At 42.3% G+C, this 144,179-nt stretch overlaps 3 protein-coding genes across 4 annotated transcripts in view; all 3 read right to left on the bottom strand.

The window, feature by feature from the left end:
* Window positions 1-25,078: 25,078 nt before the first annotated feature.
* Window positions 25,079-96,779, bottom strand: FAM53A (family with sequence similarity 53 member A). 2 transcript variants are annotated; one of them, XM_082282683.1, is made up of 5 exons: window positions 96,751-96,779; window positions 75,956-76,202; window positions 69,068-69,122; window positions 64,494-65,296; window positions 25,079-26,285 (listed from the first exon to the last, which is right to left on the bottom strand). In XM_082282683.1, the coding sequence occupies exons 2-5, from the start codon at window positions 76,031-76,033 to the stop codon at window positions 25,962-25,964; spliced, it is 1,260 nt and encodes a 419-aa protein (XP_082138809.1). In that variant the 5' UTR covers window positions 76,034-76,202; window positions 96,751-96,779; the 3' UTR covers window positions 25,079-25,961. The 2 variants fall into 2 exon arrangements, with proteins under 2 accessions (XP_082138809.1, XP_082138810.1); XM_082282684.1 differs by having other exon boundaries at window positions 64,494-65,293.
* A 34,938-nt stretch (window positions 96,780-131,717) lies between these two features.
* On the bottom strand, window positions 131,718-139,179 carry LOC309572950 (histone RNA hairpin-binding protein-like). Its single transcript, XM_082281515.1, has 8 exons — window positions 139,028-139,179; window positions 138,627-138,758; window positions 136,326-136,430; window positions 135,744-135,803; window positions 135,358-135,489; window positions 134,640-134,789; window positions 133,294-133,378; window positions 131,718-132,597 (listed from the first exon to the last, which is right to left on the bottom strand). The coding sequence occupies exons 1-8, from the start codon at window positions 139,069-139,071 to the stop codon at window positions 132,481-132,483; spliced, it is 825 nt and encodes a 274-aa protein (XP_082137641.1). The 5' UTR covers window positions 139,072-139,179; the 3' UTR covers window positions 131,718-132,480.
* A 2,706-nt stretch (window positions 139,180-141,885) lies between these two features.
* The window catches only part of LOC309573240 (uncharacterized protein), a gene marked incomplete at its 5' end in the record, with an annotated part of 10,963 nt that continues 8,669 nt past the window's right edge, over window positions 141,886-144,179 (bottom strand). Inside the window, 2 exons of the mRNA XM_082282003.1 lie at window positions 141,886-143,186; window positions 144,023-144,179. The exon at window positions 144,023-144,179 is cut by the window's right edge and continues 35 nt beyond it. The remainder of the gene's footprint in view (window positions 143,187-144,022) is intronic.

Below are 144,179 nucleotides of genomic sequence, written 5' to 3'. Positions count from 1 at the left end.
AACCTGTTCACCTGGTGACCACCCATCCCTCCAGAACATCCCATGACCTCCAGAGCAGACCATGTGCCAGGGGCACCCAGCCACCACTGCATGGGAAAGGACAGAAGAATGCAATAAATTTCCTGATGAGATGCACTCAGTCTCCAGGAATTGTTAAGGACCTGCAGGTTGTCCAGCTGTCAGGTAGTTTGGGCAGCCATGAGGGTACCTTTTCCACTAAAAGTAAGGCTTACACTCAAACCAAAGCTGTTCCCAAAGAGAGGATAAGTTCACAAACATTATTTTTTCTGAGTGCAGATCTCCTTGGCAAATGCTTTTCCTTTTTCTGAGAGAGGAGAGACAGAGAAAATGTCTGCTCAGAGCTCCTGTGTGCTCAGCTGCAGGACAGGTCAGTGAAGAGCAATGAAACACCCCATCAGCTGAGCCCATGCTATTAAATTCAAACCAGTGATGCCACACGAGTTTTCCCCGTATCATATAATCAAATAAAACCAAAGTTTCCACTCCTTTTCCGTCCTGCACTAATGCCACTGGACTGACGTGTACAATAACACCAGGAAAGTTACTGCTGCAAAGTAAGCACCTGGAGCTTAGTTTGCACACTGCATGGGCTGGGGATTATTACCCATTTAAAACATTTCTTTTTGCCATGTATCAGAAGCAGAGCTTTTGAGAAAAAATCTGTTCATATACCGCCTATAACTAACACTGCCAGTTAAAATATTGTGCAGTATATTGTTAATAGGATACCAGAAAAGCCCAAAACAGGAAGAACACCATTAACAAAAACATAGGGCATGTCCTCAGCAGAAGGAAGAGACAAAACACACCTATATTCCACAATGGTATCCAAAATTTTCCCATTTGGCAAAGAAAAAATATTGTCCTGAACACAGCACTTTTGAATGAAATCCAAGATGGATGGGTGGGAAAATGCCAGACCCTTTTATTTTTTCAAAATTTTCTGAAAGGAAATAATAATTTACAAAACCTTTCTTACTGGTAAAAAAAAATACAAGAAAAGGAAAAAAGAAAAAAAAAGGAAAAAAAAGAGGGGAAGGGGAAGGGGAAGGGGAGGGGCAAGGGAAAGGGGAAGGGGAAGGAAAGGATTCTAGCTACATACAATCCTGCCAAAGCAGTTTTTGTAATTACTAACCCAGGAGAGACCTGGGCTATGAGTTGGGTTTCCTAGTGTTTAATTAATTAAAGTCATACAGAACAACATTAAAGAACTTGTTGGTTTTGTCCTGGTCAGTTATGGCCTGACATGGGACCTGTGAGCAAACCACCAGGACTTTCTTCTGTCTGATCCTGTTGTGCTAGGATTTGGTTTGTATTAAGTAACTCTGCACAGTCTGCACGAGCTCTCCAAACAAAGCCAAGGCTGTGAACACCCAGTGCCACTGAGCACAATCCCCCTGATGTGCCCAACAGGTCCCAAACTCACATCTAGCCCAATCCCTTCCCCAAGGATGATGCCATCCCAGGACTCATCTCTTTTAGCTGGTTACATTTAAAAATAAAGAGGATATTTTCTTTTTCATAACTGTCCTTTAGAGTCTATGTAGCCTCATAAACAACGATGGTGGACTCTGAGAGGATTTTAAAAAAATCTCCTCCTGCTTGGCAAATCAGAAGTGAGACTCTTTGGCACTACACAGGCAAGTGTGCAGAGAATCACCCTGATAGCTGGACCCAATCTCTTCTGCATTTCTGCTTAGCTGAAACTAATCAGTTAAATAATTACTAATTAATGCTGGCTAATGCTGAACCACTCTGTGGCAACCTCCAAGTGATCTACAGGAGCTACAGAAGGCACATGACCAAAGTCTTCACCCCAGAATAATCGGGAAGAAGGCTCACATTTCTGATTCAATATCTGTTTTTGCCACAGAGGATAAATGATTTCTGCAATACAGACTTGAAGACAGCTCTGCTAATGATAACTTGTCAACAGGGTAGCAGAAAGGCAAGGGCATTAGTCTTTCAGTCCCTGTGTATGGAAATGTGGATGGATTTCTGGGCTGCTGCTCAAGCCCAAATACCAGCTCTGCACTGTGTTTGGAGCACCAGATAAATAAAGCCACCTACATCACTTATGAATAACCAAAAATGGTGGACAACAGGGAGCACTTCCTCAGGCCCTCAGGAGAGGGCCATAGCTGAGCTGAGAGCAGAGACTGCTCCCCAACACACTGCTGAGAGCACTTGCACACCATTGAGTCATTCCCTATCACCAGGAAAGCTGAATCCATCCCTGGTGACCTCTCAGGATGAGGTGACCCCAGCATGGGAGGCAGCAGAGGGACAGCATCCACTTTCTTGACTCTTCCCTGAGTAGCACTTTGCACCTCAGAGCAACAGTGTGGGACACACCAGCCTTGTTCTGAAGAGGAGCATCTTCCCCAGTCCCCAGCCATGACTCGGCAGTGCCAGACCTGCCCACAGCCACTCACCACAAGGACACCATGCATACATTCATTTTAAATATAGAGGGGTGATCCACCCCCCCGCCACCGTGCAGCTCAGTGATACTTAGCCAATTAGATTGATCCGAACGTCCTCAGTGGGATAGAGTCAGCATTTAAGTAGATCATTGACAAAAATAGAAAATCAGAAGGACCTCGGAGCTATTTTGGTCTAGCCTTTGACTGTAAATGGTGTGGCTGATAGCTGAGATGACTGGCTACATTACAAGTAAAAGCCCCATCTAGAGTAAACAGATGAACTGACTCAAATAGACCAGCTTCTGTTTTTACATTTTTAAAAGCCTTTTCCTATGAGAAGTACTCTTAACAAGGTCTGCAATGCCTTATCCCAAGGTCCCTTACAAGTGAAACAATTAACCCCTACTCTCACCAAATACCTTCCCTCTTTCAAGTGTATCCAGTTATTTATGTACACAACTGTTTTTAGATGATGCCATTTCATTCAGAACAACGATATCCATATATGAAAATACAGCTCATATCTTCTAGTGCTATCAGAGGACTCCGTTTCCAGTAGATAAGATTGCTGCACTAAACCATGTTTGGGAATGTAATATCCAGCCTCTGGTCTCTGACTGCCTTAATATTTGCTTCCCATTGTAGCATTTGAGAAATGTTAATGGTCTCTTTTTTTGAACAGCCAACACCTGTGAGAGGGAGGGAAGTGGTATTATCTCTGTTTTACAGAGGATCGCTGCTAGCAGAAACAAGCAAAGGTCAAGGTTATCTGCAATGTCTACAGCCCAGCCAGAAATAGTTCTTCTGGGTTCTATGGAGGGTATTAAAAAGGTAAGAAAGTTGGTAAAAATATTTCTTGGAAACCAAACTTCCCCCGGCAGTAGAAGAATGCTTAATCCAGAAAAAAACCCAACAAAACAAAAACCAGCAAACCAAAACAAACCACCAACACAAATCCCAGAGGTGGAAGCTCAATTAAAGCACTGAAATAGAGAGTATTTTTTCCAGCTGTGAGGATAACCTTATCCTGACCTCCCAAAAACGGGGTACTTCAGTCCTTCATTCAAGAGTTTAATACAAGCTCATTTGGAAACTCTGAGCTTGATACAAAATGATGTCGTATGGCTGGACTGTGTGGGAGGTCAGACTTAAAGAACATCACAGTCCCTTCTAGCCTTAAAGTCTATGACAGATCAGTGTCTTTCATATGGATAGTTCTTGCTGCAAGCAGATGCTGAATTATTTCAGCATTTAAGTGTTTTGCTGCTGGCTCTGATAAGATTCTATGCTCCTATCATTCTGCTTTCCAGCTCTTTATCTTCAAGAGAATGCCCTGCTGGTAAGGGCTGACATGAGCTTTGTCTTCCAGACACCATTTTATTATAAAAAGTACCAGATCCAGTAATGGACTGACAACCTAAGATAAGAGAGTGGCAGAATATCAATTTACAGCCTCTTGCTCAAGACAGGCACAACCCAGAAACACTAACAGAACACATGGACAAAATGCTTGTTCACACTGCTCCAACACGTCAAGGATTCTCAAGTCTCCCTGCCCGGAAAATTTCCAACAATACCTGAGATGCCAGAATTGTGCTTTAGTAGATGACACTTCCTAATACGTCACCTTGGACTGATGTCCTCTTGTGGAGGAACCTATTAGAGTTCAGTCTAATTGCAAAATCATGGAATGATTTAGGATGGGAGGTACCTCTGGAGACTCCTACACCAACCCTAGCTTGAAATAGGGTCACCTTCAGAGCTGTCTGCTCCACTTTTAAGTATCTTCAAGCACAGAGAGTCCTCAAACTGAAACTACTGAAAGAAGAGCCATAAGTAATATAAACAAACTCTTCTTGCCAGTGGTAGAGGGTAGAGCAAGAGGCAGTAATAAAGGGGAGCAGAGGACGTTCCCAATTGCAGCTCAGAAGGCTCAGACTGGCAGCTTTGGGATCTGTAACTGGAGACAGGGTAGAAATTCCATCCTTGGAGGTTTTCCAGAGTAGGTGACACAAAGGCTGTGCTGGCCTCACCTCTTATGGCCTGCTTTGAATAGAGGTTGGACTAGAGATCTCCAGACAACCAGTGTGTCTGTGATTCTGTCAATAGATTGTTCAATGGATCAATCAATCAATGAAAGCCAATGTAGTTTTTGTAAAGATAAGTTGTACCTCAAAATCTATCAGATATATTGGAAGGATTGCCAGCCATGAGGGACAGAGCAGTTGGGTTGATTCACTGCACCTGGGTTTTGAAAAACACTGATAATTGATAAAGTCTCCAAATAATTTATTGTCATGGTCTATCATAAAATCATACCAGATTAAAACATAGGAAGTTAAAAGAAGAATAAAGGATTGTATGAATGCACACATACACATATGGGTCCATATTTTTGCATATATATGTACATTCTGACATATGTAACAGAAGAAGAGTGTCTGGAAAGTTCGCCAACACCTTGTGCTGGAATTTCAGGTGTTTAGTGCAATCATAGTCATGTGGAAAGAGGATGAGTGATGGGTGAAATGACCAGTGATCAGGTATTAAAAGTTATCCAAGACTTTCTGATCTAAGCCTGAATGTGAGTAATTGTGGAAAGATGACAATGAGTAGCCAGGCAATGAAGCCACAGTTAAAAGTCAGTATCAATAAACACAGATTAATTTATGGGGGAGAAATCATCTTAGCCATACGCAGAAAAAGAACGGACATAATTGTCAATAATTGTCTGAAAATTCCATGCCAGAGGCTTTGAAAAAGAGAGTGATACGATTTATCAGAAGAGGGCAGAGAACACAATTAAAAGTTCATTGCACACCCTCAAATTTTGTGGAGGGAAACACTGATCAAAACCTGGAGTGGTACTTGTGTGCCAAGTGACTGCAGGAACTCTGCAGCTTGCAAAGAGCTGATGGTGGGGTGTGTCCCCAGATGCAATGACACCAGAAACAGGCTGCTACATCTGTAGGTTGACTTCCCCCTGACCCTGGCACAGGTTCCTTGCAAAAAAAGCATAACTATGCACAATTCACACCTGCACACCCAGATGCCACCCATAACGTGTGCAGAGGACAGGACAATTAGAAGCCTGGCACCATTTAAATATTTCATTCTGCAATGGCCAAATGTCATATATGTGACAAATTCCACCAGAAAGCCCCCATTTCTGCAGAGGGAGAGTGAGAGAAGGGAAGAAAGCAAGAGAGAGACCACTGACTCACTGGTGCTCAAGTGTGATAAGAATGAAAGAGAAATGGCTCAACATAAGATGAATCTTTCACACCCACAGGCTCCATGATGGGACTGTAACAGCCCTGTAGTCTTCAAGTGGCATCAGGAACTGCAGGGATTCCAGTTTAAGGCCACGACTTACAATAATTTACTTATAATTGGTATCAGTGGGTGGAAAGTCCTATTTCCTAGTTTTGTAAGAGAATTGCTCTAGAAGTCTCAGCTCTCTGCAGAAAAATCAGTGCCAGGGGCTGCAGCAGGTTCAACAGCCTGGAGGACAAGGTCTGGGCACCAAGAGCAGTGAACAGGACACTATATTGCATGGGCCAAATTGGGGCTGGTGCACAAAATTTGACTGTAACAGTTCCCAGGTAATGAGTCCAGTGAAAGAAAAGCTGTCTACCTCTTGGATCAAGAAGAGCTTTCTCTGTGTCTGGGCCACTTGTCGCCATAACAGGCAGGGCCTGAACTGCCAAGTGTTTTTGTGACCGCTGAACAAATCTGTGTCTGGAGGGCAATCCTTTCTAGAAGGATTTTCATACAAAGTGCTTAAGTATATTGCAAGATTTACAACGTAGGTTATTAAGAGCTAGGATGTCAAAATGGTCAGGGTTAGAGCTCCCACCCATTCTCAAACCCAGGTTTCCAGACACGATGTACAGACCCTTGAGCTCTTGGTATGATGACCATCATCCCGATGGATTTGGGCTTCTACTCCTAGTGTAATCAATGTTTAAGTCATGCATGCAGTAGTATTTTTGACAGTAGTATTTTGACTTCTTACTGAATATTGTTCTGCTTCTTAGAGAATGTTGTTACGGAGGCCTGCAAAACCAAGCAGCGACACTTTTGCACTTTAGTTGTGCCTGACAGGTTTCAGAAACCAAAACTCAACCCCACAAAGTTTTGCAAGCAGTGTGTGTGACAGGAAAGTTGGCCAGCACCCAAGCCCATCCTGACAGGGGAAACTGGCTCAGCTGTTTCTGAAAACACCTACTCAGTTCACCCATGCACCAAGCAGTTTTACAAGTTAGTCATTAACCACCTCACCCCCACTGAGGCACAGAGAGTGTGGCTCTCATGATGTGGCTCTCTGCAGCTAAGTGCCTTGCAGATGTGTAACGGATCCAAATCCTCACACACTGGTTTGGGGTGTTGGGCAGGAGGAAAAGAAGGGGTCTTGGAAGGAAACTCCCACCACGGTTTCAATGGGACTCCAGCTGACAAAGAGGAGTCAGGATTCTCTGTGGGTGCAGAGCCAAGTGCTGAAGGTGAGTTACAGAAAGTCAGCTGAAGCATTACAGACCCTGGAAACAGCTGCTGGAAGCTGCGTTGTGTGACACTGCTTGCTGACAGGAGCTTGCCTAGGGCATGAGAAAAGAGCTCCTCTTCTATCTGGAAAAGACTCAAAGCCCCATGGTGCTTGGAGGGTGCCTCAAACACAGGGTTCAGGGCATATACCCTCACAGGAAAGACTTGTGGGGCTAGAAAGGGGCCAGGTGGAGAGAAATGAGACCTGGTAATTCAGGCATGCAGCAGAGTCCTCACTCCCACTTCTTGTTCACAACTTAAAGACACACAACTTAAGTTGGGTATCCTTATCACTATACTATGCCTCCAGTCTCCAGGAAAATTCTGTATCACAGAATTTTCTCATCTATTCATATTTTCAGAGGCCAGTTAAATCTGGAAAGGTTAGGAATAGATTGCACAGAAGAGGACCAGCCTTTTTTGCTCAATTTTGAAGAGATCTACTTTGAGAGAGCTGCTTCCTGCCATGGTTCTTTGTCCACTCAGAGCAGGACAAGGCTCATCAGCACAGAGGAAGATTTCCCGACTGCCTTCTGGCTCTCGGGGAGATTGCAGTGAAAGGCTGGAGAGAACATTCCATAAACAACAGGCTTCCCTCCCCTTTACATCAGCAACATTACAGAAGGAAACAAAACAAAAAGTGACAGTGGGCTGAGATAATGCCCTGCACCCCTGTACTCCAAAACCCCCTTGCAGGCAGGGGCTGTGCGCTGTGTCCTCTTCTAAGTATGTCACTGCAGGCAGGGCGTGGGCTAGCAGGTGGCACGTCCCCAGCTGGAAATGGGGTCCAGCCATGGCCGTATGGTGAGTTGAGCCCCTCAAGCCTCCCTGCTCGCCTCAGGCCTTGCTGAGCCCCGCCACGTGCACCGAGGGAAAGAGTTCCACTCCCATCTGGCAGCTCTTGGAGCAACAAATCAAGCGACGCCTTGTTAGTTTTAAGACAAAAGGGGAGGGGAAGAACAAAAGGTCAGAGCGGGACTGATTTCTGCCTTGCCGGCCTCCCTGCGGCTCTTTCCTGTTTATTGGAAAGTTTGCTGAGGGCTACGGATGAGCCTCCAGTGCAAGCTCTGCTCCAGCCTCGAGCACTTGGGAGAAGGAAATGACTCCAAACTTGGCAGCACGAGGCCCATCTTTGCTGGAGTGTCCTGCCACTCTCTGGGGAGCGGAAAGCCAAACGCCTCAGAGGAGGATGTCAGAGCACAGCTTTTTGCCACAGGCCTCCAAGCAAAGGCAAACACACACTGAAGCTGTGGCTCTTAAAAGGATGCAGGCAACCCCCTTGTCTGGCAGAGTCATGGCTGCTGGCAGCACATCTAGAAATGAGGCCATTCTGCCACAGGATCACACAGGGTTTCTCAGGAAAGTGGCTCTAAGGGAATGAAGATCTCACCCCTTGAGGCTGCTGAGTTTGCTTGTCATGCTCACCTGTGAATACTTTTAGGCTACAAACCTCAGGCATGTGGACAAATAGTTATGGGAAGACATTGCCCTGTCCACATTGCATTGGCAAGGAGGCAGCATTTGCTGTGACACTTGCAGAGCCCTTGTTCCTGCAGTAATGCTTGTACGGCTCTGGTTTAGGATGATTTTTTAAAATAGGAGCCAAACCTCAGTTTGCAAACACAAGAGCCACTTTTCGCTTGAAACAGGCAAATGTGGTTGTGAGGCCTAGCTTACGAGCACAAGTGCAGACTTTGGAGCATGCAAAGGAACCTGGTGGCTCTAGAAGGACATCCACATGTTAACCAAATCACTCACCAGCGCTGTCTCCTCATGCTCATGCCTTCTCTACAGGCGCAGGTCTGGATTTCACCCACCAATGATGCTGGAAAGGATGATGTGCAGACACCTCACACCTGTGCACCAGTGCTCTCAACAGGGACCTCAGGGTGATGAACAAAAGGCCAAATAGCTTGGGTGGGGAGAAAAAAGTTTAAACATATGTTTTACCTGAAGGAAACAGAAATGGGCCATGGCACAGATCTTATCTCCCCTCTTACCAGCAAAGCTTTTGCTGCATGACCCTGTAGAGTTGAGACCACTCCCAAAGCTTCAGGAACAACCACTGACAACAACTGTAACAAATGCTTTTCCCTGGGTGAAGCTGAGGGACCCTTACCCGGCCCACAACCCTTCTGTTCAAAATGACCAGCTAAAACATGCCCGTTGCCATGCCCAGGAAAAGCCCTTCTGAGGCCTCTCGTGTAAAAGGTGAACATGCAAACCATCCCCATGACACAACGAGGAGTGTGTGGGTGAGCAAGCACACCTCAAAGGCACTCTATCCAACAGGAGGGCAATGTTTTCCTTCTGCCTGCAGCCCTGAAAATGCAGGCTGAGGTCTGAACTCCACTCCTAGGTTCAGCATCAGCAGGTGGTCCCTGTGCAGTGCTCCTTGGCCTGTAGCTGTGTCTCAGTCCCCTAGCACCCTGTTATGTCTGCTGGCACAGGGGTACCCTGGCTGCTGGGAAAGAAAGGAGATGGCTCAGCTTTCCAGTTCCCAGATGAGCCTCCAAGGCAGGCAGTAAACAACCCACAGCAAACAGAGCAAATGGAACTGGAGAGACAGTAAAGCAACCGAGCCGTTTTCAGACGGCTGGAGTATTTTGCAAGCCAGGGACGATTTAAATGGAGTTGATTGCAAGTTTGCACATACACAAGGCACAAACAGCCTTTTTTGTCCAAAATTCAGCATATCCTACAAAGCTAAGGGAAGGAATCAGGGGAGATCCTGCAAGGTGCAAGTGCTGTGTGCCCAAAGCATCCTGCAAAGGTAGGAGCTCATCCTTGCTGGTATCACCTGTATGCAGAGATGCCTCTCAAAATGGGACAGAGTTACAGTTGCACTGCATGAAAGATGTTCTCACACTAACCTGCTTTTCAGGCTGACTAATTCCTCCTTTAATAGAAACTCTTCCCCAGCCATGGGCATTCAGTGGTTATTGCCTTGTGGGGCTCTTCCCTCCCACAGCCTCTCAATGATCAGGTTGATCTTTGGCCAGAGGAGCAGCCTCCAGAGCAGCTGTGAGCTGGGAACCTCCTGGTTCCCCTCACAGGCAGCGAGGTTCCCCTGGCACAGCCCAGCTTGTGCCACCCAGCCCCAGGGAGAGGACATTCAGCCACAGAAGGGCAGTTGTTCCCCAAGGCAAAGCCCAAAAGTGTCCCCCTGAGGGCAGGTCAGTGCCAAGGGACACTCTTGAGATGGGGTGACACGTACTACGTGGGCAGTGGCCACCACCCCTGCCAATGTGCTACAGGTGGCCACAGCAACTGCAAGCTGTCCTGAAACTGGAGCCTTTACAACTAGTTAGATAACAGATATGGTCCATTAGTTTGGCAGGCTGACAGGCCCCCATGCCAAAAAGCCCATCTCTACTCAAAAGAGACACTGTTAACAGTAACTCAAGAGGATGCAACAGAAGAAAATAAACAACAGTTGAGGCAGTTGGTGTAATTGGCCAGCAGACAAAAATAAATTTATGCCAGCTTGTGAATACGGCTGCTGAGCATGATTCAGTGAGTAAATCGTGTGGCACAGAGCACAGGGCAGGCAGGAATAAAATTAAGTAAAAGACAAAAGCCAGGCTGCCTCTTGGAGAATATCACCCCTCCAACCACCCAGCTTTTCCCATTTCTGCCCATTTCACTCTCATGTGTCCCCTCATGTTATTAATGTATGGGTTTCCCAGCCAGCCATAATGTTTTTCAGGAGGGACATATGCTTGAATCACTGCTAAAACAAATACCCAAATCCCACAAAACCCAAGCAGAATTAAAAAAAAGAAAATGTTCGGCAGAAAATCCCAACCATTTCAAGTGCTCTTTGAGCACCATACATGAATAACAAAGAGTGAGCCTGCCATTTATTCCTTTGCGGATCACTTTTAAGATCAGCTTTTGTTCTGTGCTTTTTAGAGCAGCTCAAGTCCAATGGACAAAAATTCCATTCCCAGGAGCACACAAGAAAGAACTGGGAGCCCTGGGCTGCACATTTCACCTTTACTTTTTCATTTTATACTATAAATGTTCAGCATGGTCTTAACAAACTGAGCCAGCGTCTTCCTTTGTGCAGTGGGGCCGACAGCTTGGAAACTGGAATTCCGCAAGCAGGAGAGGAGGATGGAGGCTGTAGATGATGTGAATCACCTAGAGAAAAAGAGACTTCAGCCAGAGTGGATGGGACCCCACCAAACATTAACATAACCTCTGCTTTGCAGATGTTGCTTCCTGATCTTACAGGCAGCAGAGAAAAGAGCTCCCCTTTTCTCATCCTGGCCTGGATACATAGAAGGCATTTTAAGACACCTGTTTATCTCCTGGTTTAGCTGCAAACCACTTGCTCTTATCAGTTCTCTCTGAGAAACACCAGCCTACCTTCTTTTTGCAGAGAAGTTTCAGTTATTGCTGGCACAGAGGTGGCTTCAAAGGCAGCAGAACCCCAATGTTCTTGCTGTCTACCACCTTCAAAGCGACATCCCGTCTTGTTGCCAGCTCAAGCCCATCCTTTGCAGACAGCTGGGGGGCCTCCTTCCTACCGAAACAAGCTCCTAGCAAGAGTTGGTTTTCTTGCCTTTTTCCTCCAGCTGATGGATTGCTTGTTTCCCCCTGGTTTATTCACTCTATCTTTTTCAAAACAGTCAACCAAATCACAGTGCAAAGCAATGAGGTCACTATAAACTCCACAGAAGATGTTATCACTGCTATCCTACGATTCCCTCAGTCTTTGCTTTGACTGCCTTGTTTTCCTGAGCCATATGGGAAGATAGTGCCTCTCAGCAAAATATAGACGTGAGAAGTCTCAAGGGCTCTGCCTCAGATAACAAAGACAGTAGCATTTCCTTGACAATTATAACTCTAAGAAATAGAATTTTTCCTCTTTTTAGTTATAGAAGAAATATTTGGGCCAGATTTTCAAAGTGTATTTCAAGCCCCAGGTAGGCATGGCAAATAAACGGCCTGGATTTTTCCCCAGATCCAAGAGGCTCTTTGAAAAATCAGGTCACAAAAGTGACAGTGGGAGCTGCTGAAGGCAGAGACCTTCTACCAAACCTTGTCCTAAACAGCTTCCTGTGCTGACAGTTACTTCACTTTTCAGCCTCCTATGTAGCTTGGGAAATAAGGTCACACAGACAGCTGTAGGAGGTAGGGAGACCACTGAAGTTAATGATGTTAGGTATAGGTGACACATCTAAGCAGATATATTTTCATGCTCTGGTAGGATGAAACCAAGGCCAGGAAGATCCACAGCAGGTGTCTAGCCTGGATTTGTATGCCCAGTACAAAAACCATTTTCTTCTTTGAATATGACAAACACATCTGTAGGGTGGCCACAGAGTGTCCAGGCACAAGGCATTGTAGGGTGAGGTTAACTAATTAACAGTGAACTGTGTTTTGTGCACATTTGAAACCACAACATTCCTTTGAGAAAGCTGTTGGTGGGCACGTGTGGTTGTGCACAGACACGTGAAGGCACTGGCTGCTGCTCCTCAGCGAGGAGGCTCTAATGTGTGTCTTTGTACCTTCAAAGTCACTCATCCAAAGTCCTCCAACTGCCTTGCAAACATTAATTGTCGACTCATGTGGTGGGGATGCAGGTAAATATCAACTGCCCTGTTTTACAGACAGGTTGACTGTTGCATAATCTCAGCTGATGTCATTCAGAAACGAAAACCAAAAGGTCATTTTCTGTTTTAAGGACTATATCCCTTTCCTTTCATTGTGCAATATTTCGTCATGTTATGAAACCATTTTTTCCTGGTATTTTACATGTGTGTCTATCCTAAATTCTGCTGCCTTCCATGATTGTCTGTTCTGCAACTGCAGATAAGTGTCCTGCTTATTTATCAGAGATATCCCTTATCTGCAGGCTTTCATCACATGTTGGAGTCCCCAGCAGCTCCCAGCCCTACAGAGCAGCACCAAGCCCCATTTGCAGGTACTCAGGGGGACTGTTTGGACCCAAACCTTGAGCAGATATCACTGAGGCAGGCTGTGAACAAGATGCTCATATATATCTAATGACTGTCTAGACACATCTGGAAATCTGAAATCCTGCATCAAGCCTGGGTGGGAGGCACATCTGCCCAAGTAACTGGCAAATTCAAGCTGTCTCTGGAGGCTAATTTTCAGGGCTTGGCATAAAAAATTCCCCCTTTATTTGGAGAAATCCACTGTGATCAGAGGATTTTCAACTCCCCAGACCTCCCTAGGGTGATGGGTGTGTTAAACCACACCTCATAAAGGGAAAAGGTGTGATCTCAGGGCAGACAGCGACTGCAGAGTGACACAACTGTAGGGATGCATATCTCAGTTGTGGGGCAATTTCTGCTCGTATTATCGGGACCTTCTGCTGCTGCCTCATTATTGAAGTGTGCAATGACAGCCAGCTTCAGAATAACCTTGTTTGCAGCAGGTGCAGCTCCAGATTTCATATCTCCAAGTTCATCCTTTGTTTGCTTTTCTCTTGTTGGCCAAACTTCTGGTAGAGCTCTGCCCAGGGTGACAGCACCAAGTTACAAAAGCTGCGTAGATAAGGAGCAGGAAATGACTTTTTCCAATGGATACAAAATTCAGCATCCAGATATCAAGGTCAAGTAGAAAATGAGATTTTTTTTCCCCCTCCCTTTTTAAATTTTTTCTTTAAACAGGGTGAAACAAGAGTGATATTCTTGTCACAAGTGCAATGTAGCTGGTGACAAGAGACATGAGAGGCTGTACTTGACTCTCCAGTGTCCCATGGAGCATGTCCACAGGAAAAGAACTACCTTAGACGAGACTGTGACAAAATATGCAGCCCAGGATGATCACCATGGGAGCAGCCAGAAGACTGATTTCCCAAGGAAAGCCGTGATCTGACATAATTCAACAATTCACCTCCTTCATTGTCTCGTTCCCCTTGAACCTGGAGCAAGCAGGCCTTACATCACCTCTGCCCCCACACTGCACAAGGTGTTATCCTTCAAAATAACTAGGCAAGACACCATGCAGCCTTTGCATCTTCTCTGTATTCATTGTGGAAGTTCCATTTTCATCCCGCCGTAGTGGTGGATCATGCATTTGGACCTGTATCTACCAATCCAATAACTATGCTGGTGCTTGAGACAAAACCATCATCTTCTGGACAAGTTACCTTCATTTTTAAACTGATTTCTCTGCCATAAGGACAACATGATGTTTCTGTTCCTGATGATAATGACCTAGGAATGACCACAGTTCAGCACAAGTTAGAAAGATGAAGAGTTGGTACCACATAGGGAAGGTGCCCTCCCTGCCCAGCAGCAGTTAAAGTTATACAACACCTTCTAGGTTTCCCAAAGGACCCCTTTACTCTTAGACAGGCCCTTGAACTTTTTTTCTTTTTCTTTTATGCAGCACAGAAGGGAAAACACTGGCCTTGCTGATTGAAAACTGTGTTTCAAGCAGTAAAAGCTGGCAATACTGAGAAGAAACATAAGCTCGAGAGAGAACTGTGCTCCAACGAGTGCCCTATTGTGAGATAAGTTTTTCTTTTAGTGATGAATCAACATAATAATCCATCTGTAACACTAGATGCGTCTGCCTGTACTACAGCAAAGGGCCATCTGCCCATCTGCATATATGTTCAAAATGCTGCTGGGACAACCACGATGGTCTCTTAATGAAAGGCACTTGGCAATTAGTACTTCAGTGAAATCGTGCCTGGGTGGCTCTGAACCCTCATTTGTCCTTCCGACTCCAATGCAACAAGTGTCTGTAACTTTTTTTCTTTGTTTTTATTCCAGCAATTTCTCTTTAAAGCCTGGTGGGGAGGGGTGGACACGTTCTGATTCCTGCAACAGCAGGAGCCGAGGCAAGTTGTAATCAACATATGTCCTGTGTGAGCTGCGCGGCCGCGAATTAGCGGGACAAACCGCTCCTCGTTTCCAAAATACCCACCTGCTCGGGGGCCAGGCTGCAGCAAAGCCATCCACTACGTGGCTCCATCTGTCTGACAAACAGGCTGCACATTTGCTGAAAGCTGAATCATTTTGCCTCTATTTACTTCCTTTCTTTTCCCCCCTCTTCTCCCCCGCTCTTCTAATTGGGGCTGGTTTGAAAGGTGCAGACACCCACAAAAACAATGCAGCACAATGAGGCCACGGCTGACGTTCGTTAAACTGCTCCAGCTGAAATCCGCTGGGGCTGAGCGGGCAGAAAGGAGACAGACCTTGTCAGCCTGTAGTCAGAGCGGGAAAATTAAAAATAAAAATGGTCAGGCTACAAATGGGTGCAGAAAATCCATTGGGGGAGCCTTGCGTTACAGTTAGAGGAAGGAGCTGCAACCAGGATGCCAAGGGTGCTGTAGCACATGGGTCCTGCTGGGAAAGCCAGGGGAGAGAAAATGTCAGATGTTAAAAGTCCTGAGGACCAGATCTCCAGCACCACTCAGCAAAGGGGCAGCACGGGGGAGACCGAAGCACCCTTGAGTCTGCCCCCAGCTCTGATGCAGGCTCTCTCATCAGTTTTAAGGTATAGCCCCAACAATTAGATCAAGCACAGGACTTGAGCACAGTCCCCAGAGTGTACAAGAAAGTATTGAAAATTGTGTGCATTGGCATTGCAGTGTCTAAGCAGGTGTAACTAGGAAAGCACAGCTTCTTGGAGGTCTTCCCTTGGTGTCCACAGCCAAGAATCATCCTGACAGTCCTGTGGTCAGTAAAATAAGCATATTTCTATCCCTGTTACAAAAAAACAAATGATGGCCAGGAGGCTGGGTCACTCTGAGTCTGGAAAGCACAGACTGCTGCACGGAGCTTCTAGGCCAGGACATACTGTGGTCATGAATTTCCTTCACCTAATCACTTAACCTCATTAGGGAAATGACAGATTTCTCCACTAATCAGACCTTCCATTTCACTTACAAAGGAGAGACTAAAAAGGGGAACTAACTGTGATTCTAAAAGACATTTTACTAAAAACTTTCAACAGTCTACCAGGCAGTAAAGACACATTATTTTCCCAGTAGTCTGGACTATCTCCATAGTAATCTGTTGTGTTTTCAGATGGACTATTCATGAAATGCATTAAAATTAGACTGTAAAAGCTATTTGCAAGGATTATCATTGGTAGGAGCACCAACTTTCTGGTGAGAGAGTGAGACATGGAGAATGAGTCAGGTCTCAAACAAGGTTTTGACAAGTCAAAAAGGGTCTTTCTGGGGAAAGCACCACCTCTCTGCAGACAATGGTGAGATTTTTCTTCATTCTTTGCTACCACCTCACTGGGTTGCTCCCCAGCACAGCATAGCGAGGATCTGAAAGATGCATTGAGTTAATATTTAGGATAGGAAGTCTGTGGGAGAACAAGGTTCACTGCACATCTGAAAGCGTTGATACACGCAGCTGATATTGCTGCCAAGTCCAGTAAATTTCTCTGTGGGTTGCACTGCTCAAACCCGGCTCAGTGTCTTTAAAGGTGGAGCTCTTCCATTCTTTCTGTCTATGATTCGCTCTTTTCCTTTGGCTTTGGAAACCCATATACTGACCTGCCCACCCACGGCAACCTTCTTTCCCCACAGACATCTCACCATGATGAGCAGCTTTGCCCCAGCCCGCCATGAGCCCCCCCTGCCTGTCTGTCCCTCCTGACTCCCCCTCTCCAAGCAATGCAATTCATCGTTTGAGCCCAACAATTTACATGCCTAATTGCAGTTCAAAGTTTGCATGAGTGGATTTCAACACCTGAAACGGTGCTCGGCCTTCAGCCAGATGAAATGCTGATCCTATTTTCCCAGCCTTTCTCCCACCTCCGCCCAAAAGGAAGGTGCTGAAATCCCTGCATTCATGTGTCCGGTGCCCTGGCTGCACCGAGGGCGGAGCATCCCTGCATCCTGCCCTTGGGCCACCCATCACACGGTGATGGGGGTTTTCATGTCAGTGTGGACACAGGGAGGGCTTTCCAGGAACAATTCTCCAGGAGCGAGTTGTTTTGCAACCACTCACGTGCAATGACAAGGGGAGAGCTGCTGGTGCAGCTCATTCACCCACAGTGGGCGGCTCTGGAGAGATTTTGTTTTGTGGCTTCAGTGGGGAGAGCTGATGTGTGCTTGCCAAGGGATGAGAAGCACAAAGGCTGACAGGGAGCCAAAAGGTAGGGAGGAGGGAAGGGGCCCAGATCCTTGTAAAAGGTCTGTGAGGCATCCTGACCCTGTTTCAGCCCAGCCCAAGGCCATCAGTCTCTGTCCCAGTGATGCTGTATGGTGCCTGACCACAGCTCCTCACCACGGACACTGCAGAGCCAGGACAGTCATGCAGGCTGATGTCCTGTCCCATCCAGCCCTGTGCCTGGGGCTGCCCCACTCCCTGGCTGGGGTCACCCAGCCCTTGCTCCCCAACATACATCACCAAGCCTGAGACCCCATTTCACAGCCCAGCAGGGGGATGCAGCTGCCCTCCTGCTGGAACCCCCACATACCCCACAGGAGCTGAGCTCAGACGGCACGACCCACCCAGCTGTCTCTCAAACCTGGAGCTTTCCACCACACTGCAGAACAAATCTGACACCAGGGCAATGAGGAGAGGTGGGCACACCACCCCAGGAACCCCAGCACATGGTCAGAGGGATTAAAACAGGGGTAACAACACAGGATGAGCCAACTTGCTGTGGCAGAGCCTGGATTTTTGTTGAAACATCACAGTTTTTCGTATCTCCGTGGCCAGTTTCAGACAAAACTTTCCTCACTGCATGGAAGAGATGAGGGTGGGAGGGAGGAGCAGGGCCACGGGCAGGGGAGTCACCCATCCTGCTTTACAAAAGCCAGTGCACTGACCTTGGGAATCCAGCATTCCTGCCCCAAACAACCGGAGTTTTTGAGCATGCCATGGGGCCGAAGGCAAAATTTCAGCAGGCAAATGGTAAAGCTCATCCCAAAGCACCGCGGGCGCACACAGCAGCCTGGCTAAGGAGCAGGCTTGTGATACAAAGCCCAGCTGCCAGCTTCAGCCCTGGTCCAGCTGCCTTCCTCTGCCCCCCTCCATTTGCATAACTATCCATGGGTGGAGCGGGGCAGCCCCGCAGCCGAACAGCTGGCCACTGGCAAAATGGATTATATCAACCTTTTGTCCCCATGTCTGGCTCACTCCGTTTGCATATTCAAGCTTTTCCCCCCACCCGGGCATCTCCTGCGCCGGGAACTCGAGGTGCTCCCGGCTCAGCCCCTCGCCAGCAATTCAGTTTTGTTCGGGTATACAAATATCCCGGTGAGGAGAATGGAAACTGATCCACTGGGAAAGAGCCCTCACTGTGAGGGAAGTTGGGAGAGTGGAAATGAGGTTGGATGTTACCATTTGCAAGTGGATTTAGGAACAGGTGTAACTGAATACTGGAGTCTGTAAAAACGCAGCACTACACAAATTAGAAAAAAAAATACTTTTCGAAGTCACTCTTCTCCTGTCTGAGAGTCACTGCTGCCATTCTGAACAGCTCTTGCTGTGCAAGATCCATGTGTCTTCAGGAGTTCAAGGTCTATAAAGCTTTGTGTATGCACAAATAAGACGAACAGTCCCAGTGCTTTCCTGCCTATGGGCTAAATTCACATTCTTTTCCTCAAGGGCAATGGTTTTAGGAAACTTCTCTTGGCAAGAACTCAAAGAGATTGGTGCCTAAAGACTATCCCAGTCATTCTCACTAGCATTGAGTAAGGCCGACTTAAAGAAATTCCTTCCTTTGGAATGAATGTGTGTTTCAGACCAAAAATATACTGAGTAGAACAACTTGCATTTGTTACAGTTCAAACATTGTGCCACAACCTTTTTGGTTTAAATTTTGGTTGCCTATATTGGACCTTTTCTCATATTCAAATTTTGCTATTTCTGTTGAGTTCTGTGTGTTTTCCCTCTTTGTTTCTGTCACCATTTTCTCATTTGCCTAGACAGATTCCAGTATAATGACATTTGAAAGCAGAACACCCACATTAGACAGGCAAGTCAGACACACTCACCCTGCCCTACATGATGGAGAAGAGCTCCAAGATCAGGTCACCCAACATTTTTCATTACAAGATTTTAAACTTGTTTCCAATGACTTAAAGGTGTTCAGACTGAAATTCTTCCATGACAGGTATTTGCTTTGGGTCAGTTCCTTCTATTTGTTAAAAAAAACTAAACTTGTTCAACACCAGAACCAAAACAACCAACCAACCATGTAGGTAAGAAGTCTTAGCATCTACAGGGACTCACTTTCCTGTGATCATCACAAACCTAGTAAGGTAAAAAGGTAAAAATCAGCATTTGTGATTCCTATAAAGTTTCATCCAATTTTGACCTTGCTTTAAGATATGGAAAAACACACCAGTTTGTAAACTTTTATTTGAGATTGGAAATTTCAGTATTTCATCTCTCTGAACATTTCATATGGCATGGGAACACACCTGCTGTCCCAGCTCTCTATCAGTGCCCAGGTAGCCCACACACTGCCCAAATCCTTCCAACAAACCAGCTCTGGACATAATTTTCTAAACTGAAAGAGGATAATGGGTGTAACTGAGCAGTATGGAGGATAGAACAGAATGATGGGGATGGGGAGACATTAGGGATGCTTATGAGTCAGAGGGGAAAACCAGAACTAGATCATCTTGTAACAGCCAGACTAAATACCAGAGTAAATCCTATGAGCCCTAGGCATGGACATTGCTTTCTTGGCAAGTAAAAAGCTATGAAGACATCTGCAAAACATGTATTTCCTCTTTGGTGGATCCATTCTATCAGACTATAAATGAAGTAATCACAGGCTGTTTGCTTGCATAAGACTGACTCTGATGTGGGCCACACAGAATGACACAGAGTCATTGGCGTTGGAAAAAACCTCCAAGGTCATTGAGTCCAACCTTCTGACCAACCACCACCTTGTCAACTGGACCATGGCACTGAGTGCCACGTTCAGTCATTTCTTGGACACCTCCAGGGAAAGTGACTCCACCACCTCCCTGGGCAGTCTTTTCCAAGGCTTAACAACTCTTTTTATGAAGAAATTCTTCCTGATGTCTAAACTGAAACTCCCCTGGAGCAGCTTGAGGTTCTGCGCTCTCATCCTGTCACTGGTTGTCTGGGAGAAGAGGGTGGTCCCACCTGGCTCCAACCTCCTTTCAGGGAGTTGTGGAGTGACAAGGTCTCTCTTCGGCCTCTTTTTCTCCAGGCTTTTTCTTTCCAGCTCCCTCAGCTGCTCCTCACAGGACTTAAAAAGGTCATGACTATGCTGGTGACCAAATCTGGACAATTAGCGTATTTTCCTGTCTTGTTTCAGTAGAGGATTTATATCACATAATGTTTTCAGAACTGTGCTAGAGGTAGATGGACATTGAAAAGTCCCTCAGAACTAGCAAACAGCAGAGGCAAGGCTGCTTGCAGACTCACAGTTTGCTCTCATTCACCTTTCTGCATCATGCAAGATTGTCCATTCATATAACAACGTGCTCCATTTTCCATGGGAACACATCTCAGTGCATGGAAAGAGCTTTGGAAGGAGGAAGCAGAGTCATGCAGCAAAATCACAAGCAAGGGCTACAGCACTGACCCTTGCTGTACCCACATGGCCATGAACTCTGACACTTCAGAAACCTGTTCAGACAGTGTCCCAAACCCTCACCTGACACAGAGCAGCTGTAAGATGAAGAGCAAAGGAAAAAAATACACTGTTGGGGCAGCTGAACATCATCCCAGCCCATACCTGAGTGCTCTGGGAGTACATCCTCACTCCACACTGCTGCAGGGAGGAGTTCAGCCAAGTCTGTTTGGGAAAGTGGGACACAAGTTTTGAGTACTCTACAGAATAGCCCTCACTTCCCATTCACATCACCACTCACATCACACAAGCTTACCTGAATCAGGAGACCACATCTCTTTGCCCAAACTGAGGCATTGTGAAACACTTTAACTTACAGTTTGGGTTTTAAAGAGTAAGAAATGAAATGCTGCTCTAAGGAAGTTTTAAACTTGTTTCCATGGAGTTTATGCCATACTTCTCTGGCTCAAAGCACTCATAGCATAGATCTCAAAGGCATTTTACAACTGCAAAAAGCCATAAAAGCAGTACTGCTGATGGGTCCAAGAAGCTGTAGATAGTAAAAGCAGCCTCATTTTCCCTACCCAGCATTTCAGCATGCCAGTGACTATTGTGATGACCAGATGGTGGTGGGAGCAGCAAGTTGGATGATGTTAACTACACACAAACTCCAAAACAACTGATGCCCAAACTCACTTTGAAAACACACCAGAATGGGCTGCTCAGCATATGGCAGCAACGCTTCACTGAAACTGCATTTTGTGTCCTTTAAACAACTAACAAGCTCCACCAAGGGGTCCAAGGGTGAGCAGCCACAGCAAGCAGGGCCCCAGATCCTGACTATTTGATGCTTGTCCCTTTATAATGGTGATGAAAAGGTGCAGAGATGTGGTCGAAGTGTCAGCCTGCAGCTCCTAGACCAGGTCCTTTGTAAGGTGAGCATGTGCAACACATGCCACCAGCACAGCTGTGTCACCTCTTCTAATGGCAAGACCTCGAAGGAAACATCCCGGGTGATTTGCTGAGCAGCACTGGATGATTCCTAATGAAAGGATGAGCCCTGCTGTGAGAGCGCACTGTGCAGCACACAGATCTAGACTCGGGTACTTTAAACAACAAACAATGCCTCATTTGCAAAATAAACACAGTGAACTGATTGAGAAAAATCATTCTGGCATCTGCTGACCTCCACTGAAGGCTTTCTAACAAAACTGTGTGTTTTCAGAGGAACTGCAGAGGCTGTCTTTACACCAACAGGTAAGCAGCAACTTCACCTGCGATTTGAAAGCAAAGGTAAATTCACTAGGTACCACCCCTCAGAATAGACCTGCATACACACAAATACGTATTTATGTTTTTCTGAGAGATGATTTTGCCCAAAGTTACACCACAGGGGCCTGTATTCAAACAATGCCAGCTCTGAGCAGGATCCACAGATCCCAGGTGAACATGGAAAGGAAGGAGCATGGGAGCTCCTTCCTTTCTACTCCAGAGTGCTCTCCTTGCCACCTTATTCCCAGCTTCTCTTCCTCCAGCAGTTATTTACCTTGAAACCTCTAGGGTTGCTTGCAGATGAAAGCTGCACAGATTCAGAGGAAAATGGGACAGGAAAGGACTGTGGAAAGTCAGCCAGCCATGTTCCCTGGCTCAAAGCAAGCTGAAACACAGCTATTGCTCCTGACAGATGCTTGCTCTTAACAGACCTCCATTTGTGGAATGGCTACTACTGGCTCCCCACACATCTGTTCAGTGACTCCCTACCCGTTTTTTTTTTTTATTATTTGGCCTTAGAAGAAACTACCACTCATCCTAGCTACAGTTTAAGCTCCATCTACCATATGATTTCAAGCTCAGTTCTTCCAGTGCATCCTCACAAATGCCTTTTGCCACATTTTCAAGATATCAGTCATGCAACTCTCCACTGCACTTTCCTGCCCTATGTGCAGTGCCTCAAGTTGCACCTCTAAAGCACAGGATTATCTTGAATCTCACCAAATGCACCACCATTTGTGAACCCCAGCCTGAAGCTTTTCTACCACCAGCAGGACAAGCTGACAGATCTTTTATCTGAAACAGTGCTCACTAGCTGGCATGACTCTGAATTTGTGCAGTTGTTTTACCCTACCTAAATTTAGTGCCTTGCTTAAAAAGGATCTTGTCTTTCCCCACCATCTCCTCCCTGCTGCAACCATTTCTGCAAGTCGCCAAGACAATTTTGAATTTTAATGCTATCTTATCTTTCACATCTGTCCAGCTTCCTGTTGACTGTAGATTTAACGTGCATACTACTTTGTTATCCAGGTTGTAATAAAAATGAAAGATAAGTGACCTAGAGCAACTCCCTCAGCCCCACGCAACACGGCCTTCCGTTCTGACACTGGGTGCAAGATGGAAGGAAACCACTCCCAGAGCAGAGCTGCTTACAGCCCACTCAGCTACTTCCAAGCACAATTCAGTCTCTGAAACCACACTTTCCCTTCTTGCAAACCATCCTCTGTTTGCCCAACAGCCACTAGACTATCCTATAATCAAGTGCAAAGGTGCCATGCTCATCGTCTGTGATTTTTTTAGAGTGGGACTTCAGATCTCATCGGGTGGATGCAAAGTCCAAGCCTGTCCCATCTGAAGGAAGTTTTAACCAATAATTCCTTCTGCTGTTGGTTCTCATGGGGGATTACATTGGAATCTGCAGACAAAGTGCACAGATTCCTTCCAGCAGATTTCTTCATTTGTGTCACTGCACAGCTGTTCAACTGCTTATTTTCCTGTCACCGACTAACACAAGCCTAAACTAGATAATTACTACTTCCTACTGTCATGAAATTCATTCTTCAGTATCCAAACCCACTCTTTTCTGTTTGTTTCCATGAAAGGGCTATTTAGAGTTTTAACAGCTGGCTTAGCAGGAGACTGAGTCCTATGTTACCATGAGCAAATGTATCTGTAACTTCCCTTGGGAAACCCCTTCCTACCCTGATCCTCAGGGTAGGAATGTTGGTTTGTGTTGACTGAAAACAGCACACCTACAAAAGCAATTCATTAACACCACAGCCAGGCCATATTTCAGAGCTAGAACAAATATTATCTGGTTGTCTATCCTTGCCTTTGCTTTATCACCATCTTATTAACAGGTTCAGCTCTTGTTATTTTTTCATTGACAATGCACATCTTAACCTCTGAGGCATTTTCTTCTTTTACTTCTTCTAGGCGCTTGTCTCCTTCGGGGAGGAAGAGCTAAATGGATTGCCACATTAGCTTTCTCATTCCATGTCATTACACTTTTAACTAGTGCTTTCAAATAGGTAAATTAGCTTTTAAGTGATCCCAGTTGTACCATTGGCCTTTGCTACAATCCTGCATTAAAGCTGATTCACTTTTACTTACCTCTGCTGCTCAGTTAAGAATACACAGAGAGGAAATGCAGTTCTGCAGCCAGCAGCTGCAGTCCAGGAGTGAGTTGTGCTGTTCATTATCCACAGCATCTCATCACCACACTGTAGTACTTTTTCCCATCCACCCAGGAGGGGAACGGGCTGCACCTCACTCACTATTTCTTGAGGAAGCACCAAGACCCTCCATCACGAGATTATTCCAAATGGCTGTATGTGCCAGCACCTGTATGCTCCGTGCTGCCCCAGACCAGGCATCTGTGGGGTGAGACATTCCCAATAGGAGCTTCTGAAGGAACTCAAATCTTTGCTCCAACAGCAACTCCTTTATTTACTCATCCAGAAAAAGGAGAATGATTTTCATCAACAGTGAGCGGCTTCACTTCTCCCACACAATGTGCAGTGACACATCAAGAACCCAGCAAGACTCTGCAGTGTTCTTGCACCTTACTACGCACACACACCAGAACCAACAGCACAGATCACTGCCACCTGCAGTAGGAGCCATAAAAGTAAGAAAAAAGTTTCGAGCATTTTACTGAATACCCTGAATTTTAAAATTTTGTTTAGATTCTGAGTTATGTGCACTTGTTCAGTAATTAAGGGCCAATTCCCTTTACAATCCAAGACTGACCCTAACCACATGGCTGGATCCTGTATCACACCTTGCCACAGCCTTTGGCATATCTCTAAAGGTATTTTTTTCATATTTTAACCATATTCCATCAGCTGACTTAAAAGAGGTTGCTGTACTTTGATTTTATGGCACAAGTTCCAGTAGGAGTTGGCTCATTTAAGAACACTAACATGATGCACTAAAAGGCCATAATCTAAGTTTCCCATTTCCCATCCCCTTTAACACCATTTTGAGATCAGCTGGCCCCTTGTTGAGGAAATTTCTTTTTGTAGCTGAACTAAAAAAAAATAAGTATGTGTTGCAATAGTCTGCAATGAGTGCAATGAGACATTTGAGATGATTCCAGCGTATGTAATCATTGAGACACTTTCGGGATCCAGCATGAGTTATTCCACAGCTCTCCAGACAAACCTGATGTCACTTTTGTTTCAGATGACCAGAAATCTGCCCTTCCCCTCCACCCAATTCCACACATAAGTACCACATTACAGAATCTGCCACAGACTGCACGTTTTTCACCAGTAAAATCCATAAATAGACACAAGTGCAAAGCAAAATGTCGTTTTATTTAATTCAAGGACTATTTTCCTTCTAGTATTGCTGAAGGGATCACCTCCTGGGGAATTGATCATTACAAAGTCCCTGTCTAAAAGTTCAAGTGCTCTTGTTGTACATTCTTTTGAACCACAGAAAACGTAATGACCAAGTAAGGTGGGCAGCTACTTGCAGTTTTAGCCCACCTAAATTAGCATTGCCTCAGGCTAGAAAACAATTCAAGTAGTAAAATAATGAAAAATGTTAACCTTTAAGGTCACTACCATATTTTGATCAAAAAGTCCTGAATGTATGAAAAGAACATTTGTACATGTTATGAAGTTGTTTTTTAACCAGACACTGTCAAAGATGGCAGTTAAGTATTTTGGACCAGTTGTCAACCAGATATTTAAGAGTTCTATCTGAAGGTTTATTACCAATTTTATTATGCAATTCAATTTTCACATTAAGCTCTTTAACAAAAGCAACATAGACCCACACCAGAATCACTGTAGACAGATTTAGTTTTATAGAATGCCCTTCTGAAAATTCATTTCAAAATAGAGATGCTTTTTCTCCAGAACTGTAAAAGCCATAAAAATGCAAAATATTTGTTAGGAAATTTTTAATCAAAATTATTCCTTAATGTTCAAAATAACATTTAACCTCCTACTTTTTTTGTTGTTGTTGCTGTTGTTGTTGTCATCCACGTATTGACCAATAGACTAAACAGGTAACAATGGTTCACGTTTTTCCCCACCTGAAACATTTCTTCTAACACAGGCCCAAAGATAGGCAATACAGAGATTCAGGGACATGGATTATGCATGGCAAAGGTAATCCTCTATCACTTTAATTTAGAACAATTCTGATTCTAGCACACAACTTGGAGTCTCAGTTGTTTTCAATCTGCTCTAGGTCCAAGTCGCCACAGTCTAGAGGGAAGATTCCTTCCTCACTGCTCTCACAATCACTCGTGTCCTCGTCGCTTTCACACACTGCGTCTGCTTTCTTATAATCCCTTGTTTTGAAGCTACGTTGGCATGAGCCATGGTGCCTCCCTTCATCCAGCTGCTCTTTCATCGGGCTGGAGCCAGGGGTGATGATGTTCATAAGATCATTTGAGTCACATGGGGATGACACAATTGTCTTCATTTGTGTGTCATCATCATCATCTTCATAGTCAAGGGAGCAAAGACTTTTGGAATTTTTTAAAGTCTGCAATAAAAAAAAAAAGATAAAACCATGACTATATTAACCATGACTGGACAGGAGGAACAGAACAAATTCCTTACATTGTTGAATGGTTTGAGTCTATGTACTCAAGAGTGCCACGTGTTTAAAGTAATCCTGGAAATGAGAGGCACGAAGAAAGAGGAAGAATGGTATTTACTTACAACAGTCAGGTTTTGCAAAGATATTTTGGCTATACTGATTCCCATTTGTGAGAAAAACAGTCCCCTTTTTTGTGCAGGAAGTTCCAAAACCTACCTTTGGTCAACTACATGAGGAAGCAGAGACACCCACCCAGTTTGCTGTATTGGGTTTCTGGCAAATCCAGTGCAGAGCATTTGGTAACACCAGCATTTAGGTCAGACAGCTGCACTGCAGCCTGGTCAATTAATTTCCCCTGCAGACAATGAGCCCTCAGGCATCACCTCAGTGAGACTGTCAGGACAACTGGCACATTTGGGTAATCTCAAACAGAAGAAACCCAAGCCTCTACTAGGAGCATCTTGCTCCAGAGTCAGCTTAGTTTGTCTTTCAGTTGGGTACTGTCTGAACAAGAGCTCTGGAGCAATTCTATTTAAATTCAAAGGATATTAAAACCAGAGGGGCACTCATCTTTATTTATACAAAGGCAAAAGAAAAGAAACACTCAGTAAATGTGCTACCTCTGTCCCACAGATAAAGGAAAAATGCCTAAGCTCCTCATGGAGCTGTAAGGGATCCTTGGCTAGAATCCAAAGACAGCACTTAAGAAAATAAAAAACAAATATACAGAGAGCAGAACTTAGATTTTAACAAGTGAGAAACTTCCAAACTGTGCCTCATAGGAGCACCCAGTGAGAGGAAGGTGAAATAGCCAGGGCTCCTCTCAGAGGTGGTGCAAGACAGAATAACACTGATTTTCAGTCTCTCACTGGTTAAGTGACTCCAGTCTCTCACACAGCAATCATTGTATTACAAGGAGATCCACAGGGAACAAGACCAACTTTCACACCCATTTCCAGCTTCCTCCCCCAATTTGTCATTTCTTAAGTATTTTATATTTATTTGAAACGGGAATATTGCAACATTCCTAGTATGCTGTATTCCAGATGCTCTTCCAGAGCACAGGGTAATGGTTCCTACTTCACCAACGCACATCAGCACCCGCATAAGGGGCTTATCCTTGGGTATTTTTTAAACAAAACTTCACAAATTCAGAAGAAATTTGAATTAGGTTTGTCTGTATACAGCTGGTTAAAAGAGGAAACCTCACTACAGGGAGGTGATTAACCTGATCCTCACATATGGAACACCTTGCAGACAACCCCACTGCCATGCTGCAAGGTCACACAGTTCCTTGGACACACCTACATCAAATCTACACAGAAAGCTCACTGGAGGGAAAGCTCAGGTAAAGGTAAAAAGCAGAGCACCCAAGCTTTGGAGCTCAGTCACAGCACAGGCAGGCTGAGGTGATCAGAAGCACTGGGATGGGATGGTGGTCCCCATCACTGGTACCCCTCCACAGGGAAGGCACTGCAGCAGCATTCCCTGAGCCTGCACCACATTTAACACATCAATGCAACACATTTCTCTACTGATCAGAGGTTTGTTCTGCTCTTCTCCTGCTCAAACAGCTTTCAAACAACACATATTAGATGATTAGTTAACAAGTTATGGATCTTTCTGGCCGGAAACGTATAAGGGATAATCTAGTTTCTTTGAACAGACAAACAAGACCTCATTTAGAAGCTGATTTATGTAACTTCAAGGCCTGCATTCTAAGGTCAGCTCTCAGAAAAAAAATTACTGCTGGTCATAGTTTGTCAGGAGGAATTCAAAGTCTTTGCTAGCCATGGTTAAAACCCATATCCAATTTTGCATGTGACTAACACCAACAAGATAAATAACCCTGCATGATCAAAAAGATTTCTACTTTCAATTTTCACTTGCCTATGAAAACAGCTGTGGTATAATATACATTCCTCTTTTCAAAATGCTTCTGTATAGCTCACAGCTTATTCAAGTAGAAACATTTGAGTTTCTTTCTATGACTAACAGGTACAAATTTCACTCATGTTTACTTAAGAGCAAACCAGTATATTTTTAAAGTAAAAAATGTTTAAGTATATTTTAATCCTAAATCTATCTCATTCCTTTGGAAAACACAACAAGATGTGTTCTATCTCCATATAGGGGACAATATTTTCAGTTCTTTAAATTTATAGTAGGTACGGGGAAGGAAAGGGACCAAATAAAGAAAAGCTTTCAAAGTTCTGCTTTCAGTGTTTCAGAAAGGAATTCCCGAGTCCCCCTTCAAAATATCTTTTATTCAATTTACTGCTAGAAATTAATCCAACCACACAGCTGTCTTTCTAGAAGGTTTGTGTACATAAATGGAAAATTGCCTGTTAGCTGTACTGTGCTGAAACCACTTGAATGGGAACTTTTAGCCAGTTTCAACACAACAGCAAGTGCATTCAACTGGTTCTTTGTTCACCCACTTGTCACAACCTCACCAAACTAAAAATAGGTGGATTTATTATCTCACAGCACAATCCCGCTCCTTTCACAAAGCAAAAGGTAGAAATTGCAATGCATTCAAGCCCTCTGAACTGCAGCTTTCCATGTTACACTGGTACAGTACCACACCTTCCAAGCACAATTGTGCTCAGTGGGGAGCCTGCGAGTACTTGCTCAATGGTCCTCATTTTATAAAGGATGCTGGACTAGCAAGACAAAAGAGTCCACAGTTGGCAATGGATAGAACTCAATCAGCTAAAAGTATTCTTTTGTGTGATGGAAAAAAAGGAGAAAAAAAAAAGAACCTCAGAGTTTTAAAAGAAGTGAGGCAATAAAATGTCTGAATATTAAGAAAAAAACCCCAACTTTGTACCAAAAACAATGGCAGGGAAGGAAATAAAAGAAATCTCTCTAGACCCTTGCCATACAAAGCAAACAAGAAAGGCCCAGAGCAGCTTGAAAGGAAGCTAATGTCTGTACTCTTTACTAAACCTTCAGCTCAGAAACCCGTAATACATCACTTTCCAAATATAAGAAGCAATAAAAAGGTTGTTTTTGTTTTACTAACAAAACTAGAGCATTTGCTACAGTAGTCAAGGGAAAAAATAAGACATTTATGTGCATGAAAACCTAGTGTATAATGGGAACAGCAGTTCTCATGCTTCTCCCCCAAGCCCCCCATCATCCTCCAAGTCCACCCCTCAGCTTAGAGTGGGAGTGAAGATCCAGCTGCTCTGAAGAGGTGCAGCTGCAGCAGCTGGCACAGTGAGGAGCAGAGGAAGCCCGAAACCACCAGGAGCTCTGAGCCCATCCTACTGCTTTCTCAGCACCTGTTCCCACCACAGGATGGGCTGCTCCCTGAAGTCACAGGCTTAGGAAGAGAGGGAATTTATCAGGATAATCAGACTGGTTATCTGGCTTGCTTCCTGTCCCATCCTGCAACTTCTGCCTATGATGGCACAAGAGATGCTGCTTTAAGACTGGCACACAGGATTTCTTGACTGTTAAGGTCCCTCTACCAGATATATGAAACATGTGGCTGGTACAGTAGTCCTCATGAGGAGATTCTGGAATTTCCTGGAGTATCAGCATCTAATCCAGGAGTAAAACACTGAAGTAGCAGAACCCAAGCATGGAGCAACATGTGGCCTTTTTGTTCCTTCCCTGTATCTAGCCAGTTGATGGAGATGGGGCAAGTTAGATGGGCTGCACTTCTCCCTTGAGAGCTTCATGGGTCCTTACTTCACTTCCTTGACTTGTGTTTCCTGTAGGTTAGTGAGACTGGCTGAAAAACAAATGCCTTCACTGATGGTAACTCATAGTTAAGCTTCAGATCAGAAGCACCACAAACAGCACGATGTGTTCATATCTCAGACACCAACCTGTCCCCAAAGAGGTCACAGTCGAGTCTCGGCAACAACAAAATCTAACCATGGTACAAATTCATTATTTGGAGAGACTCCATTCAGTGAAGCTAAAAGGGAGGCCTAAGGAGGGACTTTGTAAGAACTGACACAAAAGCCTGGTGCTGAGCAGCTCACAGTCACACTGAGAACAAACCATCACCTGGCTGACATCACATCCAACCACACAGATGTGAACGGTGTCCCTCCCTGTAAACTGAATTTTCACTTCATGTACCTAATTACTTATATTAATACCTTCACCTGTGACAATTTAAGTTGGAGATATGTGCAGTGTCTACTGCAAATGATTAGAAATGTCAACTGGTTGTATAGATTAAAAAATATCCCATCAGTCCTGACCCCTGCATCTTCTACTATGCATAAAGTGCAAAATAGCAAGAAAAAATGCTGTGTTTATTTAACAAACTATTAATCTTTCTGTAACGTAAATCTCTTGACATTTGACTCTGACTTTTCTGTCTTGAATTGCACTGAGCATTCAGGGAACACTCCAGTGTTTGCAGATAACCTTTGCTTTCAAGTAACTTGCAGCTGAGTAGAAATGTTGCTTCACTGGTACAAAGTGGTGCTGACAGGAGGAAAACAATACAGTATTCTCCAGGATGTTATGTGCTTGAGGTTTGCTAATGCACTAAAAGTTAAAACCCAAAGCTTAGTGGGAAAGAATTTCTCCCTGTTCAAACAAGAAATTAAAAGGTGTAGCAATACATTAAATTTTAGAATTCAAGTGTCTAGGAAAATACATCAGGTCCTGAAGATTTTTAGGTTATGCATTTGAAGTAAATCAAGAGAGATGTAATTTTTGTTCTTGCACCAAGTTAAAAAACAAGTAGTGAACAAAAACATTTCTATTTATGTATTATGTGGAAACAATCAAATCCCAAGAAAATTCCTGACAGCTTCACAGGCAAAATCAAATCTCTGATGAAACTGACTTTGGAACCAAAGATGCTCTTCTCTTTCTGTAGCTCTGCAGGTATCCCTCATTTTCCTGGAAATCTGACTGTACTTTTATATGTTAAAAAGGCAACTTTTATGTCATCATCTATAGCTAGGAATCAGAAAAAAACCCTGGAATACTGGATATGAATGAGAACAAGCAAACAGCCTCTAACATTCTGCCATGTAATTAGACACTAAACTATAATAACCATTCCTTTCAGCAGAGAAAGAATTACTGCTGCAATTCTTGTAGTCAAATAAGGTGAAACTCTATTTGCAATGCCAGAGACCCAGTTAAAAATCAATACAAGCTGACAGCAATACAAGCAATATGGCTACGACTTGAAATGACAATTGTTCAGTGCTTTGTCTCTGCTGTATCTTCAAAGATTATTTCAATTTTTCAGATGTAGGTGCCCAGGAAGGGAAGGGAACTGCCATCAACTCATTTCACATCAGATGCTAAACAGCATCATGATGTAATAGGCTTTCATCTCCCACTAGCCAGACTGTTCCAGATTTAAGCGTGCAGTTTTCTGGTGTAGTCTACCATGAAAGTTGATCTATTTATTGGCCTAGATATTTATGCTCATATTCTAAATTGTGCCACAGTATCCTTGTAAGTTTTGTTTATAAGCTGCAAGAACCTGTGATTTAATTTGGGTTTTTATTTAGTGCTATTAGTTGAAAAAAATAATGACTTAAAGAAATATTTAAGCAAAACGCTGAATTTATCTAATTATACTCAGTTATGCCAGAATACAAGGCTGCTCAATGTGTGAGGTAAGTCTCCAAGTGAGAAAAATAAAATGCACAAAAACTGGGGGACAGGAAGGGAAATGGGGGTCCAGTTCCCTGACTGAGCACCACTGCACTCATACAGAGTCCCCAGCAATGCTGAGGTGATTTCAGAACTCAGGCACTGCAGACTTCAGAGCTGTAAAGCAGCCTACTCACCTAGCCAGGAAACTTGTAAGACCCAATTAACATCACTGCTATCACACCACAATCCAAACAGCCAAGTTGGAGGCATGGCAGATCCCAAATACATCAGAGATTACCAATACCACAGATTGAGTTCAACCTAAAAGCCTGCTTCCCCTTGCCCCAAACTCAGACAAAAAAAATGATTCATTATGGACACTGCACATAGGATATTAAATTTCACACTCAAACTAAATATCCTCTCAAACAAAGCATCTTTTCCTTTTAGTGATCTGAACAACTGAGAGCATCCCCAGCCCCCCTCAGAGCGAACACAGCTCTCCCCTCATGTGCTTACAGACTACATGCACTCAGTGAAGTTCCAACATTATGTAACATAATAAACTAAGGAATTTAAGCAGATTAAAGAAAAGTTTGTCAGTCTAGAAGAGTTTAAACTGAATTTACTCAGCCAAACCACTACTGTCATTCCTTTAAAAATGAAATGTTGGTCTGATAGGGACAATTCAGTGCAGGAAACCCAGTGCTGGGGTTTAGCAGCTTTTACAAGTTCAGGACCATTCATCTCAGGGGTTAAGTTTCGTTGCTTTTAAAGACAAATTGAAAGCTAAGTGAGTTAATGCAGTACTTAATGTAATACAGTCAAGAATATGATTCAACACTAGTGCTAACATGAAGAGGGTGAACATATATAGCCATTTTCCCCTTTTATAATGCCCAGATCAACATTAAACCACATTTTTAAAAGTTTACAGTATGGAATTTTAATCAAGATGTTAGCCTCTTAGATTTTCTAATTCAGTGGATTTGTGAACCTCAACCTTTTACCTTCCCTGTCTGAGTAAGCATAAATCATGCAAGCTTTTATTGTAAGAATGTGGAATTACACTCTACAAACATCAGGCCTACCTATTTCACCTGCATGTAATTAAGCAGAGAAAGTTTCAGCTATTCTTAGGACCAGTCCAGTAAGCACCTCCAGATGCTATGAATTATGCCATTAGCTACAACAGAGGGGGCTCACACAGTGGATTTAACTCTTCTGAACTGGCTGATAATCAATACAGTGCCAAAGTGAAACAGTGACATTGCTTTGTTCAGCTGCCTAACGCAGCACAAGGCTTGGGCCAAACAGGACAATTACCAGATACAGCAGCAGCACTCATCTGAAACGCACCGATGCATTAAAGCAGAGGTTTCTTCAAAGGCAAAGAAGCACCTCACAAAAAAATGATTCAAAAGGGCAGTGAAAGAACAGGGAAAGGGCCTGGAAGATGGTTCTTGCTCTGGTCTTGCTTCAGCAACAGCTGCAGTCAGGGGTCTCTGCAGTACCACAGAAGCTTTTCTGCCTTAAGGTAAACACTGTCTTTGCACCCCTTCATCCAGATTATTTTCCTACTCGCTGCTTGACCCTAAGCACATCTCTGTTATGGATAGTGAATTTATTCACCTTATGGATAGACGGAAGAGCTAGACAATGTGGAGTTGGGCCTCTACTGTGCTTGACCTGCATAAGCTCGAGGGGCTTCAGTCTGGCAAATCCAATCAGCCAACAGCACTAATGAGCAATGGTGTGATGAACAAACAGATGCACCACTTGTGTGCATACAGGGATGATAAACACATCTGGTTTTGTGGTAGGAGGACACAGAGGGAAACAGTGTAAGCACATGCTCTCTCCCAGCAGAAATGATTCATGCTTTGCCAGAGTCATTCCCTCTTTTCCTATTCAAGAACTATTACCTTTCCTTTCAGAAAGGAAACAGGCTATGGAAGCAAGAAACAACTTAAACTGCTTATTACCCTCTTCATTAGTAATATGACAAAATTTTATGAAGACTTAATTTAAACCTTATCTAATTAATACAGATGAAAGATGCATCTATTTTTCCACATTTTAGACTGGGAAATAAGAAGGCACGTACACATCATTAACATGAGCTACACACACATCCCTGAACAGAAACAGGCACAAAAGGAGCAGCACAAGAAAACTGCTTAACAAGACTATGATTGCTTGCAGTACCATCTCTCAGTGTTCAGCATTCAGGATCCAAAAACAAAGACCACCCTGGGTAGTCAAAGCCTTCTGATGTATTATTCCTCTGACAGAAGAATTAACAGACTACAATCAGCTCTGAAACAACATAAACAAAAAAGTTAACTCCAACCCCAGGAGTTTTAATAAGTTTCTCAGTTTCTAACCAGATACACTTAGATAAGAAGAGAAAAAGCTGTAGCTGTGCTTCCACAAAACTCCAAATAATCAGTGACATTTCAAAGTTTGCTTTGCCATGCCAAACTCTGCTCTCAAGTAACAAGGTTTAACTTAACTGATTATGCACCAGAGTAACACAGGACAGGATTTGACCCTTGTGGCTTCAAAACATGACCATATTGGCTTCATTTCCTGCCATTTATGTGTCATCTATTTTTATAGAGAAGTTCTATTCCTGAGCAGTTTAGCCAAGGTCTTATTCCTTCATGACTTTGCTATGAGCTGCAAACAATTACTTTAACAACTGAATCACATATGCACCAATTGCTGCAGCACACATCCACATACCTACTTCTCTTAAAATTCCTGCACGTTCTCTTTTTTTTTTTTTAATCCTCAGGCCCAATATTAAGTTGATATGATGGGTCAAACTTAAGAGAAATTAGAAAAGTAAACCCCAAATCCTGATTCCAATGCTGCCCTCATTAGTTACTGACAGATGTCAGACTCACCTATATTATTGGGTTATGCTAGCACTCCATCATAACTAGCATTTTAAGGGATTCTATAATTGGGCCATAAAGTTCACTTCTGCCAGGGAAGGGGGATGAGGGAAAAAAAGGGAAAACTACCCCATCAGCTTGGGAACAGTTCCCCCTTCTTCAGACCAATTTTCCACTACAGAAATACTTGTCCAAAACAAAGCCTTAAGATCTTGCTATGGAAGTGCACAGAGGCACACATGGGCACAGACACACAAAGCACAAGTGCTACTATGAATCTTTTGCTCAGCTCAATGCAAAACCCACAGTTTAACAGTAAGTTCTTCCAGGAGCATTAATTCAAATTGTAGGTGAACCTTTACCACTAATTATTTCCAGGGCCAAGTTAAGTTGAACACAATGCATTTGTTTAAGAACAACAGAATTAGTACCAGAGATTGAAGGTGAATGGTGCATGGACTGCATTTTCTACCTTGGTATCTGATTTTGGACTATCTATTTTTGAAATAATGTGGTTCAGGAAGTGTTCCTGACATTAAGTGACAGGACTGCTATACATTTTTAATACTAACTCAACTTGTACTAAAGCTCCTGCTTGATAAATACATTTCAGACAAGTTTGTTTATTGGTTCAAATACCAAAGCTGACAACATGTCAGCAGTTGAGGCTCTCTATGTTTTTTTAAAAGCCAGGAAACCATATATGTGGTCCTTTATCCTTCAGCGCAATAGATGTTTTAAAATACATCAAACCAAGTCAGAGGAGAAGCAAAGTATACACAGCTAGTGTAAGACAGAGTCAGCACTGAGATTCCTAAAACATTGAAGTAACACTAAAACTGAGCTCAACCTCTCATTGTACGGCCTCAGTTTTCCTCTATTGTGCGGTAAACCCAGAGTTTGCATGAAAAAGCTGAAACATTCAAAAAACTGCATTCAATTATTACACGTGCTTTATTTTGAATATGAGCATTTGTTTATGTTACCCCAGCTTGCAAACTTCCTAGTATACTATGAAGGCTTTCTAAGTTTTAGTCACATGGTTATTACTATAAAGAAAACTGAAATCAAGTAACTCATCAGAAATCTCATTTATTTAAATTTCCTTTTCTGCTAATACTTAAGTTTTATTGCAAAGCACATGTCATCATCAGCATAAAAATAAATGAGTACTTCCAAGTATAGGAACAGATGAGCTATTTGATTATCTGCAGCTCACCTTAACACTAAACCATCACCTCCCAGATCACTTATGCAGAAAACATCACCTTATTAACTATATTCCATTAAAAGTTGCACCTAACAGCAACTTAAGAACAGAACAAACTTCCCTTCAATTTGTATGTACTCGAAAAAGCATGTAAACAAGTCAGTATTTCCCATCCTAATGGAAGAATTGACATCACTAAGTGATGTAGAGAAATTCCCATCAGTTCATTTTCACAGTCCTGAGATATCTGTTCTGCTTTTATCACACATATGCACCAGTGCATAGATGCAGCAGGAATTGATCTACACAACGCAAGACTAACAAAAGACAAAGTGACAGTTAAACCTTCCACTTTTCCAAGTGATTTTAATAAACCTCTCTGCAGAGAAAAGCCTCAGGTGAATCAACTTGGTTTAAGGTCTCTTTTAGATGATGATGATGATGCATCAAGTCAGAAAGTGACTGTCAAAAAGCAAGGAAGTTTCACAACAGATAACAGAGTATGGAAGAACAAAGTCTAGTTTGAGAGTTAAGTCCTTGCATTCAGGTACCATAAAAACGTACTAATCTATTAATTTCATTAACATGTTATTAAAAAAATACTGCATACTTAAAGAACCCTCTCCCCAAATTACCCTGAGTTAAAGTCAAAGACATACAACTTCTTTTTCTAATAAATTTTAGAAGATTACACTGGGATTTTATTTTTTGCCAAAAAAATCTGGGGAAAGTTCCTGTATCAAAGACGAAACATTACTCAACACTTCTGCTAGCCATCATCTTTTGCAATTTAGAGCAAGGGAAAAAAATAACTTAATCCCCTGCCACCTGCCAAAACCCAGATGGTAAAACCTGAGAAAAGTGCTCTCACCTCTCTTTAAACCCTCTGGTGCAGCTTAGGCACATTAACTACAAGTACTCTATATTTAACACTAAATCATAGCTCTAAACTCAGTATTGTATTGTTTTTGAAACAACATCACCAATAATTTAAGCATAATCCAATTTTCTGATGGGATAAGTAATAATTAAAAAAGAAATATCCACAGCTGGCTGAAACCTGACATGTGATTCAATAGATGGCCCCTTTCTTATAATGTCAAATGCAGCTGGTCTGGTACTCATTAGCTCTTTCAGCAACATATACTTATTGTACATACAGGAACTTGCCAGAAAGGAAAAGCATCTCTGCAGCAGATATTAAGCTGCCTCCTCTTCTTCTTAGCACAGTGCTTACAGAAAAGTACCATAAATATACACACAAAGCTGACTGCAGGTATGGCAAAGCAACACAGTGCTGAGCAGCTCTGGGTATCTGCAAGACATTTGTTACAGAATCCATTCACAAAAGAGGGGGAAAACCTCCATCCTTAATGAGATTTCCTTTTCTTCACTCTCCTCAGGGAGAGGGCTTATACTCCCTCACTGTCAGAGCACAGGGCACCTCCAGCACAAGGGCTCACTTCATTAAATGCCATTTCGGGCCTAATTTCACATTGTGACCCACTCTGCCGAGGCAAAGAAAGCAAAACGCCAGATGCTCTCTGTGCCTGCTACCTCAGCAGCGTTTCATTCACTGCTCCAAAAAACTTCCAGGCACCCATTCAAAACCAAGTACCCCCAGCCTGGTCTGTCCTGTCACAGGACAAAGTGCTGGCTTGTCTTCAGCTCACTTTTGACGCTTGCCTATCATCTCCCAGCCCAGCCTACTCCTATCTCCTTTCCTTCTTCCCAAGCCTGCTGGAATTTGAACTTTAAATGGACGCCCTCCACGGCAACAATAGATAAAAAAGGAGCCTTTGATTGTTCATGCGTTGCAGAAAAGAAAGGAGGAGATTCATCCTGGCTGCGACCTAGCAGGAACTCATCAAGCACGGCTCCCCTTCCATTGCAATGGGATGCCTGAGCCTGGAGCTACTCATTCAAGCTCCCTGCATCTATGTTTCCATTCAAAGAGGATGAATTCTTCAGGTTTCCCCTGAAGGAATTAAATGTTGATCTGTGAATGAAGAACACCACCAAGCTTGGAAAGTTGCCAAAAGGTTCTGTAACACTCAGCAGTTTGGACTTAATTCAATACTTATTGATACCTAGCAGGATTTATAGCTACATTATTTACAAGAGGGGTGGGGGGGAATCACAGAGCCATATTTAGACCTTGGTAATAAACTATTTTTAGCACCATCTGTTTTTCTAGTTTGCTCCCTTGCTTAGGCAAGGGCATACTTTTATCCAGCTCCCTCTTCCTTGCCCATTTAAAAGAATCCACAGAGTCTAAACTGAAGCATAAGTTAGGATCACTTGGAATATTTATTGTGCAGCAATCCTCCTAATCATGTTCTGGAAGTCAAACCTGCTGACTAAAGACAGACTTGGGCTGATGTAACACTGTATGTTGTCTTGACAGAACTGAGCAGATATATTTAATGTAAGGGGCAATGTGTTTCACAAAAAGGAGGTTACTATCTGGAAAGAAACAACTGATCATTAACTGCATTGAGCCATCTGAAAAGTGGTTCAGAACTCCTGGCAGTGCTTTTCTGGGCCATTTCTGGGCCACAGTTGCCAAGTTTCACCCTCATTAAACACACAGATTTTCTTTTTTTTTTTTGTCACAAGTACATTCTGTCAGGCCAGGCTGCTGTTAGAGGGGGAGACAAATCATAAGCAGCTGCTGCAAGCACCTTGTTTCAGAGATGAGTTTCAAGCTGCAGCTGCTACCCAACTCAAAAGCTCCCCCAAACCTTAAATTACCTCTTCAAGTTTACATTGATATTCTGCTTTTAGTATGTGACAACACTGGTGGCCTCTGCAGCATGAGAAGAGAGAGTGAATTGCTGGTTCCTTGAACTCTGACAGAAGTAAAGCTTTGGGTACTTCATGCTGATTAAGTTATCAGAAATGCACTTGATAGCAGCAATATATTCATCTTACCCTCCTGGCTCACAGAAGTTTTGTTTTTACCCAAATAGCATAAATATTCAAAGTTTCACTGCTAACTGTGTCAGATTAAGAACTTTTAATGTAGAGCAAAGCAGAAAACTCCTGTAAAATATGAACCCATGGAGTTCTTAGTCATTACAAGGGGCAGCAGCAATAAGGGTTGCAAGCTGGTTTCCTAGGTCTTGCAGCACAGGTCAAGCACTCCTGGGAAGCCAACTGCATACAGCAAAAAACCACAATCATTCCCAGCATGTAGTACATAGGTCAAAATTAAATTCTACAAATGCACAACAGAAATGCACAGCCACCACTATAATGGGTTCCAACAAAGTCTTGAGGGCTTTGAAATATTCAAGCAATCAGTATTAATACAACATTCATTTGGCACTGGTATTATGCAAGAGTAAGTTCAGTGTGAAGGAAATGTAACAGTGCTGCCCACCCAGCAGCCTCTGGGATGTTTCCTTCCACTTCACTGCATTTTTTTTTTTTTTTTTATTTCCAGTGGAGGAAACAGGGCACAGCACTTCCCACAGCAAGTACAACAAACTGCCAGGTACATGGAAAGGCTCCTTGGCAGCACAACATGCAGACAAGGCCATTCCCAGGATCAGAGCCAGGGGGAAGTCTGCTCCTGGTGAGAGGCGTCTCCACACGCCCCAGCAGCAACCACTGTGTCCCATCTGCCAAAGCTCCCAAATGATGTGACAAGTGGTCTGTCCCTCTCCAGGGAAAAAAGCTCCAAATCTGTGCTGCTTGGAGAGGACACCTCTCAGAGGACAGTCTGCCTCAACTGAGAGCGCTCAATAAAAGCCGTTCAAAGGACAGAGTCAGTCTGCAGTACTTCGAGTGGCCACACAGAGCACATGGACAAAAGCCAGCGCATACAGTAAATGTCGCAATAAATTTAAGATTTATTGCCAAGTATGTTTAAGAGTAAAAACTGAGATCACAACTTGTAGTTCAATTCCCTAAGGCTGTTGCATAACCTGCAAATATATTACAACATGAGAGCAAACTAATACTGGTGATTAAGCAGGAATATAATTAGAGGATCTGGAAATCTTCAAAAATGCAGCTTGTTGTGAGCCTTATAGCAAAGCATCCAACTTTCATGGGGGCAAGGATGCTCACTTGTTTGCACATAAATATACATTTTTGTAAAGATCTGGAAGGTATAACCTACCTGATTCCTTTTTCAAAGCTGATACCTTATTAGCTACTACACATGCATGTTTAGAATGATTCTGCACTCAAACAGGACTACAGCGACAGATGAATCACAGTCTCAGAAAGCAACTGGAGAAGATGATGGCAAAAAGATCCAGGACCAGGCTTGCTAGGATCTGCCCATTGACCCTTCCCTTACACACCAGATGGTCATGGAAAGACAACAGTTATCTGTCCTTAAAAATCAGTGATCACAAAGAAAGGACTTTGTGATTAACTCTCAAGTCCATACCCATTTGAGAGGTGGCTGGGTGCCAGTGAAAGGAACCGTGGCAAGTCAGAAAAATCAGTACAAACTCCATTTATATCCTAATTCATTCACAGATCTCTCCCCTCCACCCCAATGACTGTAAGGGATCTGAGCAATTGTGATTCACAGCTCCAACGCTGAAACCCTCTCTGTCGATATTCTTACATAGCAAGCCTATGTTAAACTGAACTACAGCTGGTTCTAACTGTATCAAATTATATATTGGCAAAAAACAGGAACCATTGGGAAATCTGTATTTTATCCTACTTAAGTAGCTAATCTGTAGGTGAGGTCTGGGCTTATCTATTTTGAACCTCCAATTTTAAAAATAATGCTCCAAAAGCATTGAAGTAGTTTGAACAAAATGACTTTTTTTTAAAAAAAGTCATACAATAAATGTATTTTTTTTAACCTCAGTAAGTTTGTTACCACTACTTAGCATTTTGAACAGTATTACTTCAGTTCTCATGATGATCATTATTCAGCAACATGTTTCCATGTCAAGGCCTCCGATGGCAGAGTAGAGTGAAAAAGGTACAGAAAGGCCTTTTTATATAAAAATATATAATTAAACTGTGTATGTGCTCTGTAAGCAGCCACAAACAAATCCTTGTCTCCTGACACTAGTTAGAACAAACATATCAATACTAGCCTACAAGGTCACTCACATTAACTTATGTGGTGTCAAATCCTGATTTGGAGTGGTATCACCCTTGCTCCTAGTAGAAACATTTTAAGGTGACATGTACACAGAATTCCTTGACCATTTCCAACAGTTCACCATTTTCTACAATTGCTGTATTTACACAAGCACATGCTGGCTTATGTCTACTACAGATGCATTAAGGCCACCTGAATGAGTTCAAATTATACTTGACTCAAGCTACAGGTGGGAATCCAGTTCTTTAGTTGTTAAGATATAAGAAGGGGATACATGCTTCAGGTATTGCAAGTACACCTTACAAAGGTTTTCTCCTACCCCCATCAAACAAGAGAATAACATTTACCAGATTAACCACAGCCTAAAGTTTAATCTAATTGCTTTTGAATCACACTATCACTACAAGATGCAACAAAAACACTACACTTGACATGTAGGCACCCCATTGACTTGAGGACCCATTTCTCTTAAAACTGAATTCTTTCTGCTTGCCCACTCTTGCTGGGAGAGGACACCTCCTGCAAAGCTCAACCACCACAGAGCAGAAGTAAGATAAGATGAATTTAAACCAGGCTTTTTTCTAAGGGATATGGAAACAACCAGACGGTTTGGATCTCAATTAAGGATTTATTATTAGTGTCTCAAAAGATGGGGATCAATTAAGTTCCTTCCAGTATACTGAAGCCATTCAAGATTACTAATTACTGCCTATCTACTCAGGGTCTGTGCTTTCTGCTGTTAAAGAATCATAGGCTCAGTAACAGAAAGGACAAAAATTCTTATTTCTTCATCTGGTTATTCAAACTTTCCAGGAGGTGTCCTCTCCCTAGGAGAGGGGACAGGAGAAAGAATTCAGTTCTCTTAAAATACAAATACCAGAAAATAGTATTTTTCAACATGGAACATATATATACTTCAGTCAAAAGTCTGAGCTGAGTCTGGAAGTTAAACACACCTCACTGCAAAGTTAAGTATTTCTGTTCATATTAAATCCCATTATTACATTCCTATTCACCTCACAAAGTACTTTATTTAACAAGCTTAAGGGCCATTTACCAACCTAACTGCTCACTTGCATGCCCTGAAAACTCACCTTAGTGTGCCAACTACGTGAGCTTTGCAAAATTGAAAAAAGCAAGTTTATTGCTCTGGGACATGCAATTTTAACAAGCCCTGGAAATTCAACTTAAAACAATTTTTGGTTCTATAGTAACACAGACTCAAGTTACAAGACTTACACAATCAAAATAATATTAAATGCTTAACACAATGGCCTGTCCATTGAGCACTTCAGGACCATACAATCACTCTGGAACCTTCAAGTTTGTATTTTGATTCATGAAAGTATTCTTAAAACAAGTAGGATGAATAACATTCTCAAAAACAAAACAAACCAAACCTGCTAGGAAAGCTATTATACCAAAGTAAACTCTAAATGCTGAAAGGACAGAAGGGAGAAAAACCCCCACACTAAGTTTTTATTTTAGGGGTTTGTAACACATCGAGAATCTCAGCCTCTAGATCAATTTTGGTTTTGTGCACTAATGAAGAATTTCAGCAAGGCTCTATGCTGACTATGCTTCAAGCACATCTGATTTCTGCCACTCTCAGCACACACTACAGCAGTTACATATAACCTTGAAGCTCTACAAAATAGGACATGACAGTTAAGCCACAAGCACCTGTCATATGAGTTTTAAGATCTCATTTAAGATCTTTCATACTATTTGTACATCATAACACTACTTCATATCACTTATTTTAACCTACTACTTCAGACCTAAATACCCTTATATATCTTTTAAAAGGGACAAGTTTTAACACATTAGCTGAAATGGAGTTACCCAGCATTAGCTGAAGTTCAAAAAACTTTCAGTCCTGCTAACCAATTTACACCACAGTATTCTTGTTCCAGTACTGCCAAGACCACAAAGTTCTCCTACTCTTTACTGGTAAAGTGAGTTAGTCTAGAAGACAAGCAAAGCACACACCGATCAACGTAAAACAGAACTGAAAACTGAGATAGTTAAAATATAACTAGACAAAGGAAAAAAAGTCTCATACAGTATCAAAAGCCACACCTGAAGAACACTGGGAATATGCAAAACCCTTTCCCAGAAGGACAGTACCTTTGCAGAGCTTAAATTGCTTGACCTCTGGTCTCAAAGGCTCTTTTAAACTCTGCATTTGTAAAACCTTTAGTGGCCCAAGCAATCATATATGGAATTTTTGAGTGTGACAAACTAGTCTACCTCTTGCATGAGAAAAAGGACCACACAGGCTATATGCCTTCCAGTTTTACTACTAAGGCTTGGCTGAGGGAAGCCAGTTTCCTTAGCAGGAAGCTAGAAATGTTAGTAAGTGTGGTATTGCAGCCTCCTGCTACGTGCATCCTTCCTGGGTGAGGGCAGGGTGGAAGGACAAGAGACTCTCAACCTACAGCAGGCACCAGTGACCCCAGAAAGGACACACTGAGCCAGGCCTTGGTTCTAGTGCAGACCTAAATATCTACCCAAGAGTGAGATCTACCACTTCTCCTTCCCCTTACACTGACAGGCACAGGATATTGTTCTCCTATTGCACTAGAACATCATGTCCTTTTGAAAATGAAATAGTTACATACAAAAAAATCTGCAAGTAGAATTTCAACACTGGTATTTCTGATCAAGGCAGACAATGTAATGGTACCTGGAACACTAGGGTATTGCAAATAGTGAATGTCAAAAATTTAACAGGCCTCCAAAATATAACAATATTTTATCCCACTGAAACACACCATGAAAACACTTTTGTGCTGAAGATACTTCATGTTCAAAACATTCCACTGACTGAGCAAGAGGGCTCGTTTTTGCAATCCACAAAACGCCAAGATATGCCCCTTCTCCCTTTTTAGAGGAAAACAGAAATTAAGGATTTGCACATACAAAGAGCTGGGAAGAGGCCCTACACTAAGAGAAGAGTGTCTGCATTCAGCTATTCTAGAACAGTCATTATCATTCAAACTTCACACTCTTCTCACTTGATAACTGAGCTACATAGGCAAGCCTCAACTCACTCATACATGGGGCCTTGCTACAACTTGTCCCCTCAAAGTAATGAGTTGTCAAACTAGTGGTATGATTAGGAAAAAAAAATTAAAAGTCCAGGCTTCCTTTGGTTATACCACAAAATAATTCATGTGAAAAAATATAAGTGCTGCTTTCAAATTAAAATCAGAGGGTGTTTCCCTACTACAGGAGAAACATGTTTGACAGACTGAAGATAACCCTAGTCAAATCATCCCATATACCTTGCATTAATTAAGCACAGTTCAATTAAACACAAGTACAGGTCAGATGAGTACACTGTATTTCATGCAGCTGGAAGCAATGCTCCTAGGGCAGAGAAAGACAAATTTGTTCAAACATCTGCAAAAAAGTTCAATGAGTTGATCCTTTCTCCTTTCCCAGCTTCCAAAGTACTCTGCATTTTTGCTTCCCCTATCATACTTCTTTATAATGCCTAGAAGCATAGATATTCTTTTGGACCAAAAAAAAAAAAAATCAACTGCCAAGATTAGCTTGAAAATGTTTCAGTTACACCTGAAAAAGCAGTTATTGAAATTTAGTTTACATAAGTTTATCAGTTTCTATATCTAATTTGAGTACTTGAGTATTCAGTCACTTGGTTTAAGTTTACAAAGTTGCCACATTACTGAAGTTATCAGCACACTGTTGCTGCTCAGCAGTACTGGCAGCAAGCAGAAACAGTTGCACTTCAGAACTGAGGATGCATTTGCTATTTTCTCAAAAGCATAGGAAGACAGTTAAAATGGAAGTGCTGTTAAGCAAACATCCGGATCGATGGAACAGTCATTTCACAGAGCACTGAATGAACCAAGTTATTTTTTAACTACTGCAAGTTCAAGATTCTTAAAAAAGGCTGTTGGGCGGATGAAGTGTGTCACACCAGTATTGCAACAAGAACAACTAATGGAAAACCACCCAGGCTTCTGTTTCACACAGGGTACTGCAGCTCAGACTCCAAAAGGCTTGGGCTCTCCACATTTCTGCCATTTTATTGTTAAAGTCAGAGCACCATTTTAGCCACTACAGGTTTATCAAAAATACACTGTCAGCAAGATAATTTTTCTATGTCAAAAGATGTAAGTTTAACACAAAAGGACCTATCTACTTATCCTGTTGATGACTTGCACTAGAAGCTTTATTTAATCCCTGATTACTTTCTATTGCACTTCAGAGCTAAGAACTCCTGTTCAGGAGCTGCACTTTGTTCTCTATCACCTCATTATTATAACAGACCTAATCTCCAAGGTACCACCTTATTTCCCAGCTAATGCAAATATTTACTTGAACTATTTAATTGCATTTTTAAACCAGACAGGTGATGCCTGATCAAAGTATTTTCCTGAAAGTCAGATACACAACATAGCAGATGTGTTCACGTGGCAAAGCAACCTCAAAATCTGTGGTGGGATCTCCAACACTGGGAACAGTGCAGAGAAACTATAACCATGACAACAGCCAATCGCCTAGAAAAAAAGGCTGCCACACCTCCTGATATCAAAACAACACAGGTCCTAACTTCATCCTGTGTTGCCCAAATACAAGCAGTGTTTTTTCACTCCAAACTGACACTTTCAATCCTGATCTCACAAGCAAATCTGAAACCAGCTCCTTCTGCTACACATAAATGAATAATTTATATAAATAAAAATGAATCAATTTAGAGAATTAATCAAAAACGAAGAAAACCAAAGACTCCAGGACCTAAAGAAAAGCAGGTTAAAACAATTCATTTTTCCATCTCTGCTTGCACAGAAAGTTGGACAACTCAAACTAGCAAAATTTGAAAGAAAATTCCTCTCATTTAGTCCTGATTTTCTTTAAATAGACTCACCTGAAAGTAACCATACTAACTTCTGCCATAATTTTTTTTTCATTTAACAAAAATTCTTCAATCCTTTGCTTCAAAATGCACAGTAAAAACCTCATTCATTTAACCTCTCAAATCCTGATAAATTCTCACACAGATTCTAGAAACACTCAAAATCCACACCAGAAGACTGCCTACCAGCACTGCGTAACCTTCCTGTTGCTCCCTCCCTTCAACCGCACCAAAAAAATCCCCAGATTTTAGAGGCTTCTAGGCACTGTCTATTCCTGGATAATTCTTCTCAAACAGAGAAGATTCCTCTTGCTTTTTACAAACTTAAACCATTCTTATTTCAAAATGGAAATTCTCCCCTACACATACAAGTCCTCACCCTTGTAATTTTCACAACAAAAGCTCATTTCATATCATGATTGCAGCTGCATTTGTTGTAAGCCAATTTTCTTCCTTCACCCAAAATCCCCAGCAGTCATTACACTCAAGTAGTCTTACATATACAAGTTTGAAGCAAGTTATTTTCTCTAATGTTTGTACACCACACTGAATTTAAAAAGTCTTTCTGAACATCAAAAACCCCACAGAAGATGAGTCTTCTCTACTAATCCAGTAGTACTTTCTTATCTTCTTGTGTGCACTGATCTCACAGGAAGTTTCTTGGGTGGAGACTTGAGAAAGTTTTCAAAAGCCTCTGAACTGTCTCTGAATTACTAGTTTGGTTTTATTGCACATGCCCACTTTCTACCATCCAAACAGAGCTAAACCAGAACATAGGTCCAGAGAAAAACCTCAGCCCTGGCACATCTTCATCCCCTTAGAGGTGAGGAAATCACACACCCCACTCAGCACAACAGTTAATATCATATTCTACCTACCCTTACTGACATAATCAAAGCAGGTTAAAGGACTTTTCCATAAGTAAGACAGGCAAGGGAGCTGAGTGACCACACTTCAGTCGAAGGGAGCCCAGAACAGCAGCATGAGACAACTAGTCTTGGAAGTTATGCCTTATCCCAAAAGGAAAGGGGTGAGTTATTCAAAACCATGCTATGACACAGCACTTTGAATAAAATGTTATAGTCTGTATTAAAAGCCCTACTAGCAACAAACTTGCAATGCCTACAAGAAAAATAAACTAAGCATTGAACCTCAATTGCTTACTCCAGGAAAGTATGTAGGAAAACAGGTCCAGAAGAGAATAGTTCTTTCTTCTTCATGATCACACAGTTTTCTAAGAAATGTATCTCTTCTAGTTTCATGTACTTAAGAGCACTGGTACATCTACTTCAAGTGTGGCACAAAAACCTGCTCCCAACTCTAATGTTGTATCTACCTCCATGACCAGCTAACTCATCATTTATGAGTTCTGCAAGACACAGTGCACCAATACTGAGACCCTCATCTAGAGCAGAAACACAAAACAACTGCACAAAGATGGAGGTGGACATACATCTTTGTGACAATGCATCTGAAGACTGCTTAAAAATGGGAAAAATATGCCCCAAAAGAATACATTATATTAACAGACTTCATGAGTTAAAGCTGAGTGACATCAGCCACATAAGGGAAGGTTGGAATATTCATGAACTTGATTGAAATGATATCATGGGCACATTTATAGAAAAACACAAGGTCACACTATCAAACTGCATCACAAGGAATTAATCAGTTGGAAGGGTCAGTGCAGGACAAGAAAAACAAGTGACTGCAGTCACCAACTCAAAACAGCCATAAAAGGAGAGAGAATAAAAGCAAACAAAAAATAGTAGTCAGAGGTAGGGATGGCTCACAATCTGCTTCACCAGAGCCTGTTTTACTTAGCATGGAGAAAAGGACCATCAGCAATAACTTTCTCTAAGCAGGCACACTGCAGAAGGATCAGCTGGAAGGAAGAGCTAAAGAACCAGCTCCAGGGAACACACACTTGATAAGGACATGTGATATAATCAGCTATGAGTAAGTTAAGAAATCACTCACAACCTTTTTTCTTCATGGAAGTTTTGTATCATAAACCAACCATGCTGGGAATGAACAACAAAATCCAGTTCCAATTAAAATCCATGTTAGATTGGTGCTCATGTGCTAATCCTAGAAGAACAACAAAACAAACCACAACAACTTCTGCTATATTCACTTGCTTTTTACAGTATGTTGAAGGCCAGGAACCTGTTCAATCACTTTCAACAAGAGACTTCAGCCTGGCTATACATCTGACAGTTACTACTTCTTGGAAATTGATGCTTCTACAGTATGTAAGCCTAACTAAGAAGGTTGAGGAAGAGAAACTAGCAGGGTGGGGAGTGTTACACAAGAACAAATTTATCATAAATATCAGGACATATTTAAATAGATCACACAAAAATATTTTGACCACAAGCTTGCCAATGAAGGGTGAAAGTAGCCTTACTCTGTGTACACAAAACCTTTTCAGAAAAAAAACCCCTCCAAGTAGGTATGAGTCATTAAAGAATTTAAATATGACTGCTCTGGAACTGACATGTAGAAGGGGAAGGAGCTTTAAAGCAGAGGGAGTTAACAGCAGCACTCATAGTTCACTAACAGTTCCACTGAGGTTTGTTCTTACAGATTAGAGGTTATTACAAATACGACTGTTCGCAAAAAATGCATTTCAACATCCTGCCCCGCCTTCATTTCCTCTCTGTAATCCTTTGGTTTACAGTTTCCAAACATGAACTTCAAGGATAAAGTTATTTCTCCTGTAACCCAAAGGTAAACCCACTAATATACATTACAAGCCACATTATCATTACAAAACTGGACTTGAACCTCAGTCTGAATGAATATAGATCAAATGATCCCCCATGGAAGGCATGATGAAAACTCTTTCACAGCAAGGGAAGGACTTCACCACAACAGAAGAAAAAACCACCCCAGCATGACAGCAGCCAAAGCAGTACTATTTGCAACATCTCCTGTAAGACATCAAAGCAAAAAAAAGGTTGTTTTGTTTTGTTTTTAGATAAACAGATGAGAAACTCAAAGTGTCCCAAACCTGTCACTTTTTACCCTCTGCAGACAGTATGTTGTAGCACTAGTTTGAATCGCCTTCCTATTTAGGTCAGTTCCTGCTACTCCCACTAGTTTCTGCAGGACAAAGAAACACCTCATATTGCTACTATTACTTGCAGTGAATGTGGCAGTATATTGATTTTTGCTTTGTGTAAGTGGCAGTTGGTTTCATCACTAGTCAGAAGAACAAGCATCTTAACTGAAGTTATTTCACAGGTGCATGAGGAAATCCCAAAGTGGAAGGTCCAGCATGTATCAGTAGACTTATACCTGAAGTAAAAAATAGCATTTGTACTTGAGCAGACATCTGAAACCAAAGGCCACCTAAAGAACATCAGCTTGACAAATAGTGCTGCTCAGGGAATTAATAATTGGAAGAGATGGGCATTGAGAACTATTCATAGACCTAGAGCATACACTAAAAAGGTTGCAGAGGACATTCCTTCCTTCCCCCTCAAACTCTGGCATCCCCTCCTGAAGTACACTAGCATGCTTTTTTTAACCCATAGCTGTAAGGCACTAACTTCCAGACTATCAAACTGCTGACAGCAGCAAAGAAAAAAAAAAGATTTCCCCAAATCCTGCTTGGGAGCTGACCTTTTGGGCAGTTTTCACCCTTTTGCCACCATCCTCTAGCTGCTGACTGCCATACATGCTACTTGTGAGATTTGTCTCATGGCTCCCCAGAGGTCTTCATATTTTTCAGAATATGTATTAAGACAGAAAAAGCCAGAATTATGCTAAGTGGATTTCAATTTAATATGGTAATGTTAAAGATTCAAAAACCACAGTCACTGATTGCAGAAACAGATTCACTAAAAAAATACAAGTACGAGCCTTAAGAAGAGTTGATCACATCTGAGCCAGTTTGGATGGCAGAAGGATGGTCCTGTGTGCATGGGAGCAAAGGTTGACACAGATGTTTGAGTGAGTTCACGCAGCTTCACAGATGCTGGATACTCTCAGCCCTGGCTCTCAGATATGCCATGGCTACAACATCCAGCAAATGTCAGGCTCACTACATCCCAATCCTACCTAGTCAGGCAATGTTTTGTATAAAGCAGCTTCTACAGTAGCCCAAGAACAGCTCAGTGTCTTTATGTAGTACTGACTGTGGGTCATGCCACCACACAAGAGGATCAGAGAACTCAGTTCTACTGGATCTTTCTGGTAGAAGTCATAGAATATTCCTTACTGCCATAATGAAAATGGAGCAGGACTTAGTGATGCTCAGCACCAGGAAGGACAGCTGGTTTTTTGGACAGTTATTCTCTACAAGGGAATCTAAACAGGATTTTGACACCAGACCAAAGAACTTGAAAAATCCCTAAACAGAAAGCAGCAGAGCAGAGCTGCAAAGGTAACTCAGAGCAAAGCCAAAGGGACTAGCAGAGCAGCAATATACATGAAGCAAAACCTGAGGAGTGGCAAGCTGTGTAAACTGCTTAATTCTGCACATGTCCTGTTCTCACACAGTAAAAGAGAAAGAATCACTCCCACTTCCAACATTCAGTTCTGCTGTTCTCCCTCCAAAAGAAAGAGCTTATAGCAGCAACAGTCTGTAACATCCTTATAAAACATAAGCACATGCAGGAACACACAGACACAGTAATGGGGAGAGAAGCTGGCAACACTTAGGAGGAAAAAAGTTTTTAGACCATGTGAAATTAGCCAGCAGACATGCTGGGTTGCCAGTTCCCAATAAACACAGACATGCATTTCGTAAAGATGCTTAAATGCCATCTGACAAAAATGTTGACTCCCAGTAGAACAGTTCCATACTTTAGGTTTGTACTATCTAAGATTCATCCTAGAGGAAAAAGCCTGATGTGCAGACAAAGATTTCCTTTTTCAAAGCCTGTTACTGAAGGAGCTTTTCAGGTTCAAGAATCTTACTTTTTTTTCTGCCCAGAACACAGCTGGGCAGAATAGCATCCAAATTCAACAGTATCAGAGGCAGAGACTAGAGGTTCTCCAAATCCTGTGTCAAACCATCAGACTAACCCCTTCAGGCAACAATGTTCAAGGTAAGAAAAACAGTCATCTGTCTTTGAAAAATAACTAGGTCAAGAAAATACTCTGCTGTGGTTAGAAAAAACCCACAAGGCCACTTCTTAACAAACTTTATGACCTGTACAACTCCAGTTTGGAATGTAGTTATCAGTTATGTTTCAGCACAGAAAACTTAAATCTGTTCTCGACAGCAAGATCATTTTAGGGAACAAGACTGGGAAAAAAATGTTCCCCTCTAACACTGCTCAACCTAAAAGGCTTTTCCTAACAAATTAAGGACTCCATTAATTAGCAATTAGAGCTATAAGTAAAGGACCTTTTTCATCATAATGAAGAGGGAAATCACACAAGATCTGGATTACCCAAGATCAGATGCATCTGAAATGGAGCCCTAGATGGATAGCAATTCCTAATCCCCTTCCCTCCCCTTTTTGTAAGCTACCTAGAGAATTCACCTTGTTCATGGCAGAAAGAGCTAAAAGCATCAAATTTAAGTCTGGCATTCTCTCCAACAACTTGGCAAACTGCAGATTCATCCTCAGGTACTTAGACTAACACTAGAGTAAAACAAGTCTCAGTTAACTGGCCCGGTTCATTAAAAAAGGACTGGGAAAAATAAAAGTATGTTCAAATTCAAGCCTGGTAGAAGCTGAAGGTATGGGGACAGGACCTGCTGGTCCTGCCTGAAGGATCTGATATCAATACGAACACTCGCTCCCATAAGTCTGAAACTATGCAAGAAGCCTCAGATGTGCCCTGGAGCTCTTAGGAAAAGCTTTCCTGCTCTAAGACACCTATTTTTAAAGGCCTTCTTTCTCAAAATGGCTGTTCCTTGGACAAGTTACAAAGACTAACAGCTCTGGTGTCAAAAAACCTTCATCAGTAACCAAAGGAATTTCACTGGTTTTATACCAGGCACAGAGCTATACACAAACACCATCAGATGCACTGAAATAGCAGGGATTTGGAGACCACTCATGTTCAGCAGACACCAAATGCTATGGGCAGGACACTCCCACTCAACAGGAAGTGTGAGCTCTGATGATTAAGTGCCCCAGGCTACTCACAGAAGAAGCCAAATACTGGCAACTGGAAGCTTCTAGCTTGCTGAAGTAATTATTTGTAGTACTTTGAACTAGCTAAAGATACACAGCCTGATATATAAAGGATGCTTCTTCTCATCTAAATCAGTATGAAGGTAGCACAACATGCACACCAATACAAGCAAAATATATCACTTGTCCCCCTCACTATAACAATAATTACTTTTTAATAGATTACAGTTTCATTTTTAATAGTTTAATCTGTGATGCCCTAAAATATACTCACAAGAACTAAGCAGATAAAAAAAGCCCAGGAGGTAACCCTGTGACAGCAATTCATACTGGTTTTGTACCACGATATAAAAAGTTGCCATTTAAAGGTTTCACATATTAGATCAAATTATAAACTGGGTAGAGAATGTTATTCTAAACCACCCCACCAAAAGTAAAAATACCTGTCAGATGCTACAGCTTCACAGGACCAGGACACTAATTATCCATGATTCATTACCCATCCCACAAATCTGTTATTGCTTCCTCATATGGAAAGTTCTTCAGGACTGTTGTATTCTGAAGCCTGGCAGTCAGAAGATGACTCACTTGCTTTGAGACAAAACATTATTACCAAAATATAATGCCTGTTTCATACAGACATTGTTATCACCATTGTATTTGGAAGATGAAAACAAGGAAAAGGAATTCAGCTTCCCTTCCTCTGAGTCCTCCTCATACAAAACTCAAATCACAGGGGTGGCAAGGGGAGGGGAGTGAGGAAAGGAAAAAGAAATGTTCAAGTGTTTTCCACAACCAAACCCTCCATAATTTCAAAGCATGTGCAACATTAAGATGTTGCAGGGTGACCACAGGAAAGCACAGCTTCAGGGAAGATAATGCCTTACACACTACCATTTGTTTAGAGACATCCTTGAACAACAAAAACTCAAGTACTTTGTGAGCCCAAGCTTAAAATTACACAATAGTGGTTGTGAAAAGAAATGTTTTGGAGTTAGCTTATCTTCATCTACATAAAATAAAACACTAGAAAATTAAGCAGCAAGTGATGAAGGAGGGTCTGTAATTCAGAACAAAAAAGGATGCAGTTTAAGGGGTTTTTCCACCTATAGAACTTACTAGAAAAATTAATTCAAGTTCCCAATCAACACTTTATTGGATGGGGCAGGGGGACTCTCAGTCTCAATTACATCCTAGATTCAAAAGGAACTGGGAGGAAGCTGAGAAGTAGTAGTTTCGACATCTCATTTCGTGTTTAATTACACATGCCCTTTTCTCTAGCTTCATTCAATTGCAGAACTATCTGAACTGTAAAGTTCAAGAAATTGATATAACCAACATTAATTGCTATCAGAGATGCTTCTACTCAAGTAAAGAAATCTTTTTTTCTTAAAGGAAAATCAAAAATACTGAAAACCTTGAAATTCAAGCATCCCTCTCAGTTTAATTTGCTGGACTCAGCATGTACCATCAAGCATAGAGGATTCAAACTCATCGCGCCCCAGTCTCCTGCATCTCCCTCTTGCATTAACTACACTCTTAAGCCAGCATTGCTCTGCCAGGAAGCCCTCAGAGCTTACACCATCTACTACCTGTACTGCTGCCATAAAGGTTGACACAGACTGTTCAAAAGGAAAGTTAATTCCACAGGGCAGTGTCTCTGACAATTAAATCCATTTTGAGCCGAGTTCATATTACTTGGATAGAGCCCACAAGTTTTACATGAAAAGCTCAGACAAGTCAGTTCAATAGCTACACACCATTGACACCATCTGGGATCTTAAGCCCTACAAGATTCATTGTCAAATTAAGTTATGACCTGTCCTGCCTTTCTCATAGGCAGATGTTGGAAGGTTTACACAATGTTTGCCACCTTCCACAAAAGAAGGTATTAGATACCATTCTTCATTTTAGGAAACTAAACTGTTCTTCTCACTTCCACAAAAACTTGTCACAACAGATTAAAGAAATAAAAGCCACGCTTAAGTCCCTGCACCTCCCCAACAGCAGAGGAAGTTCCTAATGTTTGCTCCCCAAAGGGCCTTTAAAGTCAGTCATGGCACAAACATTGCCCTTCAGCACTGCTGCTACACACATTTTGGTGAAAATTCTCAGCTCTTTGTTCAAGAGTACTTCTGTTTTCACCTGGTACAGTGTTGGAACTTATTTTTAAAAATTACAGCTTAAGTTTGCTATGTTGCTTTGCTAGTTATTAAGCATAATTCATGGTTTTAAAAATAGATTTTCACATGGTCCACATTAAAAACTATCTGGGAAGGGATGGAAAATGAACATCAGTTTTGCAACACCACAGTGTTAATAGGAACTGTGTAATTATAGATAAGCCTTTTAACTGATGTTAACAAAGTCACTCTTGAAATAGAAAAATTTAGAGACCTCCTACATTACTTTCACACAACAGATGTGCAGTTCATCTATTTAGGTTTAGAAGGATGAAAGAAACATACAACTATGCCTGAAATGACAAAATCCAACTCAAAACTGATTGTCAGATAGTAACATAAGGCCTAGTGGAAAATAAAGATTTTTGACAAGGTTAAAAAGCTGTCTTTAAGCTTAAATCAACTACTTATGCCACAAATGCATACTCTAAAAATAGCTTCATACCTCTCTGAAAATACTACTGTAATTTAAACAAGTTCCTGCTCAAACAATGGACACAGCATGAGACAAGCACTAGCTGCTACACATGATCAAGAAGTTTAGAAGAATGCCATACTGATTTATAATGGCATAAAATAAAGTTGGGGGGGGGGTGTTTTGGTTGTCGGGTTTCTTTTAAATGTTTGGAGTTTAAGCCCACTTACAGGCTTTTTATTCTGATGCAACACATGTTAATGATTTTTTTTAAAGTTTTGAAACCAACAGTTGAGTATTTCTAACACAAGTACTTCAACTTACAAAGTAGCATCTGTATAGCACCTTACAAAGTAGAGTAAATAAAGCTTAAGATGACTGAAAAAGGTTCATCATTTTCTACAAAATATTTCATTAACCTATTTTACTGGAGTACTTTGAAGAGGTTTAAATTAAAAGACCTAACTATTAGTGAAAGGAATAGTCTAAATGTTTGACTGGAAATGGAGATCCAGCTGAACACCTCAGCTGGTGCTTCTTAGAACTCTGCAAGAAGCTCTAATCCTTGACTATTCAGAGCAAAAACTCCTGCTCCTGCGTAATTCTCTAACTCACAAAAAAAAAATCTTCCTGGCCAAAAAAGCAGAGTCATTCATAAATTTTTCACAAAACAGAGAGGTGTAGCTGGATACAGGCTCCCAAGCTCTAGATACCACACCTAATATCTGCCATTCCTCCTCTCGTTCGGCAGAAGTTGCTTTCAAATGGAGGCTAAGACATCTCACATGTTTTTATTAACTAGAGGACCAGGAAGATTAAAGTTCTATTTCCATGAAATATTATCATGACAGTAGGAAAGAGATCCAAAAATACATGACACTATCTTAAGTGAGTCTGAATGACTTTTATAGCTTAGGCAAAACTGCCTCTGCTTCCCACAAAAGGCTCTTTTATCTGCTAAGGAAACCACATCCCTGGAGGCATTTAAAAGGCTACAGTGGACCAAATACTAGAAAAATATATATTGTGGGAAGTAATCATGCATCAACAGAGAACAAGATAGAATGATTTAAGACATCTTTCCTCAGCCAGGACTTCCACAGTTGTTTTTCACAGATTGATAGCCAAATGTAAATAGCTACTCACACAAAATTTGACTCAAACTGCTGTATATTATTTTTTATTTAATTTGAGAAAATCGGAGGTTTAATCACACTACATAGATACATATAGCTTAACTTCAGAGAGGCAAATTTAACTCACAGTCCAAGTCAAAGTACTTGGAAATTTATTAGACATCTGCTGTCCAGAGAGGTGCAGAGCTCAGGAATACCTGCGCTCTTCCACAAGTGACAGCAGTGCCAGGACTGCCACTGGCTATCACTGAAGTTTGCTCAAGAAGTAAATGACACAGAAGGAGGCATCTCAAGAAACTGCTCCTACCTTCCACATACCTGTTCCTCTCCAAAGAGAATTTCTTCCTGATCTTAGCAATTCTCTGGCCTCTTAACTGATTTCCAATGAACAAATATAGCTTGATCAACCTCTAGCAGATCAAAGCTGACTTGCACTTCATTGTTCAAATTCCTGCAGGCATAGCAGTACTTTATCTTCACTCTACTGAAGTTTAGAAAACCTGTAAGTATCTTACTGTACTCCTTTCCATTCACACATTTGTCCTCCAAGACAAGGTTACTCTTAAAGGAAAGCCACACTCTGGGAATATTGAAGTCTTTAGCCTCTTGCACAAAGGGGAACACTGCATAGGCAAAGAGTAGGAAACTTCTCCCTGAGGTCCATTGCTGGCAATTTATTTTCAGCTATAAATTATGTTTATGCCTAGAATTACATAAAATTGATTTAAACCACTGATTTACTTAGCTGGACAATTTTGATACTATCTTGATATTTGAAATACAAATCATCTTTTGCTTGCTTGGTTTATGATCACTCACAGAAATTACTACCACAGGAAGGGGAAAAAAAAAAGCCCAACAAGTCCCAGAAGTGTTTTTCAAAGCAAAGGTAGGCCAAGATAAGTTCTGTTTTTCAAACGTTAAGTTAAAGGCTCCCCTGGTAATAGGTATTAAGTTTTCAAAGAAGAGCTAAAATTCTGTTCCTGGCTCAATTGCTTCATTCATAGCTGTTCTTCTTGCTCTTAATCTTATACAAAGGGAAACTACTGGTGTTACATATCTGTACATGCTACCATTTTATTGATCCCAATCAATCCCAGACCAATCCTCCTCTACATATTACTCATCTGTATTGCATTTTCCACAAACCATATTCCAAAAGCCAAGGGCATCAAGGGTGCCCTCCAGCACAAGATATCCACACATAGTGCAAGGACATCTACCACCAATTTTATCTGAGCAGTGCTGCACCATAAATGTGCCACTGAATTGCAACATCATTCACAGGCAGAAAAAACCAGACCTACATTCTGACCAAGAGATGCTGTGTAGTACATCTTGCAAGTGCATCACAAGAGTTTAAGTGATTAAGTGCTGCAATCTAAAGACCTTCCCAAACCACACTGCACTCATGCAGGGCACAGAACGGCCTTTGCTGACTCCACTGCACCCACAAGCAGAAACTCCATCTACCCTAAATAACCTGTTTGTTCCCATTTAGACAGGAGGCTACAAGAGACAAGCTTTACATAAGCATCTCAAGCTATTTAAAGCAACATGTTTACTATTTACAGAACACAATCTGAATGAACTTCATGAGCCAGTACTTAACCTACTTTAGCCAGTGCAGCCCTGTGTTGTGGTTTGACACTGGCCCAATGCCAGGCACCCACGAGAGCCGCTCGCTCACCCTCCCCTGCCACAGCTGGGCAGAGGAGGGAAAAGGAAAAAAAAATTAACAAACGATTCATGAGTGAGATAAGGACCAGGAGGAACACTTCAAGGGCAAAACAGGCTCAACTTCAGTGGCAATGTGAATTCATTACTAACAGAACCAGAGGAGGATAATGAGAAGTAAAATAAGCCTTTAGAACACCTTCCACTCCCAGCCTCTCCCTCCTTCTCACCAACAGTGCAGGGAGACAGGGCACGGGGGTTTGGTCAGTCGATCACCGAGACTTCCTTCTGCTGCTCCAGGAGAGGAGTCTTCCCTTGTGAGGCCGTGGGGTCCCTCCCACAGGAGACAGTTCTCCTGAACTTCCCTGGCGTGGGTCCATTCTCAGGAGCAGCAGCCACACCGCACCTGCTGCGGCGTGAGCCCCTCCCACGGGCACACAGCCCTCCCAGAACTGCTGTGCTGGGACTCTTTCCACAGGGTGCAGTCCTCCAAGGACAGGCTGCTCCAGCCTGGAAGCAGGGCCCTCTCTCTACTGCGTCTTCCACTGGAGCACAGCCTCCTGCAGGCATCCACCTGCTCCGGCCTGGGCACCTCCCCACGGGCTGCGGGTGGATCTCTGCATCCCCCGGGGGTCCCCACGGGCTGCGGGTGGATCTCTGCATCCCCCGGGGGTCCCCACGGGCTGCGGGTGGATCTCTGCATCCCCCGGGGGTCCCCACGGGCTGCAGGGGCACAGCTGCTGCACCATGGTCTGCACCACGGCCTGGAGAGGAATCTCTGCTCCAGCGCCTGGAGCACCTCCTGCCCCTCCTTCACTGACCTTGGTGTCACCATGTTCTTCTCCCTCACATGTTCTCACCTCCTCTTCTCCGACTTGAATTCAAAATCTTGTGACTTTGTTTTGATTTTCTTCTTAAATATGTCATCACAGAGGTGCTACCAACCTCATTAGCCCAGTTTTGGCCAGCAGCATGTCCATCTTCAGAGCCATCAGACATTGGCTCTGCAAGACATGGTGGGAAGCTTCCAGCAGCTTCCTCACAGAAGCCATTTTTGTGGCCCCCTGCTACCTAAAACCAGACCATGCCAAACCAATACACCCTGACTCCCAGGGCAGGTACTCAGTGAGCTTAGTGAGGGACTTGATATCACTTACTTATCCTGCACATGCTAAAACATCTACCTGGAAGAGAACCTAACACAAGGGAGCAGCTCCTTCACTACACTGCTCACATATATGACAATACTGTCTTTTTTTTTTTCATGTCCGTTCTTGAGTTCTAGGTACAGCAGTACAGCTTGGGAACAGTAATGCATTTTGCTGTAGCATAATCAAAGTGAACAAGTTTACTATAACTATGCCTAACAGAACATAACTTGAAATCTTCTGGACAAGAATTCAAAGAATGAATGAGAATGCTTCCACGCTTATCTTGCTTAAACTTAATGAAGTCACAGTATGGCTAATTGATAAACCTGTCCACATACTGACCCATTACAGTAACTTCAAAGGGCAAAAAAGAGCCATTGCTTGGTAGTCCTCAGACTGCAATGACAATTTTGTTACCCTGGTTATATACCTAAATAAAATAATTAGTATTACAGCTCACCCCTGTATCTACTCACACTGGCTTCTACAAACTGGCCTCCACAAAAAGAAACTCAGGTAAGTAGATGCAGAGATTGCACAAGAGAGATCAGGAGTAACCAGGAAAGTCTCTGTAATAAAAGCAGCAGTCACCTGACCCAAGCTCAGTTTGCAACACCACTGATGTGCTCTGCCCTTTATTAAGCACTACCTCCTCCTCCCACCCTTCAGGGAAACACATCCACTCCCAACATTTTCCTCTACTTTGTGTATATCTTTAAACTGCTGTGGAAGTCACTACCAACTATAGTCCCTCTGCTTATTCTCACATGTAAGTGATACTAATTTTGCTGTTTTGGTCAAAGTCGACATCTTTGACTCTGTTCACACTCAGCCAGTGAGAAGTCCTCCTTACTACATAAAGCCACTACATCACTGCAATCTGCAGCATAAAGGTAATAGTCAAAGCAATTTTAGCTCAATTTACTTTAAGGATCAAAGTTATCCAAGTGTTTTGCCTGTTGAAGAGTGTAAATTTCAAGAAAGACTAAATCAAGCATTCAGGTGTTGCAGGTGATGAAGAACTGTTTACAAAAATTTAACTGTTATATAACACTGGAAGTCCAAGATACAGCGTTAAAAAAGCAGATTATCAACAGCAAGCAGCTCTATCAGCAGTTGTCAGAATTTGATTCACACTCTGAAGCCCCCAAGATGCACACTGGCAGGAGCCAGGCCACACTGGAGGAAGTATCACATTGCACATTCATTGTTCCTGCATCCCTCAAAGCAGCTGTTCTGGTTGGGCAGGGTGCCAGCCACAGCTTTGGCCTGACCTGGTGTGGCACTTAGTCTCTCTCAGTACCAAGAAAATCCAGTACTATAAAATCCAGATGACTTTAAAGCATTTCTACAAAAAGAAGCATCCTGTGCTAGGAAATTACAACTTCAGTCCCTGAGTTACTTGACCATTTAGAAGACCCTTAAAACTCTTCACTGTGTTGTCTTACCAATCCAGTGTTAATTAATGCATGAGATACTCTAGGATTCACTAGTTGAAAATATTACTTATGTGGATAAAGCCAGGTGTTTGGTATTAACTATTTAAAAAGACTAAGCACCACTTCATAGAAAACACAAATAGTTTGGGCTTTTTAAGTATGATACCCAGATTATTATTTTTTGGAACCTCGTGCCACCACACTGGGGGAGGAGTAACACAAGAATGTTGAACACCAGAAAGACTTCAAACTACAGCGTGTTGTTTGATCTAAAACAGAATTAAATCTCACTGTCACAGTAAAACTTGCTTACACACCAAAAATCATGTGCGACCTCTTGGCTGCTCTTTCCTTGTCGCACCTCAGGATCAACTGACATAATTCATGAAGCAGAACATTGGAAAAAACTCAGCAGTTTCCACTTCAGTAAAGAAACATTTCTCTCCTCATACTGCAGTTAGCAGTCTAAATACCACCTTGACTCATTCTGCAGCAGCCTCTGAGACAGAGCGGATTTGCTGCAGGAAAGCACAAGCCCAGAGAGGCTCTTTGCCACACGCAGGCACCTCCAAATACCAGGGTGACGGGATGTCTGCTGCCATGAAGGAAGGCTGACACTGCTCACCGGAGCCAGCTTCTGATTTGGGTGGTTGGGAACAAATGCTCAGTGGGCACAGACACCGCATTCTGCTGTGCTACAACTCCTACAGTTCTTCCTGCACACAAAACTGAATGGAGAAAATAATTTTGAGCCTTCAGGGGCTGAAAACAGCTATCATATTTTGTTATCTTTTCCTACAGTCTTTTCCACTTGTTTTTACAGCTGTCTTCATGTCCTAGAAGCTCTGATGTTTCACAAGTTTGTATTTTCAGCTTCTAGTCCAGAAAAAGATCCTTCCAGAATTTAGCACTATATGAGAGCTAAGCAGTGGTGTACAGCAATCTGCCTGAACACTTCAATCTCTTTCTACATATGTGAATCACTCACTTTACTGGATATTAATGTAGCATTTTCCATGAGAACTGAAGATATGGCATATTCCTTCCCAAGAGGGCATGAAAACCTAAACCAGAGGGGGAATGCAGTGAAGTGTGAAGGTCTGTGGAAGAATAAAACAAAGTCAAAGTACATAGAAATAAACAGTTTATGGTATTAAGAGCTGCCCAATTTCTTTACCTCTCCTGAATAAAGGCACAAATCAGAATATTAAAGATGCAACAGTGGAAGAAACAAGCCATGAACAAGTGCATAAATTAAGAACACGCACAGATAGATTAATAATCTCAATTTTCTCTTCAGTGAATTCTGAACTTAAAAAGCAATGACAATGAAAACTTTGCTTTCAGAATTAGATTTTTGATTTTCTAGCACTAATATTTATCAAATTATCAGGGACTGAAGCAGCAACCAACAAGTACGTTTTCAGAACTCAACTAACAAAAAAACCAGTCCAGTAATGAAAAAAAGCCCAAAACAAAAACAAAATAAAACACATCAAACAAAAAAACACTTTTCATCCCCTTCTGCCTCTAAAGCTTCACCCAACCACAGCTATTCAAGATCTTCATTCAGATATAACAGCCCTTGCTTCAAGCTAAAGTAAATAAATCATTTATTTACTGATAAATATTGACTTGAGACAATTCCTTGCTGAGAAGCCTTGAGCAACTTTAGCAGGTGTTTGTGTCAACCTCTCAGGACACCAGAGCATTGGCAGAGATGCCTGCAGCCTCAAAACTTTCATCTTCAAGCAACTGTGGCTCCAATATACCAGTTTCAGATCTATCATAAACCATATTTGCCCAATGTTAAATTCTCCACAGGCACTATTATCTAACTGCTGACCTGGTTTTAAGCAACTACTTGATAAGTTGAGCTTTTTAGGAAGACTTGAGAACATCAAAATATTTGCAGTAAAGCTTAGAATAAAAATCCTTGAAAGTGCTTGTTTTCAACAGAGGCCTTTCATAAACTGACTTGGAAGTGAATTTGAAATCACAGAAAAAGTATTTTTGGAAACAATAAAGAGTCATCAAGATACATGAAAGGAAGGTCTTACTGAACTTCCCCTAATGGTAGCCCTGATCTTCACTGAGCCACATGCAGATATAGGACACCTTGTATGGCACTTTGAAACAACCCCAGGGCAGGGGGGTAGATTATCTTTGGAAGTCCCTTCCAACCCTAACTATTTTATGACTTCTTGACTGTATGTTCCAGCTGATGATTCTAGTAAGTAGAGACAATATCAAACTTCTGCCTTCTGTAGTATTAGTTCCTGGTATTTTTCACAGCAGTAATTTTGCTTAGGACCACAATGTAAGTTTCACAGCATATACATCTACCAGGATTTGGGGCATAGAGACAAGGTAAGATACAAAGACTAACAATATAATGGGTAAGCAAGCTGTCATTCTAAAAAAACCTAATATTTATTTGAAAATCAATTCAATTTTTACTTCAAATGTCTCCAGTACTTGCCTAGTTTTTAAACAGATGTTTCCATTAAAGTTTAGCATGTTTGGAAATTGATGTATTTCCAAGCTATACTTTGTGCCTTTGATTAAATACCTTAATAGGAAGATTCTGCTGAAATAGCTGGAAAAAAAACCATCAGGTTAACACTGCAGAATGACCTTCATTGCATAAACTACTCAGCTTATCATGAAATCATAATTTCAAAGTAGGGCTTACAGGAAAAAGTAGTCAAGACTGGCTGAATATTAGTCTCATGTATAATTCTACAGCAAATCTAAATAGCCAAAAACCTTCCTATAGACATGGGCTGTAACAGGTTCCCTCCATACACACTGCTGTATGGATTATTTAAAAGGTGTAAGATCTGAGCAACTGAAGCTATTCTGTAGCCTGAATTATTGCATCTCACCTCCAGAGCATGAAGAATGCAAGCATCAAGTCTAGCCAAAAAAGGGGTAGGTTTCAAATTTTACATAAAGAAACCTGCATTAGACCACACAGGCAGTTGAAAGGCAAATCCAATAATACTTCTGGTCTAGATTAGCAAACTAATCCCAGCAGTGATTAACACAGAAACAGGTAAAATCTGATTAGCTAACTAGTAAACTTGCATCTTGGCCAAAACTCAGAACACTGTCTAGTCATACCTAGAACAGAATTGGTTACCAACCCTGTCAATAAGTAAACCAGACTGTTCTACCCCCACAGCTTCAGCAAAAAAATTGTATTTTTCAAGAGGAAAATCCTTTAAGATATAAGAAGCTGTTTTATAGAAGTAACAAGGGAAGGACAGATGTTATCATAGAGACCTTTAGCCAAGCCCATATAAATTAGTTAGCATCAGACAGGTCCAGTATCTATCTCACTAGTATTTTTCCCATGTATTTTGTGTAAAGCCTACTAATACTGGGGTACCACAAACTGGAAGTTTTAGCCAACACCCCATCCTATTCAGCTTTTCTTTTGCTCAGTGCATCACGTACAGGGACACTGGTGCACAACTATGTCCTCTCCTTACATTTTAACTGCTACTTTTGCTAACTACCTCCTCCCCACTACTCGTAACAGATCTATCACACAAGCCTTCCAAGTCTGGTACTTACTGACCAGTAGGGTTATACTCACAAGCACAAAGTGTTCTCTGACCATAATGTGAGATTCAGTTTTACATTTTGAACTGCAGCACTCAACTCTGTGGACACAGACGCTCCAAAAAATGAGCTGTGTATATGCATTTGTATTACATGCAGAGTATAGGCATGAACTGAAGTTTTCTAGTTCTTGCATCAGCACCTCTACTCTCATGAGGAGGGAAGTAGAATTCTGAATAAAATTCTGGAGTAGAACACCTCTCCATTGAGCTGGAGCACCTGCAGTTGCCATATTAGAATACTATCTCTTTCCAACTGCTTATTAGCAGCTTCTTTAGTTAATCTATTTATACAGGGGTTTACTTGCTCTTATTTAGGTTTATGGAATTACTCAAACTAAGGGGAGGCTTAACCAAACAGAGTTGCACTAAGATTACTCAGAAATCATTGCATTTGGGAACACAGTGGTACAAATTTTTTTTGCTACCACATCTACTCCATTCCCCATGGCTTCCTTGCTTTTCAAAAAGCAAGCCATTTCTCTGTGGCCTCTGCTTTAAGCATCTTTTCAGAGCTCACAGCATTCTGTATCAAGTAGAATGGACTTCAAGAACTGGGTTTCACAGGCAGAATATAAGTTGCTTTAGGGTATAGAAATGGCAAGTACAAGCAACCTGCTCTCCTGCTGAAGGTGACAGATGCAGATTTGCAACAACTGTAACAACTACAAATTAGTGCCGCTGATCTAGAAACAGCCTTTCTGCAAGAGCTCCCTTCCCACACCGAGGAAAGTAAAATCTCACCCGTGTCATTTTAAAAAAGTCTAACGATGGCCTGTTCCATCGTACATCCTCCTCCCGTCTGCGCTTCAGCCGGCTTTTCTTTTCGTTCAGGACGCAGGGCTGCGAGCGGCACCTCAGCAGGCCCTGCCGCCGGCTGAGCTCGGGTGTGGAGGTGGGAGTGCTGTTGGCTGAAGGCATGAGATTTCCTGTCTCGGTGATGTGCTCCTGGGAGAGGGAGAGGCGGCGCCTTGGGTTAAAGTCACAAGGGCCTCCAGAATTCCAGCGGGTGCTGGAGCTCGTGCTGCCCTCGCTGCTGTCCACAAACCCGCTGCTGGCAGAGGAAGGTCTGGGTACTGGAGAGGTGTTGAAGCTGGTGATGGTGAAGACGTTGTTTAGGGACAGGATGTTTTGTGGCAGGCTGATGCTTGTGCTTCTCTGCAAGGTGGCACTTCCGTGGCTGTTGCAGCGCTGCAAGGTAGCGCTGCCGCCGCTGTTACAGCGTCTCTTTGACACTGGAGTCCAAACCTTGGAGCTGCCTGGCTTCCAGGGCGACCGGCAGCGAGCCAGCTCGTCCGGCTCCGACAGGGACCTGCAGTGGCGCTTGGTGGGCGGTGCCAAGGGCTGACCCGAGTTCTCGTTCAGGTTTAATTCGCTTATCCATCCTGACACCATGGACGAGTTGGAAGATTCCTGCTGCCACGGCAGACTGCCATTGCTGGCAGCGCTGGTGCTGAACGGGCACACTGGGAAAGGGTAAGCTGAATTCCTGGTTGTGTCAGGCTGGATTGGGTAACCCCCATTTAAAGCTTTCCAAGGACTGTCTTCTGAAAGCAAAAAAAGATACAGGTAAAAGATGAAAAGGGAAAGAACAATTTGTTTTAAATCTAGTTTAATGTATAGCCATCAAAATCATGTTTAGAAGGCTGAGCCATAAATACCCAGCTCTTAATCAAAATTTCACACTAAAAAAAAAAGATAGAAAATTCAAAAAACACAAAGACCAAAGTATTTCAGGAACCAGTCCAGGCATTCCAATGTATAAGTACCTTGTTAATACCTTTTCCTTTATACTGAATAATTACAATATGTGCTTTTCAGTGAGCAACAGGGACAGTTTCTTAGTGTACACACATACCACAATTAACAGTGAACAACCTCAGGTACAACCAAAACAGATTAACAATGTGAGAAGCCAACAGGGAATTTTTTTTTTCTTTAATGCAAAAGCAGGATAACTCTTCAGACTGCTGTTCTTCATTTAGCTCTTATACTTTTCTATTAAGAACACCTTATTAAAGAAAACTTGCAAAGGGTGTTCACATTCTCCAGTCTGAAAAGCTTTACTTTAAATTAGAAACAGTATAAAGTTAAATCAGATTGAAGATTGTTGCCTTCCCCCCTCCCTTACACCCTGAATATAAGAAAAAACCCCAAATCTTAATTCAACGCATAAAATAAAGTATCCCTTAAGAACCTCCTGCAACTTTTACTGTGAATGCAGACATAGTGCACAATTTCTCATCTGAAGTGGCAATGCTGGGTTAAAAGCAGTCTGCCAGTGCAGCCTCTCACTCTTTTGTGAAGCGTTTCTTTGAGAACATTCTGCACATTTTACAGCTGTTCCTCCACATTATACAATGAAGTGTAAGAAGAACTACGGCAGACTTTGGATTTGCAAATTGAAAAGCAGCAAAACTCTTGGCCAGCTAACAGTGCTTCATGCTTGGTTAGAAAATTTGCTAATTTAAACCAATTAGCCAAATAAGTTTCACTTATCCTGGCTTTAAAGAAAGAACATTTAAAATACCCATTTTTTTCCCATACACCTATTTTAAGAACCTAGATAGAGCCTAAACACTAAATACTAGTATATTCTTATGGTTGACTTTCTAAACTAAGTTTTAGAGTAATCTACAGCTAAAAGATTGCTGAGTAGCTTTAAAAGTTGCAAACCCAAATAGTTGTACATGTTCCATGCCCAAAGTATGTCATGGATTATCCTGTTTATTTGGATCTTATTTAAAGAACACCCTATTGTCTCAAAATCATTTAACTGTGCAGACAGCTGGCCTATTCAAACATGTTTTATTAGAATTCCTCTGTCCTTCCTCCTCCATTCTTTCAGATGGGTACAACCACATACTGTGCTTTGCCTTAAGCATGCAAGCTCTGCAAGGCAGGGACCATCCATAATTCAATGCAAGTCAAAGAGCCAACACAATGAGATCCAGCTAATGTTTGAAACTCCTAGCATCCTACTGTAGGACAATTTCCTAGCTTGGACTTGCCTGATTTTTTAAAAATCCTTAGGAAGTTTTCTTCCAGGCTGGGAGGCTTATTTAAAAGTTTAAAGTAAAAAAAAAAAGCCAAGAGTTGAACCTGTGTTTTAATTGTTTACATGACAGAAGCACCTCATCATTTAGGCTGGAAAACAGCTCTAAGATCAGAGTCCAGCCATTAACTCTGCCAAGTCCACCACTAAACCATGTCCCAAGTGCCACATCCACATGTCTTTTAAATACCTGCAGGGATGGTGACTCTACCACTACCCTGGGCAGCCAGTTTCAATGCTTGACAACCCTTCAATCGAAGAAATTTTTCCTAACATCCAATCTAGGCTTCTCCTGGTGCAATTTGAGGCCATTTCCTCTTGTCCTGTCACTTGTTACTTGGGAGAGCCCCTACCCTCATGCACTAGATAGGTCACCTTGGTAGAGAAGGAAACCAGGTTGGTCAAGCAGGACCTGCCCTTCATAAAGGCCAGACTGACAGGCCTGTAGTTCCCCAGATCCTCCTTGGGGCAGATGGGTGTCACATTTGCTGACCTCTTGTCAGCCAGGACTGCTGGTAAATGATGGAGAATGGCTCAGTGAGCCTGTCCATGAACTCCCTCAGTCCTCTTGGGTGGATCCCATCAGCCCCATAGACCTGTGTGTGCCTAAGGGATGTGGCAGACCTCTGACCATTTCCCCTCGGATTATGGAGGCTTTATTCTGCTTCCTGTTCCTGATTTCCAGCTCAGGGGGCTGAGTAGCCAGAGAACAACTGGTCTTGCTATTAAAGACTGTGGCAAAGAAGGCATTAAGCACCTCAGTTTTTCCTCATCCTTTGTCCCTATATTCCTCCCTGCATCCAGTAAAGGATGGAGATTGTCCTAAGCCTTCCTTTTGTTGCTGATGCATTTACAGAAATATTTCTAACTGTGTTTTATGGCAGTAGCCAGATTAGGTTCTTGCTGGACTCTGGCCCTTCTAATTTTCTCCCCACAATCTCAAAACATCCTTGTAGTCCCCTTGAGTTGCCTTCCCCTCCCTCCAAAGGTCAACTCTCCTGGCTTTTTTTTTTTTTTTTTTTAGCTTTGAGCTCCAGCCAAAGCTCTCTGTTCAATCAGGCCAGCCAATCATCTTCCCCACTGGCTCATCTTTCAGCACATGAGATAGCCTGCTCCCGCACCTTTAACATTTCCTTCTTAAAGCACATCCAGCTTTCCTGGACTCCTTTGTCCCTCAAGACTACCTCCCAAGGGATTCTGTCAACCAGCCTCCTACACAGGCTGAAGTCTGCCCTCCAGAAGCTCAAGGTGGCAGCTCTCCTGATCTCTGCCTCCTTATTTCTCCAAGGATCAAAAACCCCAGTCACTGTGACCAAGGCAGCCTGTGACCACATCACCCACCAGTCCTTCCCTCTTCAAACCCAGCAGGTCCAGCAAAGCATCTCCCCTGGTTGATCTCACTCATCAGCTGCATCAGGGAGTTTTCTTCCATGCAGTCCAGGAACCTCCTAGACTGCTACCTCTCTGCTGTACTGTACTTCAGCAGACATCTGGTAAGTTGAATTCCCCCACAAGGGGGGACAACAAGGACTAGCGATTGTGAGACTTCTCCCAGCTGCTTACAGAGTATTTCATCTGCCTCTCCATCCTGGTTGGGTGGTCTGTAACAGACTCCCACCAGGATACCTGCTTAGTTGGTAATGCTATTTAAGATAAAGCATCATTTGCCTTTGAAACCTCTCACAAACCAAGATTAACATTCTAGGAGGAATCCCACTGAGCAAATAAAAGTCCTCCATGCTCAGAGAAAACATAACATGCAAATTTCAAGTCCACACCTTAAGGCAGTGGAAAGTTTACATATCAATAACTGGGACTTTTGCTTTTGCTAGGTAAAACTTATTCTAATAGGACCAAGGAGCAATAAAAGCAAACAACAGTTCTATGAGGGCACTGGACTTCACCTTATGATTTGCATCATGCTATATGTTCTATGTGCCAAAGAATAGAATAAGGTGTACAAAGATTTCTACTAGCTGAGGAATCTGAAGATGTTTAACATGAAAAACAGCATTTCTGTGCTTCTGTACACCAAGGCAGATATTGAACAAAAAGAAAGTGTTACAAGGGCTTTTTACTATGCAAAGCAGATCACAAGTACAAAACTAACAACCAGCTATTCCCAGTATTGTTCAAAGACCAGCTTAAACCAGCAGGCTCTACAGCAGCATGCTCCATCCCCCTCACCTTATTTACAAAAGAAAGGCTGCTTGCTGTACCAATTACCTCAGTAAAACACCGCTAAGGTTTCTGAAGAACTTACCATTGATTTCGAAAGGGAACAAGCTGCCACTTTTGTTCAGCTTCTCAGATGAGTACTGAAATCAATCAGAAAAAAAAAGTTTTAACTGTGGAAAGAGTCAGCATTCACTTCAAGGAAACTGCATGCAGTTTTTAGTTTTCCTATATGTGCACTTAACAATGCCTTTTAAAAAACAGGGTTTATTCAAGATTTCTTGAAGAAATTCCTGAACAGCTGATCTTTATAAATAAAGCCTCTGGCATCTATTATTTATAATGTTTTCTGATATACTGCTAAGTATCAAACTGTTTCAAGAACTACAACATTAGCCCATGTGAATAAACTGGAAAATTAAGAGTGATAATTCATCTTTAATGAAAAAGCTTTGATCCAATTCTCATTTCAGTAGAGAGGAAATTACAATCTGGCAGTTGGGTTTCCATTTTCAATCTTAAGGCTGGAAGGCAAAACACTTCATCTTCAGCTAAGAGACAAGAATAGCTTTAACTAAATTAAATATACAAGCTCTTGAGGTTCACCACCATGAACACTGTTCCAATCAGGCTTTATTAGTATTTTACATTTTCTTATAATCAATGCAGTGACATTTTTTTTTATTTCTTCAAAGTAGAAAAGCCATTGAAAAAAATCTTTCCTATCCCCAAAACATCTGTTGCAGACTGACTGCTTTTTAAATCTCAACTTACTGGTGGTGGCTCCCTACTCAGAAACAACATAATAGACATGCTTAAAACAAGGTTTGTATATAAAGGCCTTCAATTAAGCCTCATCAGTAGCATCGGTACAGTAAGACAAGTTTGTAACTAATTTTACCTAAAAAATTACTACAAAGGCATTCTTAATGGTCTAGATTTCTCAAACAAAGCATGGAGCTTGCAATCCGGCCTCCTATAAAGGAGCTATAAATAAGTGGCTCATAGCTCCATCAGCCCAAGGGTCATTATTCACTCCCCCACCACCACCTCAGGATGGAGAGGAAGATTGCTTTAAAAAAGAGCAACACACTTTATGTGAACATTGTTCTTTGTGTACAGCCAAAGATGATAGCATTGTACATACGCTTCCTTTCCAGATACAAAGTCAATTTTTAAACAAACATCCTTGGGCTACAAAGCTTTTTCTTTTTTTTCTGTACAGCAGCACATAGTGCTAGTGACAACTTTATATCCTTGAGCCCCACAGAGAAAAACATTGAGCTGTGGTAATATTCCCTTGGTGTTATTGTTTTAGAGGTAGGAAATAATAGAACAGATGAAAGGATAGGACAGCAATGAGATTTTTAATCTTTTTTATCAGCATCTGCACATGAGACAATCCATTTCATTCCTACTTTCCATTTGCATCTGTAGATGCATTTATAACCTTTTAAAGAAGCTGCTTCAAGTAAACAGCAGAACCCCAAGTTTAAATCTCCATTGAATTTGCTATTAATTAGCCTGATTCAAACCACTTGAAGTCTGCAACTTGCCAGTTTTATAGTAGTATTCACATTTAAAAAGCCAGTATCCATCATTTACTCTAATCAGATACCAGCTTCATGTGAAACACAGGAGCACATTAAGGTAACAGTAGCTACATTTCAGCTGTCCCTGAAGGGGAAATGGACCAACTAGAGACTAAAAGATAAGGTCTTCAACAAATTCTTCCTTTCCAGCTTTCCCCAAATGAAAGGCAACACCAACCTATTCAACTATCAGAGAGTAGCTAAGGAAATGTGTTATTGGAACAAAATTCTGTGTCAGAAAGTCTTATAGCTGATTTATCCTGAACCAGATGAAAAGGGCAGAAAGATGACTTAATATGAGCATAATAGTTAGGGATGTTTAAAAGACTATTTATTCACAGAGACCAAGATATTCAATGCTTATAAGGAACAGAACCTCAAGCACAATCCTATGTGGCAGTTGATCCTTAGTTTTTAGAGTTTTACAGCCAAATGCATCTTTAACAAGGTTCTCTTCATGGATGTCCAACTTGTTTGATTACCTGCACTTTTACCACCTTAAAAAGCCTTGTCCATCAGGTAGACACTAAACTACTTTGACAGCTGCAGAGCACTGAAAGCATTTTTCAGGGTGAAAATGGAAAAAGTGAGATCACATACACACAGACCATTTGTCCTCCAGAGAACTGCAATGTTCTCTAACTCAGACAGCAACCTTGTCTTTACAGCTATTTCTGACCAGGTTCTGGAGAAGTCAGTGCTCAGTTCCATGACAAAGCAGACATTTTCTCTGCAACTTGGGATCATTTATACAGAATCCTGCTAAGTGACAAAAAAATTCTTTGCTAATTCTTTGGAGATTCAGACCAAAAACCTTAAGAACATCACATGTGACATCACATGCTGAAAGGGAGAGTAAGCTGCACTATTTCCAGCAAAAGCTCAAGGCACTGCAATAAGGGTTGAGTGACTAAGAGGACAGTAAGTAACAAATCTCCTTTACAATATATGCTTGGCTTTCTGTAACTGAAACTAAAATACTTGGAAACAGTGTCTGCTGGTGTATTTTAATGATGTCTGGAAGTCCAAATTTGAGTAGACTCTGTCAGGCTGTAAATTCTTTACAGGAGGGAGGATTTTTTTAATCTATACAGCACATGGCACAAGTCCCACTAGGTATTACTGTAACAGGGCACTGAACCAGTTTATCAGCTCTCCTGGGCTGGCCACACTCTACCCTCCCCCATTCATTCCCTTTGTGTTATGATCTACCTAAAAGCTTCCTCAATGAATACTTTTCAAGCATAGTCATAAAAGAAAGACATTGCAATTGTTAAGAACCTTGACAGGGAAGTCTGCTACCCTCTGAGTGAAGGAAGTCTTCCTTAGAATAAGGCCAAGTTATTCAACAAAGTCACTTTCCTGAAGAGGAAGCATCCATCTTGCAACTACTGCTTTTTGAATAGATGTTAAAACATCCACCAAGATCTCATGCCTCTGGAGAATTTATTAAGGAAATAATGACATATTTTAAGATGGACACACAAAACAATGAAACTACAAGTTTCACCTGAGGTTAGAATTATTTGCTTCATGCCAAGAAGTGGATCTACTTTGAAATGCTTATTCACAAATAGAACCTCTTTTGTGCAGTTGGAGAGACTATGCTCAAAAGGAAAGAAAACATGTGGCACAATATTTAGAACAATGCTGCAAGTTTCAGTCAGTTTTCTGAGTAATAGCTGTTCTTTCATTAAAATAGTCACTTGAAAAGACACCTAGTCTGAACTGAGTAAGTGGAAGAGCTGTGTGAGGCTGACAACAAATTATAATTTCATCACTAATTTTAAGTGTTCTTTGCTAGCAGAAGCCAACTGTAACAAAAATAATTCTGGCTATTCTTCTACACTCCAGTGTATTGCATTAAGAACTTCACAGCCTGTGCTATCCCTCCTCATTATTCTCAGAATGACAATTTCATCTTCATACTTTTAAAATTAATGGCTTTAATTTCAAGGCATTTTTTCCAGTTTCCAAGTATATTTGAGTTCCTCCAATTTATCAGCATCCTTTCCAAACCACAGGGAAGCCATTGTTTATCATTCAAATACTAATTTAACCACCACCATACAGATGTGACTCAGTTTGAATAGGCCATACCAGACCTCCATTTTTCTACCAAATATCCTCCAAATATGACTGGATATGAAATAGTGAGGAGGAACATTTTGACCTTTTCTCAGGATGTAAAATTATTAAGTCAAGTCTTCTGACCAGTGGCTTTTCCTCTGAGGAAGTCAATCGAGTTCTACATCTTTCAACACAAATAAGCCTCAAAAATTAAAACTAATGAAACCCCCCATGCCTGTAAGGGGTTTTATAGTAAAACATTCCTTTCACAAATCCTTGTCTGGCAGTGCTTATGTTTTCTTCTTAATACCACACCTTGAAGTCTTACAGCTCACATGCTGTTACTTCACAAACCAACATGAGATTCTATACAGGAATATGAAAAAGGTACAAGTTTAGTCAGAATATACAGAAAAACCCAAGACTTTGAGCTCTATGAGAGTTCATGGGAATAGAGACCGACTATTTGATTTAATGCTGCTATCAATCCATGAAAGACACAATGTGCTCACAGAACTTCTGTCTTGTAAGTTGAGCAACCAGGGACACCTCGTGAGCTACAGTACCCAAATTGAGGAAAAGAGCCTGGGACAACCCTCCTGCTTCTAGAGCAGGTCACTCAGTCATTTTCCTGAAGGCAGGTGCAGGACAAGGCTGTACAACATAACTGAGCATGCACTGGCTGAATTACACCAGCCTGGAAAATTAGCATGTCATTTAACAGAGCACTAAAAAGCTGCAGCCAGTATTTTACAACATAAAAGAGAGGTACTTGGTCACCACACAGCTTACACAACTGAAAAAGTGTACTATGCCCTATACATGTTGTCTTTATGCCCAGTTCGGCTGCACAGTAAATAGCTTTGAAAGAGCTATTCTTTTTTCTTTTATAACCCTGATTCATGAGCTGTATTACAGAATAGCTTTTCCCCAGCTATTTTATCTACTTGTGCCAAGACACTTGAGCAGATGCACTGCACAAGGTATCACAAAACTGATAAGGTTTAACTACATTAACCCAGGCAAGAAAAGTTGCGTCTTAATCCTCAATCAGCTCACAATGAGGTTCACCACATGGTGTCACAGAACTTTGTGCCAGCACAAGTAACAAAAGGTGCAGGCAAGATCACTTCAGAATCGCTCTAAACTGCTGCTATTAGAAGAAACCACAGCATTAACCTGAACTTCTTGCCAAAAAGCCTAAATGTGCTAGCACTGATACCACACCACCATCAGCAGCCTTTTTCCCTTAGTGAAATTACACAACTGCCTTCACCAGTGAAAAAACACTTTTTATCATCTCATGTTCACATTTTAGTCAGGAAGCCATCATTTGCTTCCATGAATCCTTTTTAAGAGGGAGCATCCTACTTGCACACTTTTATTCACACTTGCTTCTCTATTTCCACACCTCACTACACACTTACCACACTTTTTCAGGGTGCCATTGTGCACAAACAGAACCTGTTCCTAGCCTCAGAACCTATTTCCTGTAAGAACTAAAGCACTTACAAAACCAATTACTTGACAGATAAAAGGAGGAGAGGAACAGGAGAAGGGCAAGGACAAAACAACTGATGAGACATCATGTGCCATTTTCTGCTCCACTTGTTCTTTTTCATGCTTTATTGTAAGTCCAGATAAGGAGAAGAATAAAAAACAACCAACCTACAACACATTACAGCATGCCAACACACTCCTGTACAGACTGCACACTGTAAAAGCAGTAGTATGTCCTTCTCTGCTACTCGAGGTCTGCAGTCCAAAACCTACAGTGACTACTGGTAAAAAGACAGTTCCATTTCCAAATTTATGCAAACTTTAGGACCTCAAAAACTAGAAGTTACAAGGTGCCACCACATTTGGTTACAAATACTGCTACTGGTTATAGGTCATCATTGCCTCACACTTAGGCCCCAGAGTTTAGTTAAATGATGACTTTGCCAGTTCACAGATACAGCAGATTCTCCTACAAACTGCATGTCCCAAGTGCTTCATCAAACCAGACAAAATAAATGCAAGCTAAGTAAGCGCTTCTCCTGAGAGTTAACACCATTTCAAGAGCTTAAATCTGTCTTTCAAGAATAGCACATATTTAAAGGGAAGGCAAAATAGAAGTAGAAACAATTATTAGAAGAACTCTAAATGGACCTGCTACAGTTTTGAAAATAAAACTGCTTGATTAATGTCTACTATTAAGATATCCTTACTGGACAAGGAACTGGATACATGAGAATTGCAAGTGCTTGTGCACAAACTCCACCACATTCAAGATATGCTTCACCTGCTTTGGGCTCATGAAGTAAATAAGGAAGCAGTTTGGCTGTTCAATAGAGTTTTAAAATAACTGACATACTTCAGGTCCAATATTTGAATTATTTTTTTAATAAGTAACAGAACTAGAGTTGAACAACACCCTGACATTTAGTCAAATTAAGTTCTTTTGTGTCCCACTGGAACCTTAAAGTTTGACCTACACAAGGGTGCCACTGTAATTAAAGTCAGTAAAACAGAATTAGTGCATTCCATACAAAACATGGTCTCGAGGCTCTCAGGTAGGCACCTGAAATTCACAAGATACTGTTCTGCATTACTCACTCTAGAGTAGATATTTCATTCACAAATGAGATGTGGAGAGAATAGACTCCTTCATGCCTGAATTGCATGCTTGAACCACACTATGTACCCAGAGATTAAACCAGCAAGAATACCACCATAAACTACAAAGTTTTTCAGAGCACCAGGCATCTGAGACACTGAAGAAGCAAGGATCCACTCTACTGGCATCAACAACAGTCTGGAGGTAACCTGACTTTTTGTTTAACTGTATTTACCTGACAACTTGTTCTCCTTCTGCCTAGTGCTGATAGTTACCTACGTGGCAGTCAGGGATTTTTGTAAGTAAATACTCTGTCAGATATAAAGATATCAAGCACCTGGTTATAGGAAGTGAAGAAAACTTCAACCCATACAAGTATTTGTGGGTTTTGCTAGCAAAAACAGGAATTCTGAGAAGCTTTGATAATTCTTTTCAGTCATTAGAGCACTATTTCATGAAAAGAACTGGTTTTTTGCTATTTAAAATGAAGTAGCAAGGTTAAAACGATCATTAAAGCAAGAAGGCATGACTTCAAAAAGGGGCTAAACACTGAAGTTCCACTTTTTTCCTCCCCTTACAACTCCCACCCAACCTTGCAAACCAGTCCTAACCTAAATAGCTACGTTCTGGCTGAAATACATTCTTGAATTTGTTATGCGGTTCTGAGTGACTTGGCATTTCCCATTTATTTCATGTTATTTTGGTAGATCCTTACCAGATTAATATTGTATGTTTTACAGGTCAGATCATCCAAGCTCTGGTTCTGCAGCTTTTCTGTTATTAGTGTTACCATGGTAGTTGTTCCTTTTCCACTGCTCACACAGAAGTGTCAGAGGCTCTTCAGTCTCTTCTTTCAATACTCATGAGCCATTTCTGTTTTGGTCTAGAATCTTGAGATTTATGCTTCCATCTTATTGCCAAAGTTTATTTTCAAATGTTGTCAGTGTATCATGTCTGGCTTCCTGTAAAATTGGATTAGAAAAAAGGAAAAAAGTCAGAAAAATTCTTGCATATATCATAATTAGTATTGTAATAACACAACTCATATTTGGACTATTCCTTCATGCAAACTGATGGCCTGGCATTTCAGATTACACATCTCTATTCATGAAAGAATACTCCTATTTGAGGTTTCACTGATTAAAACTTCAGAAAGGAGATAAGACTCAATGGCAAAGATCAGAGTATCATTTGGCTTTTTCCTGCTATTGAACTGATTCTACCCAGGAGTTTGATCCAAGGCAGATGGAAAGCTTTCCCAAATTTTAACTAATGAAGCCCAAGCCAGGTGTATTAGAACAGCATACGACACAGGCAGATACCCACCATACTGTTCTGCATATTTGACACTATTTAGCATTTTTTACCATGGTTTTTCATCACTAACACCTTCTTAAGAAGGAAAGTGGAGCAGTGGGTAACAAACACTATACCCACTTCCCAAACCTTCAGCTACTTTTAATACCCTGCCCTGGGGTTTTTTTCAGGTTTGTTTTTTGTTTTTTTAGGTTACAAAATTGTCAGCAAACACCAGATCTCCTAACCAAGACAGATTCCCATACACATAAAAGTATCACAGACAACAACTTCGATATCTTTATTCTATGAGCAGTCATCTAAATCAAAAGCACTAGGTTCATCAGCTACATAAAAAATCCTCTACATTCCTCCCCCCACCAGTGATCTGCATTAACCATTCTCAATTATTTAAGCTGGTCAAACATATTCAGGGACCACTTATGGAAAATAAAGTGGGAAGAGATCCTCACAGACGTATTTCCAAATTTAAACATGAGGCTTTGGGAAGGAACATTGATGCTGCTAGGACCACAAGTTTACTTACATTTTCTAGTTTTAACATCTACAGTTCAAAAAAAAAGGCAGGAAATTATTTTCAAATAATGTTTCCATAAAATATTGCCTCTTCCATACTACTAATTAGCTGTTTAAATAACCAGTAGTAGCAAGGAAAAAAAGCAACTTGAGGCTATGAGTCAAGTTAAACCCACTAAAAACTAAGATATTAATAATCACAATAGTGATGTCAGACTATCTTTTAAACCTGTTGCCTTTAAGTACTCCTCTAATATGATTTTCATATGCTAACCATGCTCTACTTTACCTTCGCAGCAGTCTGCTGCACAGCAGCCTCCTTCAGCCTGAGAGCTGTCCCACAAATACAACTTCTACCCAACTTTTGGCCCTGTTCTTATATCTACTTTTTCTTTTGCTGTAAGATAACATGCTTAGAAATGCTCTTCCACCACAAATAATGCTACCCAGATAGCTGGAAATTCAACTGGTCTGTTTTTACCACATATGTTCTGTCTTTCAGGAAATCACACAACTTGAAATATTTACATCTTGTTCTGAAATTACACCAGGTCAAATATCAAAAAAACCTCCAAGTTCATACACTCACTGGTAAAAGCTGCACATACACTGTTCAATGTGAGCAGTCAGAGCAGAGCGTGGTTCATGAAATACTGAAGCTAACTTTGAGGGCAAGCATGTGAACACAGCAGTATCTAGAGCAGCACAATCAAACACTGCTGTGTCCCTTTTAAACCTGGCGGAGTTCAAGTAAATCTGGAAATTCGGAATACAAGTCACACGGAAGGCTGACTGGAAGTCTGAACTTGCTCCTTTACAGATTGAAAACATACTGAAGAGCTTCATAACTGGTGCAAAGACTTTCAGATCTATGTTAGGGATTACTATTTCCACAAGTAAGAGGCTACTACTAAGAATCAGCTGAAAAGTTCAGCAGATGCTTCATTACTTCTGTTTGAAGGGCTGTAGAAGAATTTGTGGGTTTTTTCCCCTCAAGGAAAAAAAAAAAATCAAAATTCAATAAAACTAACATTCCACTGCAATTTTAAGTCAGCTTAATACAAGCTAAAATAAGGAGAGACTACACAGAATGATATTAGACTTTAGTTAATGAACCAGCTGAATCAAAGGATAAAGGGAAAGCAAATGAAATCACAGAAGCATGGCACTTTCAGAATCATGCTGAATTGTAGTTATCCACACTCATAAATCCTACCAGCTACTGAAAGTAATACTTGGGCACTGCAGCCACTCAGGCCCTTTGTGACAGCATGGAACCCAATCAGTTCTGAAACACAGGCAGTGTGGAAAATCCCCCACAAAAAGTTTCATTTTAGCAACTCACACTTACCAATCATAATTTTTCAAATGGAGACATGCTCCACTGACAAAGATTTTATTTTTAAGTAGGGGGAGGGATGAAAAGGTACTGTTGTTGGCCAGAAAAGCCTTCACCCATCTGCTCCCACTTTCTACTGCTCCCCCTCCTGAGTAAATTCCATGTCTCAATATGAAGCACAACCCTAATAGCAGGGGTTGTAGTTCAGATCAGAAGCATGCTTTGGAAGTGAATTCCCTTCTCATCTTTCTTAAATGTTCTTGATCTGTACATTGGCATTAACTGTTTTACACTAGAAATCTGTTCTTATTGGGCAGGCCTTGTTAAAGACAACACAATGAATGTTTAAGTGGTCAAAACGTCACCAACACTTCTACCACTGAAATGTCACCATCACACACCTACCAATGAAAGGCATTCTAGGTTGCAGTTTGATGTACCTCAGCTGCCATCACAACTGCCAACACATTGTCTTCTCTGGCTATTTGTGGCCCACAGCAGAGTGCCAGCACAAGTGTTTCTGCTCATCACAGAACTAGATCAGGGAATTTTTATAGCTGGATAAAACCAAAACACTTCCTTTTGTTTCTGGGAAATGTTGTTTTCCAGCTGGATCAGCTCCCCAGCCTGGTTTGCCGTGAACTGGACACAAATGCTTGTGTGGGTGCATTGCAGGATGCTGACACTGCTTGTCCAAGTACCTGTCCAATTACAGCGTCAGAAAAAGAAAGAAATACACCACACAAGAAAGCCAGTTGACATCAGCATTTCCTACAGTGAGCCAGGCAGATTTTTCTTTCATTAGAAATTAGGCATCTCCTCCTCAAGCACAGTTTGAGCACATTTCACTCCCATCTTCCTTTTCCAATTTGTACTTCTTTGACTGGTCAAACTTACCAGCTCAAAGGGATCTGAAATCACTCCTGCAGGCTCAGAACCTTAACTCAGTGACCAGCCTCCTGGTTCACGCTGGTTGAGCTATTTATACTCCCCAAAGAATTGCTTCCCTCATCTTTGCTAATTAATATTGGCTGACAGGACACAAGAGATTCTTCAGAGTGACTCTAGCTTCACTCAACTGTTGTCATCTTAAAACTTTGTTATTACGCATTTATAGGCTTTTTGTCCCTCCACCTCCTAGAGGAAAGCTTCTCACTTGATTTTCCTACTTTTGAGGGTTTAGTTTACTTCAAGACTCTCTGCTATGGTATGTATTTAATGGATCCACAGAGAGAGTAAGCTGTTTACATACTTTTTCCACCATGGTATTTTTCTAGAGCTGGTTAAAGGCATCCAACTTCATTTTTCAGTCTCTCCTCATCATACTATTTATGCTTATCAGGCTGAATCCCTCTCAAACTGCTCAGCACTTCATACTAATTGGATTTTCAGTAATATGAACCATTTGACCATCCTTGTTAGGGCAACAAGGATGCTGCTGAATTTGCATGTTTTCAGCTGCCTCATGGCAGAGATCTTGGCACAATCCAGTCCTGCCCTGGAAGCACAGCCCACAGGTAACACACCTCTGTTGTCACCAAGTCTCCACAGGCAGCTGTGGAGCCAAGAACTACCAGTTCAAACAGGAACATCCTCTAAGCCTTGAGCTAGTAACAATTGCCCTTGGAGCTCCAAGTTGGATGGAGTCCTACGAGACTTTGGCCATCTTTCCCTTAGCACACCATTCTTTTTGGAGCCTGATTAGGTAGGATAGCAAGCAAGCTGAGACCTCCAAGATAAACACACACAACAAAAGATGTTACTCAGTCTCTGTCCTGGGAGAGACTTAATCTTCCTACAATTTCCTTGAGCTGGGGGGCAGAGGTGAGAGGTGGGGAGGAAGAGAAGCTATTTTTATTGTTGAAAGGTAGACTAATCAAAAGGAATAAATGGAATATAAAAATCAAACTCCAAATGCAAGCCAAAGCTAACATTCCTCACAGCTGGAGAATGAGCTGTGATGGAATCAGTATTACCATTGTCTATGTTCTTAAGTTCTTTTCTACTCATTCTGAAGGCTGAGAAAAGTAAAGATTCATTATTGTATCTCTATAGTACTACTAAAGGAGAGAGGGTTTATTTCTTTAAACGTTTAGCTACAAGTAGTAATGACTTGTAAAATCTCTGCCAAAATTAACAGTGAAGATAGAACAGAAGTGCTCATGTCATCAATTCTGTATCTTCTCGGTGACATCACTGGTGTCTTTTTTTGGGAAGACTACTAAAAATACAGATTATCCAACCTCCCAGTCAATTAAAGGATGTCAGAGGCTCATTCAATTTGACAAGCTACTTTCAAAGAGATGAAGAGTCCTGATGAAGAACACAAAGCCAATACAAAAAAAAAATCTCTCCTTGGCTCTAAGAAAGTAAGGCAGCCAGACTCATTTCCAACCCACTCCTCCTCCTCTACATCCTGCAGGACAAAATGTTCCAGCAACAGCTCATCTCAATGGGAAAATTTATATTTGTTTGAAACACTTCTAACAATTTCTTCTCTGTTTCTGGAAGTTCTATCTTGCATAAAGAAGAGATCACAAGATTTTTAGATGATTTCCCTGTAAGACAAATGTAGGCATTTCTTGGTGATCACAATTCCATTTTTTTCTGCCTATGGCACTAAAATTACCTGAGAGAACAGAGAGGGTTGCTTCTTCCGTTACTCCTCATTATTTCCTACTCTTTGCTCTATGTGCTACATGGAACCCTCATTACCAACAATCCCATACATGCACTTAGCCTGCTCCCAGCAGAAGAAAAGGATTAGCTGGAGTCAAAATTCCAATTCGGATAAGTAGGTCCTTTAAAATATTATCTCTGCTTCAGCAAGCCAAAGGAGCTAATCACTCCAGCAGTACTAATTCCAGATCTAGATGATTTTGCTACTAGACTCTAGATGAAAGGTGATGCGATTTTTCACCTCCTGGCACTTCCTGAAGCATCCAAGAAGCATTTCAAAATTGAAACATCACACAAAACTGATCAAGGTTTAAGAGAGCATTGTCTGTCTCATCTCACTTATGCTTGAAGCAACACTAAGTTGGAAGACCAGCTTTTCAAAAACTGCTAAGCTAAAAGTTTATGCTATGTGACAAAAGGCTACAAAATGTCTAGTTTCTTGCAATGCAAAATTCCAACTTCCAAAAGGGAAGAGAACATTCTATTTCTAAAAGTACACATTATTTACTACAGTGCTAAGAAGTTCACAGAGAGGCAAAGCATTCCTTACAACATAAGTCTATTATTAATAACTTTTAGCCCAGAAAAGTTCTTGGTAGTAGGCACTTAAAAGAGAATTATTTGGACTCTATCCTTTCTAGCACTAATCTGCAGTGTGGCTATTCTGCAAACTTTCCAAAATTACACATCAAGTTAAAAAAAAAAAAATCAGTTTAATTAGAAAGTTTCCTACAGCTATAAAGTTATCAATCAGTGTTTTGGGGGATTGGTACTAAAAGGGGACACCTCAATTTCCAAAAAATTATACTTCAGGAGTCCTCTCAATGCCCTTTATAGCACCCCTTTATTTTCTGAGGTTCTTTTACAAAGAGTTTTTAAACAGTGCATTAGAATAAGTTTCTGACCAAAAGTGACAAAGAGAGGAGAGTTTATAACCCTAGTCTGTATTCTGTAGAAACTGTTTCACAACTATCTAGAAAACTGTTTAAATTGTAGTTGTTCTCCCTGAAGAGTTCAGATGTGACAAAATAAAGGCTTAACATCACACTCTACACATTCTAGAACTCTGAACAAACAAACCAAAGAATCCAGTTCCAACATTTGCCATTTAGAGTTTCTCTAAAAGGACTGAAAACAGATTTCCTGAGCTACAGAACCTCTTCACTTTCTCCATGCAGTGCTTTCATAAGCCAGTTTTTATTAGAAGGAAACCTCAATATTATGAGGTGTTCAAGCTTCGATTCAGACTGACAACTCCAGCACAAAACTCCAAAAAGGGACAAGAAAAATAGGCTAGAAGGGATCCTTTACATCAACTGATGGCCACTGGAGACAAGTTTTTCAGATATTCCACAGGCTCTAGAAGCACAAGGAATATCAAGAGCTCAAAACTTTCTGCTGAAGAACATACATCACTTAATGAATGTCCAAGGCAGGACTACAGATCACCATTTTAAGGTCAAAACCTAGGATTTGGGTTGGTAATGTCTCCAGAGATAGATGAGAATAAATATTAGGTCCACTTACCTCAAATGCAGAAAATCACTCCTGAGCCCAGAATTTCACTGTTTTGACCCTAAAGCATCATCACTAAGACCAACTGGTCACTAAAGCAGCTGAGAAAAAATATAAACTGCTACTAAAATAAGGCTGCATCCTACACACTCACTTCTACTCCATCTCCCACGCTTCAGATGCAAGAGCTCCTAGGAGAAGGAAGGGAAGCCTCATCCATCACAACCTATGGATTCCACTTTACTTAAAACAGGCAGGTGATGTGTTGGAAAGAGGTTAAAGGTAATACTTTGGTATTACCTTTGATAGTATGGTTTCCCTTCCTTAGCTGTACAATTCACCCAGCTTGGCCGAGAAACATACAAAACAAAGGCCTAAAATAATTTAGTACATTTTGATTACACAAAATATTTTACACAATGAACTGCTGTCTGTAATAAATATACCACCTTTTACTTCTCAAGTGTCAGTGGTTTGGCTTTGGTTTTAAACCAAGATGAGAGTCTCCTTCCAGAAAGGAAAAAGGGTGGAGATAGGCAGTGTTAAACCTTTGTCACAGTTTATAAAGTACATGTCTCAAAGCAACAGAAGTGGTGAAGCAAGCTCAAGAGACTTTTTCCAGGTCATACCTAATAAAAGCAGGGAATATATCACTACAGAAAACTAGGGCTAAGAATTCAACTCAGCCAGAGGTTAAAGCATTTTTTATTGCCAACTTCTATCAGTAAGAAGTCAGTCTCTCAGGTTTAAACCTGTCTTTCACACCTGAAGACCACTAATACTCATATCACAGACAAGTCATCCTGCATCTTTTAAAGCATCTGTGTCAGATCAGACAACAGATTAGCTGCGCCTTGTGTCCGATGCTGTACAAAGATGCTGTTCCAAGCTGCTTATGTTACTTACGCTCTTTCCTAAAATAATCCACCACAATGACAGGCAAGGATTTCATTAATTTTGCTGAAGAATATTTACATCTGATCTGTTTGGAGTTCCATTTGAATGGGCCATCAGCTCTGGCCCACGACCAGTCATCTCCCTGCAATGTGAGAATTGGACTCTTTCTCCTCAGCCCTACTGCAGAAAACCCAAGGCTACAGTGTGATATTGAGGAACAGAAGCCTGATCTACTGAGGCTTGAACATATGAACACCAAGCCCTCGGCTTTTGCCATAATTATGAACTAAATGAGTTAACAGTCATTATTTCAAGACAACACTACTCAAACCAAGAGGTATTGCCTGTTTAAGCAATTCAGAACAAAACCTAGTGGGCAATCACCACTTTTTTACTGTAACTTTCAGTCTATACTACTAAAATCTCAAAGCTCAGGTCCTAGCAACAAATTAGTTTCACCCCCACATACTGCTTTTATAAATTATGCTATTTAAAACCAATTGAAGTATTTACTTCATAGACAAAGCCTCCAGCAAGATACAAAATTCAGACTCATAGTAATTTATACTGATAATATTAGTGTTTGGAGAAATCTACCTACCTAGCAGACTTTCACTAAAGTAAATGATCCAGACTGTACAAGACCCATGAGATTTCATTTTTCTACTAAGGCTTGAGGAATAAAAAAAAATTGATCAAGATTAACCAGCCCTACTACTGAGATATTTGCTTCACTCCACCAGTTCAAAAAGCCAGAGGAAGAAAAATAAAAATAATGAGTAGTATCACCTACTTTATCTCAGTGTCTGCCCTTAAAACTGAGAAGTAAAACAGGCACATATGCATACTTTAAAAATACCCAGGGTTGAAAAAATACCACTGACCCTCAACTCATGTGGCAGTGACAACGACTACCCCATGCACATCCGGCTTCCCTGTAATAGAATGGAATAATATCAGCACTGAAGTACTGTTCTATTACCAAAGCCTATGGGCTTGGAGCTGAGGGATTATACAAATCTCTTCCATACATCCTGCTCCCAAAACACACACAGCTAATAAACCTCCTCCTGTTTGCCTTCAGGTTCATTCGGAGGAGTTTCAGACATCTGGTTGGCTTGTTTAAAATAAAAAGCCCAACTAGTAGGTTTGTTTTTATGATCCCAAGTGTGAAATGTTCTTGCTGGAGGCCTTAGGCCAGGTGAAAACCACTTACGTAAAGATACTACTTCATGGCATTTCAGGGATCTAATGAGCTATATAATCTGCACACAGGGAATACTCCCTTCATCAGCTTGCATACAACTATGGAAATTAAAAATGAGGAACCTAAGGTAGTCCAAATATTTTTCAGTAAATAGTACAGCTGGTGAACTGCAGATAGCACTAAATTTAGAACTCAAGTTCTGAGCAGCATTCTGTAAATATCCATACATCTCAATGCTTACAGCAACATGAAGCACACTTCTCCAAGCTTTACTGTCCTAATTTTTCATACTATGAGTAATATTTCCTTCCCATGACAAAGTATTATCCCCAATTTAGCAGTTTAAGAAGAGTGTATCTTTGCTCAAAATTGTAACTCTCCAGAAGATCATTGTGCAACTATACTGAATGAGCATATATATGTGTATATACTTATTTTAGCAGTTCACAAGTACACTGTTTACATGTTTTCATATAAAACCCTAGAGTATAAAGAAAGCAAATTACAGGAGACGTTTGCACAACAGTAAAATTCTATGCAGGCTTGCACAAAGTGGTTAAAGCTTGCTGCTACATTATCTGTGTGGAAAGAGCATGGAAATGCATTGAACAGATATGAAATATGGTGTGTAGCTGACAACCAAATTCCATCTTGTGGCCCAAACTTGTTCTCTATCATGGCTCACCATCTGTAATTTGTTACTGAAAAAACCTTAATTCATCTGGCAGGAGACACCACCTCAAGAGGTGGCACAAAAAGATGGCAAGTTCTGCAGCACCAGATCCATTAGAATTCAGAAAATAAAACCCAAGTACCACACAGTTTTCAAATAGTAAAAATTTTGTTTTAAATAAAGACGTCTTGGTATCACACTACAAGTACCAAAACTGAATGGTAGTATGAAGAATTTCTTGTTGTTCCTATCAAGTTAATTATTTGTTGGTTTCCAGCTTCTGTTTTGCACACACCATGAGCTTTGGAATGGTGAAGCCTCTGAAGGGATCTGCATTACATATAATCTGCTCTACATGTGAGCCCTCAGTCAACAAATGCCCCAAGTATGAGCATACCACAAATTAAAGTCCATTAAAATAATGGAATGAAATACGAAGACAAAAGCAGTACACATCAATACTGTGTGTGCTTTCACCATTCAATTCAAACATTACTTCAAGTGTCACCAGGGACATCCCTTTTGCCAGACCTATTAAAGGTACTTCAATAAAAATTAGTTCAGTTGAGCTATGCAGCTCTTACTAGTTCACTAGACTATTTCAGAAGCCAGATAACTACTTTGTCTCTATGCAGTCAGCCTTCAGCAGCACAATGAACAGCTGGATTCAGGAAACACTGTGTTAGAGGTCAAGACACGAACCAAGGGGTACACACTGCAGTAGGTATTTCGAAAAAGCGTTTGTAACAATTACATCAACTAAAAGAAATCCCATGAGACAAAGTTACAGCACATAAGAGAACAGAAAAAAAGGTGAACTACTTTAGCACATTAGTATGATTGTTTTTTCTTTAAATACTGGAAGATCACCTTTGCTTGATGGAAAAGCTTAATATATTCTGTGTACTACCTCAACACTATCTGAGGTTCAACAACTCATTGCTTCTACAAGCAAATTCTGTGGAAAGATTTACTTGTCAAAGGGGATTTACAGAAGTCACCAGAACTCCAGACTACAAAGCTTACTTGCAGACTGGGCTACAAATGTAATGTAATGTAAAGCCATGCCCCTGTATGGGAAGCAAACGGGCACAAGGTGCCAATTAGCACACAAGTACTGTAGACCACACTTCAATCAGTATAAGCCAAAATTACTATTTTATTTGAGCACAAAAATGCCAGGTGAAAAATGAGGACTGAGGAAGGCCTTTACTTTTAATCTTCCTGACTGGGACAGAAATTTAGCAGTTTTTGAATGGCAGCAGGTAGTCACTTGGCAAGTTCAGCACAGAATATTCACAGACAGCAACTGTGCAAGGGAGGACATGACCAAGAGTGTTTGGAAAGGAAATGGGACCTCCCACTTGGTTAGTTACCTCTACAGACTACAGCATTCTGACAAGATCAACTTTGGTAATCAAGCTGAAGGACAAAACAGTACAGTCAATGAAGTCAACAGTAAGAGAGATGCAAGTGCATCCTTTTAGCTCTTCACCTGAAAACTCAAGTCTTTCAAAAAAATCTTTCAGTGCTGACAAAAAGTGTTAGTTAATTTAAGCTTCCTTTAAAAATAAGCCTCTGAAATGACATCTGGGTTCCTGGCATCTTCACACATGCAAAGGTTAAGCACACTCTAGTCTGCATAAAGCAGTAACATCTTTTCTGCTGAAGATCTGAAGAAAACCACTGCATTAGGGGAAGTCGCTGGCTGAACACCTGGACCCAAGAAGTACTGAAGTGATAAACAAGCTTTTGACAGCTGCAGCCTTTTCTGCAGGTGCAACAGGCATTTACTTCATTGCAGTTTGGTTCAGTTCAACAGCTAGTTTAGAACTCAGAACTAGGTTTGGTTTTATTTGATCAGCTTGAGCTCCAGCAAGAAAAGGGCAAAGGGAAGGTCCCCCCAAACTAGTTCCAAAGTTTAAGACTTTGTATTTAACAGGACTATAAAGTTTAATCTCAAGGATACATAGCATTTTGCAATGTTAGTAAAATTTGAGTATCACACTTAATACAGAAAAACCTGCCACAACCATGAACACACTGTGAAAGAACTTTTCTGAACACAGCTCCCCCATAACACTGTTTAATGTTGTAATACTTACAAACAACTATTAATAACAAAGTACACTCAGCACACATTTCACCAGCCACATCTGCCTTTAGCTTCCCAATACCAGGTGATGCTGCCTTACTGTTCTGGTAACATTTTGTGGGTTCAGAGTGGTCACTGAGGCAATCCCATCTAACAAACATTCAATATCTTTAGGATTATCAGAGTTTCTAAACCTCTGCTCAATTTAACATTGCAGCATGATTTCAAAGGCTATCTGTCCATCTCCTTAGAGCATTTGTGGAAAGAATGGTTGGAAGATTAATTATTCCAGCTTGTAACCAGGCACAATAAAACTTTTAACTACACTCAAATACATCTGTGTGATGAGAATAAACTGCTACACGTGCAGGGACTATAAATAAGGCAATGATAAGCAAGTCTAAGGGAATTACTGAATGGCAGAAGTGTAAAGAAAGTTTACAGGGAGAGGTGCTAGAGAAGAAACAACAAATAGCACTCACAGAACTATGTCAAACAACCCCAACAGAGACAGGGCTCAGAGAAATCCACTTCTATGCAGCACAAGATTCATTATGTGCATCGAGTTCAACTAGGGAGATGATGCAAGAACTAAGATTTCAAAGAGAGAAAATTGCACCTATAGAGATGTCAACAAATACTTACAAATACAAATCCAAGAAAAATACTCTAAAGAAAAGCTGTTCCAAATAGCGGAGCTTATCCTTCAACACGTAGCCTGCAATGCAAGAGCAATTTCATCTCAAGAATGAATAGCTTCAAAGAACCCTAACTACAGATGACTTCAGCCACCCTGTAACACCTGGAGTTATTTGCAAGGTACTAGATTTAGGCTTTTATGTGATATATTTAAATACAGACAGAAACAGGACATGGTTGGGGGGGTTGGGTTTTTTTTAAGAAAAAAAAAGGTTTGGACATCAGTTTGAAGTTAGGCCTGTCTTTGTTCCATGCCTGCCTTCAAAAAAAGGTCAAAATTCATGTCACTGGTCACCAATTCCCCCACATTCAAGTAGAGCCTCTGGGAAGAGTGGGAACCTTTTGTGAGCACTAAACAGCTACAAAGAGGTGTGCAGCACCCACCTGGCTCACTGGGACATCAGTGTAACGGGGTTTAGGGACAGGGAGGAACCTGTGATCTCACATACCTACATTTTACAGATTTCTGCTGCTGGGAGGTAAGCAAAGGCTCTACAGCAAATGCAATCCTTGGTGGACAATCATAGAGAGCAGTTCCCAGTGATGTGTGGGAGAACACACAGAGCAGGAACCCAGCTCAGTTCCATTTCTGCGCTTCCCGTGATCTGCTGCTGGCAGAGGAGGTTTATTATATGTAGGAGAACAGCAGGAAGGACTGCAAGACAGCCTTAAAATTCTGCATAACTTTGACAAGTTGGAAAAATGTTCTGCAAGTAATAGGATACAAGTGAGTTCTGAAAGGCACGCTCAGGCAGGATTAAATGAACAAACAGGAAGGCAAGTTCTTCAGAAGAAAGCTGTGAGCTAGGTGGGATCAACAGGCTGACCTTGAAATGAGTGTTAAGCTGGTGTAAAAAAGTCAAATGTATGGAGATGCATAAACGGGAATATCAGCTCCAGGGCACATGAAGCCATTTTTTCACTCCACTCAGCACAGTCTCAGCTGCAGTACAGACTTGGGCTTTGAGCAGCACACTTGAAGCTCAATGGGAACTAACTTAAGCGAACAACAAGAATGGTTAGGGCTGAAAAAAACTATGACCTCTCAGGAAGACCTGAATACAAAAGTTTTATTTAGGACAAAAGTATCACAAGGGTGGAGGGCAAACAGATGGGGAAACAGGAACATTGCAAAGAACAGTTCAAATATTTTTGAAAGATTACTTACTACAGGGGAAGGAATAGCTGCCCCTTATGTCCAGGGAATTAGGCAATAAGCTTGACCTGCAGTAAGGAACATGTCTGGTTTCATATTCAGAACAAGTTTTAATGCTGAGGACAGCAAAGCACTGGACTAAGTAGAAAGAAGAGCTGCTCAGGCTTCTGTTATGAATCACATTAGATGTGTAATACCAGTATGGGGCAGGAGACTCACAACCAGCCGATACCTTTCACAGCCCTAATTTTTTTTTTTTTTTAAATGATAAACTCATTTTCAAGTCCCTGTAATGTTTTTGCTTATCCTTCTACAGTGAATGTTGAGCTTCAATGAACTAGAAGTTACCTTTCTGATTTTTCAAATTAAAGCTTCAGGTTTTGCATAACCAGGTTATTTTATTATTACCAAAAGAAAGTACCACCTTCCCATACTTCCTTCACACAGGAATAAATCCCCTTCAATCACCTCCCACGGCAGCATGCAAGTTTCAGCAATATTGCAGTATTCTGCTGCATCTTTCTTCTGACCAAGAGAAGCCAGAAGCCCTTTACTTGAGAAAGACAGGCGTGCTTTGCCTTCTAACAGCCCAGCAGGGTGATGTAATGGCTTTCACTGATGTGGTGTCAAGGCACCGTCACACAAACACGTGTGCACCTTTTACACCCACTGCCTCAGGCTGGGCTAGATCTTCCTGAGGATGGAAAATGCTGCACACAGCAGCCAAATACTCCAAAATAAAAACTAAGATATGCAGCATTTTACAGATGAGGAGTTGAGGTAAAGAGCACTAGTTACAGCCAGTCAGAGTACCCATTTAAACTGCAAAATCTAAAGTCATTAAAGCACAGAAGAGTTAACTCTTAAGAACTCAAGCATCAATAGACCACCTAAAAAGCATAAAACATGACAAAGTACTATCCTTTTTCATCCTCTGTAATAATTTGGTACTACAAGTATTCATCCAGGTACTTTCCTGCTTTATTAAATGACATTCTTCTGATTTGTAGAGCATGAAAGCAGAAGAGCAGCAACAGTCCACCTTACCCTCCTGCAGTTCAGCAATTTCTTATCCAAATACTGAACCAGAAAGGTCTAGTCAGGATGGGGTGCTAATGGAAGAAAAGGATGAAGTCAGCAGGCAAATGTGTAGCCAAGCTCAAGAGGACTACTATGCATCCTGAGAAGGGAACAGGCCAAGTACCAGGCTGGAACTGGAACACACTGGCTCATGTTCCAGTGCCAGCAGAATCTCCAAACCAGCAACACCCCTGCTGTCTCTTAACCTTTGGTAGCCTCTTACAACAGGCAACAGCACTTCAGCCTCCAAAATACTCACACTTCTCAAATTCATCAAGGTTCAACTTTGTTGTTTCATTTCATTGCTTTTAAGAAAAGAAAAGATGAAGTGCTGGGTACTTGTTCCTTTCCCCCTTCCCACTACAAGAAATACATGCTGTACTTCAGCTGGTTCATGTAAGCAGTTCTTATGTGCTGTTTTCATTACCCCTCTCTCCTCTCATTTACTGAATACTGCAGCAAATAATGCTCTAAAGCACAGCAGCAGTCTTCAGGCATGCTCACACACCACTACCCTCCATTCCAACAGATAGCAATGAATTATTTGCCACTACCATCACATTGGGATAACTGGGCAAAGAAATTCCCTTTTTAAAACTAGGATTGTAATTTTAACTGTCAGTTTATCAAAAACACTATACAAACATACAAATAGGTCTCAGGTATCTAAATGGAGACCAGCACTTAAAAAAAAATCAATAAATCACAGCCTCCAACAGTCCATAGATCAGAAGTTTGCTATGTTATGAAAACATGATACAAAAACCACCTGCAACCTCAATGGCCATTTACATATTGACTAAAATGCTGAGCTGCAGAAGGCAGAACCCCAGATCCAGACTCATCCTACCTTAACCACGTTCCCACAATTCTGTTTTATAACTTACATCACACCTGAGGCTCCAAACTTTAACCTCTTCCATATTTTGTATACTACTTTTGTACAGAGGAAGCTGATAAAGCCCCAGGGTTTGACATATCCAAATGACACACAGCTTTTGTCACTTGCACCCTTCCTTAAACATGATAAACTTTCATCTCTCTAAAAACAAAGGAGGTCAGCTCAACAGAAACCTGGAAGGAAGACAGAAAAGTGCATTTTTCATTGGGAAAGCACAGGGAGTTAAAGGAAAAAAACTTTAAAACAAGAATTTTCATTATAAACAAACTTTTGAGGGTGGAATAAAGAACAAAAATATCATACAGTATCCAGTCATAACTGTATGAGATGGATGAATACTTTACCAAGACAAAAATTGAAAGCCACAATTAAGAAGGTGAAACATAACATGTGCACAGCAATGAAGGAATGATTTAGAGCCACTGACATCAACACAAGCTGTGCAGAGCAAAAATTAAACATACTGCAATAATAATGTGAACTGCCCAATTAGGTTAAAAAATACATTTACCCTAAAAATCAAAAAACCTCCTAAAGCCCTTGAAGGCATTAATGCTGTTCACAATGTTATTTGAGATGCAAATTAGGGACCTAAAGTTAATATAACACCAACAGAAGTTTGTATTATTCCCATTCAGGCTCAAGGGAAGGCAACAGTAGAGGAGAAGCTACAGCCCTGTTATATGAGGTCTTATTAGGACAGTAAAGGTTTTCCTTCATTTTTTATACCCTCACTTTAATGTAGAAATGGGCAAGTTAAGAATGTGATCTTTCATAACCCAAGAAAACTGAAGTGAATTAACAAACAGCAAGTCAGTTGTCAAGGCTGGCTGGATGAGAGGAGTCCTAAGGAGAAAGAAGTATTTCTTTAAAAAAATGGAATTCAGATCCTGTCTTCCAGCATCACAGATCCCAGGCTGAAGCACAGAAGTAAAGGTATAGACAGTGGTGCTGCAGTTATTTCTTTGACTAATCTCCTGTACCAGCTGGGTTCCAATTTTGAAGCTCAGCAAATGCAGAAACCACTTTCTTCCATCTCAAATGCCCTCCCCACAATGAGGTGTAGGTCTTGGTACACAGAGTCAGTTTTGCAAATGACACTTCTGATGACAGCTCTAGGCAAAATACTGTTTGATTTCACACCCTTGGCTCTATCTATACAGACAGACCCATACACACTGAAGAGCAGCTGCCATCACTGGCACTGGATGTCCCAAGCTCTGGACCTGATACATCACTAACAGAATTCTCCCCAGGGCCTTTTCTACAGTTTAATTTTCACTTAAAGAAATGTTGTCATATCAGGTTCAAAGCAATGATGTGAATATCAGGTGATCAGAACCCTTGATCTTACTGTTAACACTCAACATGCAAATTGTGGCAGCTGCATTTCACCAAAATACTCTCAAGTTCAAACAGCAGAAAGCCAATTATATTCGTTTTGTTTTTATACCTCAAAAAATATCCTAACTTCCTATTACCTTAAAACATAATATTGAACTGCTTGCTTAAAAAACAGTGCTGTCAGTAAACTGAGAGCCATAACCCAGATAATGTATTTAGTAACAACCCTGCCTACTTCCTCCCCTCAACCTAAAAATTAGCAGAAACATGGCCTTCAGAAGTTATTTACGCCCACTGCAAAGCATTAGCAGTTAGCTGAGCAGCTTCTTGCCAGCTTGCTAATGATATTATTCCCCAAAACAACCAAAAAAAAAAAAGCCAAAACAGCACCACATATAGAAAGGACTATGCTAAGAGCTGACAATTACCTGGATTTCAGGTTTCTCCATCCTCAACAGTACCAAAATATCCAGTTGGATCATCACAAAAAAATTTGTAGAGCAGCCTAGAAAGGAGTTAAGAATATGCCACTCTCCTCCCCCCCCCCCCCCCCCTTTTTATTACAGACCTCCTCTGGAGTGAGAAGAAAATCCTTAAAGATGACCATTTTCTGAAAACATGACTGTCTCAACCACCCTAACAGAGTGTTTACAGCTAAGAGAAACCAACAAAGTGAAGGTTTTTTGTTTTTTTTTTTTTAAGCAGACTCATCACTGGATTGCAGTACTTCAGTGCTAAGATCTCGTTAAGGACACAAACTTCATGACGACCAAAAAGCACACACTCCATGTCAATGGCTCCCTCACAGGTGTAGAGTCAAAATTTAAAACTTATCTACCAAGAAGTATCAGACCCTACACTGACTTCAACTACCTGTATTTCTAGGATGAATTCCTTCCTTAACATTGAACAGGGCTTCCTTCTGCTGATTAACCCTTCCTTCAGGGGTGCTCATAAAGCCCGCCACAGGTTTTTGTGAGAAGTTTCACCCCCCCAGTAAGATTATGTTACTTACAATATCTAAAGTAAAAGCTGCAGATAATTCCACAATGCATAGGAATCTCTTCTATTTGAAGTACAGTACCTGCAAGACCACTCTTACACAACTAGCAGATCTTAAGAATGCAGTAATCAAAAAATAGTCCAAGAAGTTTATTTCACAAAAAAATCAAAATTACAGTTAAAAGCAAGCAAAGTTTTGCCTAAAAAGAAAGCACAGAACTTGTGAGCTTGCTGGGGAGAGAGAAGCCCACTGTTGCCAAAATACAAAGTTTCTGTTTATATTATGACCATCAACATACACAGAAAAATGTAAATCATAACATAAATACTAATATTTTCCACTAAAGGCTTAAGGAGACTTGTTACTAGTATTTAAGACAACTCAAAGCAGAACCAGAGAGGACAAATTCTTAGAACAAAACTCAAAGCCAGCATCAAAAAAGTGGAGGAGCAAGGAAAGAATTGTGTTTGGAAAGTTTTAAGTACACCATGATTCTAAAGGGAATAATCTATCAAACCACAGGAGGTGACTAGAACTGCCATCATCACTGCTAACACAAAGGAATGTAGATTGGGGGCAGGCAACAGAGGAAGGGGGAGAAAGCACAGAGAAGGGAAAAGGAGAAGGAACTAAAAAAGGGAGCCACAGTAATGGCTACCAGACTCTCAAAGAATTCCTAAAGGAAAGGATAAATCCTTCAAGGTTTTGTTTTTAATAAAGCAATCCATGCAATATATTGCAGTCTTCTCAGTATAGTCAGGCTTTCAGTTTATCTGCACACCATATTTTCATAAATATAGTTTTATAACTCTACTAAACTTCCAAAGCTTAACACAATAGCTGCAAATATAAATATTTCTTCTTTCAGTCTCCTCATTCTTCTGAATCATAGTATTCTGCAGAAAAACAGCTTTTCAAAGGGAAGAAGGGAAGTTTAACCATCCTGAATTTAAAATATCCCTTTACAATTATTTAACCAACTTCAATCCCCCAGTTAAAGAGACAATAACTACGGGTTACGCACTGGCAGGTAAAGGCCGCTAGAGGACTGCCAGATTACCACAGGAACATCCCAAAAGGGTATCAATATCATTAGGGGCTGATCTTGCAGATCACTATTTTGAGCTGATGTCTAATAGGCAGCATTTACTTCCATATCATGAAGAGTAGCATCTTGCTACTGATGCAAAAAAATAGGGCTCATTAAAAATAGCAGACATGTTAATATGAACAGTATTTCACAGAAATTCAAAACGAGTGAATAGTAGACCCATTTTCTAGTTCAGAGCTCCACCAGCTTATGTAGAACTACTTGACACGTATGTTTTAGTCTCCTGGCTCAGAGTGCAATTCTTCCAGGCGTTTTTGGAAGCTCAGTAACTGTAAGGATACAAGCTCTTTGGGCTTGAACAATTACACTGCACCTCCAATAAAACCAGATCAAGTAACATGCTTCATCAGGAAAGTTTCTGCTATTCAGCAAACATTGTGCTCCACATTTCATAAGCCCGACTCAAAGCAAGCAGACCATTCACAATTAAAACACACCCAGAAACATTTCAGCTTGCCACAAGAGAGACAAACTTACTGGTTCTTGCCAAAAATGGCAAATTTTTCTGACAAAAATATTTTTTGTCAGGCAAATGAATGAGAGGTAATGCAATAGTAAAGGCTCTAATAACTGCTCTCAGGAGTTATTTTAATGTAAGCACAGTGAACCAGAAAATGGATTTGACCAGCTGGCTCAACTCATCCCCAGGCCTAGCACTCATGGTGAAAGCCAGAGACTTAATGGGTCAGAATCACCCAGCCCCTCTCAACCCTGCAACCCCAAAGCTGAGGTGCTGCTCCAAAGCTTCTGAGTGCTGGGATAGGGATGTCATTCCCTAAAGGGGAAAATGCCTGAACTATTCCATCCCAACCCCAGGAGTTCCGATCCCTGAGCACCAAACCTGAGAAGCCTCCACAGCAGGTAGCTGCTCTATCTCATAGGACCTAAAGCGACCTGCTGAAATAGCACACCGAATTTCAACCACACATTTCTATCCAGCCTCCCAGCAGGCCAGAAGACATTTAGTAAGCCAAATAACCAGAACAAAGCCATGTTACTGCCCTTAGAGAAGCTAGGATAACACAAAGAGCCCATTCACTCGCCCACTGAGCCCAACTGGTCGTTAAACTTCGGGGCCATAAACTAGAAATCAACTTTCCAATTGCAGAGGAGAGGGGAAGGAAGAAAATAACCACCGCTTCCACCCAGGAATCATTATGGAAGGCAGCTTTTGTGAAAAACACGCACCTCCTCAGAGGTAACTCTATCCTTGAGCCAGACAGGGGGGAATCGCCTCAAAATCGCCGGGGTACGTGCCTGCAGACATGTGTTTGCAGGGCAGCGGCACAAAGGAATGTCCGAGCCCCGCCGGGGCCGGGCACCTTCCCTTTCCCGCACGGCCGGGCCAGGCCAGGGCCTTGGGAGACACAGCAGCGCCGCGCAGCCGGCCCGGATTCCGCCCCAGCAGCGCCGATCAACGCTAATAACTTCATTTCGGGGGCTTACGGGCTTTCTGCCCGCCGGCAGGGCCTCCGGCCTCAGCGGGCGCACGGCAGCAGCCCCGGCGGTGCGGGGGGAGCGCGGCCCGGGCCGAGCACCGACAATAACAACAAAATGCACAATATCCACACCGCTTTACCTATCTATCAAGGTAATTGGAGGGATGAGCAGCCTGCAGCCCTGCGGCAGCAGGAGGTGCCACTGCGGGGAAGCGCAGCCTCGGGGTGACACCCCCGCCCCGCAGGGACCCCCGGGCCGCGCTCGCTGCCCCGCCCGCCCGGAGCTGCGCGGAGCCCACGGCCTGCCGAGCTCCGCGAAGGGGTCCGAGGATGGCCGGGCCGCCTCCCCTCTGCCCCGCACTGCCTACGGACCGCCAGCGGGGCTGTTGCCTGTCCGGCTGCTGCCTGCAGGGCTGTTATTACCTGTCCGGCTGTTGTCTGCACGGCTGCTACCTGCTACCCGCCCGACTGGTGTTACCTGCCAACCGCACTCGTTGCCCCCCCACACCCCGTGCCCCCCCCACAGCAGCCGCCGGTACCTGCGCGGCCGCGCCGCCTCCCCCGCGCCTATGCACCGGGCTGCTCAATGGCAACCGAACAAAACACCGCCGGCCACGCCCCCTACACCGCCCGCCCGCGCCCATTGGCCGCGCCGCCCGCCCGCCGAACCTTGACCCGCTCTACCATTGGCCGGCGCTGCGGCCCGGCCCCGCCCACAAAGGGGCGGGGGGCGGGCTCTGCCCCGGTCGCGGCGGGGACGCGCAGCTGTGGTGCCGGGTGCGGTGGGGAGCGCACGCCGGACTACAGCCCCCAGGAGGCCTTGCGGCGGCACGCCTCTCTCATTGGCTGGGCAGCGCGCGTCCGCAGGGGCGCGGGTCGCCCGTGGGGTAAGATGCGCTTCGCGCGCGGGGGGTGATGATGTCATCGCGTGCCCGGATGGAGCCGCAAGCGGGACGCGCAGCCTGCTCCTCCTCGTCTTCTTCTTCGTCTTCCTCCTTTCCCTCTTCCTCCTTCTCTTCCTCCTCTAACAATTTCCCTTCCTCCTCCTCCTGGCTCTTGGAACCCTTTCTGCCTGTGCTCATTTTCCCCCCGGCCTCACTGTGGATTCTGGTGCGTGGGAAATTGTAGTTCATCTGCTTCCACGATCCTTGTCCGTATCCTTGGCAGGGATTTGGCTCCATCCTTGTAATCAGTTTTTGTTCGCAGAATTCCCCACTGAAAACAGGTTATCTCTGAAGCATTTCAGTGCTACATCCTATCCAAACTTAGAATATATATATATATATATATATATATATATATATATATATTTTTTTTTTTTTTTTTTTAAGAATGAAGTCATTATAATGTGTTTGCCTTTCACACCAGGCCGAGGTGCGGCAGGACCAGGGCTGACACCCGCGGCCGCCGCCAGAGCCCCCCGGCCCGAGCCGCTCCCGCTGCTCCCGTTCCCTTCCTTGGAGCCGGCGCTTCCCGGCGCTGTGTCCGTGTGCTTACACTGCCCTCTGCTTGCCCGCTCTCTGCTTCCCGTCACACCCGCCGGGAATTCCTCATCGCCCCCAAAAAATGGAGGGCAGAAAGCCGCCCAGCATCTGCTGCTCGCTCCACAAGAAACGTTCCTATGGGAGTTTCTCAGAGGCGGCCGTGAGTCAGCCGGAGTGAGGAAGTGGGATGTGTTTGGACAACAATTACACCGTGCACTTGTCAGGGCAGAGGCTGCTTTATGTGGGTGCATAATCCTTAACGTCATGAGAAACCAAACCCTGATTTACTGCTGCCCACAGGCCTAACATTAGTGCGGTGCAGGTATTTCTTATTCACGGTAACTGTTAGCAAGCTCTTCGTGTCCCTGTGACAACCATCTGTTGTTTCAGCCTTCTGCAACCTGTTCTTCTGTGTTTGCACATGGAGTTGTATTTCACTCACCTTTCCTTCGACACACGAGTTTTTCAGCTGGATTTACCTTATTGCCCTGTGAGATTTTGCTGAATTACAGGACAACGCTGCGATAGGTATCCGAGTTAACGTCGCAATGCAGAGTCCAAACCAAAATTGTATTCCTGGGAAATGCTTACTTTGGCTAGCTTACTTTCAATTTTTAACCTTAAGAGACCAATAAATTAAACCCAATTTTATTTTAAACAACATTACCAGGTTTTGCTGCTGGTCTTCATCACTGTCCTCCCATCTTTTGCACTCTGTACAACCCCACAGTACTTTTTTCACATAGTTTTCCAAGATTCCTCTCCCTGATTATACAATGAATATTTAAATCAGTGTTCCAGTTCTCTGTAAGATCAACACATACCTCTCTTCAGAAAGATCTTGCAGGCGATTACAGGTACACAGAAGAAAGTACACAGGCTTCTCCCATAACTCAGCCCTGGCTCTTGAAATGCTTTGTGATTGTGCTCATTTTGCTCCTGGCCTTGTTGTGGATTCTGGTGCATGGGAAATTGTAGTTCATCTGCTTCCATGATCCTGTCCGTATCCTTGGCAGGGATTTGGCTCCATCCTGTAATCAGTTTTTGTTCGCAGAATTCCCCATTGAAAACAAGTTATCCCTGAAGCATTTCATTGCTAAATCCTTATCCAGATTTAGAAATAACATTTTTTTTAAAAATGAAGTCATGATATAATTTGTCTTTCACAACCATTATAAGTATTCCACTGGAGTAGAGCAGCTCAGAGGTGAGATTTTGACGTAAAACTGTTTTTCCTTTACCTATGACTTCAGCCATTTCCACAGTTTTCAAGCATTAGTGTTTCCAAGATACTTTCCTCCAGACTCCTATACTATTTATGTTTCAAGCAGGGTAAAACCAGAGGGAACTTTGTGTATTTGAAATTGAAGTTTCTTGATTGCAACTGTTCAGTCACAGCCATGGCTGCAGTGTTGGGGGAGGCACATGAAACAGGCACAGCTGCACTTCCCCAGCAGCCAGTGCTGCTGCTCTCAGCTTCCACAGGCTGGCTATTTCCATCTAGGCAAAACTTTGCAGGAATTAAACTGTCTTGTGCATTAGATAACTCTCTGAACTTCTTTCTCTTCTCCTGTAACACTCCCCTGTAATTACTCCCCTGTAATTTCTCCCCTGATTTATCACTTTCCATTCTCCTCTCCAACTTCATCTGCTTTTTTCCCAATGTGGCAATGGCTCTATACTGGCTTCTTCGAGGGTGGAACTGCTTTTACCTCTCTGTAGTCCAAACCCAGGTGGGAAGATGAGCCTTTAACTAGAGATGTTACAGAGGTGGTACTTCCTATGATCCCAAAACTTATCATATGGGCAAACCACATACAGTGGACAACAGAAACTACAGGACGGGGTGGGAGACAGGAGTGAGTGATCATGTCTGAGACAGGGCAGGTGGTAGCTCTAATCAATGTCACTCAGTATTCAACCAGAGTCTTCTTTCATTTTATACCCAAGAGTAAAGCCCTGGCAGGGATCCAGTTTATAATTCAGATCTTGGTAAACACAGACCTAAATTTCCCTCATGACAAGGTTCGATAGTAATTGTCTAGCACTTTAAATATCTAATTACAAACATGCTACCACATGGTAAAGTGGTCCGTGTCTGTTCACTCAACTGTGTGTCTTCAGGAAGGGCCATCTGTTTCCAACAAAACAGTGAGACACGAATGTAGGCAGGTTTCTAAATTAAAAAGAAAAAAAAGAGAAAGAGGAAAGAAAACAAACTAAAGAGAGACACAAAGCTGTCTTTACAATAAAGCACAAACTGAAATAGGTGCAATCAGAATGAACTTCAGGAGACAGTTTTCACCTAGGGAACCAATGGATAGCATGGCTTCTCTAAGATGTCCTTCTGAGCATTATTTTGTGCACCTAAACTGCTGCATTAAGAATATGGAAGTCTTCACTACAGCACAAATTTGGTCCATCTTGACCCCTGTGTTCCATAAAGAAATAGCAGATCCTCTAACCTCCTGTCTCCACACCTAGGTCATGCATGCAGATATTCAAAAAAGGGAATGTTTTCCCCTCCTTAGAACATGGCAGATAGGCATGAGTGACACTCTGGCATTGCCTCTCGGGCAAAACCAGCAGACAGACCATGATGCTACGGGTGTGTGTTACAACTAAGCTGCTGCCTATCTAGGCAAATTACCACCTAAGATCAGGAAGGGAAGCAGAGGAGACTGTGCAACTCAGTTCTTTTTTTGTTATTATTTTCATACTGTTTGTAGATAAGGAGCCCAGCAGCTATTTGATGTAAGGTCATGAAGTGCAAAAATAGTTCAGACACTCTGTAACGTGCACAACTGCTCGTAAGGGTCAGATGAGCATTTCCAACACTATTTCAAACTGATTGCAAAGTGTTTTGCTGTGGACACTGATTAGATCAACATTAGTAAGCCAGAAGTCAGTGCATTTACTGCATACAGTGTTCTTTTAACAATGAATTACAGAAGCAAGACAAGTGGGTTGGGATAGCAGGTCTCAGATGGGATAGCAAGTCTCAGGTAAATTTACCCCAAATAATGGTATTTCTCTTCTTGTGGTAATCACTGTTGGCCATTCATCTGCTTTCCCATAAAATACATATAGTGGCAAAGGGGCCTCTGTTTTAAAAGACAAATTTACAAAGGCATGTCAGGAAGAGTCCAGATCCAATAAAATCCTTCACCGATCCTGTTTCCCTCAGGGTCACTTTGCACTCCCCCTGAGGAGCAAGGGGGCAATGTGGATTCCATCTCCTAGACCAGGGAGTCCCCACACAAGGGGGTGAAGAAAGACACTGGACTGACTCTGGAGTCTGGCAGAGCAGGTACAGGAGACACTGCTTGGGTATTGAGTTCATGGTGATGTTCTTCCTGTTTTGAGGGGATGTTTGAGCATGGCTGAGCCTCATCAAAGCTGCTTTTTACACTTCTCCATTCTCTCTGTTGAGCAGTTTCACAGGTTCTGGGCACAAGAAGAAGTTCTGCCACTAATTATATGTATCAGTTGGTGGGTTTAATGTAAACCTTGCTCAGACTGCTCAAATAGATGAAGTTCTTGTATAATGTGCTTTTCCTTACTTATATTCACAGGCTTGCTACAAATGAGATAAAGCAGTGAGAATGCTAAATAAATAATCTGGAACTGAGAAGCAGAGCAGTGTTCAGCATCAAAATCTGAAACAAATAGAGGGCTGACATCCTGGGATGTTAGAGTCAGGGGTCTCTCACATACCACCATGAGCTGGCTAGATATTATGTTCTTAAAAGGATTTTGAAAATGTTGAGTTAATCATGACCAGATCAGTTTTTATTGGATTTCATGGAAGGGTGACTCCATCCCGTGCACCCTGAACACAGCTGACTTTTCCTACACCCAGCCTTTCACCTCCATTACCTGTTATTCCAGCTACACAGTTGCCTGTTTCTTCTAAAATTGAGCCAACTGGCCAGGATATACTTCCTTCTTCAGGGTATGAATTAGCCACCGGATTTCAGAAAGGGCCAATCACGCTCCATGTGCTGAGCCAATACAGCATTGTTCAGCTTTTCACTGCAGTCCCTGAGGAGCAGCCTGTCTCCTGAGAACTCTAAACCACTAAGAGTTCAGCCAAAGCATCTTCTGCCTTCTCAAGTTTCTAGTCCTTCCTAAATTCATTTCCAACTGCCTTCTCTTTTTGCAGTATACAGCACTTCCTTCCTAGCCCTTTCCAACACTTGTCTGCTTTTCCAAACGGCTTGTTCATGTCCTGACTGAGCTTTTTCTCAGCCCAGAACTTTTCCCCAATTTGTGTCTCCTTGAAAAAGCCAGGGGCAGCACAGGTGCATCAGGTACATGCATCCTGCTGCCAGAGTTCTCAGGCTTGCAGATTTTCTGCCAGGACAGGGCTTGCAGAGCTCTTGTATTTCCAATACAAGGCATAGGGAAGGCATATCATTAACAAATAAATCTGATTAATAAGCCCTGTTACTTAAAGCCGACTCTGCACAACATACCACACTTGTTATGGTTCACCATCCTTGATATAGAATTTCTGTATGAGCCATTTCATCTGCTTCTCGTTTTTTATGAGTTGAGGTTGGGGGGTTTTTTGGTTTGGTTTGGTTTTGGTTGGTTTTGCTTCATTTTTGGGGTTTTTTGTTGTTTAGATTTTTGTTCTTGTTCTTGTTGTTGTTCTTGTTTTTGTTTTTGTTGTTGTGGTGCAGTTTTCTGTTTGTTTTGTTTCGGTTTGGTTTTTGTTTCAAGGAGACAGTAGTTAGCACTGTTCCAGTACTTTTCTGCTTTTACTTACCCAGGAATCTGAGAGAGCAATTAGCAAATTAATTTTCCTGTGGAAAGACACTGGATAAATACTTTGTGTTAGAATTGTTTATACCTGCATAGGTATTATTTTCTTTTATTCTGACTCAAGCTCTGCAGTGAAGTGGTGGAAAATGTGCACTGGGCAGTGTCATGGTGTCAGGCTTTAATATCTTTTACCATCTCTCAGGAAACAAAGATGTTTCAAACACGAAACTTCACTGGAGAACAAAGTGATTGCAAGCCAATAATATCTGTATGTCACTTCATCTCATTCCTAAATTGACTGTGGTTAGATAAAGCAGCAACTATTTTAATCCTCAAATCAAAACAGGGATTTGGGGATGAATTTTCCTTGTGTTTCAGCCAAGCAGAGTGATACGTACCCAAGATTTTAACCATGAATTCTTCACATAGATTTGTGCATACTAATCATTGGGTATATTCAAGTATTGAAGGGTTTTCTCTTACATCTTATATTTCTGGATAATTTCCCCTGCAGAAGGCAGTTCAAACACCACATTTTTACTCACGCTCGCAGACATGCCTGCTCTGCTCCAGCTGAAATCGTAGCCTGTCAGAAATCCTGTCCCAGACACAAAAATGACAGCTTGAGCCCATTGTGACTCAAACAGAACTCTTCATTTTTCTCTCAGTTTTCCCCTCAACTAACCCAGTCTCATCCCATCCAGACCCACTGACTTCTGCTGCAGTGTCTGTCTAGCCATGTCCTTTAGCCACACGAGCCTCCTCCTCCTAACTCTGGTGGCTTTGTTTTTGTGCTCTGTTTTTGTTGTATCAACCACATACTCCCCATCTTTTCATTCAAAGCCCTTCACAGCCTGTTCTGCCTCTATCTACCTTTCAATAAAGCAAAAGCTGTTCTGCCTCTTGAGCCCCCCAGACACTCTGAACTGCACCATAAGATCATCCAGTGTGACCTCTACTTACCTCAGGCCTTTACATTTAACAAAGGTACTCATATATTAAGCCCAAAGGTTTCAATTAAACAAAAGCATTTTCATTCTCAGGAGAGTAACCTGTGTTTCACAAGCAGAAAACAAGAGTGATCACCATGGCCTGAGGCTTTTTTATGATGACCTGAACGATTCAGGAGGTCAGCCAGGCCGCTGGCTGTAGAGGGAGGGGATAAAAAAAGACAAATGAATCTTCATGTCCCTGTTTCCCTGACTGGGAGGGAAATGTCTTCCTGACCCCCAATCAACCCTGTGCAAGGGAGCAAGAGACATCCATCAGTCCTGTAGAAAGAGGGGTTTCCTCATCACCTCCAAGTGCCCGCATAAACAGTTGTGCACTTTGAACTGAGACATTTAGGATGTTTCTGAAGAAGGAAGGAGATAATAATGGAGCTGATACATTTTAAAATCTGTTTTAATGAAACTTGGTATCTTTTGAATTTGTTTCAAGGCTGACTGACTAAGATGCAAGTCCTGGCTGAAACTTTTTCTGCACTTGGGGTAGGAGAAAACCTCATGAGTTTGGGGGTTTTTTTTCTGTGTTCTCTGTTGTCTGAGACCACAGGAGCTGATGAAGAGGCCTTGTCTTCAGCAGAAATACTTGCAGGGTGTTTTCTATTCAGTTGGGTACTTCCATGAATTTTGTGCACTGTCTGAAACCGTGCACTGTCTAACCTCTACAAAATTCAGTTGAAGTTGCCCAACTGGTTTTTAATCTGTTACATCATGTACAGATACACACAGACAGGCACAGAGCAACAGTGGCTGTGTGTTATCACAGAAGCACAGAATGGCTTAGGCTGGAAGGACCCTCTAAAGGCCATCTGGTTCAACACTCCTGCAATGATCAGAGATGTCTTCAACTTGATCAGGTTGCCCAGAGCCCCAGCCCACCTGGCCTTGAGTGTGTCCAGGAATGGGGCATCCACCACTGTGCCAGTACTTCAGCAGCCTCACCATAAAAAATTTCTTCGTTATAGCTAGTCTAAATTATGCTTTTTTCCTCCCTCATCTCCCATACTGTTGGTTAAAGGCAGAAGATTTAATTATAACTGTGTTTTGAATACCAAACTGGGGTTGTTACAAGTCCATCAAAGGCTGCCCACAAAGCCTTACTCCCAGAAAGAAGGAACTGAGCAGGAAGAGTGTGGCCCAGGTACTGGGCTCAGAAAGCAGCAGTGAAACTCTCTAGCTCCAAACCTGTTACCCACAGGGTGAGGCTCCATGGTTTCCTCTTGAAGCTAATGAAGCATCTCATGGCTCAGTTTAAATCAAAGGCAAGTGCAGTGTGTTGCTGTGTAAGCAGCAATACTTATTTAAAATCACAAGAAAATGTCTGATTTCAAACTTCAGTAGAGCAATGCAATGAGGACCACTGGAATCTTAATAAAGATCAGCCATGGTACCTCTGTCTTCTTTTTAAACTACAAAAAGACACCTCTTGGCTTTGGCAAGGATTATACACTTATTCTGTGTTGGTGCAATGCCCAGCACAACAGGGACCTGGACCATCACAAGAGTTCCTAGGTACTTTGGGTAGATAAACAATAATCTGCAAGAAAGAAATTGCTTTGAGGGTTCAGGGCAGTGCAGTGTTTTCTGTGAAGCAAAAAATGTAGCTTGTTCTCCCAGAAAAATCAGTTCAAATACTCTGCATACAGATCTGTAGATCCCAAATGCAGGGAGGCCACTAGAAATAACTAAAAGAATTCCTCTCTCCCGACTCCAAGAGCTGTCATCAAATATGTGTTTTGAGGAAGAAATGCAATCTTTGAGTGTAGTTTTTCTGTTTCCGTTCTTTTTTAATGTTCTAAGGACAGCAGGTACTTATTTAAAACAAGCATCTCAAACTTTGTCATTAAGATAGCTGTTAGGATTTTTTTTTACATTTTTAAACTCATTATGTATGTCTGTATGCTGAGGCCTTCTGTGAAAAAAATTAAAGGCAAGCTTCATGAGAGCAATGTATTTTTTTCCTGGTTACCAACCTTGTACAAATTAAAAGCACATTAGCCACTTTGAAAATAAATCCAACTGCAGTTCAACCTCTTTGGAGTTTTAGTTTGAAGATAGCAGTGGCATTCCACTGACTGAGCCACTTGAGTGAATTTCCTGATTTTGCTTAGTTGCTTAATTTCCTGTTGGGCTCACATTTTGCCTAATTCAAGACAAAAAGACCCCTATAAATGGGATAAATGATTGAAATTGCAGAGCTGGACATAGTAATTTGATTGCAGTTCAGCATGTGCCTCTCTGAACAGAGGTAGAATTTCTGAGACATGCATATAAGTAACTCTAAAAATGTCTTTAATTCAGCATTTTCTTCCCTTATTGAATTACCCATCTGTGTATCTGAATATCTGTTATCAAAGGTCTTCTCCTTGTGTCCAGGGTTTAATGTGTGTCCATGACAAGTTTCCCCCTGTTATGACATCACTCTTGAGGCTCTAAAACAGGACAAAATGTAAAGCAATAGGAAGTGCTGTGGTCTGTTCTTTATAAAAGCTCTCTAGCAGTAATTAGGAGTACATTTAAAGCAGATCTCCTTCTCTGCCTCATTTCTGCAGTCATAGGCTTTAACTTTTAAATAATCAGGATTGTGAATGGGACTAAATAATGCTTTAGCCATAGCTTATAAATCATGGCTATATAATACTTAGAATTTAAATCTTTAACCTGATGGTTCCACACACCTTTCCTTTAAGTATTGCTTACCATGCTGTAAAAAATTACTGGGCTATAAAAACTTAAACTAAAACTTGACTTTTTTCTTTGCTTCCTTCCTCAGTGAAGAGCACTGCCAGTGTGGGTTTATGTATCAGTTAGATCAGGGGAATAGTCTATCAATTTAGAAACACACTTCTCAGCTTTCTCTGAACACCATCAGCCTGAGCTAAGCCGGATCTTTTCTGGGAAGGCTTTCCAGGCAGCTCTCCCTGAGAACACAGTCTTTCCACAGCACTAGCCATGGTCCAGGAGCTCCCAGAGTGTCACCTGTGTGGGGCTGGACGCTTCAGGGATTTGAACCTCGTATAGGCCAAGGCTAAACTAAAATCATTGCAATACCCTTTTACGAGGGTCAGTTTCTGTAATATCTGTTCTTCAAGTATCTTTTCAGTCAAGAACTTGGTGGTGGATTGAAATTAATATAGTTGAACTGAACTTCCATATTTGTTAAACTAAAATGTTAGCTTGGCTTTGGATGCTTGAGCCTGATGATTCTGAAAGGGCTGTTGTGAACCACATTTCCAGCAGCCGCATTTGCTTCAAAGGTGACAGATGAATCCTTCAGGAAATGAAAATACTGTGTCTTCTTTCCTGAAGATTATTACTATTATTATTATTATTATTATTTATTGCTCTCATATGAGTCTTCTTTATCAGATGGTCTGTTAGTGGCAGGGATCTTCTCACTATGTTAAACATCTGGTTAATGGCCTGGGACTTCATCACTGTTTACAGATATTTCTAACAGGAACTGAGATCAAAGATCAGGTTAATGGAAGAAAGACCAATGAAAGATGAGAGCCAGTCCTCTTTTAGGAGGAACCAGATTCTGCCCTTGTAGAGCTTTGTTTGATAGGTATTTTTCCATCTCTGATGACTGTAAGCCAGATCCTGTGATCTTTGTATTGACCAGCTTTGTATTTAAAACTACATCAATAAGACCGCATTTAATTTGGGCACATTTTTAATGCATTGCCCTTTCACTTCCTAAAAAATCCATTGTAACTAGCAAGAGCTATGTAATACTGCCTCTAAAAATACTGTGCCTGAGCATCCTTGTGGCCATGAACCAAAGGTGCTGGCTTTTTCATGGTGGTGGAATTGGTCTGAAGGTTGCATCACTTTCTGGGTTCTTGCAAATAGAAGAATGTAGGTTGAAACAGGGAAAATAATTTCTCAGAAGAACCAACTACACATGGATCCAACAGCCACTTGAAACTTTACAAACTAGGTAGCTCTGAGAGTGGGCTTCAGGTTTCCATCTATATAGGAGCAAATTTAACTATATATATATAACATAAACATGACCAAGATACTATGACTAATTTAGGTAGTTCTGTTTTTATGTTATTTTATTTTTAAGCTCGGTGGGAGCAGCCATGGTTTGAATTAAACCCAACACTTCCACATAATTGAAGAGGGATTTACAGGAGATGCAGACACTTTTCATGCCAAATGTTATGCACGTACAGAATGAGAACCAACAATTACAGTTAATTTCTGAGCCCACGTTCTGCACACAAGAAGCAGCAATGTGCCTCCTTAGCACAACAAATGCATTGGGGACGGGGTTTTATAGGGAGGTTATGCATTTTTCTCAATGCTGTCAGAACCTGGAAATTGTGAAATGCCTCGGATTTCTTTTGCATGCGTTTGTCCAGGCTGGCAGGAAGGTGCTCTGTCTGGCAAGGTCTGCAGGCTGGGACAGCAAAGGGCCCGGCAGCATCTGAGAGCTTGAAGTGCAAGTTATGGCAGACAAAAGCAGCGCCTGTTGCATTCCACCTGTTATCTGCGGGAGTCAGCAGCGCTGCCTTCCCCCTCCAGCTGCCGGCAAGTCCTGGCAGCGCCGAGATAACATTTGGTTCAAGATCTGCTCCTGCCAGGTTATCGATAAAGTGAGGGAAACGAATACCTGGAGGGAGCAAGGCTAGATTTTCAGTTTGCTTAATTTATGGGCCAAGTTTCGCCTGGTACAATGGAAGTCCCGCTGTCAGTGCTTTCACCAGCTTTTACCGGATGTCATTTTGGGACATGAAAGGAGGTTTGAAGAACACTTTGCAGTGATGGTGGCTGACCTACTGCATTTCTGGTTACAATTAACAGCACATTCTCACCCACTCTCTCCGATTCTGCTTGTTCACAGGCCCGGGGGCAACCGGAATATCTTTCTTTTGTCCCACGCTCCTTCATCACCGTGGCAACAAATGGGCAAATATTATAGTGTTTTTTGCTTTTTTTAATTTGCAAGTAGTCTGGTGAGTTTTCAAGACCACACACACACACAGACACACAGTACATGTAGTTCAAACTCGGGGATTAGCACATTAAAACCATGGGTTTAACCAGTAATTTGGGCTGTGGCCTGGCTCCAGGCCAGTGCCCACTGGAAAACGTCCTCAGGAAGTCACACAGCAGAGTGGTGACAACACAAGAATGGGGGCCATGTCCAATGCCAGCCTATGGTTGCTGTCACCAGCAATTACAGGGAGGTTGAGGTCCTCCCCAGGACCACTCTGAGTCCATCCTAATTGTGCCACTGGTGGAAACAAAGGTCAGCTCTTGTGCAGGGGTTTAAAAATTGAACTTGCACCCCCAAGGGAACACTGTAGCCCTGGGCCTGCAGGGACACCACAGTCACTAATCACTGTGGCCTGGGAATCAAAGACACCATCTGCTTCAACAAGGGCTGTCCCCAAGTGGAGGGGCAAAAGGAGTAACACCAGGAGTTCATCGTCCACTGGGAATTGAGGGAGGGGATTCACCTCTGCCTCTGTGCACACTGAAACCCCCGTGTCACCAAGAACGCACCAGGCAATACTCGTCCATGCAGCAGTTAATTACAGCACTGGGGCTATAGGCGCACATGGAGTTCCAGTTTCTGGTTTGGAGTCTGGGAAGAGATCCTTGCCAGCTACAGCTGCTGGAAGGTACCATGTCTTGGCATGGCCATTAGGCTGATGGATCATCTGGCATCAGACCCAAGGGAGCTTGAAGGCTCTCATCTGCACCCTCTGGATACAAAAGCTAGCCAGAAGCGCGGAGTCTTTCCCTAACCTGCGGTTCCTTAAGCACCCTGCAACATCTGTATCACTTGGGCATTTCATGGGAAAATTTTCTTTTTGTTGGTTACGTGTTGCTGCTTGCATTTGTTTTTTTCTCCCCACGTATCTAGACCATCTATTCTTTTCAAGTGACAGATACTAAAAGTAGTAAGCTGTAAAAACATGTACCACCAGAGTTATAAAGAAAATCTCTTGGGAGATGGTAAAACAAACCCAGTCCCAAACACCCTCCTCTGGCCCACATTGCCAAACCACCTCCTTTTCTACCACCCTGCCAACAACTCAATTCTTCCACAATACCTACAGGGAGGGAGGTGGTAGCAGATTAAAAAGCCAGGTTCCTCCCTCGCTGAGGTTTCCCAGCACGTATTGCCGGCCTGGGGAATACGGGGGAAGGGCAGAGGAAAGGCTGGCTCTGCCTGCGTAGGGCCAAGCAAGTTTTCAGCTGCATAAAATATATTAAGTCCCAATCGCGCTGGAGCCGGTGTTGAAAGATTTCAGCAAGGCCAGCACTTGACCTTTCGCAGACAATAGCCCCGGCCTTAATTGGCAAGTGCTCATTGTGCGGCCTCAGCTGTGCTGAACAGGCGGGTTTCATGCTCATTCCCCCGTGGGCTCAGGTCTGGGGCTGCGGGCGGGAAGCGGCCAAGGTTTGGGGGTTCCTGATTGTTCTATAATGCCACCTGCTGACTCGAGGGCGACGGCAGCCAGTGTATCAAAAGTCCTTTCATGGAGCCCTGCTTTTAACTTCAGTGCTATTTATATTAATGGGATCATTCAATGCACTTCACTCATGTCCTGATTTAGAGTCCAAGGACAGCCCCGAGTTACAAATCCTGAGTGAGCACCGTAAGATACATTGGACACTAACTATACTGCTTTTTATGCTTCTCTGGGTTGCGACTATGAAATATAATGAGGAGGTGATTGAAAAGGTCTTGGAACTCAAAATATTAACATATCTGTTTATACCACACTATGCTTGTTCTTGACTGAAGCGAGCACAAGCATCTGTGTGCCAGCACTACAAAGTGTCTTCACCAAGTGCCCAAGGTGGTAGGAGGGGGCAGACATAAGGGGCTACTTTGTCTGGGAGGCACAGATCTTGCTCCAGCTACAAGCATCCACAGCAATTCATGCGAGGATGCATACACAGAGTAGTAAGGAGGCTCCCATCCAGAAAAAGGCTCTGTACCATCTACTTTGCAAAACCTGGGAAAGTGCAAACGTGGACATGGAGTGGATGGTACACTGCTAATTTAATCTTTTAGCAAATTGAAAAATCGTGGCCCTTTTATCTGATAAAATTTGCATTTCCTGAGCTCATCCAATTATGCCAGGGAGTCCTTGTTCTTCACCACTTCCCTGTCTCGACCAAAATTCAGTTTTCAGCTCCATCTCTGGCTGAACACTTTTACTGAAGGATCATCTCCATTGCAGGGTGTATGTGCTCCCAGCACACTTCAGCTACTTGTGCTGCTCTACCTGTGCTCTGCTTGTCCCCTCACATCCATTCAAGTTCTCTTTCCCTGAGGTCTGGCTCTGCTGTTGCTCCTGGCACCAGCGTTACTTATCAGCTCCATAAATAATTTGTTCATCCAGGTCTCTACCAGCACCCGCAGCAAATCTTTGCATCTTTCTTACAAGCTCCAGGCTGATGCTCAGGGTACGTTTTTCAGAGGGTTTCTGAGATGGGCAGCTTGATGCTCTCCAGCACAGCAGAGACAGGCACTCCAACCTTTGCCTTTTCACCATTCTCCTCCTTCTGGCACCTTTATGGGGTCTAATTTTTTGTGCTGGCCTCCCACGCACTTCATAAAAGACGCACATTCAAGCAGGCTTTGTGCCCAGAACGCAATTAAACATCCAACTGTCCGATCTGTGTGGCCAAATCCTCAGTGTTCCCGGGGCTCCTCAGGTGCAGGTTCACACTGGTTCATCAGGTTTCCATAGGGGGGAGGAAATGTAATTTAGCTCTTTCAGTCTTAGTCATTGAAAATAAAAGGGGAGTAAGTGAAGCTTGTCTCTGGCTATAGGAATGGCAGACAAACCAGCCATGATTCTTTATCTAAAAGTGAAATTTGCAAGTGAACAAGGCATTATAATTGATGCAGATTTAAAGATTTAAGGTGAGGCTATTCTGTGTTTTGTTTGAATGACAAACCTTATCTCGCTTTTCCCATCCCCTCCCTTTTTCTTCCCTTGCACAGCAAAATGCTTAACAATCATTTCTTCAGGCCCAGTCCTCAGAACTGCCATTCCCTACAACTTCAGCAGTTTTTTTTGAGCAGCTGGAGGTGTTTAGCAAGCCTGAAAGAAATCCCTCCATCAAACCTTTCTTTCATCACAAGCTGACCACAGAAATGTCACAATACCTGTGAGGAGTGGTTTCGCTGTGTGCTCTGGCTCAGTCTGTGCCACTAACAAAACACTATATGTGATGAAAACAACCCAAAATCACAACACAGAAAATAACTATCTTCTCTACTGAAGATAGATCAGGTGTGTTTAATTCCAGAACAGAATCAAACTTAAGCTCTGGACTATTAACAGTGCACCCTGCTAAACTGGCAGTGCCTTTCATCATAAAGCTGTGGCCTGTGCCCATCAGTACCTTCCCAGGGCATGCCTGGCATGGCTTTGGGAGTAGCAGGAATTCCTAAAAGTCAGAGCCAGCTCTGGCTCCCTCCATGGTCCTCCTGCACTGTCTGAGCAGGCTTTGCATTCGCAGGGAAGTCTGGCCCCTCCTCATGCTGCACACCAGGGCTCACCAAATACACACACCTGCAGTTTCATAGTATGAAAAGCCATCTGGATGGGATACACAGCCCTGGCAATGATTTTTGGACACTTTGTGTCTTAGGCCTAAAGGCCACACATGGGCCCAGAGGAAACCACAGCACCACAGACCTTCTGTACATAGCTGGCTGTGCCACTTTTCTTTGGGGCTGAAAACACCATCTGCTCTGTTGTATTTAGCAACATAGCTGTCACCATGGAAAGGAACAATTTCACCTCCTAGGACTTGTCAGGGGGCAAAGTCTTAAACTATAAACTCTGTTATTGAGTTTAACTCTGAATCTGAAGTGCTAAAAAACAGTGTAAGACTTGGTCTCTTTGTCGAGGCAGAGAGAACAGGGAGGTTAGAAGATGGACAGGAATGGCTGATGGCACAGAAGTAATCTTGGATGAACAGAAAAGTAAAGAAAAATTATTTTATAGCACTGCTACTAAATGGCAGCCTTTAGCATACTAAAGCACTGTGTCGTTACTGTGCGAGGGAGGTTCCTCACCCACCGAGATGGATCCATGTAGAGTTGGACTGTTCATCTCTCTCACACCAGCTCCTTTGCATATAGCTGGGCATTGCATTGCCTTTGCCCCTCAGCTGTAACTAGGCAAGGAAAAATAAAGTGTGTAGAAGAATAAAAGCTGCAAAACCACTCAGACTTCAATCAAAGCAAGAGACCGCTTGGAGCAAGGAGCTCTAGGTCCTCCTGTTAGATTTGCATTTTCCAACTACTGCAGAGGAAAATGAGATCTCATCTGACTGAAGGCAACACTGTCCACTGGAATGTCTGACTGCACAGAGACACAGATGAGCCTTTGATGGATTAGCTCAGGTTTGAAAGAGGTGCACAAGGATGGAAACAACACATTGGAGAACAGGTGGAAGCTAAGCACACCTTGGCAAACTGAGCTCTAGGGGTTTTTTCTTATAACTAGGAATTGTTGAAATTGCTCTGAAAATGCCCTGTTGTATATAATAAAAGGACAATTTCACTAAGTGAGTGGGTCAACCTCACTAGGTTATGTACCTTAAGAGTGACAAGGGCCCAAATCATGTTGGGATAACAAGATTTAAAACAATCCTCTAGGAAAAGTGCTTACTTTTGGTCAGTGCATTCAGTGAAAAGCAATTCCTATTGCACAAGGACAGGAGGAGGTGGAGGTGAAAGGCAGGGATCTACAAGGATGCCCAGGAGCTGCATCCAGCACCTCACTGTTTCTCCAGCTTGCAGTTTTCCAAATGACTGTCATCTTCCTCCTTGCTCTGCCCTCCATGGTTGTTGGAAGCCCCTTCTGTCCCATTTTTCTACCCTCTCAAATATCCCTACTGCCTTACCCTCTCATTTACTGAGAAATATCATCAACAGGTCTTTTCTCCACTTCATACATCCTTAATACTGCCAAGTAAACAAAATAAACCAAGTGCAGCATCCTCACTGTCAGAATCTCTGAAGCACCAGGCCTGTGAGTCTGAAGTGTTATAGGACAATTATAGGACAGAGACAAAATAAACTCTGGCACACTTCTGTACAGCTGTTTTGTATTAATTGTTAAACTGCGTGATACAAAATGCAAAGATAAATTTGATTTAGTGGGCAGATCTCTTCTGAGTAAATAAGAAGCTTATAGGTTTAATAAAGAGTCAGTTTTTAATGATATTTTCTATTTTATTTGTTATATATTCATTATGTTTTCAGTGCTTGAAATGAGAGTCAGAGAGAACATGAGAAAAACTTGGGTTGGGTGTTTATCTGAAGAACCAAAAGTCTGAAAACACACTTTGAACTAACATTTGCAGAAGTTCTGCCCAACCTTTCAGCTGCTAAGATTATTAATGCAAATTAAAGCAATACTGGTATTTTCATTCCAGTTTGAAAATAAAGGCTGATGAGAAGTCCCATTAGAGACCAAAACGAGCTACCTACTGTTTGCAGCAAACACTAGATGGGATATTTTTCTGCGAGAAGGGGAAGCACCAGTACAGGACAGCCTGCACACTTGTCTGGTTTAGAGCAATCTCAAGCCTTTGCATGCTGGTAATCTTCCCAACTCAGCTCCAGATGTTAAGGCTGGCTGGCTGGAGGGAGGAAGAGAAGATATGGAGAAGAAAATGCACCAGATACCGAAGAATATCCAAGAGAAGTTATGCAGTCTCGGACATTCATAAAAGATGGGAGCTTGCCAGCTCCTCCACATATGGGATGGAGATTTGAAAGTGGGAAACAGCTGCTGTTGTCCTGTGCTGCCTCCCAGGCCACGGAACTTGTGCCAGTGGCCCACCACAGCCAGAGATGGAGAAAGACCCTCAGTGCAGAAACCCAGTTAGATGGTGGAGCTAGAGCTGACAGAGGACAATCTCATCCAGGAGAATCATCCCTGACCACCAGACTATGTCAGACCCCTGACAATGACAGCTGGGCTCCTCTTACACCCACTGGGATGATGTCAACCACCTTCTTGGGGAAGCACTGATACGTGAAACTCACGTGTGACTGTCACACTGTCACATGCATTACAGCAAGAGTTTCCTGGATCCCCCTGTATGACTGATTAGATTTTATGTTTCCCCAGACATCTCCAGAGGGAATGTGGGCCTTTGTCCAGCTGCAGTCCCATGTCCCAGCTCATTTCACAGGCAGCTCAGGCTGTTACTGTGCTACCCCGGGATGTTGAAATCTTGCCCCACACACTGCACTTTGATGTGGCATTGGCACAGGGAGGATGCTCCCCTCCAGCAATGCACAGAGTGAAACTATGCAGTGAAATGCCGAGTCCAGGCAGGGTCAGGATGGATTCCACGGCTTTTGTGCTGCCTCCTCTTCACTTTTCCCTTCCTGTAGCAATTATTACTCATCAGCACAGATTAACAGTTGCACAAGCAAACCCTCAGAACAAATGAAATCAGGGCCGAGGGCCAATCTTAGTCAGTAGGGCTCTGCCACTGACTTTAAATGGGATTGGGATTTAGCCCTGCAGCCTTTCCCTGTGTTTCCTCTTTTTTATCCATTCATGTGCTGCACATGTGTAGTTCTCTGGCAGCTCCTCCAGCTTTGGGATGAGGCACTCACAGGTACAAGCTCCAAAAGTTGCACCCATAACCTTCTGGCATTCTTCTCCACCCACTCCCTGGCCCTGGCTTTCTTCTAAGAGTTGTTCCAGCCATTTTATGGTATCTTTTAAAAGGTAAGAGAATAAAGACAAAAATAGCTCTCAATCCATTCATATGGGTTTCTGTTGGGCTGTGAATAATTTAAGGTCTTCTCACCTCATCTCTTGTTTATCTCGTAGCCTTGGGCCTCATCTGCATGAAAGAGTTGCACCCATCCAAGTAGATGTTAATTTAAACCAATTCATTAAACTAATACAAACCCCGGAGCAAGCAGAGGGAGGGATGCTCCCGTGTTAAACCCAGGCTCCTATCGGTTTGCTTTAATCTGGTGAGAAACTAAACCAAAGTAAGGAGCGCCCATGGACAGGTTTGCTCTGGTTTTACTGAGCACATGGAACAGAGCAATGCAAATCATGCCAGGGAGTTCTCACTGGCAGAGCTCTGCTGCTCACTCCCTGCAGGGACAAGCTCAGACATTCAGCAGAGACTGGAACCACCAAAAAATAGTCATGAGCCTGCGACATACAGCCAGGGCCATGAGCCTTGAGCTGGGCTGTGGTGTGGGGGTGTCACACCTCTCACCCAACCCAGGGCTCTGTTGCAGGTCTGCACTTTGTGGCCAGTGCCCCTGCAGGTAAAAAAGCCATACTAGTGTTTTCATACTATGGTTAACAGGGGCTATACAAGAAGCCAGGTAAAGTGTAGGTCACCTGGAAAAACTGCAATGCCAGTGGGAGCCAAAAAATGAAAGAATTGCAAGGAACACCACCCCAGAGTCACACAGAAAATCGCTATTCAATGAAAACAAACCCAAAAAGGAAAGAGGGGAGGGATGGGACTGGAACATTTCTGCTTCGCAGCTCTGCCCTCTTTTCAGGGAGTGGAAAGGACTAAATCCCCTGTTGTCAATATTGAATGAGGATTACAAAGAACATGAAGCCAGACTTCTCTCACGTGTGCCTAGTGGGAGGATGAGAGGCAACAGATCCAAGCTGCATCAGTGAAATCCCAATCAATATTAAGAAGTTACTTAATGATGAGAGCAGTTAAACAGGAGGTCAGAAAGGTCGTATCTCCATCCATGGAGATAATCAAAATTAAACCATACAAGATGCTGAGCAACCTGATCTAATGCAGAAGCTATCTGTCTTCTGAGTAGGGTGGAGGTTTGATCTGGTGGCTTTAAGTCCCTGTCAATTTAAATTATTCTGTTTTATTCCAGTAAAATTTCTTTTCTGAAGCCAGCTTCCCCCATGTTCCAAAGTCACACAGCTGGTAAGTTCACCTGGCTATTACCCAGTTGTTCACTCTTCCTGAAGAGAGAAGGCAAAAAGAAAATATTAAGAGACCTGGCTGTCTGCAAAATGGTGCCAATCGGTGCAGTACAATTCCATGGAGCAACACAGAAGATTTTCCATCAGGAAAGTGGAAGTGGGACACTGGAAACCCTCAGAAAGCTTCTTAGCATCCACCTCCCTGCTGAGTGGGTCACACCAAGATATCTTGGCTCCAGGGGCTCCTCTAGGCTTGGGAAGTTACTGGAGGTTTTGCTGGTGGTGATAATATCATTTGGCTTTCCCCTGCATTGGTGAGCACTGGGAGTCGGGGTGGAGGTGGCTGCTGGCTGGTTCTGGTGCTTCAAAGCTGCACCAGTAGCAACACACCACGGTACCTACACCTCTAGCAGCAGCCACAGCTCCCAAATTTCCATCACTGTGAGTGCTCAAGGCAGGAAGAGAGACAGAGTCACTGTTAATATGGGCAAAACCCCTTAGGCTATGCAGGGGCAGCATAAATATAACAAGATCCTCATTATTTAAGAGGGGACAAAAACAGAGGAATGATTTTGCAAGAGGTACATAGATTTTGCCAGTACTTGAATACTTTTGGATTTGTTTTGATTTCTATATATACACACATTCTAGGAAAAACATTTGTGTTGTTTACATTAATTTTTCATCATACTGGAGAAATCCTGCAGGATCTGCTTTGTATCACTATAGTTCTTTTCATTCAAGGATCTTTTATCAGTTATCATGCCAAAGCTTTCATGGGTTCAAAGACATGAAAAATAAATTTCCAGGAGGAAGGCATGCCAAGTGCCACGAAACACAGAAGCATGATATCTAACTCAGGAAGCCTTTAAGCCATGGATAGCTGGAAATTGGGATAGCGTGCCAGAGAAATCTCAGCATGTACTGCTGTCCTTGTCTTCTGTTCCGGCACCCAGCACAAACAGGACACTGGCTATGTGCTGTCTTCACGTTCTCAGCCTGATCCTCACATCTCTGGTCAAAGTGATGGTGGGTGCTCCCTTGGTTTCACTCATCTGCTCTCCCTAGGAATTGACTCCTGGGCTTTGTCCATGCTGCAGGACCCCTTTGTCCCCACCCCTCGCTCACACTGACCCTTTGCTGTGCTCACTCAGATCCCATCAAGATGCAAATGCCTCTTTTATTCCCCGTGTGCTTTTCTGCCAGCTCATGCAGGTGATGCATCCTGTGCCAGAGCTGGCCCACGGGAGAGGAAGGGAGAGCACAGCTGGAAGCAGACAGAAGAAGGAGCTTTTCCCTCTCCATGATCTGCTGTTCACTCTGCCTGTGCCATAACAGAACTTCTGCCTTTGGGCACAGCTCCACCCCTCCTGAAGATTTACTGTACATCTCCAGTGCACTCTCAACCTCCTGCTCCCCCATTTTTGCACAGGCTCTGGCTCTTTTTGTGACCTTCACTGAGCTGAACCAACTGGCTGATGCCCCAGTTACTTGGCCTAAAAAGGGGTCTGACAACTACAAATGGTGGTATAAACGTGGCAGGCCCATGTGGTTGTCTTGAGGTCTCCTCCAGCCTTAAATGATGTTGGGCATTACTTAGACCTTGTGACAGCTGTTGAATTTGACTCACCTCTTCCACCCCACTCCCTGAAACAGATGTGGTTTTAAATTACAGCCAGATTAGAAGGATCAGTGAAGACCATAAGAATACAAGAGCAACTAACAGGTTGTAAATTCTGTTGGGTTGTGACTTATGCAAACCGTGGCTCTGGCCTTCAGCACAGTCCTGAGTGTACGTGCAACATGGACAGAAGAGGAGTCTGCTCTGCTGCACTTCTTTGACAATCCAAGATAACTGTGAAGGATGAAGGAGCAAGTGCCCAGAGATCTCAGAGAGCTTCCCAGAAGTCTGCTGGTAATTGCTGTGAGATGCATCACAGCCATCCTCACCTTACCCCTGGATGTTCATGGGAGATGCTGAAGTCCATCAAACCACAACTGTAAATGCAAGAATTCAAATCTCAGCCCCCAGATGGGCCAAGAGGGGCCATCTGAAGTCCTGTGTTCAGAAACCATATTCAGTAAGTCCACCAGACCAGCAGCCCAGCATAGTTCACACACTGCTATAGCCTAGAGTGGGAAATCAGAGAGAGGCAGAAAACCTGGTATAACACCACTTGGATTACTTCTCTGTCACAGGTGGTGTTTGTGGTCTTCACAAACACCTAATCTGGAAGCCATCTGGAGTCAGTGGGAGGTTTCCATTTACTGCAGATCTCATATCAGACCAGTTAGCTATAAAGCATTGGGATATGGGCATCTTTCAGTTCTTGAAGTCTATAGAACTTGGTGCCTTGGTCACATTTGTACAGATGCTGAAGTTGATTTCTAATGTGATGCTTAGGCATAGTTGAGGGGAGAGGGTTCTTAGAGAAGGAATCTTAATAAAATTACTTTTAAAAGTATAAAAGTGTTCCTCCTATTGCCAGGAAGATCATAGTTTTTCATACTCCATTGGTCTGAAGACAAGTTTTTATTTTTTGAGGAAGTACTGCAGAAAGTCAACAGAGGCTTTAAGAAATTATTCTTTAAAGGGTAGGTAGTTGTCACTGCGCTGTCTTTGTTTGGTTAAGGAGATTAGAACTCAGGCAGTGGTAAGTTTTGCATGGCAAAAAGACACTTCAGATTTCTATTTACAAGAGACCTCTCTGTATTTTATGTCTGCTCCATTAAATATGCCCATCCCAATACAAGAGATTAACACACTGGACACAGAAGATAAAATATATTTCATTTGTATTTAAGATACGGTGCAGTTATTGCATGCTCACAGCTGTAAAATAAAGAAAATAAATGAGGATATAAAAAGTTTCTCCCAGTCACATGCTGACAGAACAAGAACCTGTATCTCATTTTGTTTGGACAGCAGGGGAAAGATGAGAGGGGGGCAGCCAGAGCAGCTGCAACTATGTCTGTTTCAAATTCAGAACAAATCATCTTCTTGGTGTAATTCCTGACAAATAATTTTCTTGTCCAACAATTTTTAGGTTGATCCTGCAGGACTGCTGGGATAATCATCCTGACACTGCAGATAACAGGATTGTGATCGTAAATCTTGAGATTCAAGTACATTCACCATGGTTGAGTGACCACCAGCATTTTGAGGGAATGAGAATATTTTTCCCCTGAAAAGATGACGGCACGAAGGGCACATATGTGGAAAGTGAAGCCTCGCAAATACAGAACAATGCATCATCTTTATTTCAATTTGCCATGCACTCCTTATCATTGCACCCACATTCTGCCCACTAATCAAGAGGAAGAGGCTTGGCTGGTGCAACTGGTTCTGGATAGATCTATTTGTGGCTGTTGCTATTGCAGCAACAGCAAAAGTGCCTTTTTTATAGAAGAATCTAGGCTCTGTCACAGAACATAAATGACTTACTCTGTGAACAATTATTTTTATCTACAGAGTGAAAGAACCTTTACTCCAGACTGGTCATGTGTGGGGGCTATTCCAGTCATGTACATGTAAGTGATGAAGGGAAATAACACTTCATTATTTGGCCCTGCTTGGTACGATTCTGCCTTTTCCCTACAGAACAGGACAGATCAGGTATTTAAGTAACATTAGTATTACAGAACTATGGAGCTGGGTTTTTTGTCTTTTGAAGATAGTTTGTCTTCTGCAAGCAAAATGAGAAAAAAGTACGAAATAGTACCGAGTTGTTTATCAATATAAAACACTCAGCTGATGAGATGCACTAATCCACAGCCAAACCCTGACAAAGGCCCAGCTGACTCCTATTTAAGCCACCACCTTACTCCACAGCTTTTATATGTCAAATCCCTGACAATACCTACAATTTGAGCCAATTCCACAGTTAACCACAGCCCTGCATATCCATGGTGATCAAAAAAATGCTCACCTTCCAAAATGTGAGGAATCTGACATTAATAAAGGTGTGCTGCTCCCTGCTAGGCAATGTATGAGCTGACCAGATGTGCCACATTATATCACTTGCAAACTGGCAGCATCACAGGGCAAGTGTGTTAACTGGGATACTGCTGTGAGAAGGTGAAGGGGATGTCTGGATTTACTTTCTTCCCCAAGGACCTCTCCAGCAGACAGCATCTTCTCCATTGCACATAATTCTCTTTTACTAGAAACACCTGGTAGGTCTTGTAATTCCTGTCCTCATGTTGCAGTGCTCTCCCCTCTCACATCACTGTCCTCCTCAGGCCACACAAGACACCCTCTTTAAAAGAACACAGAGCTAAAAAGCAGAAGAGGAAGCAGACAACTCCCCAAAAACCAGAGCAAGGCTATAACCTGTACTGCAGCCTCAGCCAATGAGGTCTAACAAGGAGTCCCCCTTTGTTTCCATTTCCCCTGGACTGCAGGATGCTGGTAAAGCAAACAGACCTCTACAAATCACTGCTGCTGCACAGGATGCCCAAGTTTTTCTGGAAAAAGTTGGTTAAGTCAGTGAGTTAACAATTTGTTCTAATTACAACAGTGACCTAGAGTACAGCAAAAGCTTCTTACCTTCCTCTCTCTGCAATTGCAAAGCTCATGCACCAGGACCCTCATACCCTTGCTGCATGGTTTATATATTCTGTGTGCGTGGGAGTGAGTGCTCAGGGATTTGGGAAGGGAGGGGGAAAGGGGGAAGAGTCCAAACAAAACATTTAAATGTAATTCCTTTGATGGTGCAGCTGTGAGAGGGCAACTGAGATGATTTTGCTTTATTTCAGAAGCTGCATAGTTTTCCTGTCCTTTATTAAATAGAAATCATGTTTCCATGGCCAGGCTCTTCTCAAGTCAATCTCTCCTGCCTGCAGAGCAGACCTTGGCTCTAAATTCCCACACAACTGATGCTTCATTTTCCCCCCTTCTTATGACCCTGTCTCCCACCTTCTCTCCCAAGCATGGCATACAAGAAATATTTCCCAACCAGAGCAAACAGAACACTACAAATGAACCCTATTTGCTTTGCAAGAAAACTGTGCAATAGCCCCCAAAAGAGAACAATGAGTTGGGGCGTTGGAAACCCTTGCAAGGCAAGTGGCTTCCTAGTTCATTCCTGATTCCTTTACGTGCTTGTGCACTCCTTGATATGGTGGCATGAATCCTGGTCTCCAGGGCACAAGGAGCACAGAGCAGACCCAGCTCAGGGCGATCCAGCAGCATCAGGAGTTGTGGCAGTGCAGGTGGATAAGGGAGCCGTGCTGCTCCCCATCCATGTGGCTCCTCCAAGAGCGCGGATCCCTGATGACTTCAACACCTCTACCCCAGGCTTTGCATGGAGCAGGGACCTCCCCACCTGCTGTCAAACACCTGCCCTGTCAGACAGGAGCAATGGCACTAAGTGGCTTCATGGGGATGTTTTCAGAACAGAATACACTGCAAGGCAGTTCCTGTGCTCCAGCCTTGCCTTCCGTGAACCTGCAGCCCCCAGCTCACACGCCATCCAGCCGTTTCCCTTGGTTAAACCAGGAGCTAGGGTGACACAGTGCTGCAGCACCGGGCTGGTGGCACTGGACAGCAGACAAATGACCACAGGCAAGGCAAGGAGTCAGTACCTGCAGCGTTCTGTGGTTTTATTGCAGCGGCAGCAGGGGGCAGGCAGGGGAGGGTTGGAATTCTGTTTTACCCTCCACATTCAACAACGTACATGAAGGTTTTTCAATCCCTCTTCCAGAATAAATAGCACAGTTGAGCCTTTCCTGGAAGGGCTAAACCATTCAGAAAGAGCAAAGAAAGGAGAGAAGGCGAAGCTTCTCCTCAACTGCTGACAAGCAGTGGTGTGACAGGCCTGACGTGATTATGGAGCACAAGCTGGACGCCCTCCCTCCCAAACCATTCATCCTCATCTTCCCAGCCCAGCAGCTGGCTCCCTGGCTGTGCTCCCCACCACCTCTGTCTGCATGGTTACTGTCACGTCTGTGAAAACAAGAAACTTGTGTCACACTCTGAGCTGCATCTCAGAGCATCCCAAGCAGGGGGGGCACAGGGAGGGACAGTGTTACCTAGGAGCTCTGGGATTTTCTCCGATAGACTTGGTTCATTTTCTCTGAAGCTTCTGTGTTTTCTTTTTTCCCCTTTCGCCCCACTTCTCTCAATGGTCTGGTGCCCTCGGAGAGTCCAGGAGCAGACACCAGCTGGCCCTAGCAAAGGCCACATCCCCCACTGCCTGTGTTGTTCTCTCCAGCTCGCCTATATGGATCCCTTAATTGCATGCATGTCTTTCAGGCTATTCTCCATGCATGAGCTGTCAGCAAAACCTTGCTGGAAACACTGGAATTTCACATTTTTCATGGAGATTTTCCATATCAAGTGGGCAGTTTCACATTTTCCATGAAATTCCTAATGACTAGAAAAAAAAAAATACAGCCCCAGTGTTTGGAAGGGCTTGCTCAGCTTGCCTTCGGGCACCATTTGCGTGTTAAATGCATGTGTGTGAATTTACTTAGCATATCATTTCAGGGATGGGATTGGAATTTTTTTTTTTTTTTTTTGTTGCAGATGACAGGAGAGAAGCATGCATTCATCCGTTCATTCATAAACCCAACTTGTGGCATGGCACACTGGGGAAGGGATCTTTCGCATCATTTTTAAAACAGAGAGAGTGCAAAGCCCTGTCAACTGACAATATCCATCCAAGCTGTCATTGCCAATCACTTGAATGGACTGCAGCAGAGAGTATTTTCCACAATGAGATACCAATGGGGGTGACCATTAGGTCAGGAATCTTATTTTCTCAGCTCACCAACCCCTGCAAATAAATTCTCACCAAAAGGAGAGAAAAGCCTCATTGATTTGACAAGCGATCAGACACTGCAGTTGTCATTTTCCCAGCAGTTGCTGGCATATTTTTTTGCCTGGTGTGTGAGATATGAATTTTGTGACTTAACCTATCAAGCTCTTAAAGGGATCATCCCTTTTTTATCTGCATCCTAGTGAAAAGGAGAACTCACAGCAGCAAGACTCCGAAAGCAAAACACTGTTCTGAGCTTTAATATATTATTAGCTGATATACAACAAAGTTCATACAGGGGCTCTACTTTGCTGTTAATAGTCAGACATACTTAGTTGACCTGCAAGAATGTGGGTTTTTCCCCCTCATCAATACCCATTTTAATTTGTAAAACACATTTTTATAAAATTGCTGGTGTTGTTCCCTTATGAATGCATCAAGCCAAACCAAGACAGGCTACGAGAGCAAGAAAAACCACATTCTTCAATGAAAGAAGTCACATTTTCAGGTCTCAGTGTTCTTAGAGACACGAGTTTTCCTAACTTTTAAAAATATCACATTATTATTAAAAAAAACCCAAACCCAAACAACTTTATGCTGAATTCCAGCAAAGGGCCAGATTCTAGCAGTGGATCCAGTGAAACAGATTGGTGCTGGCAGACATTATATGTGATATACATTATTCCATGCTACCAAAATCCACTTCACCTCTTCAAACTAGAGATTGAAAATTCATGTCAGATTTGCTATGGAGTTTTTTGGAGGGAATATCTTAGCATCACCCAAAAGTAATTTATTTACTGATGTAAAAACAGACTTTGTGATGTTTTTACAGGAAGGTTCTTTGGGAATATTTTCTGACCATGAGGAGACCCTGGTCGCCAAATAAGAACAGGGAAGTGAGTCCCTGGTTTAGCTGCCTTCCCACTACAGGCACATCAAGGATGTGAATCCAACTTCCCCAGAGTGACAGTTTCGCTTTTTTTCATTAAAAACAAAAGTTTGGTCTATAGATATTTTTTACACCATGAGAAGCTTGTCCCTGCCCAGTTGTAGACACTTTTTGAGGAGCTCACCATCTGCTTGAACACAACTACTTCCACTGGACTGGATTATGATTTGCAAAACCTTCAGTTCCATCCATCCAGCCCTTTAGTTCCCAACAGTAAAACTGCACTAGGTCTCACTTAGCCTATGGCATTATTATAATACAGAGAAATAATGGGATCCACTCATACTGGAAGCACTTCTGTCAACAATTCAGAAGATTTTTAAAGTGTTATATATATATATAAAATATTTTCATTCCAATAATTGATGTATCTATATTTACTATTGGAGAGGAGAACATGACCAAGTCAGAATGTTTCTTTACAAGTATTTTAAAGAATGGTCAGAATTCCATTAAAAATAGATTAAGGATCAGGTAAAGCCTCACCTCTGTGCCTTACACATGGTCTACCATCAAGATTGTTGCTGCCAGTTTAGTTTCTCCAGTAAGAATGAGAGAAAGGAGTTTTATGATCAAACGTCAGAATAATAGTAATTTATTATTTTGGTAAATTGACAGGTCACTAGACTTAGTATCAAATTCTTCTAAGCACTATCAGGCCGTTCTTTGTTAATCAATACTGCACATTTCTTACTAGTCTTATCTTTGGAGTACATTGTTCCAGAAATTCTACCAGCATACCAAAGCATGAGTCTTGCCTCCAGATAAGCCTGGCTGGCTTAATTTTCTTTAAATTCAAGATAAGTGCTCTAGTGCAGGGGCCAACCAAAATGACATTTTATTCCTGATATACCTATTAATTCTATCTTTGCCATGTCCTTGCAATACAATATTCAGCTGCTCACGGCATGAGCAGTCTCTAGGTAGGACTGGCTCTCTATTCCTTTTTCTGATGTTCTTTCCTTTGTGCACACACGTGGTAACCTCACCAACACGCTCCTCTCAGCTGCTGCTAATTCCCTGCTATGATTTCACATCCAACATTCCAACTACCAGGTGTAATTTTAACTCAGACAGCAATGCTTTCAGAGCACTGAGGGCTTAGTAGGTGTACCAGACAAACACTGTCTAACACATGTCAAGGAATATGGATTTCATGTTCAGGAATATGCTGAAATTAGTCAGCTGTGGATAAAATCCTGAAATTAATTTTCCCTGGGAAATCTCAACTCCTCAGGAAAAAACAGTTTTCTGTTCTTCACAAAAGTGAAGTTCAAACAACTTAAATAAGCATTTTCAGATACTTTAGGATTTTAAATGCAAGCAGGCTCGTACTGTCTGTCAGGAGGAGTTTTTCTCCCCCCTGAAGTCCATTTTTCCTCTGCTGTTAAGTTACTATTATCTTCTATTCCTTGTAATAATGGGCTTAAGATCAAGTGAAACTGGAAATGGAATGAACAGTGAGAGATGACAGACTTGAGGGGGCTTTATTGGGACTATGGGTTGCTCCTGAGGTCAGAATCAGTAAGTATAATTAGATTCCTGGCATTTACAACAAATGTAAAGCAACTCAGAGCTCCCTTTTGTGTGCCTGTAATTAAACATGCACTTTTACTGCCCTCTGCAGTGCTCCAAAGTATCTTTGATTCCAGCACATGAAAGTGGAATCAAAGAGCAGGCCCAAATCTTCATCTCTATATGGCACTCATATTTCTGAAAACAAAGTATTTCTCAGCAGAAATGGAATAGCCCCTTTCTAAAGAAACACAAAAGGGAACGTTGTTTTTGCAAATAATTAGAGCCATTCCTGTACCTCCCAGAAACTTTCTCAATAGAGGCTTGGATAGATAGAAAGGTCCCAACACAGACAGCTGGGCCCCACTTTAACCCACAAAATAAGTTCCAAATTTCCACTCAAAGTGAAGTTATTTCTGGAGTGTATGAATCAGCATTTTTTGGATAAATTAGTTTTCTCTTGTGCTTAAACACAACCCAAGAGGTAAGTGACCAGCTCAAAGAGTGAACAGGAGTGGTAATCAAAAAATACAGTGGGGGGCCAGCAGTGGCAGATGCTAAATCTTGGTTCCTAGCATATTTTGTATTTAGGTGTTACTCAGATACCACAAAACTAAATACTACACAACTAGAGTAAATTCTGCTCAGCATTACCGCTTTATCTCCTAACTAAAGTGTATATATTACATCCTAACTGACTGTTTTCCTTGAAAGTAAAATGGATTTTTGACACTGCACAAAGTAATTTTAACCGCTTAACTATTTATATAATATTTTAATAAAATATTTATTTTAATAAAATAGAATATTTATAATAAAATTCTCCCTAGTTGTCAGGAAGCACTCAAACTTAGTATTCAACAGATAGCAACCAATTTTCTCACATTATGAGAAACCATATAGAAGAAGAAAACACAGAAGAGCAAGAACTTCCAGGAAGGTCAAAATTCTTTCAGAATGGCTCTTTTTACCAGTCTAGTTTTGATAAAGAAGTTTCCCAGCTTTCCACACAGAACCATCCTCAGGCACACGTAGTTGCTCTCCATATGCTCTTATTTACATTAAGAGCACAATAAAACAGATAATCCTGAAAATAACTTCAGTAAATACTTGCATGAACAGAAAGTTGTTTGAATGGTATTTTGGACTTAAAAATGGATCCATGGAAGAAAGCTGATTTTAGCTTGGCTTCCTTAGAGCATTAAATTGTTCTACTGGCAAGTCTTTTCCAAAATCTCCATCCTGCCCACTTTCTAATTTTTGGACTGGCTGTCCAGGTACTAAACAGAAAGGTAAATATGTTCCTTAAGGTTATGTGAGAGCAGCTGAGTAATGAAGGAAGACCCAATTAATGCCCAAGTGAGGGACAAGCCGGGACAGCTCAGGTCTTTAGTGTTCTGCTTGCCTCTTTACCCACACACATGTACCAACGGCCCAGTCAAAACAGATGGAGCTTTAAATTAGCCACAGCCACAACTGCTGTCAGCCAGGCATGGCACGAGGATGCTGAAAGGGGACAGGGCTTGGTGTGAAGGGAGTAAGAGAAACACAAACCAGAAGGCACAGGTCTATAAAAAGCAGGGCTGACAGGTTCTGCTGCCTACAGAACAACCTGCTCAGTTTCATTTTTAGAGGAATTTAACCTAATAAGGCTAAAATTTGACAGCAGTACTTGCCTGTTCTCCATCTGAAGCAAACTCCACTCCATGCAACTATGCACAACTGAACATATGGATATTATTTTTCCATAAGATTCATCTCTATTACCAGATACTGCCCTAAATGGATGGGGTTAGCCCACATTTAACCACTAGAGGGCTTAATTCTATCACAAAAACACCCCAGTTGTTTTCCAATTCGGTGTTCAGTACCTTTGGAAAAACATCCAAACTGAGTGCTCTCTTTAAATACCAACCATAAAAGCTTAGTGCTCCAAGTAATTGAGGCAAAGGGGAATAATTTCAGTGAAGACACTACTATGTACGGCCAGCTCCTTCAGGAAAAAGTAACAAATCTGAGCCTGTTTCACAAACAGCTACTGAACACAGACCAGCTACATTTCTAGTCTGGATCATACCCACCCTGTTCCTGGGTAAGAGTGCTGCACAGCACAGAACTGAAAGCTGAACAACACCTCAGATTGCTTTTAATGACACCAACAGAATTATCTGTAAACAAGCTGGAGCACAACACAAGAAAAGAAAACAAGGGATAAACTAGTAAAAAAAAAAAAGGAACAGTGACATAGAACCTTACAGTCTAAAGCAGAAGTGACAGCACACTGAAAGGTGACAGGATAGTGCAGAGATGGAACAGAGTGAGTGCAGAACAGTGAGAAGCAACACCCATCTCAGCAGGGTGGGGTTGTGTTCAGGAGGGCACAGCTCAGAGAGCAGGGCACAGGCAATGCTGAGAGCAAGAGGGTCATACACCAAGGCCTTTGCTGAGAACCTTGTCTGAGTAGTAGCAGGTTAGTTGGATTAATATAAAATTATATTGCAGATTATGGACTAACCACTGAGAAGTTACTCTGCAGAATTTTAAAAGCATCTCAAGAGATTCAAAGGAGAATTATTTGTTGTGTACTCCATTATAACTGAAAAGTACATCCCAGTTGTTTGCCTGGTATCTTTCTACACGGCCCAGGGATTAGTGTTCTTCACAATGTTTTCCCCACATTCCACCCCGGAGCTGGATGCAGCATTCAAGGTGGGGTCTCACAAAAGCAGAACAGAGGGGTAGAATCTCCTCCCGTGCCCTGCTGGCCATGCTGCTTTTAGTGTAGCTCAGGGCACAGTTGGCTTTTTGGGCTATGAGTGCACATGGCTGAGTCACTTACAAGTTTCTCATCCACCCACCAACATCCACAAGTCCTTCCCCTCAGGGCTGCTCTCCATCTGTTCATACCCCAGCCTGCATTTGTGCTGGAGAGATTGTCCCGACCCATGTGCTTCCTTATTTTAAAACCAGGTGCAAGTAACTTTACCCTTCAGAAACCTCTAAACCATCTTCTGAATATCCACTGATCCAACCTGTTTGGGTAGCTACATCAGGATAGAAAAAACTGTCTTTAAAAAAACAATTCTACTGGCAGATCTGATACTCAGGTACAGACTGGCACAACAGAAATACTTAAGAACAACCAGGGACAGCATGGCCAGAAAATGTGACATGAGAAAAGCAATCTGGGGAGGACAGAGGGCGGCTCAGTCCAGGTAGAAAGCAACTACCATTTTGCTGCCTTCTCTGGGAAAAATACATGTTAGGAAGGGCTGTCTCCTTAACATCAGAGCTTAGCACCAACCTTATCCCAATGCCACTGTTTGTTGCAGTGGGGATCCTGCAACATGCATATATCAAACCAGGAGTCCCGTGGAAAGGAAATATATATGGACAGACAGATTCTTGGTAGATGTTTCAGAGATGTTTATTTCCCCAGCCGCATGGCCGGGGCTCTGCCCAGGAACTGTTCCAGTCACCGGACCAAGGGTCCTTCTGCCCGCGCAGGGAACACAAACCAACCCATGGGAACGAGGCTGAGCAGGGGCAGGGAAACCCCGTGCCTGTGCCCTCAGGGCCCCTCTGCCAGGGCTACACGGCAGGGGAGGGACCCCAACACCTCACCCGTTTTATTTTAATAAAAGGAGCATGAAAACAACTGGATAAACATAACAAGAACAGTTTCAAGACAAAACAAGCCACCCTCCTGAGTCTTTAAATGTCCAATCAGATTCTGTGGAACATCTTAGGGCTGACAGAAGGGAGACAGAACTCTCTGAGCATGCTTTGTGGGGAAACTGAGGCAGGAGAGGGTTTAACTTCTTCCCTCCCCCTTTTCATCCCCCACTCGGCATTGGAAAGGGATTTTTGGGGAAACAATTGGCAAAAGCATGGTTTTGTGAGGGAAACCATGGATAAAAAAACGGATTAGGAATACACTGGGGGTAATAGGACATAGGGTAAAAGGGAAAGGTGGGATTAGGAAAGGGAGACTGTAGGGGGGGCTTACAATGGAGATATTGTCTAACATGACTACGATTTTTTGCATATATACTGCCTTTTACAGGAACACCATCAGGCCCAGTGACCTGCGATGCTTGTAACCCTTTTCTACCTCGTATAATTTTGAATTCCACGACTTCTCCATCTCCCAAGCTTGGGATGCATTTTTCAGGGTTATTCTTTTTAATAGCAGTTCTATGCACGAATATGTCCTGCTGGTTGTCACACCTTGTTATAAAACCATAATTTTGCTTAACATTATACCATTTTACTATCCCTAAGATCTTAGGTACTATGATCTTTTCCTTTTTCCGAGTGGCTGCTGTTTTCTGTCTCGCTGCGTCTTTGCTCTCTCTTTCGGTCGCTCCCGTGTTGGAATTGTTGGAGCTGCTGGTGCCTGCGCGCTCTTCCCGGGGTCGCGTTCGGGGCTGTGCGGGCCGGGTCGGGCCGGGCCGCTCAGTTCTCCGTGCGTCGCCTCCTCTGCTCTCAGCTTCGCTGCCGCTGCCAGGCGCTGCACCCACATCTCGGCGGGACCCCCGAGCGATGACTCCCCCGTGCTCTGCTCCAGCGCGCGTCTCGGCCGGGCGCGGCTCCGCTCCACCGCCACCGCCGCCAGCCGCTGCCCGCCGCCGCCCCTCTCGGTCGGGCGTTCCCGGGGCTCGCACGCGCTGTGCTGGGCCGTGTGGGCACCGCCGGGTCCCGCCGCTCCCGCCGCGCCTCGCTCCGCCACCGACACTGCGGCTCGCGTGGCTCCGCCCGCACGCGGGAACTGCCTCGCTGCTGCTCGCAGAGCGCTCGGTGCACGTGGCCTGGGCCGCACGGTCCCTGAACCAGGCTTCCCTTCACCAGGACACAGCTGACATTGCTCAACAGTCTCGGTAATTAAATCATATTCATGAAAATATTCTTCCATCGGCATATATTTTGACTCCAATATTAACTGTGTCCAAACGGTTTTCCAAAAGCCCTTGGTAATAATTAAATCCCAAGAAACATAGAAAAAGTTCTTAAACAACCATGCCACGAAGTGTTTCAGTTCTTTTTGAGCTTGAATCAAGCTAAAATTTACAAATCGTTGTTCAAGAATCATTTTGAGATAAATGTCCATATGCGGCTCTGAGAGCCAAGAGTCTTCCCACGGTTCCTCCATAGTTTAGATATGGAACAGCAAAACAAAACCAAGAAGAGGAATCCAAAGTTTCCAGGGTTTACTCACACAAATCAGTCGCTTAGGGATCGGGGATCGTTCTGCTCACAAATCTCCACCACTATGTTGCAGTGGGGATCCTGCAACATGCATATACCAAAGCAGGAGTCCCGTGGAAAGGAAATATATATGGACAGACAGATTCTTGATAGCTGTTTCAGAGATGTTTATTTCCCCAGCCGCATGGCCGGGGCTCTGCCCAGGAACTGTTCCAGTCATGGACCAAGGGTCCTTCTGCCCGCGCAGGGAACACAAACCAACCCATGGGAACGAGGCTGAGCAGGGGCAGGGAAACCCCGTGCCTGTGCCCTCAGGGCCCCTCTGCCAGGGCTACACGGCGGGGGAGGGACCCCAACAACTGTTTGTTTCCTCTTGAAGTTTCCCCATCAGATCAAGCTACCTGATTTCAAGAGTGCCTAACAAATTAGACAGCTGTAAGCAATATTAATTGCTAAGATAGTCCCTTGAGTCGATGAGTTTAAGTACAAGTGAGGTGACTGTAGAAAATGTAAGGAAGATTGAAGTGTTCACCCAGCTCTTCTAGCAGTTTTTCCTAGAGAACAGAACTTGGCAACCAGCTAATGGACAGCTACTAAAGTGTCTCAGATTCACTCTGGTGGCCTGCACACAAGTAAACAGATTTTAAGGTCTCCCTCGAAGCCAGAGGATGATGCTAACACAGATACATGCTAGCTTAGTACCAATATGAGACACTCGGCTTCCAGTACTTCCCTGAGTTTCATTATCCACAGAGGACTGCTAGCAGGAAATGAAGAGTCGTATGTAAAAGTAAACGCAGTTCTGTTTATTTTCCAGCAACATCCCACACAAAAGCAACAGAAACATGAATTGCTCTCAGCAGAAAATCTGTACAGTTGTTATCATTTACAACAGTTTTACATTTAAAACCAGCAAATTGAAAGAATCAAGCTCTTTCCCTAGACATTGTTTTCTTGACTGCATTAATAAATGACTGATGACTATTTACAAATTTCAAATTAAGGCTACTGCTTCTGAAAAAAACATTATTGCTTAGACTTTACCAGGTTGACCTCCAATTTCTTGAGGGTATTTAATTTCCAATTGTTTCTGAAACATTTTTGCAAATAAAGTGGGTTTTTTTAAGGTAAGGTAGTTAATCTTACAGTAACTGCAGTAGATGGGTTTACTAGTACTAATCAGCCACATGGTTCAGCTACCACGTGCATTATTTCAAGTCAGACCTTTTAGAAGAGCCAGATGTAAAAGCAAGATAACAAAAAAAATATCTCCCTACTTGGCTTTTGACCTGCAGGTGGACAATTGAAATCATGTTCACAGTGGGGGAGGGAATGGGGGAAATTGGTGAGATCTTGCTGTACTATTTATAATTACTAGGGGATAGCACAGCCTTTGGCTAGTTTTCCTATTAAAAAAATCTGATATACATAAATTAAAAGTTAACAGGAAGTCACACAACTTAATTGCAATTTTACAGAAGTCTGGTCTGGAGAATATCTAGACCAACCACAACTTTGAGAACAGTCTTCAACTTTGCTTAAGCTTTCTTACTCTTAACAGATTAAGGATCAAGCTAACCTCTCAAATTTAAAAAAAACTTTCTCCAAAACAGTTTGCACAAGACTATTTAACTCACTGTATCAAATTCTTTCAGTGGCTCACTCAAACACACTTCCAAGTCAAATTCTCCTTCTGCTTGATAGTCAAGATGTCTAACTTTGGTGGGAGTGCCAGAACAGGTATCCTGGAAGGCAAAGGCAATTAATAATTACTAATTAAGTAGAGGTTATTAGTACAGGTAATTCAATTAACTTCTGTAATTCATTTAGACTGCCCTATAACAAAGGCTTAAAAATGCTTTAAAGGCCATATAAAACCCAATGCTAGCCTTATGATTAAAGAGATGTAGGCTTCTGCCCATCCAACCACATTTGAAGATACCTTGCAAGTGTTCTAAGGACATATATGCAAACATTAAAACATTATGCAGATTTAATATTAATAAGAAAAACAAATCCAGTAAGAACAGCATTCCTAGATCTTTACTGCTGAGCTGTACCAAGTGCTTTCTGGATATAAAAGGAGCCTACTTCTGTGTGACAAGGAAATTAGATATTGCAATCTAAAGTAGTATTTCAACTCTACATTACAGTTCATAACTGATTTGCTTTCAACAGAAATTTTCTTTTGGAGGCTATGAAAAAATGGGCTATTTTTAATTTGAGATGATCATTTAAATTATAATCCTCTAAACCAAGACTACAGACAGATAATGGCTATAGCTGGAAAATACCTGAATTTAAAGATTGCTCAGCTTTTTAAACAGTCCCTAAACATAGTAGATGATGGAATTTGTCAGGTATTCAGGCTACTCTGGATATAACTCTAAGCAACGAGCCAATTATCAACAAATATTTATGCAAATGACAGATATGCTTACATTATTATCTTGACAGCTTGTTTGAGATTCAGTAGAATTGCTTCCAACAGATTCTGTCTCCATCTCACCAAGGTCAACTGGACAACTGTAAAATCATTTAGAATAATACAGCATAAACAAATTGATATTTTAGTGTTAAGCTGCAGTTTGTGGTGCAGTTCTGAAAACAATGGCCAGAGGAGAGCAAAGAGACCTACAGAGATCACAGGGACAGTGGTGGCAAAGTGGGGAGAGCAAACAGAACTGCAGGACAGCTCAGTACAGCCAAAATGGCCAAGGACTGAATGAAAAGTCTTGAGACTGAGTAGTGCAACTTGTCAAAGATGAAAACCCAATGCTCAAACAATGCCTCAATACAAATGTTACAGGAGAGGAAGGAACTTTTTTCTCAGACAAGGATTTCATCCATCTGGTTTCGCAAAGATTTAATACCCATTATCCCCAGAGCTAGACCCCAACATCTGAAGGTAGTATTTCAACACCAATGCACACAGCAGGGTTCTGGCCAAAGTGCCAACTCCCCTCACACTGATGGCAAGTAAAGGGAAGCTAAAAGGAAGCTTTGCTTTTAGATCCTATTGCTCTGCACTGGTTTTAAAATCAGCATTCCATCAAGGAAAAACACTACTTTATTAACATAAAACTGCTTCCTGAGGAATTAAGTTCCATCTTTGTCCCCTTCATTCTCTAGTGCCATTTTATGTCACATGTTGCCTGATCAGCTGTATTGCTTTCTATAGAAGAAAATAACTGGCTCATCACACTAAATCTTCTAGAGCTTGGACTGTGAACACTTGTGGCCATGCTGAGTTTAGTGGCACCTTGGGATGAGTTCACAATTCTCCCTCTCTGGCCAAGAAACAACATTTTACAGCATTGTTCTTGAACTAGCAAGTGGGAAGGGCGAGGCGGGTTCTTGTACACTGGATTGGTCCAAGCTCAGTATTCAGGAGACCTGCCATTAGTGAGAACTCTCCAGCACTGCTCCTACCAGATAATTGGAAGACTGCCCTGAAAGAATCAGCTCATGTTGATGGTGTGGTGACTTATTTTATAGAGCAGTGCAGAACTGGCTCTGCTTTCACCATTAAAAAGTGAGGGATATGTTTGTACGCCCTTCCAAGGACACTGGGCAAGTCTACTCTCACCAGCAAGGTTTGGGAAGCTATTGGATATTTTGACTGAGAAGGAACTAAACAGCACTCAGTGTGGACAAATAGTTAGTGAAAGCATTCAGCATTCAGACTTGTCTCAAAAAGAACTATGCTGGGAATAATGTTTATTTCTTAAACATGAGACTTCACATCATAATTTCTATAAAAGCATCTTGAATACTCTGTACATACATTTCCTGCAGATCACATCCTCCTTCAGTTGGTGGATCCCAGGAATGCAGTGCCACTTTCCACAGTTTAATTTGCTGGTCCCATGACCTACGGCTGTATTTCTTAAATTTGTTTGGAGTTTTGGGATGAACTCCTGGTATACGATGGCATCTATTCAGATATTAGACATGGAAAATTTATCAGTGTTTTATTCACACATACATAACATGGCTTTAAATGTCAAGACTGATTGTATTATTTATGAGAAAAGACTAATGTGCAATTCCAGCACTCAAGCAAAGACTTGCCAGCTTGATATGAACTTTAGTTTTTCTGACTGCAAGTCAAAAAAAAAAAAAAAAAAAAAAGGATTATCATTTATAGGTCTGAAAACCTCATTCCAAACTCAATTGCAACTGTAGCCCATTTTGTTTCGTAATTAAGTCATGAGACAACTCACAGCAAAAAGCAGTTTCATTTCCTCTTGTTGACAACCAAAAGAACTTTCATTTCCATTTCTGCAGCATGAGGTATTTTTTCTATAGACTCATTAAAAAAAAAAAAACCCAAACCACATCTCAATTCATTATTAGTGTGACCTAACAGTCGAAACATATCTTAAAAGTTCAATAGTTTCATTTGTAGATGCCTTCTATCTGAATGTGTATTGGATACCAAGTGTAGTACATCCATGTGCTTATAAAGAACATTTAGTTTTCCAGAAAGCCAAGCAGCTTACCTAGGAACTTCTTTAATATATCTATCATATGCAATCATGTTTTTTCCGTAGTTTATCTGTTTTTGTCTTCTCATCAAAACCACCTCATCTGTCTCAAGTTCTGCTGTCACCGTGGACTCCTTTGAATCAGAACTGAAGAAAAAAAACATTTTAGGTTTGGGACTACTAGAAAACCAGTGACACTCAAACAAACCCACTTGTAAAAGACTATAAATAAATGTGTTAAAACTTTTCAAATAAATGCTCAGGGTGTTATTGAACTATGGTGTTGGAACAGACTTAAGATGAACTATTTTAAACTGTGTGGTTTAAGAAGCAACACTGTACAACGAAAATTCAGACCTATTTTCAAGATTTTCCTCAGCTAAGCTAGAAATTTAACCTACCTGCCTGAGGAGGACTTCCTTTCTCTTGAAAATTCATTTATCAGGAGTTTTCTTCTGTATCTGTAAGAGTTTAAATCAGTATTAAGAACATATGTGCACAAAGAGAACATTAAGCACTGTCACAGCTCACAGTTGAATTAACTTCTCAGCAAAGCAGCAGCACTTGAGACACTGTAGAGGCTTTTTCACTATGAAATAAATATTTCAGTTTTCCATAAAGAAAAAATAAAAATACAAGGACTTTCTTTTCCTAATTGTTTTCCCTAAAACAACTTTTAAGAACAATGATATTAAACAAACAGTCATTAGTGAGAGGGTACTTCAAGTATTTCTATCTAAGAGATTCAGGAAAAGCTTCTTCCAAAAGGGAGATATTTAGGGATACACATCCAGTTTCCAGAGTTTTCCATGACATTCCTGCAGGACTTAACCCAAAGCTGATCTAAAAGCAGCAGACAAGAGGCTGAGGTTGGCCTGATTTTGCTACAAAGGTGAAGGTAAAAATACAAGTCGAAACAGATTCTATAAGACAATTTCCATTTCCCTTCCTTTCCCCACTTCATTTTAAACACCCAGGGGTACCTTGCCATTTCTTTGTTGACATTGGTCCTCATTTCATCTTCTTCCACTGCAGTTCCCCAGTCTGAACACCGGGAAAGGGGTCCAGGGCCTTCTGGTGTTGTAAAACTAGAAAGAAAAAAAAAATTAAGGCTCTGTGTTAAAAGCCTGGGTTATTGTATTTATCTCCCACACTCACAGCTTGACCCCTTAAACATAATTATTTACAGTACTCAAAATGGCCATGAAAATCTTGTGTTGTTCTATTAAAATTTCATCATTGTAAAATTAAGCATCAGTTGGGAGTTCCACCTTGAGGTTGTGTGGTTTGTGTTGGGTTTTCTTAAAATGTATGTAGGTATCTATAGAAACATAGCATAGATTATTAACCCAGCCTGTGTTTTCAGTAACTTCCAGCTCGTCTCCTTCAGAAGATGGTATGTGAAATACCCGCTTTATTTATTCACTCACTTGTTTTCACTCCACTAAATGACTTAGCAATTATTTATATTTTCATGACTGCAGACTCATTAGCTACATAAGAGACAAAAATTAGAACACAGAATCAAGATGTAAAGCTAATTAATTAAAGTTACATGATAGCACCAGGAGTTTCTCTGTGCAAATATATGCCTAGTAGAGAAGGCAAAGGCACAAAAATGTCCTATTTTAGCTAGGAAACTGAGACTTACTATGGCTTTGCAAACTGGTTTAACAACTTTACTGCACCCCATTAGCATCGCAAGCAGGTTCAGAGTCTTGCAGGGGAATAAGCTCAGATCTTTTCCCAGCCATCTAGAGCTGCCTGCATTCAGATTATCCAATGTTTCCCATCTGTCCTCCTGATGACCAGTTTTCACTAAGTAAAACTCGAAACTGTATCCTACAGAGCACAGCTTTTTTCAGTAGATCTCGAAATGCTCTGGAGACTTTCCAGGATTCTGTGCAAACATGTCCCTTAGAGTCAGGGAATTAGATCCATCTGCACTAAAACCAGCTCCAACTCCCTTCCTGCTCCCAAAATGGTTTGCACAACTTTGAATGTTTTATTTAATTCAAACTAAAAGTTCCATTTAGTTGAAACCCAGTTACAAACTTGGCGAAACTAAAAATCCATAGCAAACAGTACAGGTCCCTCTGCAAAAATCTGTTCAAGCTCCAAGGATTTTTAACTTTTGCTTTTACTGATTTCTAGTTTTGCAGAGAACACAGGCCATGTTCAATTATTGCTCTCCTGTGGCAGAGAACAAACAGAATCCCAGTTGTTCCCAACTCCTGAGCTTTTTCCTCAACCCTGCGAGGTACCTTTTTGTATGTTTGATTCTGCACCTGTGCTGTGATTATAGATGACCTAGCCTCCAACCTGATCTTCTTTACTTTTGAGAATTTTAATTTGACATGGTTGGATTGGCATAAACAAAAAGTAGTTTCAGCCCAATAAGAGAACAACTTCTCTCAGAGCTCAATCCAAACTGAAACCAGGAAATAAGTCTGCACAATTCAATACTGGAAGACACACAGAAATGTTGCTTGTTTATCTTGAAACTGACAAAACTATGTGTAAAGTTTCATTCTTGTACTGCTATTCAACCATGCTTCCTGGAATTAGTTTAAGCTACTCTGGATAGTGTAACTTGAGCCACTGACCAACGTGGTCCTTGTTGTCAGCAAAGAAAAATGGGTAGTTACAAGGCACAACCCACCCTGTTTCAGATTAGAAACCTTGATTCAATCAACTGGGCTGTGGCCACAACTCCCATCCACCGATCAAAGTGACTAAAGGGACTGTGGCATGAATAGCTCAGACTGTAAATGTGATGTAAAATAAGTCATTTAAGTCTAGCTGTGCTGGGAAACACGGAAGGCAGCGAACAGCAGTGTGACCATTATGGGGTGACCTCAAAACCGGATCCCCACACAAATGTGCTGAAATACAACACAGCTTCTCAAGGTGGTCTGTACTCCCTTCAGAAACATAAAATACATGATTTCTAAGAATTGAATTTTTGTAATTTCTTTTTACAGTACAGCCTGTATTTACAAACATAATTAGCCTGTACGTTATTACTTCTTGATAAATGGCAGTAAACCAGCATGAAATAGAACATAAATTATCAAGAATGTATTTCAAGAGGTAAAAACGAAAAATGTTGACTCTTAAGAATTAAGAATGCCAAGATAAGGGCATTGCACTCGATCCTTTTTCCTCCTTTAAAATGAGCTATTTGTGGCTGATGAGTGATTGATAAACAGGCAGGGCTTGGAAAACTGAGCAAAACGGTTTTAGTTCAACAGCTCCTGGTGAACTGTCCACCTCCTCCTCACCTGTCCAGCCGGCTGTCCTCAGGCCTGGGCTTGTTTTCCTCAAACACGGAGGATTCGGGCTCGTTCTGCCTCCGCCGCTTCCCATCGGCGCCGCGTTTCCGCGCCTGGGCCCAGCGCGGGGGGTGCTGCGTGCTGGCGACAAACACAGCGACACACGAGGTGAGCACCCGGCTGGGCTTCAGCGCTTTAATCTCCCTCCGAGACCGCGGTTTTTTACCGATTTCGCTCCCGCCAACGCAGCGAGGCGACGCCACTCGCTGCGGGCCCTCTGAGGGAGCTCTGCGCACCCCCCCCACCCCCTCAGAGAACTCCGCCCGCGGGACGGCGGGGAGCGAGAGCCGGACAGCGCGGGGGGAGCGAGGCCCGGCGCTGCCACCCCCTCCTCAGCCCGGAGGCCCTACCTGCTCTTCGTGCTGTCGTGCGGGCTCCGCTGGCGGAAGGACATGGTGCGAGGTATCCTCGGAAGGGAGGGCTGGACGCAGAGCCGGGCGGTGAAGGAGCGGAGGCGGGCGGTGAAGGAGAGCCGGGCGAGAGGAGCTGAGGCGGGCGGTGAGGCAGAGCCGGAACGGGCGGTGAGGAAGCGCTGCCGCCCTCCCGCTCAGCCCCTTCGCATCTCCCGCCGGCGCGGGGCGACACCGCCCGCTCCGCCTCCCCGCAGGGCGCCTCCACGGGGACAGGTGCGGAGGGGAGGGGGGAGAGCGGGAAAGCTCAGCCGCCGCCCCACACCCTTACGGCCTCACACACGCGGCACCCCCCGCCAGGGTAATGGCTCAGCCCGGCCCCGCCCCCGGGGCGTGGTGGCGGGAGAATCGAGAGCGGTGGCGCGCGGTTTTGGCGCGCGGTGGTGGCGGGACCCACGTGAAACAACAGGAAAAAAACCCAGCCCAAACAAAAGGGAAAATACAAATTCCCGCGATTCAGATAGGAAGGATGACGGTCACCGGCACGGCTCTACAGTCGATGAAGCGGACAGGGTATTTCAAGGGCCAGTTCAAACCCCACGCCCGATGGTTACCACATAAATTTCACAATGACATGATATGAAATTTCGTATCAATAGTGAAGAAGATTGGGTAATGCCACGAGGTTGCTAGGCCTTGGCTCGTGGAGCTTTCTGGAGTTATTAATTGCACATGCATGCACAACGAGATCCCGTTCGTCCTGCTATTGGGCATACCCTCACATTTTAGAACAGCAATTTAGAAACAACCTGAAGAACTCCAACAGAACACAAACAGCTTTAAACAGTAATACATTTGCAGCCCTTGCAGCCTGAAGACTGGTGGGACACTTCAGAGAGATGGTTTCTTCTGTCCTTAGAATCAGAGACCACTAAGGTTGAAAAAGCCTTATAATCACAGATTCATTATGGTTGGAAGAGTCCTCTTAGATCATCAAATACAACCATTATTGTATAACAAGGTGATCACTAAACCATGTCTCCAGGTACCACATCTGGTAAAACAGATGGCAGAAGTAGCAAAGGAAAAGTTGTTTGGTGGGTTTTTTAAAATCAGCTTAAAACACAAAAGCAGCTATTGAAGAGTAGCAATGGTTTTGGAGAGACTTTGAACACACAGTCACAGGTGCTGTTTGGTTTTGGGTTTTTTTTTAATGAAGATACACTTTCAGCCTTGCTATGCATGAAGGGATTTACCTTGAAAATTCCTTTCCTGTTGCCTGGCCTTACTGTAGTAAATTTTGTACAAACTCACGCATCTTCTGTGTGGCATCTGCATGAATGTCCATGTTCCTGCTGGCACCTCTCCTTTCCCACACACTGCTATGGAAAACAACTGTGTTCCTGAACCAAAGTCATGCTTGAAGTACAGCAGAGGTTCAAAATGTGCACAAGCTCCCCTCCCTTCAGCCTGGCTCTGACACAAGCTAGAACAATGACCTGAACACATCCAAGCAAGCCAGACAGAGAACAGCTACAGCCTGGAAGCTACACAGTACTTTTAGCATAACACTATGTACAAATTAAATTCATTTTATCCAGAACTATCTGCTGGGACACAGCTCAGGGATTACAGCTGCACTGCATCTTTCTGTCCTTGTCAGCAACAAAAATCCTTCAGAAAAGCAGTTTCACACCACAGTGGGAATTTAAGGGGAGGAGATATCCTCAGCTGTGACCTCAAAGGAGTTTTACAAAGGAAACAAAGTACACACAACCCATGGCATTTCAGAACTGCCAGTGAAGGATGGTTTCCACAAGCACAGGTAATGCATCATCTGTAAGGAGATTCTCCCAGTGGAAGCATGCCAACAGAAGACGCTTGTCACTTCTAGGCAGAAACTGAGACCTGTCTGCTGAAGTTTGGGGTGTATTTTGGCTTAATTACAAACTGAGCACGGATTTATGCAGAGGAGATTTAATTGAGTAAAATTAAAGGAAAAACTGGGGGTGGAGTGCCAGACTTCTGCTTGCTTACCTCAGTTGTAAACTCCGTGTCAGACAGCCGTGGGTAGGTAAACAAGTGCATGGACAGGCTGTGTTCCAGTTTTGACTGCTCTGTTTACACTAATGAGGTTACTAATTAGAACACAGGATGATTCTACATCCAGTGGCAGCACTGCATGAACTGACTTCAGCAGACTTCAAACCTCATCTGCTGTTTCATTCCTTCCCTTGTGCTACCATAGCTTGTCCAAGCATACAGAATGTGGATTTGGGAATAAATCTGCCCAAAATTTAACTGCCACACGTAGATTGCTTATGCTATGTCTAGGCTAATATCTTCAACCAAGAAATACAAAGATCTTTTAAGGACTGCTGAATTACAAATCCTATAGATGTGTCCATAAATCTACTGCAGGCCCTGTCTATCTCAGGCAAAAGCTTAAAGGCTCTTAATACTCATGAAATACATAAGATGAGTTTAAATATTTCTTGACAGCCTATTACTCTCACCTATTACTCGCAGTTCCATCTTCTCCAGCAGGACACCTTTCCATGGCAGAATGGGTGCTGGGACTCCAGCTGCTGCATTCCACTAAGTTACCATGCCCTAAGCACAAAATGAGGGGCTGGACACAACCAGAATTGAATCCCTTCAAGAGTCTAATTTTCATCTCTGAAGACTCCTCCTTTCCCCTTTTAGCAAGGGCTAAAAAAGCAAATCATCCAAAACAAACAGAACACCCTAAAACAAACAAAAAAGGACTACTGGGCCCACATATTCCTTTTACAATCAAACTGATAACACAACCCCAAAAGCAGACTAACAAGGATTTTTAAAGTTAAAGTTTTTAATTCTTCTGCATAAAGGCAAATGCCAAAAATGTAACACATTCCTTTATTTACAATCACCATAAATCACATGGAAGCATGCACACTGGAACAACAAGGTTCTAAATATTACTTCTTAGAAAAGTGCTGTACAGATGTTCCCTTGTGCACACACACACACACACACTCTGTGCTCTGTGGTGTGTGACTGATACACCCTTGTGTTGGGAAAAATGCCTGAGCATGCCTGGACATAACATTTTGGGAGTGGGAGTAGCTCCTGGGGAAGCAGCTTATTTCCAAATCAGCAGCACAAAGGGCTCTTGGCCCTGGGTACTTCCAGCCTCACAGAAGGCTGTGGTGAAAAGCAAAACCAAACCCTGTAGAGACAACTCCCAGCTCCAGCAGACATTGGTATCCCAGTACATGCTACACAAGGACTGTAAAATTCTTGCAACTGGCACATGAATTTAGTATAAACTACTGTAGCCACAGCTCTCACTTCAAACTTCTGCACACAGTGCTGGCAGAGTAAAACAAAGGAGAGCTTATGCCAACATCATCACAATTCCTTAGCCTGGACAAGAGCAGCTCCACACCTGCAAATACTGCTATTCATCCCCAATAGTTGTAGGAACAACAGGCACTGAATACATCTTCTCCCACTCTTTAACAGTAGACTGGCTCTTTGGGTCAGGCTGCAACACACATAAAAGCAAAATCCAGGTATTTAAGCTGGCTGCTGTTCTAAAAGTCACTGAGCCCCTTCAAGAAAAGGATCTGATTTTGATAAACCATCTACCTTTCCTTTCTCTTCTCTCACCTGGCTTAGGCAAATGCCAGCTTAATTCATCTCAGAGAACAATAAATAGGCCAAATGGGTGATTGCCCAATCCAAAAGTTATTAACAGCTTGTCTTTAATGACTGGAGGAACGCTGAAATTATCTACATTCCTTTAAGGAGTTCCTCGGGCTGGATGTGCAATTCTGGTCCAGTGGAGCAGAGAGGGTTCCTTGGTTTGAGGGGTGGCATTCTTCAGTTTGACTCGATGCTGGAGTCGAGTCAATTCACCAATTTCCTGGTGAAACATCAGCACACTCTGAGGAACAAGATCTCCAGAGGGAATGCCAGAATCCATCACCTGAAGCAGCTTTGCAATATAATGCACATGTCACCTGCCAATGCAGGCATAGCAGAAATGTCCTCACAAAAGCTTTAAGGAACATCCATTGTCATTGCAGCGCAGGCTTCATGAAATCTGAAGTTTTACACTTGAGGTACAGCTTGCAGGAAACAATCTATCCTTATAAAGATCTGGAGAAACCTAAACAAAAAAGCAGGTAACAGCATTTTATAAATGTGCTATATCCAGGCATTAACAGCAAAACATTTCCTCTTTTAAGCTGTAGCATTACAGTAGCAGTAAATGGAAGAGAGCACTGCATATGGTGAACTTATAGCACAGTATAAAGGGGAAACCCATATTGTCCATACCAAAGAAAGTGTTACAGCTAGTATGAACATTTTGAACACATAAATTACTGAGAAAATACAGTACTAGATACCCTACATTCCTAAAGTATTTGTCAAGAAGAAAAGGAAGCAGCTGAGCCTATTTTTCTCAACCACTCACACAATTTTCATCTAAATGTCATTAATTCATAAAATAGACTTTTATCTCAATTAATGAATTTCTGCCATATCTTAAAAATATCCTATTGACTAAGGTTTGTCCCCACAAAGCAACCAGATACATTCATATTTATTTCTGATTATGACAAATTTTCTTTTAGCAAGGGAAGGTAGTGTGGAATTCTATCATGTAACCCACTGTCTGGTTTTCAAGCAAGATTAAACTTCCACAGATAAAGTTCCTGACACTTGAGAGTTAGAGCTCATCACACCTAAAAGCCAAGGTTAAAGGCAATGTTGCTCTAAATACTGATCTTTCCATCCCAGAAAACCAGTGTGTTGCTCCACAGAGAAGGTATTTAATTCACTTCGTACATCTTACATCTAACAAATATTTACAAACCCACTGAGTATATACACTCCTTAATACAGCCTTATTTACAACAAAGACCACTGAAAAAACACTAAGCATCAACTATGTGGAAACCAGAAAGGCTCTTAACTGTGACGTAGAGATGCTTCTTTTACCTGAATAATTTCACCTTATGTTGATTGCACGTCTGCTGACTGTAAATCTTCCTCTTTCAGTGCAGATCCTACATGACAGCACCAGTTTTCCAAGACTTGATCTGCTGGTCTCAGACTACATTCCTATTCTTCAAGTCTTTTTTCTGTCACAGGAGAA

This window comes from Coloeus monedula (genome assembly GCF_965178545.1).
Source record: "Coloeus monedula genome assembly, chromosome: 5".
In the NCBI taxonomy this organism is placed as follows: domain Eukaryota; kingdom Metazoa; phylum Chordata; class Aves; order Passeriformes; family Corvidae; genus Coloeus; species Coloeus monedula.
Note: the sequence above shows the minus strand (reverse complement) of the source record. Positions and strands in the feature narration are given on the sequence as shown.

What these genes read in the sequence shown, in the direction of transcription:
- FAM53A (XM_082282683.1), bottom strand. Translation starts at nt 76,033, where the DNA reads ATGGTAACACTAATAACAGAAAAGCTGCAGAACCAGAGCTTGGATGAT. An exon ending in AAACATACAATATTAATCTG is followed by an intron (nt 69,123 to 75,955) that starts GTAAGGATCTAC and finishes GATTGATTTCAG; the next exon opens with TACTCATCTGAGAAGCTGAA. An exon ending in ACTTTTTTAAAATGACACGG is followed by an intron (nt 26,286 to 64,493) that starts GTGAGATTTTAC and finishes TTTTTATTGCAG; the next exon opens with ACTTTAAAAAATTCCAAAAG.
- LOC309572950 (XM_082281515.1), bottom strand. Translation starts at nt 139,071, where the DNA reads ATGTCCTTCCGCCAGCGGAGCCCGCACGACAGCACGAAGAGCAG. An exon ending in GAGGACAGCCGGCTGGACAG is followed by an intron (nt 136,431 to 138,626) that starts GTGAGGAGGAGG and finishes TTTTCTTTCTAG; the next exon opens with TTTTACAACACCAGAAGGCC. An exon ending in AGGAAGTCCTCCTCAGGCAG is followed by an intron (nt 135,490 to 135,743) that starts GTAGGTTAAATT and finishes TTTTTTCTTCAG; the next exon opens with TTCTGATTCAAAGGAGTCCA.